The sequence below is a fragment of the Lagenorhynchus albirostris genome, chromosome 11 (genome assembly GCF_949774975.1).
Source record: "Lagenorhynchus albirostris chromosome 11, mLagAlb1.1, whole genome shotgun sequence".
In the NCBI taxonomy this organism is placed as follows: Eukaryota; Metazoa; Chordata; class Mammalia; order Artiodactyla; family Delphinidae; genus Lagenorhynchus; species Lagenorhynchus albirostris.
Window position 1 is genome coordinate 63041660 of NC_083105.1, and position 131484 is coordinate 63173143.

General features: G+C 50.4%; 5 protein-coding genes across 9 annotated transcripts; 1 reads left to right on the forward strand and 4 right to left on the reverse strand.

Moving 5' to 3' along the window:
- Positions 1–817: 817 nt before the first annotated feature.
- On the reverse strand, positions 818–24122 carry ASIC1 (acid sensing ion channel subunit 1). 2 transcript variants are annotated; one of them, XM_060164949.1, is made up of 11 exons: positions 23761–24122; positions 22986–23181; positions 6292–6442; positions 5531–5658; positions 5085–5235; positions 4651–4707; positions 4031–4184; positions 3536–3627; positions 3259–3338; positions 3066–3170; positions 818–2909 (listed from the first exon to the last, which is right to left on the reverse strand). In XM_060164949.1, exons 1-11 carry the CDS (start codon positions 24120–24122, stop codon positions 2805–2807), a joined length of 1581 nt encoding a protein of 526 aa, XP_060020932.1. In that variant the 3' UTR covers positions 818–2804. The 2 variants fall into 2 exon arrangements, with proteins under 2 accessions (XP_060020932.1, XP_060020931.1); XM_060164948.1 differs by having other exon boundaries at positions 3392–3627.
- An 18573-nt stretch (positions 24123–42695) lies between these two features.
- RACGAP1 (Rac GTPase activating protein 1) lies at positions 42696–76060 on the forward strand. 4 transcript variants are annotated; one of them, XM_060164950.1, is made up of 18 exons: positions 42696–42774; positions 47632–47747; positions 56025–56113; positions 61754–61956; positions 62981–63117; positions 64064–64133; positions 65805–65858; positions 66547–66627; positions 67406–67523; positions 67999–68129; positions 68777–68941; positions 70140–70235; positions 70323–70521; positions 72037–72142; positions 72317–72449; positions 72564–72699; positions 74574–74682; positions 74989–76060. In XM_060164950.1, the coding sequence occupies exons 3-18, from the start codon at positions 56029–56031 to the stop codon at positions 75062–75064; spliced, it is 1899 nt and encodes a 632-aa protein (XP_060020933.1). In that variant the 5' UTR covers positions 42696–42774; positions 47632–47747; positions 56025–56028; the 3' UTR covers positions 75065–76060. The 4 variants fall into 4 exon arrangements, with proteins under 4 accessions (XP_060020933.1, XP_060020935.1, XP_060020934.1 ...); XM_060164951.1 differs by lacking the exon at positions 42696–42774 and adding an exon at positions 46849–46964; XM_060164952.1 differs by lacking the exon at positions 47632–47747 and having other exon boundaries at positions 42751–42774.
- Positions 76061–85410: 9350 nt separating this feature from the next.
- On the reverse strand, positions 85411–88029 carry AQP6 (aquaporin 6). Its single transcript, XM_060164955.1, has 4 exons — positions 87637–88029; positions 86693–86851; positions 86352–86432; positions 85411–85623 (listed from the first exon to the last, which is right to left on the reverse strand). Exons 1-4 carry the CDS (start codon positions 88027–88029, stop codon positions 85411–85413), a joined length of 846 nt encoding a protein of 281 aa, XP_060020938.1.
- A 6989-nt stretch (positions 88030–95018) lies between these two features.
- AQP5 (aquaporin 5) lies at positions 95019–98317 on the reverse strand. The gene is made up of 4 exons (XM_060164954.1): positions 97859–98317; positions 96577–96741; positions 96128–96211; positions 95019–95340 (listed from the first exon to the last, which is right to left on the reverse strand). Exons 1-4 carry the CDS (start codon positions 98219–98221, stop codon positions 95167–95169), a joined length of 786 nt encoding a protein of 261 aa, XP_060020937.1. The 5' UTR covers positions 98222–98317; the 3' UTR covers positions 95019–95166.
- Positions 98318–105196: 6879 nt separating this feature from the next.
- On the reverse strand, positions 105197–110603 carry AQP2 (aquaporin 2). The gene is made up of 4 exons (XM_060164956.1): positions 110244–110603; positions 106967–107131; positions 106499–106579; positions 105197–105870 (listed from the first exon to the last, which is right to left on the reverse strand). Exons 1-4 carry the CDS (start codon positions 110601–110603, stop codon positions 105661–105663), a joined length of 816 nt encoding a protein of 271 aa, XP_060020939.1. The 3' UTR covers positions 105197–105660.
- Positions 110604–131484: the final 20881 nt, after the last annotated feature.

Consider the following 131484-nt stretch of genomic DNA (forward strand, 5'->3'; position numbering starts at 1 on the left):
GCGCAATGCGTTTAACTTTACAAAGCGCTGATTTTCCTTTCCTTCTCTTCCTGCTCTAAGCCCAGCGCGCTGAAGAGGAGTATGCACTGTTTACTCCATTTTACAAACAGGAGAGATGAACTCAGAGAGTAAATAACTTGGCAAAGTCAACCAACAAGTTAGCAGTAGAAGTCGAAACATAGAATCCAGATCTTCTGGTTGATAGTCCGGGGCTCATTCCATAGATAAAGTGCCTCAATAACTACCTCACGTTCGAACTTAAACCCAACTTTCCCCGTAACCTTTAACCTAACCTGCTTCTAGATTTTAAATTTATTTTGAAGTTTGACTCTGACCCCTCTCCAAAGAATCCTTTGTGCTAGGACTTCTCTTTGGGATCTTTGTTGCCTTTGACCTCTTCCTCTTCCCCTGCGCAGTGGTTCAAACCATTCCTGGTGTGATGGTCAGCCTGTCCTATCCCAGGAAGACCAGAGCATCCCTGCTCCCGCCTCCTTACTCCGGCCCTGATTGTTTGGCCCCAAGCCAAGCTCGGCTCTAAGCACTTAGTTGGAAGGCCTAAATACTATTCAAATAAGAGAAGGATGAGGGCTTCCCTGGTGGCGCAGTGGTTGAGAGTCCGCCTGCTGATGCAGGAGACATGGGTTCGTGCCCCGGTCCGGGAAAATCCCACATGCCGCGGAGCAGCTGGGCCCGTGAGCCGTGGCCGCTGAGCCTGCGCGTCCGGAGCCTGTGCTCCGCAACGGGAGAGGCCACAACAGTGAGAGGCCCGCGTACCGCTAAAAAAAAAAAAAAAAGAGAGAGAAGAATGACACTGAAGAGGAGATAGTTAAAACCCAGTTTATTAGACCAGAGGCATGCGTCACCCATAGCCCTGCCTGCTGTTCTCCATCCGGAACACACCCTTTGGCCTTGCTCCTGCTTCCCTCTGGAGAAGTCTGATCTCTAAGGAACTCCTAGGAGCCAAGAATTCCCAAGGATCCTATATCCTCACTCTCCAACTGCAGGCCAATGCACAGGTGACCTGCCACAGGTCTTGTTCTGGGGTTGGAGACTGAGACAGCTGGGCAGAGAAGGCCTGTGAAGGGGCAGGGCTCTGGCCTGGGAGGAATGCCTGGTGGAGGGGGCATGGCAGGTACTCTACCTCGCTGGTTTCTCTTTAAGGTAGGAAGGGAGGGACAGAACGGCAGAGCTTTCAACTTCCCCTCTAGGCCTGTCTCTTTCTTCCCACTACCAAACTGTACCTTACCAGAAAATATAAGTGGTGGGCTTGGGTATTAGGTGAGCAAAGAGGCCTGGGCATCCAGAAGGAGGCAAAGGCCACTGACTGAAGACCTCAGCCTCTGCCTGTCAGCACCCCGCTGCTTCAGCTGCAGAAGTCATCAACCCACAGCTCCCTCTGTCTCTGCAGATCTCAATCCCATGGGTAGGGGCTCTCTCTGTAGCAACCCCCTTCCATGGGGAGGCCACAGTCAGCTAGGCAAAGGACATTGGGGTGGGTGAAGCAGGGGTGGGAATGTTAAGGCTGCAGGGAGGGCAAAGGGTACCCAGGTTGGGGAGAGAAGGTGAGGCCAGAAAGAGGCAGAGCTTGTAATTCACAGCTTCCTTTATGTCGCCACCGAGACAGTGCGAAGGTTACAATGCGCGTGTCGTCTCCTTGTGCTTCTTAGAGGGATGTGTGTACACAGTACAGACACCAGGGGAGAATCCAACTCTTCATACAGGCGAAGGCATTCAGAGACCAGGGAGGGGGTGGAAACACAGAAGGGGAACTTGGGGTCGGAGGGTGGTTCTTAGAGACAAGAGGGGATGAAGTAGAGACAGAGTCAGGGGAAAGTATATACAGAGATATAGCAATATAGAGTCTGTATCATATAGAAATAGAAAATGCAGATGAAGTTGTTGAGAGAAGCAAATGACGTTTCGGGAGAGGACTTGGGAGAGTTCCATAAGAAAATTTATGGATGTGGCCCTCTGCAGGGGCCCCTGGGAGAGGGACCAGTGAGGTTAGGCACCAGTGCCCCTCTCCCTGAGCTGGAAGCCAACCAGCTGAATCTTTTATGGGATGGCAGAGGAGGGCCGCCTCTTGGGATATCTCTCCAGCAGCTCTGGGTGGGGGTGAACTTGTAGGTATCAGGATGTGGCCTACAGCACCAGGGCCACAGCTTGTCCCCAGTGCCACTTCTTCAGGGGATTCCCCACCCCTACCTCCCTAGAGACTTCACACTGTGTGGGGTGGTGGGGAGGGAACAGACACGACTCGGGATCCTGCCTGGAGACTTGGGGTTGGGGGCGGTCACTGGGCTGAGAGGGTCTCTTAAGGCTGGGGAAGCCCCCCCTACTAGCCCTCCCCTTCAAGGTACATTCTCTGGTGTGGGGCCAAATTCCAGACCCCGAGGATCCCCTCCACCCCCCACTGGGAGGGGGCTTTGGTGACTGGTGGCAGCAAAATGTAGGTGGACACTCAGATGACAGACAGCCAGACAGACAATTCAGGCTGGGAGCTGTGGGAGGCAGCATGGAGCAGAGAGGGGCAGCCTGAGGTCACTCGCCCCGTTCTCTCTTTTTAGTTTCTGTTTTAGATTAGTTTTGTTAAAAAAACAACAACAAAAAAAACAATGGGTTAGAGGCAGGGAGAGGACTCTACGGTCAAGACTCCTTCCTCACCACAGACAAGAGGAAAGGACCGCCCAGGAGTGGGGGGCTGCCTTGGAGGGGGGAGTGAGTCCCCAGGGCGGGGCAGCTGGGGGCCCCCTTGCTCTCCTAGCCCTCCCCATCTAGGCCTTTGGTACAGCGGCCTGCGGAGCTCAGCAGGTAAAGTCCTCAAAAGTGCCTCGGGCCGGATGGTGAGGTAGGATGTTGGCAGCATACGTCATCCCGGCAGGATGGCCCCGGAGGCTCTCACACGGGTTCTGGGGGAACGGCACAGGACAGGCACTGGTTATCGTAAGGGCCACAGGTGCCGCTGGGGCATGGGGGAGGCAAAGGAGAAAAGGTGGCAAGGGGGTGGTCCTGGGGTGGTCGGGGAAGGGATGGGGCGGGAGGGCGCCCCTCTCTCGCTCCCTCACGTGTCTTTTGACGTCATCTAGGCTGAGGGCCACGCCCTTGTCCGCGCTGCTCCGTTTTGCCTCCTTCTGGCACTTCCCTCGTCTGCACAGCTTGTGTTTTATCACCTGGGAGGGAGGAGGGGAGGTGGGCAGGTGGGCGGGCTTGAACCCCGCCCCTCCCGTGGCCCCGTGCAGGCGCCCCGCCCCCACTTACCTCGTAGGCGTAGTCGAAGAGCTCCAGCACAGTGAGGATGCTGGCCCCGATGAACAGACCCATCTGGCCTCCAATGTCACCTGCAGGGGGGCCCACAGGGAGGTCAGTGGGGTCAGGACACAGTGGGAGCGGCAGAGCTCACTGGGGCAGGGGAAGGCCCCTGGGGCTGGCAGGGGAGGAGGCCTTGTGGGACGGAGGTGAGCAGCCTGCTTCGGGTGGTAAGGTGTCACACCATGCCCATGGCATGGGAAGGGGACAGATGCCATCAGCAGCTCACCCAGGAGTCCTGCGATCTCATAGGCCTTCTTCTGCTCAATGGTCTCATAGTTGAGGACTTCAAAGAAAATGTCCAGCACCAGGATGTTCTCCCTGCAAAGGGGTTGGGAGAGGAGACCTCGGATCAAGTCGCATCTCCGTCCCTCACTAGCTGGGTGACCTTCGCAAGTTATCCTCTCTGAATCTCAGTCTCCAATATCTATAAAACAAGATGCTGATGTGGATACCTGCCTTTTAGAGTGAGGATTAAACGCGATGGTGTAAATTGAAAAGACGCTCCACGCACCAGCAATTGCGAGGTGATCCCAGTTACAAGCAATGAGGATGAAGAGAGGAGGAAAGAGGAAGGGGTGCTTCTCCTGCTTGTTCTGGCTTGATCTTCCCTCCATGCCCCCCTCAGACTCTTTGGTTGCCTCCCCCATGTTATCTCAGTTTCCTCCTGTCTGCCAACGCCCATCAGAGCCCGCCCGTTACCCTTCACAGTCAGAGCCCTTACCCTATGTACTGCTCAGACTTGTTGAACTTCTTGGCCAGGTACTTGGCTGACGCTTTGCTGGGGATCTTGACCATGGACAGCTCCTTGCCATAGCGAGTCAAGTTGCAGGGCATTTCACACACACAGTACTCCTGGTCCTTCTCCACCAGGAAGTCTGTGCCAGCCAGGTGAGAGGTGCCAGTTGAGTGATGCCCTTCTGCCAGCACCTTCCCGACACGCACGTCCTGGCCCTGCCCAAAAGAGGCCTGAGCCCCCTCCTCTTTTTCTGACTCGTCCTTCACTTCGGCCCTGTGCCCAGCTGTGCTGGTCCTCACCCGGCCTCTCCATGGATATTCCTTAATCCTATATCTCATCCTCTCGGGGCCCTCCAGGGTCAACCAGCTGAGGTGCTTATGGGAGCAGATGAAGGCCACCCCTCCCAGATGACCCCTGTTCATTTTCCACAGGGGCCTCTAGAGATGCTATTCCCGGCCTTGCTAAAGTCAGACACAGGAGAGTTCAGGTGAAGCCTGATCCAGGAGTGATTTGAAGCTTCTGGGAGCTTGCTCTGAGACCCCTATGCATATGGCTGGCAGCGCCTCCTTCCCTCCCGCAGACTTCCCTGGGACAGGGGCGCTCACCCAGGGCAGGATCTGCACACTCCTTGTACTGCTCTGGAGTGCAGTATGGGGCGTCCCCTAGAGAGGAGAAGAGACAGTGGTACAGGATGGAGATTAAAGGGGTCTTGTGATGCTGGTGGTACCGAAGGCCTAAAAGCTGGAAGCTGGGAGAGGGTGGGAGGGTAGGAATAGTCAGCCCCCAGTCTGTCCTGGAAGTGACCTACCCCAAAGTCCATACCCCCTGGACCCTTCTGACCCATCCCCATGGGTCCGGGCAGGAATTGAGGTCAGAGAGGCAAGAGCCCTATGGGTATGGACTGGGGCTGGAACTGGGGTGGAGAGAAGCCAGCTGGTCTTGCCTGCATGTTGGCAGGAGGTTAACATGCACGGGGTGCTGGTGAGGGGCAGTGCAGGCTGAGGGGCCCAGGACCGTGTTGGGAACTTTGGGGCCTGACCTGGCATGTGCACCATGCGGCAGTTACAGTTCTCCACCAGGTAGCGGGTCTCACAGTCGATGCGGCAGGCGGTAATGCTGTAGGAGTCGAAGAAATCCAAGTCCATGGTAACAGCTTTGCAGGTGCCCCAGGGCGGGGGCAGGTAGATGAGCTGCTGGGAGAGCCGGGGAGCTGGGGGGTGTGGGGACTTCTCCCCGAGTCACCTTGATGGACTTGTCTGACACGATGCAGAACTCAGGAGTCCTGCCCCCTCTCCCTGTGCAGCCTCTGAGGGTCTCCGAGTTTACGGAGCATCCCATCCGTTAGATCATTCATGCTCTGACTAGTCAGATGGCTACCCAGGCCCTAGCTCCCCCATCCCTCCCATTATTGGTTGCCCACCACTCCACCTCCATCATGAGCCTCCAACCACCCACCCTGGGACTGGCCTCCTGTGGCCCTCTCACCCGCTGCTCTTGACAGGCCACGAAGGTCTGGAACCCTGGGGCTACACCGAAGCCCAGCTGGTCGATGAAGGGAGGTTCATCCTGACTGTGGATCTGCACTTTGATGCCCGCTTCGAAGGACGTCTCATCTAGGGGAATGGGAGCGCTGTGTGTTGGGAGGGCTTCTTACTCCCTAACCTCCTTCAGAGCTGGGGGCACCCTACCTCTCCTGAAATAACCACAACATACACTGAGACTGGGGGAGGGTAGTTAGTCCAAGGGCCCCTGGCCCATCCCCAGCCTCCTTCTGGGTTCACCAGCCCCGTGCTACCCTGTTGACCCCTGAATCCTACATACTTCTTTTCTTACCTGGCTTCAGTTACGCATCTCGGTGTTTCAAATTATTTCTCACTGTCTCAGAGGCTCTCCATCTCTCCCCCTCCTTTTCTCCCTTCTCCCCCACTTCCCTGTCCCAAGGCCCCTGAGACCAGACAGACGGCAGGCAGCCCAAGAAGAGACGGAGTTATTTATAGAGTGAGTGGTGGCCACGAATGGAAAGGGATGGCTGGTTACCTTGGAGAGTAACTGAGCCAGGAAGTGGGAGCCAGGGTAATGTGAGTGTGGCAGGCAGGTAGAGTGGAGGTGGAGATGGCAAGATGCTGGGAGGACGCAAGGAGAGCCCACGCCCTGCCTCAGGCCCACAGTAGAGCCCAGGAGCCCCCCAACGGAGGCTGAGGCCCGGAGCCACAGGGAGAGGGGCCCCCCTGAGAGAGGCAACATACCGGTCTCGCCCCACACGGGCAGGTACTCGTCCTGCTGAATGTCCAGCATGATCTCCAGCCCATTGCCCGTCCCACCCTTCATGGTCTTCAGCCTGGGACGCCCATCTCGGCCAGAGTTGAACGTGTAGCACTTTCCGTACCGTGTGAAGACCTGGTGGGAGCAGAGCAGAGAGCCTGAGAGTCCTGCCAGTACCCTCTGCCCACCAGGGACTGTCTCCAGACCCTCCAACTGGTGGAGTTTCAACCCTGCAGGAATGACCCCTCCTGAGCAGCCCACTCTCCATTTGTTCTCCTTCTCACCCATTCTGTCCTTTTCCCTGCTGTGTGCCCTGGAAGGCTGATCCCTGTGGGGTGCACTGCCTGTGCTCCTTTGCCACCTGGATGGGCTTCGGGTTGGGTTTGACCCATGGGAGGTATCAGTAAAGGCTCAGAGGACAGAAGGAGGGAGAGACCAGGGTATTTATCTGCAAGTGTTCTCAAGGTGGCTTAGACCCTCTGTGACCACAAATTCTGCCAAGAGGGCTCCCTGCATAGCACTGTTGCCTCTTGGTGTTCCTTTAGCTTGAATATGACAATGTCCCACTATTTCTAGGTGCCTCAGTCCCCCTCATTGGTTTCCTTAACTCTGCCCACAACTCTATAAACAGTCCCTCTGTTAGTCTTTTCGACTAAACTATCCAAGTGTTAACCTTTTTCCCGCTGGGACCCTAACATACACACCTCCATCATCTGGAGCCCCTCACTGCCTGGTCCCTCCTTGGGACCCTCTCCTCAGGCCCAGGGCCTTCTGAGACTTCTCTTCTCTTCTCCTGGATTTCACCCCGGGCATCTGGAATCCTGCTCTCCCCAAGACCAAGCTATGCTTTATAGTTTCCTCTGCCATTAGTCCCTTATGTCCATCACTGTTCCCTTATCACCAGAACCTGAACATCCAGGACCTGGCATGTTCGTCAATGCTGGCGCAGAACTATGAGGGCGGCAGAAGGGATCTCAGCTCTGGGGACAGGCCCCCGACTCCATGCCACAGAGCAGCCCTTATTGCAGCCCTGAGTACACAGCCATGGAGAGAAAAGTGAAGCTATTCTTTATGGCCCTTTCCCCACAGCTTCCCAGAATGCCTCCCCGTTCCCACAAATGGGGTGAGTGTGCTTCAACTACTGAGAGATGGTGACAGAGTCCACCAAGCAAGTCATGAGGTGAATACAGACACAGCCCAAAGAAAGAGAGAGACAGAGTGTCAGGCTAGACTGAACAGGGAGGCAGTAGGGGTTACTAGTCAATAGAGTCTTTGCCCCCTTCCCCCTTCCTAGAACAACCTCCTCCTTCCCCCTCTGGAAAAGAAAACCAGTGCTATCCCCCATTTTGTGGGTGAAGTCCAGAGAGGAGGTAGAGAGAGAACTCCTAATCCCCCAGCTCCACTACCAGGCTTTGTGGCTTTCAGCCGCAGGGTCCAGGCTGGACACGCATCCCTGCCTACCTGCCTCCTGGGGATGTGAGGGACTCCTGGTGGCTGAGGCCAGCCGGGAGCTGCAACCTTGAGCTGGCTCAGAGGGCTGTGCTGCCGGTCGGTGGGCTGTGCTGCCACCTGGTGGTGCTGCCTGAGAAGTGCCTGCTCTAGCCTTAGATCCCGAGAAAGCCAGGTTGACCCCTTCCTTGGTCCATGTTCCTCTACCTCCTGGCCTGTCCGAGGCCCAGTGGCCAAAACCTCCATGTTCCTGTCTGTCTGTAGTCAGTCCAAGATGCACTGATATGATGACACCCACCTTCCCCTGCACTAGGGAAAAGGTGGGGGACTGAGAGATGGGTGTATGGGAAGGGAAGGCCTGGCATCTGGCACTTGTAGGGGACAGAAGGGGACCTGTTGGGCCAGACGGAACTGGAAGCTGAACTGGGGAAAGGATGGGGTGCTGCTTGGTCCCTCAGCAGGGAAGGCCCTAGACTCTCCTAGTGAGGGCTTCCCCTGGGAAGAGGGTCCCTGGCCACTTAGAGCTGGAGGGGGAGTGGGGAGGATTTAGAGGAGGCCTGTTATTCTCCCTCACCACACACACACACACACACACACACACACACACACACTAGGAGGAGCACAGGAAGACCACATGAGGACGCTGCTAACAGGCATGCTGGGGTGGAGGGGGGATATCCCCAGCCCTCTGCCTCCCTTCCACACCCTTCTCTTGCACCTCCAGAGACCAGGGGGCACCTGCCCCAGCTTCAGTCCAGGGGTGATAGTCAACATTGTTAAGGCCAAGCATAGGCACCCACCACCAGACCAAAGGTTGACCTCAGCGAAAGATTAAGGTGCTGACCCTGCTGGATCGCAGAGAGGTCTGGGAAAGGGCTGGACATGCTGGAGGATATTCAGGGAGACACCAGGGGCCTCAGGGCAGCAACTAATTACCAACTATGTGTTTCAAGAGTCTAACAGGGAGGGCAGTACCGGCACAGCCCTGGAAATAGAGCCCAGCTGCAGACCCTGGGGCTCCCAGGCAAGCTCTGGCCAGGCCTCTCTCACAGAGGGTGGGTGGTCCAGGTGAGGTGGGGGGGAGGCAGGATGGTTACCAGCCCCAGGAGGTGACGCTCAGGGTGAGCCATGGCAGACACTGTTGGGCACCCACTCACCACTGAGAAGTTGTGAGGGCCACAGGGCCCCCCGCAGTAGGAGCAATAGAGCAGCATGTCCTCCAGCCGGTGGCAGGAGCGATTGTAGAAGCGGTGCAGGTTAAAGGGCTCCCCAGAGAAGGCCTCGGGCCCCGGTGGGGCGAGGGGCACCCCGGGGTCATCGCTTTCATCCAGCCCCAGCATGGGGGCCAGGTAGAGCAAGTCGGGGTAGCTGAGCTGGGACAGCCGCACGGCATTGGTGTTGCAGAGGGTGACCGCCGGGAAGGCCAGCTCCGTCGTGGCCACTTCATCTAGCAGAGTCACATGTGGGTAGCTGAGGTAATAGGCAACTCGATCCCCGACCTGGCACAAGAAGGCACCCAGTGCCAGGATAAAGGCCGCTGCCCACAGGGCCTGCCGTGGCCCTGGACCCCCTTCCACAAAGATGTGGCTGGCTCCATGAAGGGTGCAGCTGTTGGCAAAGGCCACCAAGTCCATCGGTAAGTCCCCCTCTCTGGCCCCCTTCCTCTCTGCCTCCTTTTCCTTCTCTTCTCCCTCCTCTTCTGATTCTGAGTTGTCCCGCTGTTGCCGCTGGTGGGGACCCCAAACATCTCCCAAGGGCCCTGGGGCCTCCTCTCCAGAGGAGAAGGACACAGAGCAGAAGATCTGGATGGGCATCTTCTCCAGGGGCTTCCTGGCACCGGGAGGTGGGCAGGAGAACGGGGGAGGAGGCGTGATCCTAGGCAGGGTCCGGCAGTCCTCTTGCCAGGTCTGTGCTGCCTGGATGGCCGTCCTCCCTTGCCAGGGCCTCTGTGGCAGTGTGGCTGAGGTGGGGAGGGGCTTAGAGAGGAGAGGAGGACCAGCCTGCCCTGTCAGGGAGGCGGCTGTCTGAGCCGATGAATAATTGATGGCTGTGGGAAAGGGAGGCCGATGGAGATGGAGAGGAGCGGGCCGGAGCCCCTTTCCCCCTCACCAACTCCAGCAGGACAGACAGGGTCGAGGACAGAGTGGAAACGCCTGAAAAGCCCAAGGGCTCCAGGGGAGATGGGACCTAGCAGAGTCCTCTGCTCTCACTGCCACGACGTGGGCCAGCAAGGGTCTCTGCCCATCCCCCAAGACACACACCCTCAGGCTCCCTCTCACCCTCCAGTCCACCTGCCCCTCGCCTTCCCACCCCAATTCTGAGTCCTCTGCCCTCATTCCCACCTGGTCCAGTCATTCTTCTGAGTTATCTGAGCCCCACACTCTCTAGGCACCTCTAATTAGCCTCTAATTCTTCTCTAATTCCCCCTGACTTGGAATCTCCCCAATTATTTTATGGAGCCCCCCACTTCTCCCCATACACCCTTACACTGCAGTTCCCCTCGAAATATTCCTCTGGTCCTCAGTTCCCTTCTGATCACTGGGCTGACACAACTTACTTTCAGTTACTTCCTGAACCCCTGGCTGCCCCGAACCCCTACTCTCTCCCTTGACCTCCGGTTTCCCTCCAGCCGTCCCTGAGACCATCGATCCTCCCCTGACCCCCACCCCCCACTCTACTTCAGTCAGCACCCCCCACCACCACCACGCTGAGCTGCACTCCCTTCTGTGGCTTGGGGGGCAGCCCAGGTTCCATTAGCAGAGGCCTCTCACTGACCACAGACTCACTTATGGCCAGTTCCTGGCACTGGGGGGAGGCACCCTGTCTCTTGCAGCTGAAAAGCTTCCTGGTAGATCATCGCTCCCCCTCCCATCTTGCCCATCCCCTAACAGTCCAGGAGAGCAGGCGGAGGAATTCTCTTCTGGTGGGTGGAAGAAACTGAGCTCAGAACCGGTACAGGGTCCTGGGTCAGGTGGAGAGTGTTGGGAATAACCTGAGGTACCCCCAAACCCTCAGCCTCGCAGATACCCCCCAGCCCCTCAGTCTCTGAGGCCCCTCTCGCTCCCAGTTGATCAGTCCCTGCCCCCAGGCCCCTGGCCCCTCTGTGTACTCTGATTACTCAGGGCCACTGGTTGAGGAACTTGAGCCAGCAGCCAAGTCTCCAGGGCCTAGAAGGTGACCTGAGGGGAGGAGAGGAGGGGAGGGAGGGAGAGGAAACTATTAACCCTTCCTCCACAGAGCCAGAGGAGGACCAGTGGGGGTCAGACAAGTCTACTTGGGCCTTTCCATTCCTTAACCATCCCACAGCCCCAGGCTCCTGCCCCCCTTTCCCTCCCCGCTCCCTGCTCCCACATCTCTTCCCTCCTCCGTTTGCATACAGAGAGCCTGGAGTGTGTTGGGGATGGCAGGCAGGGTGCCAGGTTCTAGCAGAACTGGCTGATGTGGGACCTCTGGCCTCAGCTTTGTTGCCAGGGACACAGAGGCCCTGGAAGAAGAGCAGCCTTTGAGATTTGGTCCCTCTCCCTCCTTATGCCATTGCCCTCAGACTGGTCTCCCACTCTTTTACCTAAACAACCGCCTCCCAGCTGGTCTCCCTAACTCCCTGCCTCCCTGCAATTTCTCCCCACCTTTAGTCCATGCTATGTAATTCCGACCACCCTTCCGCATAAAGACCTTCTCTCACTCCCCAGTGCCTCTTGGTAAAATTCAACCCCCGCCACCCGGGACCTACACGGCCTTGGCAAGTCACCCTCCAGCCTCACCCCTCCACCCCACCTAGTCCAGGGTCCAGCATCCAGTCACCATGTCCTTCTCCCATTCCACAGACACACGAGGCTCATCCATAGTTCCATGCCTTCCCTGGACTCCACCTGGAGAATTTCTACTCATTTCTCAAGACCCTACTCACAGGTTACCTCCTCCGAGAAGCCTTCCCTGACTCCACAGGGCATAATTAGTGCCCACTCAGGGAACAGACTGCAGGGTCCAGTTCTGCTCAACTCCCTCCAAGCATGAGTAGTGATCAGTAGCTCCTTAAGGACAGGGACTGTGAGAATGAAAGAGCAAGACCCGGGGCTTCCCTGGTGGCGCAGTGGTTAAGAATCTGCCTGCCAATGCAGGGGACACAGGTTCGAGCCCTGGTCAGGGAAGATCCCACATGCCACGGAGCAATTAAGCCCGTGAGCCACAACTACTGAAGCCTGTGCACCTAGAGCCCGTGCTCCGCAACAAGAGAAGCCACTGCAATGTGAAGCCCGTGCACCTCAACGAAGAGTAGCCCCTGCTCACCGCAACTAGAGAAAGCCCGCGCTCAGCAAAAATAAATACATTTAAAAAGAAAGAAAGAAAGAGCAGGACCCAGGGGCCACGTGGAGAAACAGGAACCAGAGATAAATCACTGCAGAGATGAGGAGAGACCTCCCACCTTCAGCTGTTGTCCTCAGGCTTCTCCTGTGTGAATCCGTGGGTTCTTCTTCTGTTTCCTGTCCCGTGTGCATTTTCTTCTTGCCTACGGGACCTCAGCTCTTGGAGGGCTTTGCGCATCCCCAGGATGCGTTTCAGAGGTGGGTTCCAGACTTGGGTTGGAGGTGGGCCAGCCTAGGTTGAGGCTTGGGCTGGGAACGCTGCAGCATGCGTCCCCACACCCACTAGAGGGCATCGTTCCCCTCCTGCAGCCTTTCTGGAAGAGGAAGTAGATTGGACTTCCAGAGGGAAGAAACTAAGGCTGGGAAGCTCCGGGTGCTTCAGCAGAGAGTAGGGTGTGCACACACGGAGCAGCTTCAGAGGACAGCAAATCTGGTGTGGCTGGACACTTCTTCCCCACACGGACACAAAGACCTACACTGCACACCTACACAGCACTACACACAGACACACAGCCCTCTTGTGGGCAACGAAGACACACACACACCCCAACTGCACTTCCTCCCTCCTCCATCCTCTAACATTCTCTCCTCCTCATCTCGATCTAGTAGACAAATCCACATTTTGCACAGTAATGGGGAGGTGAGGAAAGGATCAAGCAGCACACACAGACCCCGGAGCGTACACAGAGGAGAAGTACCCAAGCAGACACGCTCGCAGAACAACCCTGTATCCAAAGATGCGACCCCTCCCCACATCACTCCCTCCCCAGTACATCTCTTAAGCTGTGTGTGGCCACCCAGTGCTTTCTGACTTTCTCCACGTCTCTTTCTGAACTCAGGTCACCCCTCACATCTGTGGAATGTCTCCTGCTTTTCAACTGATGCCTCAGGGAATTCGTATACAACCCAGCAAAATAAGCAGGTTTGAGTAATTTCACCCCATTTGACAAATGAGGAAACCGAGGCACAATGACCTGTTCAAGTCTCGCGGAGAGCAAGTAGTAGGCTTGAGACTGGAAGTAGGTCATCCCTCTCTAAATCAATCCCTTCCTTCTTCTCCGTTCTTTCACTTACCCATCAAATATTTCCTGAGTGTCCATGTGCTGAGGACACGTGGAGAACAGATAAGGGACTGGGTCCTTGCGGAGCTTATTATCTAACGGAGAGTTTTTTAAAATCACAAAAATAAATATTTAATTGCAAACTATGATAAGTGCTATGAAAAAAATAATACGGTTCCATGGAGGTGAATGACAGGGGGATCTGAACCAGACTGGAAACTGAGGAAGGTTTCTCTGAGAAAGTGATATTTGAATTGCAATCTAAAGAATAAGGAGGAGTGATTAGGTAAAGGTCTGTGTGTGTACGTGTTGGGGGATGGGCGGTATTCCAGAGAACAGAGTCAGTGCAAAGGCTCTGAGAGGAGAGAGCTGAGAAGAAGAGGATATAGACGGAGAGCAGGCCCTTAGGGCCTTGAAGGCTGGGTAAGGATTCTGGTCCCATATCCCCACGGAAGGATTTCAAGTGATCAGAGCAGTGTTTTGAAGAGACCACTCTGGAGGAGCCCGAGGGATTCTAGAAGTCCTGTTAGGAAGCCACTGCAGCAGTCTAGGTGAGACATGGAGCACTGGGGTGGCCTGGAACAGGGGGATGGAGTAGAGATGTCTGGGAGTCAACACCGGCAGACCTGGTAAGGGAGGCGAGGGAGATGGAGTGTCAGGGATGGTTTCTAGTTTGCATAAGTGGGTGAATGGCTCACTAGATCAGGAACACAAGTACAGGACTAGTTTGGGAGCTAAGATGAATTTGGTTTGGCACATGCTGGTTTCTTAGAGCCTTGGGGAGATCCAAGTGGAGATGTTAAGTGGGAAATTCGCCACTGAACTGATGCTAAGAGGAGAGAGCCGGGCTGAGACAGACATTTGGCAGTCGTCGGTGTGTAGATGGTAATTGAAATCACGAGTGAAGATGAGACTGCTCAGGAATAGAATATAAAGTTTTTTTAGAAGAGATAGAAAGAAAAATGGCCTGATATGGCAGTATCCACCCAAGCTAAACAGAATCCTAACCTGTGACTTAACCACAGCTCCTAGTTACATACCCAAGAGACATGAGTGCACATGGCAACCCAAAGACATGAACAGGGATGTTCATAGTAGATTTATTTGTAATAGCCCCAAACTAGTCACAACCCAAATGTCTAGCAAGAGTAGAACGGATAAACAAATTGTGCTCTATTTACATAAGGCAATACTGCACAGCATTGAAAAAGCACTAACTACTGCTATATAAAACGAGACTGAATCTCACAGACATAGTCATGGGCAAAAAAAAGACAGACACAGACATGTATACACTGCACGGAGGATACATATCGTCTAGGAAGTTCAAGAACCGGTGAAACTTATCTCTACTGACAGAAGCCTGAACGTGGTTAATTCCTGTGCGGTACTGTTGACTAGAAAAGGGCCTGAAGGAACTTTCCAGGACACTAGAAATGTTTTACAATTTTATACCAGTGTAAATACATACCGATGTAATATGTAAAACATTACAGTGTAAGATACACCAATGGAAAAATATGCTAATGAAACATGCATCAAGCTGTCCCATTAAATCACAGCCGCACAATTTAAGAGAAGAGGAAAGCTTGGGATTGAGACTTGAGCAGCGCGAACATTTAACGGCCGTGGAAGAGGATGAACTGGCACAGAGTTCATCCGTCGTTAGGAAAGAGAATAGTGCAGAACAGAGGTGGTGGTCAAACATTTTGAATGATTTTGAGACATCAAGGATAAAAAACGGTTGTGGGTTTTGGAAATATGGAGGTCACTAGCGGCCTTAGCGAGAACCATTTTGGTGGAGTGCTGAGGCCGGGGGAGGAAGGCCGCCCGAGTGGATTAGAGAGTGAGATGGAGATGAGAAAAAAATGGAGACAGCGGAATCTATACATCAATTTTAAGAATTTTGTCTGGGAAAAGAAACAGATACTGTGGGAGCTGGAGGGGGCTGTGGAGTTGAGAGACGTTTGTTTATTGGGTTTTATCTTAACCTAAAGCCTGGTACATAGTAAGTGCTCAATAAATATTAACTGTCATTATAGCTATACATTTTTAAAAAATTTATTTATTTATCTTTGGCTGTGTTGGGTCTTGGTTGCTGCGCGCGGGCTTTCTCTAGTTGCGGCGAGCGGGGGCTACTCTTCACTGTGGTGCGCGGGCTGCTCATTGCAGTGGCTTCTCTTGTTGCGGAGCACGGGCTCTAGGTGCGTGGGCTTCAGTATTTGTGGCTCGCGGGCTCTAGAGCACAGGCTCAGTAGTTGTGGCGCGCGGGCTTGGTTGCTCTGTGGCATGTGGGATCTTCCTGAAGCAGGGCTCGAACCCGTGTCCCCTGCATTGGCAGGTGGGTTCTTTTTTTTTTTTTTTTTTTTTAGAAACCCGGTCTTTTCTTCTCAATGTCACGGTAAATCCCTTAAAGCTGACTTGGGCTGATTCTTATCTATGAACTTCACAGTACCTGGGAATTTACCCAGTAAGATTTCAGTAGCTGTGTCTCCTCTGTGTGCAGGGAACAAAATCAGGCATTTCCACATGGCCAAGTGCCTCCGCGCAGTCAGTCCAGGCCGGCAGGGCAGGTGGGTTCTTAACTGCTGCGCCACCAGGGACGTCTCTATAGCTATACATTTTAAGATGGGAGAATCTTAAGCATGTTTCAGTGTCAATCGGAAGGTTCCACTGGAGGGGGAGAGACCGACTACAGAGGAGGGAGAGGCAGAATCTTTAAGATAAAATTTCCATAAAGATAGAACGAGATCAGATGGTAAGAACAGGTTGAGATTTCAGCCTAGAGAAAATGGACGTTCCCCTCTGGGGGCAGATACCCAGAGGAGCGGGGAGATCTTGTCTGAGACTTCTATCTTCTCTGTGAAGTGGGAGGTGAGGTCATCTGCTGAGGGTGAGAAGGGGGCTAGGAAGGGTGGTGGTTTGAGAGGCGTAGAAAAATTTACAGTAATCACTGGGGAGAGCGAGTTGACGGGAAAACACAGTGGGGTTGCCAGGGCAGCACTGGCATGTTGATCATGAACACAATGTGATTCCAACCATGTGACTTCCTCTGGTAGAGAGTGGCTGAGGAAGCCAGTGGTGGGTCCATCTAAGGTTGGGACTTGGCTAAATGGTGCAATGAAGAGGCAGAGAAGTTACAAGATGGTGTGCTCAAACTGAGGCTGGGGTTCTTCTCTTTCGCATCCTTTTTTTTTCCCTTCTTGCCTCATCACACCACCTCTTTACAGAGCATGGGCAGCTGGGGAGCCGGGCACCCTCCTCCACCACACATCCCTGCTCCTATGGTCACACACACGAAGAACCTGGGCTTAGAAGATCTGAGGTCAAGGCACCCACTCTGTCATTTACTCGCTGTGTGGCCTCAGGCAAGTCATGTAACACCTCTGAGCCTCAGTTTCCTCATCTTTCAAATGAAGATATTAACATCTTCCTGCCTCCCAGAATTATGAGGATCACAGGAGCTGAAGTAAAGGGAATTTGTAAACTGCAAAGCGTGACAGAAAGAGAAGATTAATTTGGCGGGTATGTGCTCTGCGTGGGGCCAGAGGTTCGTGGGCACACGAGCTCTCTCCTGCAGACACACGAAGAGAGCTGTGTGTGCCCCTGTGCACATCCATCCCTGTGTCCACGTCACACCCTGGTCCACGTCTGCATTCTCCCACTCTCAGACATGCACAGGGAGGTGCACGTGTGTGCTTGCACACCTGGGGCACACGTGCAGTGTGCGGTGAGGAAGCCTGAGCTGGCTGCTCTCCATGGTCAAGGCCACTGCAGCAGTCTCTCCCCGAGGGATGTTCCCAGCCAGACACGACGAGCCGACACACCGATCAGAGACACTCGATACTCAGCTACACAGCCCAACCTCCCAGGCCTCCAGGACTGTCAGCCACGTCAAGGGGGTGCAGATGAGAGGAGTGGGAAAGGGTTTTCTTTCCAAGAATTCATAGGAGCTCAGAAAAATCACAACTTGCCCTCCCTCTCCCTCAGGAGTGGCCTTAGAGAGCCTGGAGTGAGAGTCTCTGTCCTTAGAGCTTCTTAAGGGAACTTTCCCTCAAGGTGACTACACCTCAGTTTCATGTTTGCTTTAAAATTTTCCACGAGGAAGATGTCTGATGCATGTGTCCAGGAAACGGTACTGCACACCCATTCTACACATGGGCCAGCGGGGGGGCTTAGCCAGAGTGGCCCAGAGGCTGAAGGACAGGCTGCCCCTCGGCAAAGAATAATTTACAAATCTATTTACAGCCCCCTTTGCTCACAGGAAATTGAGCCTAGAAGCTGAGAAATGGAGCCAGAGGAAACTATGCCCAAAATAGAACCCAGGAGTCCCAGACGCATCCTCCACCCAAACCAGGCTCCATTCTCCTTCGAGCTGTCTCCTTCCCTGCTTTGCCTCCCAGAATCCCCACGCCAGAGTTCTGACCAGAAGGTTCTCAGCCAGAGGGTACAGACATACTGGGTACAGACATACAGTAAGGGAAGGCTTGTGCCTCGGGAACCTGACCAAAGACCATGACCCTTGCTGGAGAGAACTAGACTGGTCATCAGCTGGGAGAGGCTGGGCTGGGGGAGACACCACACATTCTGTAGAACTGAAGTTTCTCTCTTTCTTTCTTTTAGGCTGCGCCGCACGGCTTGTGGGATCTTAGTTCCCCAACCAGGGATTGAACCCGGGTCCTCGGCAGTGAGAGCGTGGGGTCCTAACCACTGGACCGCCAGGGAATTCCCAGAACTGGCGTTTCTGAATAGCTGAGCTGGGCTGGGGAGACTGGAAGGACCCCACCTAGATGTGGAGGGTCCTCTCATCCCTGGCACGTGATTCTCTGCTCCGAAGCCCTTCGGCTTCCCTTAGTACCACCCTCTGCACTCTGAGCCTCCCGGGAGTACTGCACGTGGCTTGAGGCTCCTGAGGGCAGGGACAGGCTCCGCCTGTTCACCGCCGCCCCCTGGTGCCCAGCACGAGGCTTGGCACTTCCACGGGCCTCTGTCGGTGACGGGAAGAAGGAATCAAGCGGAGCTCGACACTCCCACCCCCAGCCCCTCGTGCCTACTATTCAGTCTCCCTCACCATCCCCCAGGAATTGAAACTGCCTTCCACAAAGTTGAAGCATGCTCCCAATCCGGCTCCACCCACAGCAGAAACGTTCTGACCTCTGTGCAGGCGCGCCCTCTGCTTCCTGGATGCACACCACGTGCAGTGGCGGCCCTACCACGGAGCTCTCCGCAGGCTGGGACCGGAGAAAGCCCGAGGCTTCGAAGCACTACTCTTCCCACCCCTCCACTTCCGGCTCCGCCCCCAGAGCCGCTTACTTACATCAATTCCCTATTACTTTAGCCAACAGCCGGAGGTCAATTAACTGAGAGTAGCCTCTTAGCTGACAGCAGTCTGGGACAGGGGCAGAGTCAGAAACGGCAAGGGATGGGGGAGGAGAGGGAGGAGGTGAGAGAGGAAACTGAGTCACCTGAGGGAGAGGTGTGTGTGTGTGTGTGTGTGTGTGTGTGTGTGTGTGTGTGTGTGTGAGAGAGAGAGAGAGAGAGACCCCAATGCAGGGTCCCCTGGATTCTTGCAACTGGCTCTACTCCAGTCTCCTTCCAACCTCAGGCACTTCTGAGGGAGGGAGGGAGGGAGGGAGGGAGAGAAGGGAAGGGTAAAGCTGGAGGAGGTATCCAAGAGCGGCTAGGGCAGGATGCCCCTCTTCCCATGCTAACCTCTCCACTCCAGCCTCTCCTATCCCTCTGCACCCCCTGCATGCTCCCCCGTCCACACCCCACGACAACCCCATACAAAGACCGCCGGGCTTCTGGGTGGGGTAGCCCCAAACCCTCCTTTCTTCTCTGTGTGTAGCAGTGTGGGCAGCCCTTCCCTTCAGCAGCCCCTCCACTCCCTGCCTAGCTGGAGGGAACAGACCCAGGTAGTGAGGTCGGGCCCTCCCCTGGTCTGAGCTGCTGTGGGGTGGTGTGATGAGGGGTGTCGGTGAAGGGGCAGAGCCGGCCCTGGGGATAAGGAAGCTCCCACTGCTAGTCCTGGCTCTCCCTGGGACCTGCCATCCCTGGCTCTTCTTGTTTAAGATGACCTCTCCCTCCAACTTCTGGGTCTCAGGATCACCCTTCTTTGCTATCAGCATCTCACCTCCTCCAGGTGCTCCAGAAGATTCCTGTCCACCTCCAGAACATTGGGGGGATTTCTTTGCCCACCTCTCCTCTGGGAGATTGCCCCCACTCCAGGGTCCCCTGGACTCTTGTCCTCCTATCCCTTGTCCCCCAATTCCACCCTCTCCTGAGAGAATCCTACCCCCACTGCATACCCACCCCCAGGATTTCCATTCTCTGCCCTCCCCTTCCATCCCTTCCAGGGTTCAGAAATGAATTCCCACTTCTCTCCCCCAGGCAAAGGCTCTGGGACTCAGCTGGAAGAGGGGGTGGCACAGGGCAGACTAGGCCACCATCTGCCAGCCCCCTCCCCTTGGTGCTGTTCAGAATTCAAGCCACATCGGAGCTCCCACTGCCAGGGACAGATAAGGTGCAGCTGGAGGCTGGCACCAGCTGCGACTGTGCTCACCCCCCCGACACCCCACCCCTACCCAGGCTTCGGCAGACAGCTGCACCCCTGGGCCCCCTCCATGGAACCCCTATCCTGCCTTGGCCTGGCTGGCCTCAAAGTGGGGTGGGAGAGTGGAGCCTCAGACCCTGTTGCCCTGGCAACCAAGCACCCCACCGGGAAGGAAAAGAGGAGGGAAGAGGGGGCCTGTGGGTGGGTCTTCGGTAGCTCTTTTGGTAGCTCAGGAGAGAGCTACTGAGGCCTACCCAACTGGGCTGCTGTGGGGACACCCTTCCCATTGCCCTCTGCCTCTTCAGTCCCAAAGGGTTTTCAAACCAGTTTCTCCCAGATTCAGCCCAGGTTCCCCCCACTCTCCCAAGCTGACCCAGCCACAGCTGGGGGATGGACCTGGCCAAACACCTCTTGGACCACGTTCATCCCCTGAGGTTCAGCTGGATTCGGAAGCACATCTGCGGGGAATGCGTGTCGCTGCTGACCCCCACCATGGGAGCTGAGGTGTCTAAGGGACCAGAGGATGCCCTTCCTATGCCCCCTGCACTGTCCTCCAGGAGCAAGATTCCTATCGTTGGATGATGGTCGCACTTGGAACCCACAAAAGAGTCCACATGTGCCTGTGCACACTCTATTCTGCAAACACGCTGAGCTGGACTCGGACCCCCAGTTAAGAACCTCTGCTCTCAAGGCAGCAGAAGATGCCAAGATGGTCTCCCCTAAGCTCTGACCTGAGAGAGAGATGTTTTCTGTCAGTGCCTCATCCGTCCAGGGGCTAGACACACGCCTCGTGTCCTAGCAGAGACCAGCAAGGATGGAGAGGCAGATGTTAACTATGGGACCAGGGAGAGGTGGGAGAAGGTGAAGCGTCAGGGAAGGGGTATCTGTACCCCTTAGGACCAGGGAGCTGGAGGATAGTGCCAGTGCTCTTCTTCTCCACCAGGGAGATGTCAGACATGGACTCACAATGAGACTCCCATCTGTGTAGGGACATCTCTTATGGGCAGAGTAGAAAGGGGCTGTTGAGGTCAACCTGAGAGGGCAGAAGGAAGGTCTGAGAGGTTTGGGTCCAGCTACATTCAGGGTCAGGCCTTTGACATGGGCTCAGAGACAGCAAAAACCTGGTCCCTGACAACCCAGAACCAAGAAGCGCCAGTGTTGGGCCTGTGGGATCCTAGCCATGTATTTCTCCCCCAGCAAGAGAAAGAACTCACACTGCTCCAGAACTTTGTGAACCAATCATATCTCCGTCTGACTGTGTAGGGTTGTCCCCTCAGACAACATGGACCAATCACATTTCAGGGTCTCCATTTCCATGAACCAAACATATCTTAGCATCACCACGTGGAATCTTTCTGGATGTGAGGGACGGATGGAGCCTCAACTGTACACTTTCTATGAACTCCACTTTGTTCCTTAGCGCCTTCCCAGGTCGAGCCAAGCAATTCCCTTCCTCATCCAAACACTACAAACCATTCAATCTAATGGGTTTTCTCTATCTTTCTTGATGGTTCCTTCTGCTTGCGTCTGGGGTATGCTGCAGAGGAGGAGGGCTCTGGCTTTCACTTCCACCGTCAACTACAGTTCTACTACCCTTGGGAATATAGTTGGTGAGCCTGGGAGCCCTTTGGTCTTGGGCCCTGGGGAATCCAGCCTTCTCCTGTTTTGAGGAAGGAAAATTGGGAAGGAAATGGCTCTTGCATCATGCTAAGCTCCCTATGAGCCTGGCTTAGCAAGGACCGTGGTCATGTAAACTTTGTCCAGCAGTATTGACAGAGGCCCATGAAACTGGTCTCAGATAAAGGCTTAAAGAGATTGGGAAGTCGTGTGTAACTTCAGCAGGAAAAAACAAGCATAACTGTGGTTCCAGCCTTTCTACACAGACAAATGCAGTTCATGCTCCCATAATGCTAGGGAGGCAGCAAGCAAGTGTGGGAGAAAAGGGGAGGATCTGAGAGTGGAGAACTGGGGGCAGGTATGGACAGAAAAAGAGTCCTAGGGGAGCCTGGGTTTTCGAGAGCAATTGCCAGAACTGGAAGTGGACATGATGACTCCAGGGTCAGCAATATTAACGCAAAGGGCACACTGCGTTGGGACTGAATGAGACATGAGTTCTAATCCTGCGTCTGTCACTAACCAGCTCTGCGAGCTCGGGCAACTCATTCTGCCTCTGAGTCTCAGCTTGTTAAATAGAGATAATATGACTATTCATCCAGGGGATTGAAGGACAGTCTAGAAAGCATTTGGAAGAGTTCCAAGCATCACCCTCACATTTGGTGTACTTTTGCATACATGGCTCCAGGTCCTCTGGCCCCTTTCCACAGTCCCTGCCTGTTTCTAACCCACCAAGAACCTGTATGACTTGCCCATGATCACCTGGCACATGAGATGCCGGTCAGTTCCCCTAACCCTCCCTGGGGTGCTGGCTTTGAGGCAGCCCCATCTGTGTGTGGAGGGTATGAGTATCTGTGGGGCATCTCCATTTTAAGATGCAGTCTCCAGTTCAGCCATGACTGTGTACCCCAAGTCATCTCTTCTTCCTCAGACCCTGACTCTGTGGGTTGGCAAGGGGGGAACCCAATCAGACAGTGTGTGTGTGTGTGTGTGTGTGTGTGTGTGTAAAATGGCTGGGGTAGGGGACGGGTGGCACAGAGAGAATTACCTGTCCAGTCGTTTGAGAGAAAACTTCCCTTACTTCCCATGTTTCATGGTGCTTCTCAGACTTTAATTCAGACTACTTGAGGATTTTGTTAAACTGCAGGTTCTAATTCAGTAGGTTTGAGAAGTGGGGAGGCAAAGTCCTACATTTCTTTCAAGGTCCCAGATGATGGTCCTTGGACCTCATTTTGAGTAACAAGGCTGCAGCTTACCCATCACCACCCCCAGCTCTGACACCTGTGGCCCAGAAGGTAAGCTTGATGGGGTCAGGGGCCCTGCCAGGCTGTGTGTGTGTGTGTGTGTGTGTGTGTGTGTGTGTGTGTGTGTGTGTGTGTGTGTGTGTGTGTGTGTGTGTGTGTGTGTGTGTGCGCGTGCGCACTATAGGCTCTCTTTCCTGCCATCATGGACACAAGGCTGAAGCCGAGGACCTCACAAAGAGCAAATGCGTCCCTGAGCTGAACAAAGTACCCCCCTGCCAGAAGCGAACCCTAGGGACACACAACTTCCTCCCCAGAGGTCCGCCCGCTCCTAGTCTCCTCCTCCTCTGGGGGCTGGCTGACTCACGTCCCACACCAGCCAGGGGGCTCACTCACCACCTTGAAGTCCTCAGCGCTGCAGACCTCCCCCCGGAAGTGGCAGGAGAGCAGCATGTCTCGAATGTCGTGCCCCGCGCGGTCGTAGAACTCGCGCATGTTGAAGGGCTTGGGCTTGAAGCTGCGGAAGTTGGCCTTGTCCTGCAGTATCTCCAGCTGCTTTTCATCAGCCATCTGTGTGTCTGGTATCTCATACCTGGAGCAGGTGGGGTGTGGTGGGGGTGTGAGCAGTGCATGGATCGGCAGGACCTTCAGTTCCTGCCTCCATTTGGCCTCCGGTGTCCCATGCCCAACGTTGCGGGGAGGGCAGCATCCAGCCCTGGACAGAGGCATGAAAGGAGAGCTGGGCGGTGTCTAGAGGATCTGCCCCGTGGGGTCTGAGAAGGCAGAGGATGGCAGTGGCTGCCCAGGGGCTGGGCATCTGAGCACGTGGGTAAGCATGGGTGGGCAGAGAGATCAGGGCAGGAACTATGGCTTTTATACCATAGTCTCTACCCTTTAAAGATGGTATGCCCGGATCCCCCAAGGGAGGAGAATATCGAGACATAGTGGCGGGAGGGTGGGCAGAGATCACTCCAGGGAGTGTGGCCATGTGTCACAGCTGGGGTCAGAGATTGGGTGCCCTTACTTGAGTGCTTGGCAGTACCCCGATCTCTTTGCTGTGAGTGGCAGGTTTGGGGGGCTGGAGGGCAGGGTGGTATGGGCTGTATGGTGGCTTAGAGAGGAAGCACCCTGACAGAGGGTCTGGCAGCCGGGATGGGTAGGAACCTCCCACCTGTTGTTGAGCAGAGCCAGCAGCTCCCCAGCGTGGTACAGGTCATTCTTGGAGACTTGGCTAAAGCGGAACTCGTTGAGGTTGCACAGCGTGACAGCAGGGAAGGTGAGCTGGGAGGCAGCCACCTCGTCGAGCTTGGTGACGTGGTGGTAGTGGAAGTAGTACTGCACACGCTCGGTGCACACACACAGCAGCACAGCCAGTGAGCCCAGGAAGCAGAGGGCCCAGAGCGCCCGCTTCAGAGACAGCCGCTCGTAGGAGAAGATGTGGGCCAGGCCGTGCAACGTGGAGCTGCTGGCGAAGGCCTGGATGCTCACCGGCTGGACGCCACCCACCTCCTCCTCCTCAGCCTTCAGTTCCATCCTGGCCGAGGGGATCCTGGGGGAAGGGGGTGGGGGAGTCTGTCATGGTCCTGGGATGAGAGTACACACAGCATCCCTCCAGGTGTGTCCATCCCCATCTCCAGAGGTCACTGTCTCTGGTGTGCAAGCCCAGAGGTGGCTGGCTGGGGGACACACTCTCAGAAGAGGGTTCCTCCAAATGCAGGGGTTTGGGAGTCAGCCTAGGCCAAGGGAATGCTCTCCCAGGGAAGACTCCCAGGCCAGGGGAGACCCCAGATGCAGTCACCCGAGGGTGAGAGGGAAGTCCCAGTGCTCCCCCAGGCAGGCACAGGAGTTTCCTCCAGATGTGGGGTCCCTCTGGGACGGGAATGTCCACCCATCCTGGACAGGAAAACTCCCCCAAATGGGCTGAACCCGGGGTCAAGAGTTCCCAGTCAAGGGTGTCCCCAGGACTGGGCTTTCGTCCCCATGAGCTAGACCTGGGCCAGAAACCCCCCAGGCAGGTGGGGAGGGGCCCAGGGAGGTGGGGAGGGGCCCACCAGAGTCCTCACCTGCGGGTGTCTCCGGTTCTCTGAACGGCGCAGGCTGTATGCATGCATGTTTGGGGTGGGGGTGGGGTGGGGGCAGAGGGCAACCCGAGGTGGCTGCACAGAGATGGGGGCGCGGTTCCCTCTTACAGCGAGCTGTCCCCGCCCCGGACGCTCCCCCACCCCGTTCTAGCTTCTCGACGCAGCCAGATCCCCTGCTCGGCCCCCGCCCCCCTCCCCAGCCACTGAGCCGCCCCAGAAGCTGGGGAAAGCTAGAGGGGAGGAAAGTCCCGGCTTCGGGGCGCTGGGGAGTCCCGCAGCCAAAGGAGGGGGAATCGGAGACCCACCTGAGGGGGATTCGGGAACCCGGCAACCGGCGGCGGGTCCTGGGGCGCGGGGCCGGACGCGGGCTCAGCGGCTAGCCTCGGAGGGGCTCATGGCCCGGAGCGGGAGCCGGCGGCCGCCGCGGCACGCCGCGCAGAGCCCTGCAGGGAGCGGCCCGCCCGGCCCGGCTCGGCTCGGCTCCGTACGCCCGCCGCGCGCGCTCCCTCGCTCGCCTCGGCTTGGTCCGCCCGGGCTTGGCGTGGTGCGCGGTGTGCGGTGCTCTCAGCCCCGGGATCTGCAGGGATCCATCGTCCGGCCGGGAGGCGGCGGGAGGGGAGGCAGAGGGGGAGGGGAGAGGGTGCGCGTGCGCGCCTACGAGTGTCTGCGAGGCTGTCTCTGGGCCGGTGTGTGCGCGGGGCCCCCGGACCGGGGAACGGGATCGAGGGCTCCCCCCGCTGTCTCGCCCCCTCCTCCCGGCCGCTCTTGGCGGCGCTGCCTCCCTCGGTCCCGGAGCCGTCCCCCTGCCTGCGAGGCCCTATGGCTTGTGTGTGACTGTGTGTGGTGTGTCTGTGTGCGCGCGCGCGCGCGCGGGGGGGAAGGTGTCTGCCCCCAGCGTCCCCCTCCCTGCGCTGTCTCCTTCGGATCGATGCTCCTGCCTCTTGCTGCTGCTTCCTCTGGTGGCACGCGCGCGCGCGCGCGCACACACACACACATACACACACACACACAGAGGCAAGCTCCGAGTCACACTTGACTGATTCAAGCACTTGCCCGTGTGGAGACACACACACATATACAGACCAGAGTCACACCACGTCACTCACAGCCCCACGCACCTCCCACAGACACCCACACACCCCAGAAGCCTGGCCCACAGGGCAGGAGCTCAAGAGCTTACAAGTATTCACCTGCGCTTATCCCTGCTCCCCACCTACATGTGACACTGTACACACATGTACATATATAAACAAACACGCAGCCTCGGCCACCCAAACCCCATCCTTGTAGCCTTGGCCTTGCCTTGGGGAAGGTGGGTTGGCAGCTCCTCACTGCCAAACCTCTAAAGAAGGAGCAGAGAGAAGGAGGGAGAAACAGCCAGAGGTGAAGGGAAATTGGACTGAAGTCGAGAAACAGGGAAAGGGAAGGGAACGCGGGGCGGGGGGAGGGTGTAGGGTTGCAGGGACGTGGACAGGATGAGGAAGGGATGGAAGGGGGAGCTGTACTCAGGGATGGAGCTGAATTCTGGGGCACTGAGACCAGGCCTGGGGGTAGGGGTGCTTCTCCTCTAGCTCGCACCTCTCTCCTCCTCCTCCCTCTCTAAGAGGTCTTGGGGGGCCCTCCCTATCCAATTAACAGAGAAGGAGCAATCAACGGGAAGTTGTTAATTTGCTGATGCTCATTAGGGGCTCTTGGCACGAAGACCGTCGAGGTCTGATGGTGTCAGATGATGGGGGGGCGGCGGGACCAGAATTCTATCTCTAACCACTCCTTCACTCCACTTGCGGGCTGGTGCAGCTCAGGGAGAGGAAGGTGAGAGGTGTGTTCCCAGGGTTTTAAGTTAGAATGAGAAGGGGCTGGCACAGTAGAAAGAAGTTGGAAGAGAAGTTGTGAGGGCTTGGGGCCACGGGGCACATGGGAAGCCAGGGAAGGGAGCTGGAGATCCCTCGAGGGAGGGTTGGCTTAGGGCTGCAGAGGAGGGAGAGTAGGATCCATTAACTAGGTACCTGGGCAAGGCGCTACCAAAAAAGGAAGGGAGGATCTTAGGTTCTCCTCTTGAATTGGGGAGCTGTCCAGCAGCACCAGGCCTTTCCGGAGGGCTGCCATGTCCCTGGGTAGCCACTGGGTGGCAGCACCCTCCCAGGTACTTAGAATCAACCAAAAGGGGCATTTGGGAGTGGGATTTCAGCCTGGGAGGGCCCCAAGCAGGGGGACCTGAGGAAGCACTGGGCAGAGTCTGATTCCTGAATTCCAAGTGTCCTCGGGAGGAGGGGTGGACCATTTTGGAGCATCTGTAATTCCCCTAACTCCCCACCCTTGCAGGTTGAATGACACATGGAGCTTCTTCAAATGGCTGCAAATTGCTTCAGTCACCTGGGATGTTACTGAGGGAGCAGCGGGGGAGGAAGGAAGGCGATGAGATGAGGTGGAGGCAGGCAAGGACTGATTGAGGCCAAGGAGCAGCCTCAGGAGGAGTCTGGGGGAAGATAAGAGAGAATCAGGCAATCTCAGATTCCAGACCTGGTCCCGCCATTCATTAGCATGGGCAGGTCCCTTGACCTCTCTGAGCTCAGTTTCCTCATCTGTAAGATGGGGATAATATTTATTTCACAGGAGCTTCTGAGAATTACATGAGCTAATGCATAGAAACTGCTTAGTACATTAACTTGTACCTAGTAAATCCTCAATAAGTAATAACTATCATTATTAGCATTAGTGTTTGAATCTAGTGGTAAAGCCACCAGTGCAGCCGACTCAGGGCAGAATCTGACAGCGGTTCTCGGCCCAGGCTGCACATTTGAATCACCTGTGGAGCTTTTTCAACTGCTGCTGCTGTAGCCCTGCTTTAGACCAATTAAATCAGAATCTCCGGAGGTGGGGCCCAGATTTCCCAACTTTTCAAGACCCGTAATATATAGCAGTCCGTCTTGAGAAACCTTGATCTTCAGAATCCATGGGTCTCAATCGAGGCTTCAGTTGTGATTCCTTGTGTGTCAGGCCCCAGCTTTAGAAGTTCTTTCTTATGTACAACCTGAGTCCCTTTTGCTATTGTTTCCTCTTCATTTGAGGTGAGATGGATCCCTGCACACATCCCCCCCACCCCTGCCCTGTACATTTCGGCAAACCTCCACTGAGGCTTTTCCTGTGTCCAGCCCCAGGATTGGCCCCGGAGACATGGGCCAAAGTCTCTCGGTTTTCAGAGGAGAGAGGAACATGCTGACACCCACCTGAATCTAGTCTAGCAAAAACCGAGGGAAATTGAGGGATGGGACAGCATCGAGTGGCAGAGGGGCCAGTCATACTGACAGGGGTTTGCAGCACAGGGATGAGGAAAAGGGGAAGTTGGCTTTGGTAAGATGACACTTGAGGGATCCAAGGGCTGTGATTAGTGTCACACTGCTCCTTTCTGCTTTTCTGGGCCCACCTACCTCTTATTCAGGCCTTGACAGATCCTAGCTCCTTCAGCCTCCTCCCAGCTTCTTGTCCACACTTCCCTCCTCTCTGGTCACTGCAGTCCCTAGACCTCAGTACCCTTTCTCTCCTGGGGCTGAGAGAGAAATAGGCCTGGAGATTTCCCGCCCTCCACTGCATGAGGCATCTGGCTAGGACCCACCCAGGGCTTTGGCATCATGCTGACCTGGATTCAAATCCCACCTCTGTCACACCAGCACTGTGTGATCCTGGGCAGGTTCCTTAACCTGTCTGAGCCTCCCTTTCTCCACAAACCATAAAATCTGGTTAATGCCCACAGTGATGAAAAATGTCTGCCTGGTAAACAGTAGGTGTTTCATCAATAGTGGCAAGTATTATTTTCATCCCTGAGAGGCTGATGGGGCAAATTCCCCATGGACACTTCCCTGGCAGATGGCCCCATCTGCTCTAGGTGCAGAAGCACCCTCCAGCCTCTCAGAGACAGGGGGATAAGGGGGAGGGCAAAGGGGGGGGCAAGGCCCCCTGGGACTCCTAGTCAGCTCTTCTCTGCTCCCCGTGCTTGAAATCACACATATCCCCATCTGTCTGCAACCACTACATCTGTGAGCTCAGCAAATGCAGAGACAGTTAAGGAGTTAATCAGCAGACAGTGGGAAGGGGCTGTGGACCCGAGGCTGATGAGACCCATCAACACACCTCTCCCCCACCCCTCCGGGCTCCACTTTGCCCCTTGACCCTCATCTTCTCACCCTGGTCCACGTGGTCATGTCACCTCCTCCCTCATTTCTCTGCTACCCTTGCCTTTACCCTACCCCCCACCCCCTGCCTATCCTATCCTGTCCTCTCTTCTTCCCCATTCCTCTCGCTAATCTCTCCCGTGCCCCACTTAGCTTTTCCTCCCTTCCCCCCCGCAAATCACTGCTTTCTTCATCTTTTGGGGGCTCAGCCTTTTCTCCTCTCCATGTTCTCCTCTCATTCTGGCCCCTCTTCACTCTCCACACCTTCCCCCTCTCCCCACATCACCCCTCTCTCTCCAGCATAATATGGGTCTCAGAACGTAGTGCTTTGTTCACTGGGCACCATATCTGCTACAGGAATCAGTGGGTTCAAGGTTGCCTGCTACGCTGGGTCCCACCACTGCTGTCTGGAAGGGGTCTCCTCTGTTCCTCACCCACTCCCAGCACCTCTCACTCCCAGTTCTCTGGGTAGCCTAGTCTCTTTCCTGTACAAGTACACCTTTGGGGGCTCTCTCCCCATACTTCTACTGTTGCCTCTCTCTCAGGGTCTTGGCAGTTCATCTGCACATCCAGGACTACGATGGACACTTCTTTTTCCTCCCTGGGGGTCCGGCAGATGGCCACCTTTCTCCCATCACACGTCCCAAATTGTGTGTCATCATGTCATTTGGGGAGTCATGGCTTCAGAAGGAAGGGATGATCAAAGAGAAAACATAGATTAGGAGACAGAGAAAGGCAGAGAGCAAGAAGGAGGGAGAGAAACTGGAGCCAAGGCAGAGATTAAAAGGGCAGATGTGGGGAGGGAGGATGAGAGAGATTAAGACAGAGAGTAAAGGTAACGAGACGGAGAAATAGAGAATCGGAAATAAGGAAGAGACTGCTAAGATCCCTCACTGCTTTAAAATTCTGGGCCTTTGAGAAGAGTGAACAAAGGAGAAACAAAAGACCCACAGAGGACTTGGGGTTTTCTTCTTCCAGGAAACTTCCCGGGTTAGTCCTTTATGCACCCCTGATCTCCAGTTCCTTCCTGCACCGGCTGCCTTCTCTCTGTTTTGTGGGCTCTGGTTACTCTGGGAGCAGGTCTGTCCTCTGTCCTCCCCTGACACCATCTTCCCAAGGCAGGGTGCTCCCCCATAGCGGGCAGCGGCTATTTTGACCTCCAGAAGAGGGGAAGGGGAAGGATTGTGGACCAGGCAATCGGCCATAGACTGTGCTCTGCCCACACTCAGTATGTGCTTTGGATCCTGGGCACCTTGAGGGCAGGGACTGCATCTCGAGCTCTGGGATGTCGGGACCTGGCCCGAGCCTGGCCGTCGCAGCTGCTCAATAGTGTTTAGTGAGTTGCATGAATGAGGAGCACTCCTGGGGGTCATGGCTGGGTCTGGGGGTTCCCTAGGCTGGAGACATCTTCCTCTCTCTGCATCACTTGGTCCTGCAGGGCGCTTGTGTCTCTGAGCTGTCCCCAGCTTACAACAGTCTTCCTCTCTCCCCTCTTGCCCCCCACCCTCCTCCCACCTTAACCAGGCTTCTCTGGAAGGCGCAATCTCAGCGCCCCGGGCAGCCTGCGAGCCGGAGGAGGCAGTGCCGGTGAATAATTCATGGGGCTGGGAGGCCCTTATCTCCCAGGCCGGCCCCACCCGGGGCCCCAGCACTGGTCCGCCGTCCCGCAGCTCCTCGCTTTATCTCGACGCCCAGCTTGTAATGCAGCCCGCCATATCACAGGCAGAGGGGGAGATTAATTTTCTGGTTTTGCATGGGCAGGGAGGGGAGGGGGCGTGTGAGGTGCTGGGGAGCAGAAGCTGGGATCTTTCCGATTTCAGACTCCAGCGGCTTAATCCTCTCCCAGGCCTGCGGGAAGGGGGGGAAGAGGGTGCTGCAAGCCAGATTTCATCACCAGCGGCAGCCCCAACAGGGGGAGGAGGTAGGCGCTGGCGCTGAAAGGGGGGTTGTTTGGAAACAGGGGGAAAGCGGCCCTCAGCCTGGGCTCGCAGACGCTGGGTTGGTCAGGAGCAAGGAAGGACTCAGGCTGCATGCGGGGCACACATGGGCACATGTATGTGTACACACAGGAGCTCGGGCACATGCGCGTACCGCTTCAGGCAGTGGCAACAGTCTTGGCTGTGCCACACCTCACACGGGGCCTGGCACAGAGGAGTCTAAAAAAAATGTTGACTGACTGAGGGGCTGAATGTCTGGGGAAATGTTGATGAACTAAGCAGACACAGCTCCACATGCTCCTGGAATCTGGCTCTGCCATCTTTCCATCTGCCCCATGGGCCCTGGCCCACGAAGATTGCTGGCTGCCTCCGTTTCCTGTCCCCCAAGGTCCCTGCCGCTTCTGCTTAGCTGACACAACTACCGAGAACTAGAGGAATCCACCTCTAGTTAGTTGAGCACCTATTACACACCAGGACCTGGGCAGGGCAGCCGTGTGTTCCCCAAGATCACCTAGAAGTGGATCTTGCCTTCCAGGAGCTTCTGGCCCACCTGGGATGACCAGACACATAGGTAATTGACTCTGATGCATGATACTGAATGTGATGTTTGCCAGGAAACAATAAATAAAGTGCTCCAGGCAGGGAGAGAGTTGATGATGACCAGGAAAGTGTCTTGAGAGATGTAGCATTTGAGATGGGTTTTGAAGGATGGGTAGGAGTCTGAATTGGCTGTAATGGCATGGGAGGGAGGCATGGCATTTCAGGAATAGGAACAGTATGGAAGAAATGATGACAGGGACCAGGGTGAAGCAAAGAGATGATAACTTTGTCTGTCTGTTAGGTGAGGGGGAATAGCAAAGCAGGGAGAGGCAAGGACATAGAGGTTCCTGACATCATGTAGAGGAGCTTACATTTGTCTGGGGTGACTGGGGAGCAACTAAAGTGTTTTCAGCAGGAGGTGGCAAGATCAAAGTGGTATTGGGGAAAGATAAAGACAGCCAACGTTACTGAGTTTGTGTACTGGGTGTTGTTCTAAGTCTATGGAAGGAATTCTCTCATTAAATCCTCACAACCACTCTCTTAGTAGGTAATGATACCATCCCATTTTATAGATGAGGAAATGGGGTCACAGAGGTGTTTGCTATAGAATGGGAATTGATTGAAGACAGCAGAAATCACAGATGGGAAGTTTAAGATGATAAATTCTTTAATATCTTAGGCACTTTGGGGCGTGGAGAGAAATACTCATTATTTTTTCTACTTTGATGTCCAATTTGCTAATCTTTATTCAATTATTAACATTCCCCTAAATATTCTCCTACTACTTATACAACCAATATACCAAAAACTTATAAATTTGGCAAATTATCTTTCCCCAAATATTTAAACCTTGATTGCAAACAAAATCAAACTCTTCATAAATCAGGTTTTCCTAAAAGCTTTAAACATCTTTAAAAGCAGACAAAAAGAAGAGTATTACAACAATTGCCCCAAAAAGCCATTACAAAAACAATATCATGCATTTAAATTTCTTTGTTCAATATTTCTGAGATTATTTTCTTTATTCTTATTCTTTTTCCTTCCCGGGGTAGGATTTTCCTGACTTAAACTAGAGAGTCAAGGTTTACCTGCTCCAGCAGGCTGAGGCCACAGATTGGGTTGATTAGAGATGATTTGGGACCGGGCACAAAGGTCCTGGCGAGGTGGGGCTTCCAGGGAGATTCTCCTAGACTTCATTATACAGCCCTTTGCTTGTTTCATCAGGAACTTTCCTCTTTACACTTGGGCCAACCATAGATTTCGAATTTTCGTGTGTGACCCTAATCTCTTCCCCAAAATGACTCTGGTTCTGACTGCCTTATCTTTACAGTACAGCCCACTGTGTTCTGAGTGGGGCCTGGTCTGGTTCAGTTAAGTCTAAAGCCCTTGGTCAGTTGTTTAACTGGGACTACATCCTTTCCTTCTCATCGGCTGCTAAGACCTACACTATTGTCAGCTAGGTGCTGAAGCGAGGGTCTAAGAAGAGGCATTAAGGGCTTGAATTAGGGCAGTGGCAAAGAGAATAAAAAAGAAAGGACAGTTTTCAGACACTCTGTGAAGGCAAAACTGACTTCTATTAAATGGGAGAGAATGGCTTACCTCGGAGAATCAAATGAAAATACATGTGAAAGCCCTTTTGAACAGTATAAGCACCATTAAATCCTAGTTATTTTTGCTTTTGTTATTGTGGTACCTTTATGAGATGGCTAAGGACGAAGCCTTAGGGAATTCACACAAGCTTAAGGGGTGAACGGAGGACCGGAGGCAGGAAAGGAGGCTGAAAGACAAAGGGAACTGAGAAAGATTGGTCAAAGGGAAGAACCAGGAGAGAGAAAGGTCACATAGACCAAGGGGGTGGGAAGTGTCTTACGGAGGTCCAGGAGAGAAGAAGCAAAGGACTGAATAAGGGTGGGGAGAGTACAGGTGTGTCTGGAGAGGAAGAGGAAACAAAAGAGGTGAGTTATAGAAAGGGTTGGCAGATGGCTACTACCTGGTTGTACTGAAGAGGGACCAGAGGGGAAGCTGGCGATGCAGAGGGTGTGCACTTGGGGGTGGGGAGTCTGGGAAGAGGCAGAAAAGGAAGGTTGGGGTTGCCTTGGGTTCCTACAATGCACAGGATGAAGGTTCTCCACTGTGACCAGGTTTGATGAGCCTCTGCAAACTGAAACTACTTTTCAGCCACGTGGCCCTAGGCTTTCCAGCATAGCTGTCACCATCCATTCACCCTCCGCCCTTCTCATGGGAAGCATCAAAGTTTAGAACCGACAGGGTCTTTAGTGGTCACCTAATCCACCCCTCACCTTCAACTACCACCAGGAAACAGATGAGGACACTGAGACCAGAAAGCCCAAGTGGCATAAATGATTAGTGAGTGACAAAGCTGGGATTAGAGTCCCGGTCTCCTGACTCCCAAGCTAATCTATTTTATCCATGTCACTCAACCTGGTGATCCTACTGGAGGAGGACTTGGTCCCATGACACCCAGTATCACATGGCTGCCTAAAGAGACTTTTCCAGAGAAGTAAGCTTTATTTTGCCTTGCCAGGCCTGAAAACCCTGGCATTGGCATTGGATTAGGGGGCTTGGTGGTGGTCGTTGAAGGTACGAAGCATCAGAAAAGGTGAGCTCTGGGAATTCCCTGGTGGTCCAGTGGTTAGGACTCTGTGCTCTCACTGCCAGGGCCCCAGGTTTGATCCCTGGTCGGGGAACTAAGATCCCTCAAGCCTTACCACGTGGCGAGGTCAAGAAAAAAAAAAAAAAAGGTGAGCTCCTTCTGTACTTATTAAAGAACAGGAGTGATGTTGGGGGGATTTTAAGAAACAGCAGGTAGTCAGAAGTAGGGAGAGATTAGAGGCAGGAGATGGAGGCAGGGGGATGGGCTGCCCTGGGCTCAGGGAAGCTGTGGCCTGAAGCCTATGTGAAGGATTGAGAGAGAGAAGATAAAGTGGTGGTGGTGGTGGGTTGTGACCTATGGGGATGTGAAGCTGGAGACCAAGGACGTGAGGATTCAGTACAGGATGGGGTGGATGCTTTATCCAACTTGAAAGAACCACAGCCCAGTCCCCAAACTGGCAGCACCTCTCTGTCTCCCTTGGGCCTCTGACCACTCTCTTTTCCCTCCTCCCTTCGATTTATAGTGGTTATTGCTCTCCATTTGACAATTACTTAGCTCATTAATTGCCTAAAGAAGGACATCAGCCTAGGGTGGGGTGATTGGCAAAGAAAGTAATGGCGAAGGAGGACTCTAGGGGAATGGACATGGACCTGGACCTGGAATGGACTGCAGTGTGGTGGAGGAGAGGGGTCTTGTATAACTGGCTCTAGTCAGCTGGACCCCTCTGCTCAGATCTAGTTTGGAGGAACTACTTTCCAACTCTGATATGGACTGGACACCAATACTTTCACTCTCAGATACCTTGCCATCCTGATCCAATCGCGTTCTCCATCATCAGTACCACCACTCTCCAACTCTCCTCCTCCACTATCATCATCACCTCCGTAGCCATCATGGTAGGCAGCCTGTAAGGTGACTCCCAGTGACCCCTGCCTCCTAGTGTTCATGCCCTTGTGTAATCCTAACCCCTCAAGTGTGGGCTGTATTTAATGACTCACTTCTAGTGAATAGGACTCAGCAGGGGTGACGGAAGGTTATTTCAAGATGAGGCTACAAAAAGATGTGGCTTCCCTCTTGCACTGAGGAAAGCCAGCTGCCCTGTGGAGAGGCCCACATGGCAAGGAACTGAGGGAGGCCTCAGGCCAACACCCGGCAAGATCCAAGAGCCCAAGAGGAACTGAATCCTGCCAAAAATCATGAGTGAACTTGGAAGCAGATTCTCCGCCGGTGGAGATTATAGATGAGATTGCAACCCATGCTAACAACTTGGTTGCAGTCTTGTGAGAGACTTGGAGCCAGAGGTACCCGGCTAAGCCATGCCCGGATTCCTGATCCACAGAAACTATGAGATAATAAATGTGTTGTTTGAACTGTTAAGTTTTGCGAGTAATTTGCTATGCAGCGATAGATAATTAGTACAGCCACTGTCACCATCACTACCACCATCTTCAAATCATCAATATCACCACCGTCACTTATCAACACCACCATGCTCTCAAACTCACCACCATGACTGCCGTCACAGTCATCACCACTGTCACAATTATCCCCACCTCTACTTTATTATTATTTTTTAAAATTAATTAATTAATTTTGGGCTGCATTGGGTCTTCGTTTCTGCACGCGGACCTTCTCTAGTTGCGGCGAACGGGGGCTGCTCTTCATTGTGGTGTGGGCTTCTCATTGCGGTGGCTTCTCTTGTTGTGGAGCACAGGCTCTAGGTGCGTGGGCTTCAGTAGTTGTGGCTCGAGGGCTCTGGAGTGCAGACTCAGTAGTTGTGGTGCACGGGCTTAGTTGCCCTGCAGCATGCGGGATCTTCGCGGATCAGGGCTTGAACTTGTGTCCCCTGCATTGGCAGACGCATTCTTAACCACTGCGCCACCAGGGAAGTCCCCCCACCTCTACTTTAAACTCAAATGTGAATTCTGTCATGAGCACCATCACCACAATCATCACCTTCAGCTACAAAAGTCTTTTTAACACCCAATATGTACCAGAGTCTAGGCAAGCCCCAAGATTAGAAAGAGGTAGGACACATAGTCTGTGTCCTCGGAGAATCCGCTGGGGACTCCCTTGGGGAATCAGGACACATTCATAAAAAGTGACTAGTAAGTTGAGGAAGTCTATGCTTATTGCCACTTTTGGTGGTAGGCAAGGCTTCAAGGAGGAGGAGGCCCCTAATCTAGGCTTCAAAGGATTGGTGAGATCTGGATGGGTAGAGGGGGAGGGGGAGAGAGGAATCAGCGTGATGTGTCAGGTGGAAAATGAAGTGAGGAGATCTGGCCAGAGGGGAGGACCACGCAGAGGAGGTGGGGTGGGAAAGGAGGTTGGAACCAGAAAAGAAGCACATGGAGGTCTGAGGCATTTGAGCTCTACACTTTCCAAGGCAGTCTCTGTGCTAAGTTGGTTAAGTGCCATTCTCTTAAAGATCTGCCCGGTTTCCCAGCTCGGCCATGGGAGCCAGGACTAAGGCTGAAGCCTCGAGCCTTCTGCTCCAGCGGGAGGCAGCGTGGAGTGATGGGACCCAGCAGACCCGAGTCAGAGTTCCTTCCAGCAGATAACAATGGGCAAGTTATTCAACCTCCATGTCAATTACACCTGCCTCTCAGGCTACTGTGTAGACCACATATCAAATGAAAAACACTGCATGTGTTTCCAGGCAGCCTAGAAATAAATGTTCAGTCCATCCCCTAGCCTCCCTGCCTCGCACATTTTCCATCACCTGGAAGCTGGGCCGCAGTTGTCTCACTCCCATCTAGGCAGACGTGCCACACTGCCCAACTCCAGGGGGCGCCATTCACATGTGGACACAAGGCTAGGAGGAGCTAGGAAAGAGATACTATTGACCAGCTGCTTCTAAAATCTTCCCCTCCAGAATGTCTTTCAGGACTGGTCCAGGACAGTTGACCCCTCAGCTCAGACCTGTTTGACCAAGAAATCGCCTGATGTGCCTTCCCAGAGAAGTTACACCCTCCACTCACTGGGGAGGGCAGGGCCCAGAGCCAGGATCCTAGGGCCGGAAGGAACCATCTGGAGCATCTGGTGGAAGCTCAGTCCCATTCTTCAGCCAGGGAACATACCACGAATTCCACGTAAACAAGACATGGCAACCCTCACAATTGTTTACAGCTTTCATATCACTGCTGCCCTAGGAAATAGTTAGGTCTTGTTATTTGCTTCACCCCCACTTTATAGATGAATGGGAGCTCAGAGACGTTAAGTGATGTTGCCCAAGACCACTGAAGCCATGGATGGCTGAGTGACCTCAGGATGTCAAATGCCATGTTGTCCCCCAGCCCACTCTGTTCCCAGACTCAGAGATGCTCAGAGACTTGCAGGAAGTCTCTCGGCCTGGATGCAGTAGGGGGGTCAGAGCCCAGGCCTCCTTTCCAGCCCCTAGAGCAGTGTTCTTTCTGCTCCATCACCCTGCGCCAGTAGTAGAACTCCTGCGGGGAAACAAGTTTGGCAGTGGAAAGGGAGAACTGATGGGAGGGGAGAGGAGGGAACTGGAACCCAGCAGGTGACTGTGGAGGATGGGGTCGATACAGAGACAGGAGGGCTGGGGCACCAGGGTCCCCATTTGGCTGGGGCTGGGACCAGCCCTCCCCATTCCATCAGGCCTGGGGCTGCAGGCTGCCAGGGCTCCTCCATCGAGACCCCGGAGAGCCTGAAATCAAATATTCCTCCTCCCCTGTTCAGGCAGCCTTATTGCCATTGACAGTAAATGTATTGCTCTAATCTTTTCTCATTTTGCCAGGATGGGCTCCATTCTGACCTCCCTCCCAGCCTTGAAGGCTTCATGAGGCAGGAGGGAGGCACCGAGGTGGGAAGTGTAGGGGCTGGGTTGTAATGGGGCAGCTGCAGTGATCGCAGATTTGATATGCCTTATCTCCTCCGGAAGGCTGAAAGAGACTAGAAAATTTGGAGATCTCTGCGGGGGGACCCATCACTGAGGGTTCCCCTGGGAAAGCAGATGGGAAAGGCTTGGTGGGCAATGAAGAAACAGGGCCTAGAGCCCCAGGGAAACAGACTTCTGCAGAGCAGACAGGCCTGGGTGTGTGTGTGTGTGTGTGTGTGTGTGTGTGTGTGTGAGTGAGTAAGCTTGGGAGATGGTCCTGTTGAGATGGGGCAAGGCAGGGCGTGCCCACCCTCTCCAGAGTGGCCAGTCCACCCTGTCCATCCTGCTGCCCACTCTGCTGCCCAAGAAGCCTCTCCCCCTGGTCTTCCCTGCTTAGATGGGCACTCAAGCTTGGCAACCTCAAAAAGGCATCCTGGGAGGGCCAGAGGTGTGGGAGGGCAGGAGGAGTAGTGCTTGAGAGACACTCAGCTTGGGGGTCAGGGCTAGTGTCCAGAGCCCAGGCAGAGCGGGAAAGGGGTCAGGTAGGCTGAGTGACTGTGGGAAGGAATCTGGTGCTCAGGGCCCACTGGCGGCCCCGAGAAGGGAACAGCAGGTAAGTGGAGCTCGGCCAGGGAGGAGAAGTGGGGCAGTGAGGCAGTGCTCTGGCTCTGGGTCCTTCATTTGTTCTGCTAAAATCAAGCCTGAGCTTGTGTGTGTGTATGTGTGTGTGTGTGTGTGTGTGTGTGTGTGTCTGTCTGTCTGTCTGTCTGTCTGTCCCAGGGCAGGGTAGAGTTTGTCAAGGTGAGCACCTGTCTGTCTGTGTGCACCTCCAGGTTGAGCTGGAAACTTTTCTGGATCCTGACAGTTTATGAGTGTGACAGGACCTCAGCCTCTGGGGTATATTGTGTGGGAACCTACTTCTCTCTTCAAGGTTCTCTGGCCCTTGCCAGGGAGAAATTCCTGGTTGGAGAGCCTGAGCTGGGTCAGAACTCTGCCCAGGGTTCAGCAGATTTGGGGTGGGGTAGGCAGGAGGGTGACAGCGGGGGAGGGTGCCGGCCTCTCCTTTCCTCCCTTCTGGCTGTGAGCTGCTGCTTCCTATTGCCAGGCGAGGCAGGCCCACATATCAGCAAAGGTCTTCTCATAATGATTCCTTTCTTAGAATCTCTGCCTGAAGCTACCATCTGTGGGATTATGACTGAACGCCTCTGCTGACCTTTCTGCTCCTCCCTGATCGCCCCCAACTCCACCTTCAGAAAGCATTCCCTGCCTCCACAGATCTCCACCTGTTCCCCACACTCCTGAGGTTCGTGCCAAGACCACTCACTCGGGATGGCCATCCGTGCCGTGCTTGGTACCTTTTCTTTCCTCAGTCCCTTCCCTTGCCTGAAGATAGCTGAGGTGAAATGTGAGAATTTTTCTATGTGCCAGGCCAGGAACTGGAGCTCAAGGTGCAACTAGATGGAACTTAGGTGTCTGCACTGTGCTGAGTCACCTCTGGGTCCCTTACGTCCCCCAGCTCTGGAGGTACAACTCCCTTACAGAGCCTTATGTGTAACAGGTCTCAGTTGTGGTCTCTAGACCCAAGGCCACACCCTATCCCAGTATGGAACCACCCTCTCACGCGCAGCCCTCAGTTTCCAGGTAGTACCGGGATGCAGCGCCCCCTGGTGGCGGAAAGCCCCTTCTCGTTTTGTAGCTTTGTAGCGTGGCTGCTCCAAGGGCCTCCAAAGGATTACCAAACTTTTTCATTCCAAAACATTTCCAAGGCCCTGACATGTTAGTAGTTGCATTTTTCTTTTTTGGCCGTTCCACGCAGCTTGCAAGATCTTAGTTCCCTGACCAGGGATTGAACCCAGGCCCCCGGCAGTGAAAGTGCTGAGTCCTAACCACTGGTCTGATAGGGAATTCCAGTTGTTGTATTTTTGATATCTGTTGATTGAGAAAACACATAATGACTGAGCTCTGGATCTCATCATTAAAGCTCATTTGTATTTTATTCATCCCCCAGCAATCACACAGTTACACAGTCAGTTAATTACACACAGATGGGTTACTCACAGTCTTTATGGAGCCAGGAGCTAAGTCTCCTGTGATCACTCCAAGGCCTCTAAATTTGGGAACCATGGATTTAAACCACTCCTCCTGTCACAGATGAGAAGACAGGCCTGGAGAGGGGAAGAGATCTGTTTAAATTCACACAACTCATGAGGGGATTGCACCAGAATTTGAATTCAGGGTAGATATTTGCCACAGAGACTGCCAGTATCAGTTCTATAGGGGCCGAAATAGGGAGGAGGCTGCAGGCAGAGGGCTGGGTGGTGGGCGGGAGAGCAGGACCATCCCCGAGAGGTGCAGAGAGAACTCCGCCCCCACTTCCTTTCGTTCAGCTCTGGTAAAACACACCTAGAGGAGATGTAAATGGGGCCCACGGGAAGGAGATGGCAAAGGAACAAACAGAGAGTAAGTGGAGAGGAGCAGCCCGCTCTGCTTCCAGCTCTTCCCCTATTTACCCAAACCGCACAGACTCCAGGCAAGTCATTTAACTTCTCTGAGACTCAGCTTTCTCATCTGTAATATGGGAGGGAACTAGCAGTTGAACATTCCCCTCCCTGTGGGAATAATGCCTTTCTTGCTTCACAGGACTGTTGAGAATCTGATAAAATGTGTGTGAAAATTCTGGATAAATAGCAACAACTGAGGAAGGGAACTTTGCATCCATAATCTCCTTTTTAATCCTCAAATCGATCCTGTGAAGTAGGTTCTGTTATTCTCATTTAACACGGGAGACAGCAGAAGTTGAGCAGAGAGGGAGAGAGCCCAGATTTGATTCCAGGCCTGATTCCGATCACTGGTTCTTGACTTAACTTTTAGGGTTAAGAGTTAGTAGTAAGTGCTACTTGTTACAATTTACATAAATCTCTGGTCTTTTTTCAGAACCAGCTACTTTCCTCTTTGCAGCCTGTCTCCCTACAGTTCCAGCCACCTTGAACGCGAGTAGCCGAGCGTCCTCTGAGTAAAGTTCAGGCAGGCAGTAGCCCTTGCTGGGCCAGGGTTAGCTGAGGTGGACACAATGAGGAGGGGAATACAGGAGTGTCAGCGGGGGGAGAGTGCAGGGGGGCAATACAAGGCTGGTGGAACTCAAACCTGTTTGCACATCAGAATCACTTGGGAAGTTTTTAGAAAATTCCTGAGTCTCACTCTTCATGATTTTAGGCCTTGGATCCATATTTTGGATACTCATGACGAGCTGGGCATAGGAAAGGGGTGGTGAAGCTACTTTATTTTCTTGGAGGTAGCCATTCAACAGCTATTCTAGAGCAGTGCTTCTCAAAGTGTGGTACCCACATCACTAACAACAGCATCACCTGGAAATGTGTTAAAAATGCAAATTCTCAGGCCCCACCAAAGACCTAATGACCAGTGGTGCTCAGCAATCTGTTTTAACAAGAACCCTTGAGGGGATTCTGATGCATGCTTGAGAACCACTGGTCTACAGCAGGGACCTACTGAACATCAGGTACGTTGTTAGAAGTGGGATGAGGTTAGGGTGGATGAGCTGTGGTCTCGACTTTCAAGGAGCCTGGAATCTAGTAGAGATGAGTTCAGGACCTCGATAACTACACCTCCTCCCCCAAGCAAGGCTCTGCTGAGCCTGGGCACCTGGGAGAGGCACAGGTGTGTTTCTGAAGGGGACTTGGTTCTACTAGAGTCTGATTTAATTGAACGTTTTATTCATTGTGAGAGGGTGATTCCTAGGCATGGGGCAGGGAAACCACGGATTCAGGAAGATTTTTTGTTTGTTTCTGTTTTTTCAATGAGACGGAGGAAAGAATCAAAAGAAAGAGAGGAAAGAAACAGAGAAGACAGGGAGACACAAAGTAATAATAACTAATACTTATAGGGCACTTACTATGTGCCAGGCACTGTGCTAAGAGTTTTGCAAACACTGTCTCATTTAATCCTCCCAACAGCCCTTTAGACTATAATTATCATCCCCATTTAATACATAGGGAAATGGAGGCACAGATAAATCAAGTTGCCCATCACACAGGTCATAAGTGATAGAGATAGACCTTGAACCAGGGCCAGTATAACTCCAGAGCCCATGCATTTTACCACCATGCTTTGCTCCTTCTCTTAGAGAATAGGAAGTACTCACCTGCCATTTGCTCAAAAACCTTCAATGACTCACTAGTGCCTAGAGAATTCATCTTAATTTATTCATCTTGGTATTCAAGGTCTCTCATACTGTGATTTCAAAATTCCCTCCAGTCTTTACCATCCCCCTTCAAGATCCTTGCACTTCGGCCATGCTGGATTTACTTCTCCATTTTCTTTTTTCTTTTGTTTTAATGAAATTGCTGGGTCTCATGTCAGTTTTCCTGTTTTATTTATTTTAAATTTTTATTTATTTATTTTTGGCTGTCTTGGGTCTTCACTACTGCCCACGGGTCCTCTCCAGCCGCAGCGAGGGGGGCCACTCTTTGCTGCTGCCAGCCTCTCTTCTGGAACACGGGCTCCAGGCGCGCGGGCTTCGGTAGCTGTGGCACGCAGACTCAGTAGTGTGGCTCACTGGGCTCCAGAGCGCAGGGCCATGACCAGTAGTCGTGGCCCACCGGCTTAGTTGCCCCGGGGCACGTGGGACCTTCCTGGACCAGGGCTCGAACCTGTGTCCCCTACATTGGCAGGCGGACTCCCAAACCACGGCGCCACCAGGGCTGTCCCCTCCATTTTTCTCTTAACCCTTCTGACTACTTCACTTCCCACTCCCCTCCCCGTTGGGATCCTATCTATTCCTCAAAGCTCGGTTTGACGCCTCTTCCTCTCTGATTCCCAGCCAGAAATGGGCTTGCTTCCCCCGAATCCCCAGAACACAGTCCCCACCTCCGCACTCTGCGCCGCTTGTACCCCACCCCACGCCGGTGCTGAGCGCACTGCCTGGAACGCGGAAGTGCTCCAGACGTCCTGGTGTAACTGACGGAGGGAACAGTAATTCTCGACTGGAGGTAGGGTGTAAGACCTCTAGAGATGGAGAGCAAATGGGAAGGAACTGGGAGATAAAAACCGAGAGGGGGAGAGAGGATGAAGACAAACACTGGGCGGCGACTAGACGGCCCGCCGCCACGGGCCCAGTCTCGCCCCGCCCCGCCAGGCCCCCCACTGCCCAGCGACCGACGGTGCCCGTTCCCCGGTAGCGATTTCTGGGCAGGCGGCCCGCCGGGCGAGAGGTGGGGCGCGGGTGGCGGCGGGGCGGCGCGCTCGGCCGGTCAGCCGCGTCCTCACATTAGCATAAATCCCATTAGCTGCTCCCGCGCGCCGGAGTGGGGTGAGGGTTCTGCCTCGTGCGGCGGCGAGGGCGGGCGCAGCGGTGCTAACGCATCCTCCGACGGCGCGTTCCGGCTGACAGAGGCCCGTTTACAATCGTTATCTCGCTGGCATCCCTGAACCATCCGGTGCGTGGGGCTCTCCCAATGCGAGGGATTAAAAAACCAGCCAACATCTCGTGTCTAATAGGTGGCCGAGCTGGAATCGAATCCATGCTTTCTGGCATCAGTTCTCATGCTTTTTCCGTTACAGGTGCAGCCCCAGGATGCCTCTCTACCCAGAGTATAGTTTGGGAAGAAAGAGGTTTAAGACCCCCCCGCCCCCGCCCCCCCACCTTTCCTGTGCTTCTCACCGGGGTGGTGCAGCAGGGAAGGGGGTTGAGTGGAATGGGAGGGGTGTGGTGGTGCTTTGGATGGAGGGAGGAATTGGGGGGGGCAGTGTCACCAACCCTCATCCATCATTTGGGACAGAATTTGGGTGATGGAGTGGAATGCTTCCACCGTCCTATTGAACTCACCTCCGCTCACCCAAAGGACTATTTATTGGAGCTGCAAAAGCAAGAGATTATAGCAGTAAATGAGAGGAGTACCATCTCTGTTCTCTGGAAGTTTACAGTCTAGTAGGGAAAATCAGGAATATTTACGGAGCACTTACTCTGTGCCAGGAACTGTGCGAACTTTTTTTTTTTAAACCTATTTTTGGCTGCATTTGGGTCTTTGTTGCTGCCCGCCGGCTTTCTCTAGTTGCTGGGAGTGTGGGCTACTCTTCCTTGTGGTGCTTGGACTTCTCGTTGTGGTCAGGCTTCTCTTGTGGCGGAGCACAGGCTCTAGGCGCATGGGCTTCAACAGTTGTGGTGCGTAGGCTTAGTAGTTGTGGCTCCCGGGCTCTAGAGCGCAGGCTCAGTGGTTGTGGTGCACGGGCTTAGTTGCTCCGCGGCATGTGGGATCTTCCCGGACCAGAGCTCGAACCTGTATCCCCTGCATTGGCAGGCGGATTCTTAACCACTGCACCACCAGGGAAGTCCTGTGTGCCAACTGCTTTACATGGATATCTCACTTATTCCTCTCAACAACTCTATGAAATAGGTATTATTATGATTTACATTTATAGACGAGTGAGCAAAGGCACAGATGACTTCTGAAAGGCCATATAGCTTGTGACTAGAAGAACCAGGAAGATGAAACAGATGAGCTGACATGTGTGACGGGAGGAAGAGGATGATGGGGAAGCTTGTAGCAAAAGCATGGCTCTAGGCCTCAGAGACCTCCCTGAGCAAGGCAGAAAACTTCTCAGCTGCCCAAAAGGCTGAGTAGAATTTAGCCAGGTAAAGAGGCTGTAAGGGTGGGGAAGAGGAACTGCAAATGCCAGAGGGTCAGGAAATGCAGCTCTAGCGGCAAGCCAGGGCCAGGTTAGGAGAGCCTTATTAAGGATTTTGGTCTTTACTGAGGAGGAAGTTGAAGTCATTAATGGTGTTAAACAGAAGAGAGGCATGATTAGAATTGCATTTTTAAAAGATCATTCGGGGGACTTCCCTGGTGACACAGTCGGTAAGACTCCTCACTCCCAATGCAGGGGGCTCGGGTTCAATCCCTGGTCAGGGAACTAGATCCCACATGCATGCCACAACTAAGACCCATGCAACCAAACAAATAAATAAAATAAATATTAAAAAATTAAAATAGAAAAAGGTCATTCAGGGTGTAAAGAATGCAAGTGAGGGGTAAACAGATTCACTGATGGCTTGGACCACTGAATTGGATTAGGGTGGTGAAGGTAGGAAGAAGTAAAGTGGGTACATACAAGAGATACTTAAGAGCTGCGCTAAGTAATTGGATAAGGGGTGAAAGGGAGAGGGAGAAAGCTGAGTCATTTTATACCCCCTTCTCTCCTTCAACCGCTAGATCCAATCATTTAATAAATTCATTTGATTTCATGAATGTCTTTCCCACCCGTCCCCTCCTTTCCATCCCCGCTGCCACTGGCCTGATTCAGCTCAGGTCCTCTCCCTAACAATGAAGCAAGAGTCTTTCTACCTTCAGATTTTCCCCTCTCCAGACAATCCTCCATGCCATTTGCGGGTACGACCTATGTAAAATGCAAACATAGTCGGAGTCAACCCAGGCCCCATTGTCTTGTCATTTTGTCAATTACAGGATAAAGTCCCATCCTTTCCTAGTCTGGTCGTTCTTTGCTAGCTTCTTCCCCTCCTCAGGCCCAAGCTGCACAAGAGGTGTCACACCCACTGAACCCCCAAAGTTACCTGCATGTTAAGGTAAATATTCCTTCACAGCACTAAACCTTCACAAATCTTTTGCTTGTGTATTTATTATATATACATGTGACTCATTTCTGAGAGGTGACATTGGCAGGAATTGCCTCTCCTTTCTATCAGGTAAATTCCTATTCATACTTCAAGTCCAAGCTCAGATAACAAGTCCCTGTAGGCTTTTCTAACACTCCCCGCCCCCCTGATAGGATTAATTGCTTCCTCATCTGTGCTTCTAAAGCACTTTACACATATTCTGTTCTTGTATATGTTTAACTGTATTATAGGTGTAGGAGGCACAGGCTAATGCAATCAACTAAATGAGATCTCCTGACGTTGAAGGGTTGTGGGAAGGAATAAATGGGATAATATGTGTACAGTTAATATTTCTTCATCTCTTTCCTAATAATAAAAATCTTTATTACAGTTTACAAAGTGTAAACTTTGATAGTGTTCCACATACTCTCCTGTTTGATCTAGGAATAAGCCTGTGAGATAGGATTGATACTGTTATTTCTGTTTTTTAGCTGGAGGAAGTGAAGTACAGAAGGGTTAAAAAGTGATGATGCGGCTGGTTCAGCAGTATGCGGAGGCACAAAAGTGCTCCACAGTATTTGTTTAAATGGAGTCAAGTTTTCTGGTTATAAAACCTGTGATCTTCCCTTTAAACCACACTGCTTCTTGCATGCATTAGCCAGTATTTTTTTCAAGTTGCAGGTAGCTAATCATTAATAAATTCAATGAGGTAGGGACAACCAACATGGCAGGGGTGGTGGTAAGAGAATAGGAAAAAAATAGTTCAGAATACATTCATGGAGTAAGGATAAGCAGAGTTCTGTACTACGTGGTTGTAATGTAAAATCTGTTTCTCACTGTGGATTTGGATTAAAAGAAAGTATGAAAGCCCCGTGTTAGCACTATGCCAAGTTCTAAATGAACGTTTATTAAATGAAATCATGGCACTTTCATTTTATATTTATTTTTGTTTTCCCGATGTGTAGCTACTGGAAAGCAGATATCATGTCATCTTTATTTTTCCAGTTCCTAGGAGAGTCCTTGTTACAAATTTGGTGCAATTAATAAATGTGTGTCAAATGAAAACCTGGAATGCAGGAATGAATGAAGGCAGTGTACAGCTCAGCATATATGGTTGTAAATGACTGCTGTTCTATCTCCTTCCGGAATTCTTCCTATTCAATCGAGAGATGAGACACTGTTCAGTTAACAGTTTCCAAAAGTCCTATTTCTCAGTCTGGAGAAAACAGTAAGGCCAAGAATAATTTGCACTCAAGAAGTATCACTTGCCCTTAGTCAACATGGTATCGTGAATGGCTTCAGGAAAGGGCTCCGGAGGGGGTGAGGGGAAGGGGGAAACAACAACAACAACAACAACAACAAAAAAACGGTTGACCTTAGTCAAGATGGCTGCCTTTGGCTTCGCTCTATCAGAACGCGCATGCCCAGTCTTGTCCCCGCCCCCTCCCCGTGGCCCCGACGCGTGCGTCGCAACGTAGGGGGACAGCGCGGCAGGAATAAATTTCTCTGTGATTGGTTGGTGCCGGATTTCAAACACGAGCTGGCGGCGAGGAGCTTCTCTGCCGTTGGGTGAGGCGCGGAGGGAAGTGGAAGGCCGCCCAGGTGGGACCCGGGGGACCCGGCCAAGTGGGTGCTGGGAGTTGCGAGAAAAGGTGGTTCTGGCGCTGGGTTTGTGGTGGGAGGCAGGCGTCCGCGGTTGTGAAGCCGTGGCCCGCTCGCGGGTTGTGGTGGAGGCCGGCACCTACAGCCCCTCCTTTGAAGGCTCTCCATGGGCCGGGGGCGCGGGCGGCCTGAGGGGGCGATGGCTGGGAAGTGGGTGGCTTCTTTCTTGGCGCCGTGTTTTGTGGAAAGCCGGGGGCCTCTCTTTGAGATGGTGGCTTGAACAAGGCAGGAGCCACCCCAAAGAAGTGGCTCTCACCTAAAGACAGAGTTAGGGAGTGGGTGGGCTAACACCACCGTTCTCCACAGAGGAGCAAGACTTTTTCGAAGGAAAAAGCAAGCCCTGGTGTTTGAGAGGCCGGCGCGGCTCCGAGTGGTGCCCCTCTCCCTAGTGGGCTGTGTGTGTCTAGGTAGGCAATGACATCTTGCCCTTCCCGTCCTAAATCCCAGCCTTGGTAACAACGAGGCCATTTCACATACATCCCTCTTCAGGATTTCATTCCTCGGCAGAGGGAGTGCATAGGAACGTGGGGTGGGTGGGAAGATAAGCTTTTTTTTCTTTTTCTTTCTTTTAAAGAAACGTCATCATACTCTTCAATGTGGAAGGTGAGCTTTTCGAGTTATTGAAAGTGTTCAGAGAAGACGCTTTTCCTATAGCTTAATCATTCAACAGGCACTTATTAAGTGCAAAATGTAAGTACAAGACAATCTTACTTGGCTTTAAAGGAGCTTGCAGTTTATTTGGGTTAATAGAACTTAGAAAGGTAACAGATTGTGTTACCTTTAGTAGGCCTTTACACTGTTGAGAGTACTGTACATTAGTACAGCCCTTTTAGAAAATATTTTGGCACTGTTTATCAAGAGTCATAAGAGGTTTTTATCCTCTGACTTGGTAATCCCAGCCTTGGAAATCCATTTTAAGGCACACGGCCACCTGAAGAAAAACACTGTCCTCGGTGATGTTCAATTTATTTATTCGGTGAATATTTAGTAATCATTTGCCAAGTGTCAGGCACTGTTCTAGGCACCAGGGGCTCAGCGATGAACAAACAAAAATCTCTGCCTTCTTGGAACTTAAACTATTGGGGAGACAGACAATAAACAAAATAAGTAAGTTAATATATAAGTATGTTAGATGGAGATGAGTGCTTTTGAGCAAAATAAAGCAGAGAAGTGTTGGGGGGAAGATGCAATTTAAAATAGTGTGGTTAAGAATGAGACAATGACTTTTTTAAAAATTGAAGTGTAGTTGATTTACAGTGTTGTGTTAGTTTCTGGTGTACAGCAAAGTGATTCAGTTTTATATATATATTGTTTTTCATATTCTTCTCCATTATAGTTTACTGAATCTAGTTCCCTGTGCTATACAGTAGAACCTTGTTGTTTTATCTGTTTTATATATAGTAGTTTGATTCTGCTAATCCCAAACTCATAATTTATCCCACCCCCTTTCCCCTTTGGTAACCATAAGTTTGTTTTCTGTGTCTAAGTCTGTTTCTGTTTCGTAAATAAGTTCATTTGTGCCATATTTTAGATTCCACATATAGATATCATATGGTATTTGTCTTTTCTCTTTCTGACTTACTTCACTTATTATAATCTCTAGGTCCATCCATGTTGCTGCAGATGGCATTGTTTCATTCTTTTTTATAGCTGAGTAGTATTCTATTTGTGTATATATACACCACATCTTTTTTTTTTTTTTTTTTTTTTTTTTGTGGTACGCGGGCCTCTCACTGTTGTGGCCTCTCTCCTTGCGGAGCACAGGCTCCGGACGCGCAGGCTCAGTGGCCATGGCTCATGGGCCCAGCCGCTCTGCGGCATGTGGGATCTTCCCGGACTGGGGCACGAACCCATGTCCCCTGAATCGGCAGGCAGACTCTCAACCACTGTGCCACCAGGGAAGCCCCACATCTTCTTTATCCATTCATCTGTCAATGGAAATTTAGGTTGTTTCCATGTCTTGGCTATTGTAAATAGTGCTGCTGTGAACATTGGGGTGCATGTATCTTTTCAAATCATAGTTTTCTCCACATATATGCCCAGGAGTGGGATTGCAGGATCATTTGGTAGCTCTATTTTTAGTTTTTTAAGGAACCTCCGTACTGTTTTCCATAGTGGCTGCACCAATTTACATTCCTACCAACAGTGTAGGAGGGTTCCCTTTTCTCCACAGCCTCTCTAGCATTTATTTGCAGACTTTTTTTTTTTTTTTGGTGGTACGTGGGCCCCCACTGTTGTGGCCTCTCCCATTGCAGAGCACAGGCTCCGGATGCGCAGGCTCAGCGGCCATGGCTCACGGGCCCAGCTGCTCCGCGGCATGTGGGATCTTCCCGAACCGGGGCACGAACCCGTGTCCCCTGCATCGGCAGGTGGACTCTCAACCACTGCGCCAGGAAGGCCCCTCGTTGTAGTTTTGATTTGCATTTCTCTAATAATTAGTGATGTTGAGCATCTTTCCATGTGCCTGTCGGCCATCTGTAAGAGGCAATGACATTTGAATAAATACCTGAAGGAAGTGAGGGAGTGACCACGTGAGAGGTTCTAAGTAGATGTAACAGAAAAACGAAATTACCTAAATGTCCAAGGAAGAGAACAGTTAAATAAATGTTCATGAACTTTTTGTAACTTAATGGAAACATGATTTAAAAAAAGTAAAACACAAAATTATATATAAATCTATGATTGCAATTCGATGAAATATGGGTATAATGGGCAAAGATTAGATAGGGAGGTGCATATAGTTGTTTAGGGTGGTGAGGTTTTAGTTTCACCATTAAATAACTTTTTTTTTCTTTTTCTTTTTTTAAAATTTTTGGCCACACCTTGCAGCATGCGGGGATCATAGTTCCCCTGCCAGGGATCGAACTTCACCCTTTGCAGTAGAAGCCTGGAGTCTTAACCACTGGACCACCAGGGATGTCCTTTTTTTTTTTAACATAGAAAATTAACAGTATGAGGCAGTGTTTTATATCTACCAAATGAGTGTTATAGATAATAAAGAGGTTATTTTGGACTAAAATGGTTAGGGAATGCTTTAGTGAGTTGGTAAGACTTATACTAGACCCTGAGGAATGGAACAGTTTGGAATGGAAGGAATTCACAGAAGAAAAAATGAGCGGAGAACTTAGTATAACGAATTGGTAATCATTTTCTGAAAAATAGTAATTCAACTTGTCCCATTTCGTTTTTTTGTTTTGTTTCGTTTTGTTTTTTGGGCCATGCTGCAGGGGTTTGTGGGATCTTAGTTCCCCGACCAGGGATCGAACCAGGCCCTTGGCAGTGAAAGTGCAGATCCCTAACCACTGGACTGGGGAATTCCCTCCCATTCCGTACTTTAATCTTCATTCATGTTGGACTGAGGATGTTCTATTTACTCTTTCTGCAGTTGACTTGCTCATGAGAACATTTGGTTTCAAGATACTCCTTCTGCCTGCCAGTTGAATAGAGGCTTTGATATGGTGAAGCAGAAGCTGGACATTTGGGAAAAAGAATTATTCCGAAATGCTTTCATTTGAAAGAATCTTGTAGTGTTGAGACAGTCTTAGGGAATGTTTTTTCTTGGCAGCAGAGAACAGAGAACCTGTATTGTTGATTTCTTGGGACTCTCCAGATTTAGTAATGTTTGTGAGAATGTTTTTCATTAAAACTCTTCCCTGAAAAACGCACTGCTTTGTGTGACAGAATTTAACACCCTCAATGCATCTAAAGCCTGATGTATAGGTCTCTTAATAATGTTGTTTGTAAGGGGAGGAAGAAGAGGCTAGAGACGTTTCCCAGGATACTCTGCAGTAAGATCTGTAATAGTCTGTTATTCTGAAGGATGATCTCTGTTCTCTTGGCTGGTGATTGAAATTAAATTGGGGACTCAAAGCAATCACATCAAGCTGAGACTCTTTCCTGGTGATGCCAAATTGCTCCCTTAGGGATACTCACAGATTGGGAATCTGTAACACAGTGACTTCTCCACCTCTGGGGCTTCTCATCAATAACAGCTGAGATTCTCTAGCACCTTTTTGTTTAAAGCACTCAACAAACTGATTTCCTTGCTACACACAAGGATCATTTCAGCTTTCCCGAAAGGCAGCTGCCTCTGTAGTGAAAAAGTGACATCTGTTTTACAGCTGCAAAGCAATGTACTGCAATATGACTTTGTTTTTGTTTCCTTTCACATTAGTATATCTCCTAGCTATGAGCTAAATAATAAAGGGGGGGAAATAAAGAAGTATTCATGAGGGTAAAAAATGTGACCCAGCAGGAAAATTAAGGCCATTTTCAATTGACATTGAATAGGATGAGTAAATTTTAGCTTTTCAAGCTACAATTTGGCTGAGATATCAGAGTTAGTACTGATACAGAAAGATATTTTTGGCATCTATAAATAATTCCTGAGAGTCACTTCTGAAGCACGTTAATAAAAATGCATGGTCCCTTAGCATATAAAGAGAAGAGGATTATATTTTCTAGTGCTGTTTTTGGATTGCCCAAAGTAAATCTATGTTAGAGGAAAAATTAACTCTTCTCAGATGCTATGAGCCTCATGTAGAAGAGCTTGTTTAAGAGCCTAGACAAGGTCAAGTTTTGCTATCTCCTCCCTTCTTTTTGATCTGGGTTCCAGCTATGATTTGGTAATCACTGTTCTGGGATGTAAATAACAACAATCAGACCAAAACAAAAGCAAAAAATGTATACCCACTATAATACCCTATATTCTTTTTTTTAATTAATTAATTTTGGCTGCGTTGGGTCCTCGTTGCTGTGCACAGGCTTTCTCTAGTTGTGGTGAGTGGGGGCTACTCTTCATTGTGGTGCTCAGGCTTCTCATTGCGGTGGCTTGTTGCAGGGCACGGGCTCTAGGCGCGCGGGCTCCAGTAGTTGTGGCACGTGGGCTCAGTCGTTGTGGCTTGCGGGTTCTAGAGCGCAGGCTTCAGTACTTGTGACGCATGGCTTAGTTGCTGCGCGGCATGTGGGATCTTCCTGGACCAGGGCTTGAACCCGTGTCCCCTGCATTGGCAGGTGGATTCTTAACCACTGCGCCACCAGGGAAGTCCAATACCCTATATTCTTATAATGAGGTTCAATTTATACGGTATAAAACTTTTACCTACATTAATTTGTAATATTCTGTGAGGTAAATAGGACAAGTATTATCGTTCCCATTTATAGATGTTTCTCAGAATTTAAGTGACTTACGCAAGGTTATACAACGGGTAAATAGAGGAACTAAAATTATATCCTAGGGCTTCTGCCCCCTCACCTTTCTTTTAACTGTTCTGTTTTCATCTATATTAAACGTGATGTTCAGGTACAATGGAAATTCTTTTGACAGAATCATGGGGGGGGCGTGTGTGTGTCTGTGTGTGTGTGTGTTCGTTCATGTGTTTGTTCTCTGACTTCGATTTATCAAGTATTTTTTAAAAGTACTGAGTCTTTGTGCAATACAGCGGTGCCAAATGTAAGGTTTCTCCTCTCAAATCTACAGTTTAGCTGGGACATAGGATAGAAACATGGTAAAGTTAAATTAGAGTATAAGGTGTCTGAGTGCCAATTGAGCAAAGTAGTTGGGGAAAGACTGGGGCCAGGGAGGCCAGTTGAAGTGAATGTTAATGACCTGCAAGTGATGGTGGGCTGGGTATGACACACATGAGAGAAGAATCCACAGAGTTTGGTGATTATACTTGTAGGAAGGGGAGTAACTTAAGGTGACTCTGAGGTTTGGAACTGAGTGACTGGGAGAATGATAAAAATAAGGAAATCAAAGTTGGGTGTCGGTAGGAGAGGGAGTATGGTAGGTCATTGGGTAAAGTAGTTGATGACGTGTGGGGGAAGGATAGAATGATGTCTCAAAATTGAGCTCAACATCCAGGGCATCCGAAACAAATTGAGAGTTACAAGATTGACTTAGGAGAGAGCTGAGGGCTGGAGAGAGAAATGGATGAGTTGTCTGTAGAGATGTAATGACTAAGGTGGGATAGTTTGATATGTTTAGTCAAACAGCTCTCTCCTAGGTACTAGGCATCATGATAGGAGAACAATGTAGATCGAGGTAGTTCTATGAGATAATAGTTACTATGGTGAGATGTCTACAGGTAGGTACTCTGTGTCTATAGTCTTTTCAGGAATCAGGTTGTGTTTTCAAGAAAGTACCTCCCCACAGCACTCACTCTAGGGAGTGGTATGCACAAAGAAAATAGGAAAGAAGAATAGAGGAACTTGAGAAAATGAGGGATTTCTCTTAAAGGAGACAAGGAATCAGGTTGTTGTATTGTCATTTAAGACATAAAAACCCTCTGAATTTTTGTGTGTGTGTGTTTAAGGGTAGTGCCATTTATATATGTGTGTGTGTGTGTGTGTGTGTGTATATATATATATATATATATTTTTTTTTTTTTTTGGCTGTGTTGGGTCTCTGTTGCTGCGCGCGGGCCCTCCAGCTGCTGCGAGCAGGGGCCACTTCTGCTGCGGTGCGCGGGCTTCTCATTGTGGTGGCTTCTCCTGTTGCAGAGCACGGGCTCCAGGCATATGCGGGCCTCAGCAGCTGTGGCTTGCGGGCTCCAGAGCGCAGGCTCAGCAGTCGTGGCGCACAGGCTTAGCTGCTCTGTGGCACATGGGATCTTCCTGGACCAGGGCTCGAACCCGTGTCCCCTGCATTGGCAGACGGGTTCTCAACTGCGCCATCCAGGGAAGTCCCTTCTTTCTTTTTTTTTTAAATAACCAGTTTTCAGTACCCTAGTTGCACTGTCACATTTTCCTTTTCTGCATTCCTGGACAGATAAAAGTTTCCCTATGTACTGAGCTCACTGTCTTATAGTCTCAGAATATACAGATGAGTGCAGAGATGATAGAAACCAATAATACCCCATATTAAAACTGATCACTGGGGGGACTTGCCTGGTGGCTCAGTGGTTAAGAATCTGCCTGCTACTGCAGGGGGCACGGGTTTGAGCCCTGGTCTGGGAAGATCCCACGTGCCACAGGGCAACTAAGCCCGTGAGCCACAACTACTGAGCCTGCACTCTAGGGCATGAGAGCCACAACTACTGAAGCCCACGTGCCTAGAGCCCATGCTCCACAACAAGAGAAGCCACCACAATAAGAAGCCCGTGCACCACATGAAGAGTAGCCCCCACTGGCCACAACTAGAGAAAGCCCGTGCGCAGCAACAAAGACCCAACACAGCCAAAAAAATAAAAATAAAAAAATTGATCACTGGGAATTCCCTGGTGGTCCAGTGGTTAGGACACTGCGCTTCCACTGCAGGGGGCTTGGGTTCAATCCCTGGTTGGGGAACTAAGATGCTGCATGCTGCAAGGTGCGGCCCCCCCAAAATATGCTGGATGCAATAAATGTTTAAAAAAAAAACAAAAACAAAACTGATCACTGTCTTTCATTTTTATTGGGAGCTAAAGGAAATCATCATTTGAATAGGCTACTGAATGCCCTGCCCCTGTTTTCTGTCCTGTAGCACTTAGAAGTGTTTGCCTTTTTTGTCATATTGTTAAAACCCATGGGCATCTCCATGACTTCCACATCTCTTCCTACCAGTTTTAATGCTATTCTTTTAGTTTTGTTCTTAGTTTAGAGGAAGAGCTTTGTAATAAATTTGTTGGTCTGGTTGCTTAGCAGCTTGCTGTGATTATGTAGCTTGGAACAGATACATTGCCATTTGAAAATCTTGGTTTCCAGCCCTGATTCATGTATATATTGCATCCAAGCTTGGAATTGAAAGCTTTTTTGCTATTAGAGCAACCATCATACAAGTACAGATGAATAAGTCTGTAGCATTTAATAGAAAATATCTTTATGTTTATATATTCCTTTTTCCTTTGTGTTTTTTCTGCCCTTTCTTGCCCTCATAGCTTATGGTACAGTCTTACAAACATTGTAAAATCACTAAACCTTCGTAAAAGAGTTCTTAAAATTTTATTTAGATGCATGAAAAAAGGGCCTGGACTAGAATGTTGAAGGGGTGATTAGGAGAAACATAAGAAGAATCCTTTAATGGTGTTTCTGAGAACATTCAATTTTCAAATGAAACTTGATTTTTAAATTTCATTTCCTTGATAATTTTCATAAAATCCCACTGATTTCTTCCTTTTTTGAAGATCTTAGTTCCTTAAAGTGTTCCCAGTTAAAGTCTATTTGGAATAGAACTGCCTGTAAGGACACCATTTTTAATGTAATATCAGCAAGTCTTTGCGGGGGGGAATATGAAGCCTGAAATTCACTATTACAGAACACAGTAGCAAATGATTTTTCCTTTGCCCTTCTAACTGTGAAGGTGGTGTATTGTCTCCTTGATGCCAGAATATAGTACAACATAATCCTTTGCCTATACTTAGTATAAATTTATTAGACATAGTCCCTGCACGCAGTCCAGCAGAGAGCCCTGCATTACAGAAATAATTCTTGAGCTGCTGAGCTGGCAATTTCCCCACTTAATCACTTGTGTGACGTCATCTGCGCTGTTGGTAGGAAATGTGCTGACCATGTACTGCGTTTTAAAAGACAGTTGCAACAGGGGTACTAGCTAAAGATGAAATTAAAAATAAACCTTTTAAGTTACATGGAAGGTCTCCAAAGTGCAGCAGGATTAAAGTGGCAAAAATGTTATATTGATAGGCTTGACTAAGTAGTTGGTCACCTAGCAATCAACTGACATACTTGTCCCTAATTGCTTCTCAGCTCCAGAGTGATTGCAGAGTGGAGGAAAAGAAGTAGGCAGGAAGGGGTGTTATATTCAGGGGACTGAAATGCGTTTGTAATTTTCAAATGAGTCTTAAACATTCCAACTTTGTTTTTATAATAAGGATTACAAAAAACATCAGTTGTTAGCTCGAGATTCTCATAGTGGTAGCTACACATGGAAGAGTCCAGATGTTAGTCACTGATCACTGTACTGGATTGCTCCTGAATCTTTTGTCTGGGGGAGATGGCAGGACCCCTAATGTATATTTGATTTCTTGGCAGAAAGATGGATACTTTGATGCTGAATATGCGGAATCTGTTTGAGCAGCTTGTACGCCGGATGGAGATTCTCAGTGAAGGAAATGAAGTCCGTAAGTCATTCTGAGCTGGCCTGTGTGAAGAGAAAAAACAGATTTCAGATTTCGGTTTTCTGCAAAGCCAAAGTGTATTCCAATCCTAAAATTGTTTTTCACTTGAGTTATCTAAAAAGAAAATGATGGTCACTTATCTATGGTCAAAGCTTAATGGACACTCATTCTAAATGGTCACTTATTTTTCTGTAGTTGTTTTTAAATGGGTTTTACCCAGACTTTTTTCATTATCAGGGTTCTCTTTTCACTACATAGTTGGCATTAGTCGTCAGTTTTATTTTCTTATCACAAACTGGGCAAAATCTACTGAATTTCTAAGGATGTTGCCTTTTTTCTTCAGAGTAGTAGTTGTCTACATTTTTTATCCTGGGTTTTCCCTGTGTTCTATAAAACATTTTCAATTGAAGAGGAGAAAAATGACAGTTTCTTTTTGAAGGAGGGACAGTTCATCTGCTTTCACCTACCTATTTGATGCTTAGTAATAAAGGGTTAAGGTTGGGTGGAGAGCTGGGAAGAAAAAGGTGGTGACACAGTAGTCTTCTGGGAAGTAGATTAGTGAGAAAGAAAGGTGGGGCTGATAGCACTGACCTAAGTGATGTAAGGGAATTTTTCTTTACCAGCTTATCTTTGTGTTACCATGCTCTCCTATTTCAGGTTTTCATGTATACCTAATTTAGCGGGTGTTGCTGTTAAGTCAGTCTCATTGGTACAAAAGTAATGCAAGAACTGTGTCTTAAACTTAAAAAGAAAACAGTCTCCATAGTACTTAGTAATGGTGTCTTGCTTGTGCCATTCAATATTTTCTTTAATTTGATTCATGTTTTTGATAGCTCTCATCTACTTACAGGTCTTTCAAAACAATATTCTATTTTTCTCTCTCTAATAGCTGTTGCATGACCCTATCGTCTGGTACCAACTCAATAACCATGATGGCATACTAATTAGGCTTCTCTTTGAGGTCACATCATCTCAGAAGATGGATTTCTTTGGAGTCTAGTGGGGAGGAGTATTGAATAAGAGATCTTAAAATTCAGGTTCACTCAGCAAATAATGGCTTTATGGAAAAAAGTAGGGTTTGAGTTGAGCCTTATATTAGGTATAGGGTAGGATCCCAACAGACAGACATGAAAGAAGGCGTTTAGGGTCAGGGGAGCCACCTGAGTGGAGACAAGAGGGTGTGGAGTGTGAGGGGAATAAGAGTAAGGGGAAGTGGTTTAATCAGAACCGTGCTTTTAGAAGGTTACCCTGGCAGAGGTGGAGGCTGCATCAGAAGTGGAGGCTGGGAGGTTGATTAGGACATGGTTGCCATAGCTCAGGAAAGAGGCAATGGGGAGCCCCAACTGGAGTGGTGATTGTGAAGGTGGAAATAAGGAGAAATGGGTGGAAGAGATTGTGATTAAGATCTCTAGGAGGAGGCAGCTGATAGTATTTGGGGGCAGAGGGAGGAACCTGAGGTTTGGAGTCTCAGTAACTCTTGCTGGCTTTTAACTGTTATTTTTGTGTCTGTTTCTCCATCTGTAAAAAAGGAATTTTGCCATGAGGATTTCGAGATAAATGAGATACTAGTTGTGAAAATACCTTTTGAAATAATTATGCCCCCCAAAATACAAGATATTATTTTTACAAGAACCTTTATTTTATAAGCAAATTTCTATCTTCCCTTGATTTCTGTTATAAAATAGAGGTACGTTGGTTTTGTTGGTTTTTTTTTTTTTTTGGCTGCGTTGGGTCTTCGTTGCTGCGCGTGGCCTTTCTCTAGTTGTGGCGAGCGGGGGCTACTCTTTGTTGAGGTGTGCAGGCTTCTCATTGCCGTGGCTTCTCTTTGTTGTGGAGCACGGGCTGTAGGCATGCGGGCTTCAGTAGTTGTAGCACACGGGCTCAGTAGTTGGGGCTCGCGGGCTCTAGAGCGCAGGCTCAGTAGTTGTGGAGCATGGGCTTCGTTGCTCCCCGGCATGTGGGAACTTCCCAGACCAGGGCTTGAACCCGTGTCCCCTGCATTGGCAGGCGGATTCTTAACCACTGCCCCACTAGGGAAGCCCAGCGGTACGTTTTGTCCCCTCTGCAAATCCCTAACTTGGCTTTTTTTTTTTTTTTTTTGGTCTCTGCCAGGTCTTATTTGCAGCATGTGGGCTCTTAGTTGTAGCATGTGAGATCTAGTTCCCTGACCAGGGATCGAACCCGGGCCCTCTGCATTGGGAGTGTGGAATCTTAACCACTGGACCACCAGGGAAGTCCCGGAATGTTGGCTTTTGAGGAACTAAAGTGGCTTAGTGTTTTCTAGACTCTAGAATTTCCTTTTCTGCAACCACCCCAGTCTGTCCTCTTCTTAGATCCTAGGAATTCCTCCCATCCCTCCGTGTCCCCTGACTCCTTACTCTTGCTTTTCATCATAATAACTTCATTCCTCTTTCTCCTTTTTGTATAGTTATAGTTTTTTTTTTCAAGCTAAGTCCAAGGTTACCGAAAGATCAGAGTGAAAGTTAATATTCAAATAAAATGACTTTAATAACCTAGATACTTTATCTTTGTTTTCCCCAGTCTACATGATTTTTATCTTCTATTTTTATCATGGGACGCCTGAACTTTTTTGACGTTGGTGTGTAAATTAGGAATAAATATAACTTAATATTTATCAGGTGCCTATTGTGTGCCAACACCATACTAGGTTGGTGCTATGCTATATGCAGTAGGTGATACTAAAGTGTGTGTGACATGGTGCTTGTCTTCAAGAAGATTAAGGTATTTAAGTTTCAGAGACAGGATTCTGTCTCATGAAACAGAAGATAATACAAGTATAAAAATGTATGCTTTGGGGAAGTATAGAAAAATGGAGCAAACAAATTAGGAAAGGATTCATAGAGCAGTTGGGACTAGAAAAATGGGTACATAAAGAAGAGTGGGGAATTCCCTGGCGGTCCAGTGGTTAAGACTCAGTGCTTTCACTGCTGTGGTTCCGGGTTCAACCCCTGGTCAGGGAACTAAGATCCCATAAGCTGCGTGGCACAGCCAAAAAAAAAAAAAGAAGAAGAAGAGTAGGTAGGGCATTCCATTTGGAGAGCATAGCTTGATCCTAAGTGAGAAGACAGAAATGAATACAGGTCTTTCCTGGGGCAGGGACAAATTGGTTTAGCTAGAAAGAGGGTATTGGGTAGTGATGGGAAGTTTGATCAGACTGGTGAGGTGGGCCTGGATGCCTGGAGTTTAAATTTGATCTGAACAACAATTTTGCTCAGTCACTCATTTAACATTTAAGTGCCTACTATGTGCTGGGTAGAGTGTAAGGCCCTGGGGATAAAAAAGCAGAAGAGACACAGGGTCCTTGCCCTTAAGAAGCTTAGAAGGTAGTGGGAAAGACAAGAGCCTCTACAAAGGCCTTAGCAGGAGTGAGCTAAGGATTTCTGGAGCTGCTTTAATCTCTTTGCTGAACTGTGAACCAAGTCCTGATTTTTTTTTTAATGGATCTAGGATTATTCTTAATTTGTTTTAAGGAAATTTCCCTTCTCCTTTCTCCTTTTTGATAGATGCATTTTGTAATTTAATATACACATAACTTTTTTAAAGAGACAATTTGAATTTAATAAACCTTTTGAATGTATACTTCATGACAGGGGCTAGTACCAAATTAAATTGTGATTCACACACTGACCAAAAAAATGCCATTTGTGTTTATTGATCGCCAGCATCAAAGTTTTTCCTGGTCTATGGTCCGAAGTGCCTTTTTGACCCATGCTAGCACAATTAGTTCATAACAGAATTGTACATAAAAGTAATATCTTAATTATGTATGCAAATGCTCTGGTTTTGGTCTAACAAACTAAACTAGTAATTTAACCATTTGTACTATTAAAATAGGAACTCCTTCCTTGAAATGAACAGATAGTTTATTTGGTTTCAGTTCTGTTATCCAATGCAGTTAGACCTGTAACGTATGCCAATTAACGAATGGGAATTAAAACCCCAATTTAATAAGACTTTTCAAGGAGTATCCTAAGGACCAAGCAAGCCAGCAAAATTAGGTCAAATGAAAATCTTTTCATTCTCAGAATTGTTTTTCAATTCAGTAAGTATTTGAGTGTGTAGGCAACACTATATTTAGAAACATTTAATTGACCACAGTGTGGAGCTAGAAAGTTTTCAGACTGTGTAGTTGAAAAGTGTGTTTCCTGTTCTTTATTCTTTAAAATGGAAGTATCACATACATCAAAAAGTACACAAATAATAAGTGCATTGCTTGGTGAATCGCGAGAGTAAACATGGCTAAGAACCAGCTCTTGTTTTTAATTTTTTCTTATGAATCTGTAATTTTGAAATAGTTAAATTTGCAAAAGGATATGTTGTTTGTTTTCTTTTTGTTTAAGTTAAGGAGAAAAAAACCCTTAGTAATGTGTTCCAAACTGTTAACTAAACCAGTATATCATTTAAAACTATTTGAATTATGTAATAATATATTTTATTTTTTGAGATCCTTGATATTTGCGTTGTCTAAGATAACTAAGTCATAATATCCTGTTTTGCTAAAATCGATTGTTTACTAAAAACCTGTTTCCATATGTATCAGACTTGGTTTCTCTAGATTGAATTGTTATCCTAATTTGTAAGTTTGAAATTTAGTCAAATTATTAAAATTGCTTTAAAAAAGCACTATATTATTTCTATGCTCTCAGGTTAAATTCAAATGGGAAAAGCACCCTTACTACCTGAGAATCTGCTAGCTTTGTGTGAATTTGGCCTAGTTTCAGCCGTAAACTGGGTTAGTTTAACCTGCAGCAGATGTACACCTTGGAAAGTTCCTCCATGATGCTGGTGGAGTGAAGCTTAGAGGTAGATTGAGGTTAACTAGAATAGTAAGGCATTATAGAATAGTCTTTGCCAGTAGCAGGTGATAAGAACGGATGCCACCAGGGTTATCATGCTTTGAGGTGCTGCCTTCCTTAGAAGGGATACTTTCTTTGCAGACATTTGAAAAGAGTCCACGTTCCTCTATCAGTGACTCACCCAAAGCTAGTATGATCTTCTCTTCCTCTGTCTTTCCAACTGGAATGTTTACATACCCTTCAGGGCTGTGTTAAACAGCAAAAGCAAATTGGCTCTTTACTTTCAAATCAGTATTTGTATAATTATATAGCTGAATGCAATTGTAGGCCTAGACATCTGTAATATTAATCTATATCTACTGGAGCATATTACAGTTACATTTGAATTTGCTGTTTAACGCCTCTCTGGCACAGCAATGCGTGACTCTAAAGGAGACTGTTTTTGTTTTATAGCTGTAACTGTCCTGGTGGGTGACAGCTACCCCAAAGGTATCCCCTTTGATTGCCTTCTGTTCAGGAGCTTTTACTGTTAGTGTTACATCTGGAGCCAGGTGACTAATGACTTAACTTATTCCATAGCAGATGCCACTGGCTAAGCCAAAAGTAACTGGCCTATTGAAATAGGAATTGCTCCCCACAAAGCTCTCATCCAGAGTGATGGACATATATCCAGGATCTGCTCCTGGTTATTTTCAGATGGATTTGCCCATAGTTCATCTGGTCCCTTAATTATGCATTTGGAGTAAAACTAACCAGAGGACTCATTTATTAGAGCATTTATACTCTGTTTGGTGCTTGAATTATTAAAGTTTCCCCCTTTTCTTAGAATTTATCCAGTTGGCCAAGGACTTTGAAGAATTCCGTAAAAAATGGCAGAGAACAGATCACGAGCTGGGCAAATACAAGGATCTTTTGATGAAAGTAGAGACTGAGCGTAGTGCTCTGGATGTTAAGCTGAAGCATGCACGCAATCAGGTGGATGTAGAGATCAAACGGAGACAGCGAGCTGAGGCTGACTGTGAAAAGCTGGTGTGTATTGTTTTTTATGCTAGAACTGTGACAGTGGGGACGGGGGAAGATCAACGGGTAATGTTTCCACTTGCCCAGGTATACCCAGTTTCTTCTACATTAAAGAACTAAAAGCAGTTTGTCTATGATTGGAGCTGAAATTGCAGCCAAGGAATCCTATTCTTCATAGGCTGAAATTTAAATTTAAAAAATTTTTTCTCCTTTAGACCTGAAACTTTTACTTAATAGACGGATTTCAAATGAGAATTTAAAGAATTAAAATTAAGGGGAAAGGCAGAGAAATAAATCCTAGCATATTTGATCTGTCTCATTGTTGATTATAAGTGCTACCTAGAACATCCTCATATAAGATGTCAATAGCTAGTACTTTGTCATTGATATAGGCAGGACAACTCTTAAGTCTTTCCTTCATCACTGCTCTTAATTTAGGGTAAAGGGATAGATGTATTCAACCAATGTGAACACTAGAACATAGAGCATTATCATTCTGATGTACCAGGGTGGGTCATGGTACAAAGGCAAGCCTTTGCTAGGAGGGACTAATTCATCTTCGTACAGTGTTAGATGCCTCAGTAAGCTCAAATTGTCTGGTTCCAGTGCATCACAGCTTTATATCCATTTTAATGCATTTTGCTCCACCATTTAGAAAGGTGGGTGGCTGCTTTGAGCTGTAGAAGAAGCCAATAATTGTCCTAATTAGCTGACACTAAAGTGTTTTTGCTATGTGAAATCTATTTTGGGACTCTCATTTTGCAGTACTGTCTTCTCTTGGATTAGCGGTTTGATCCAAAAGTCCTATAGCAGAAACCCCACTATTCTAGATGGAGTTCATTTTACCAGTCAGAAATCGGAGACACAACCTGGGCTTGTTGTGAATTAATATGCTATTGGTGTAGCAGCCTTCTTGAAGGCTCATTTGCATAATGCTGTATTTTAATGTCTTCTGGTCTGCCTGTCCCATAAATTTGAGGTGAAGCTTTCTCCCCTGGTTAGTTAGGCTGTTTTACTCTGCTTTGGTCTGTAGGAAAGACAGATTCAGCTGATTCGAGAGATGCTCATGTGTGACACATCTGGCAGCATTCAACTAAGCGAGGAGCAAAGATCAGCTCTGGCTTTTCTCAACAGAGGCCAACCATCCAGCGGCAATGCTGGGAACAAAAGGTGGGGGAACTGCATCTGTTGTTATCTGATCATCAGCAACACAGCTGTCATAAGTTCTTGTTACCTAAACTCTTAGATATACTGCTTCTGGAATGTGTGCTGAATAAAGCAGAAAAAGACTTTGGAGGAAGGGTGTGTGGGAAATAAAGGCGCAGAGGCCTCCCTCTTTATTTTATTTTTTTATTTTTCCTTAGGATGTTTCATCATGGGTAAAATTTCATGTTGATGCTGAATTGCACATCAATAACTAATCTTGCACATTGCTAAGAAACCTAAAGGTGGAAGTGGCAGTTCAGCAATACTTCCAGTGTTTACTCTCTGTAGAGCTCTCGTAGCTCTTCTGGTTTAGAAGGGCCTTCTGTGAGCCAAGACCAGACAATAATTTTGGTTCCACTGCATCGCTATTTAGAATAGTCTCAACCAGGCTTTCAATTTAACACCCCCAATACAATACGTAGGGAAAGGTCAGCACTCTTTTAGAGCTATTTATTTTGTTGCCTGGTTGTTTTATGGGGAATCTTTATAACTAAGAAGATGTACAGGCTTAATTTCTTAAAAAGCTAATGCTGGGTAATACTCTCTCTTGTAGAAAGCAACCACAATTGGGATCAAATTAAACTTCGCTCTTCTGCCTTGTGGATTTTTAGTAGCCTCTAGTACAGACTCAGCAGGGAATAGCACCCATACCCCTGAATGTAACTTTCAACTTCTGTTATAAGGCCTTAGCTGAAATAGCAACTGTGCTGCATGTGTGCTCCTGCACATAGTCCCCCATGAAAACCATAAAAAGCAACCCACCACAGCTAGGGTTTGAGCTTGTAGTTATCTCCACAGGGAAGATGCTACTGTGAAATTGCTGATGTTACCTGACAAGTGTGACTTGTTCTGGTGTTGGTGGGTTTTACTTTCCAGTCTTGTTTCTAACACTACTGTTTCACTCATTTAGACTGTCAACCATTGATGAATCTGGTTCCATTTTATCAGATATCAGCTTTGACAAGACTGATGAATCGCTGGTAATGAACACTTGATTTCTGAGAGTTATCTATTTTTCTTAACCCTGCTCCCTCAGGAATCTCTCTCCTGTCCTCTCTTCTAAAATTCCCTTATTACTATTTTATTAGTTGATATGTTATAGATACTGACTAGCATTTAAAAATACAAATATAAGCTGTAAGAGACTGGCTTATATATTTAATTTTTGGAAGTGAGAATATAGAATTTAGGATTTGGCATGAGGTTAAATTTATTTAACGGATCTGTGAGCTGCCTGTATTAATTGATTACTACATCTTGACTTATTAAAACCCCAGCTAGCAAAATAATAATAATAATAATTAGCAAGACTCTATCCAGCCAGGGTTTATTTGCTGCTCTGGGGAGAATAGACTTGTGCCTTATTTCTAAATTAAACTGGTTCTTGAGGAAAACTTAGACATACTTCACAATTAGAAGGAAACCAGTGCCCTGAAACTTCAGCCAGAAGACTGATGAAAGTTTCCAGGCACTAGATAATGCTTTGATGAACAGTGGTTCACCTGTTTAAGCTGTTTGTTACCCTGCTTTTGTGGGGCAGAACCCTTCTAGTAACTTATGGTGGTGTTTCTCCATAAAAGGTCATCTCCTGATATTTCAATCTTTGATGTTCCAGAGACTTGTAGTTTATTGGTTTATGTATCTCTCCTATTTTACTGGCTGGAAGCTAGCAAACAAAACAATAAATCAGGAGGTTATTAGTAGTTGGTTTTCTGATGATAGCAAAATAAATGACAACTACTTGTTACATAGGCAGGGTTTTATGTCCAAATTGTCAGAGTTTGACTAGGGAAATAATTGCCGTTTTGTAGATATTAGTATTAGGTATCACCTTTTTGAAATAAGGAATGACATAGTCTGGGATATGTAATAAAACTAGAATATACTACTGGCTGATTTTAGAGCTAGACCTATGATATGATATCTGTTGTAACTGAAGCTGAATCAAACAACCAGTAGCTAAATTACTTGACCATAAATTGGAGAGGTTAAATTTATTTAGCTAAGCTATATACGACTGTTTTTGGATTTTGTGTTTTCAGGGATGATCAGGATCAGGAGGTCATAGGTAGCTACTAAAAATGAATGCAAATGGTTAAAATGAGCGAAGTGAACTAGACCACAGTGAAAGACAAATAATTCTTCAGTGTCCACATGAATGTCTTTTTTAGGGCCCAAGGAGGAGGGATGATTGAGAGATATAAAACCTAAATTAGAACTTTTAAAGTGGCTACATTGTACAGAACATCTGATTAGACGATAGCAATCCCTTAAGAGTAAGGCTCACATCTAACGCCAGCAATATAGTGCCCAACATTCTGTAAGTTCTAAAACTAATTACAAAAATAATCAGAAATAAAGGACCGGGCACCGAAGATAATCACGACAGAAGTTGATTCTTTAACCTTTTCTTGCCTCTTTGGTATTGATTCCTGATTCTATTATAATAGCTTCAATTTTGGAAAGAAAGCATGTTAACTCACTACAGCTCTATAGCTATAACATTTGAGACCCTCCCTTTCTGTCTCCCCAAATTGTGAGTTAGGTACTCTGACTCAAGAGGCCTTTAAAATTCTCTGTAAATTTATTTGTACAGGGTTTAGGGGAGGACTAACCAAAGAAAGAAATTAATACAGTTTAATTGTCAACAGGATTGGGATTCTTCTTTGGTCAAGACTTTTAAACTGAAGAAGAGAGAAAAGAGGGTATGTATGGTTTTGTTTAGTTTTGGGGTTTTTTTGTGTTTGTTTGGTTTTACAAAGTAACAATAAAAGACTTTTCTCCAGAAATATTGCCATTGTACTGCATTCCTGACATGTTGCTCTAGCTGTTGTTAAACACAGATTACAAGAGAATCCATGTTGCAGGGACAGTAATTGATGTTCCTTGATGTCCTAACTCAGGACAGGATCCCATCCCGTTTCACTCTTCTGGGCTGCTCTCAGTTCATTCATGGAGAGTAAAAGGATATATTTAAGTTGGTTTGAGTTGTCATATGAATTTTTATGCAGGACTTTTGTGCTCTGATATAAGTTTCAGATGAAATGTGTGTATAATGGGATATACAGAGATCTATCTTTGTGCTTGTTTAGGGTCCTTAATATGTTTCCAAAGACTTCATGTCCTTAGATAGGATTCCACTCTACTTTTTCTGGTGCTGTCATCTAAATTTTTCCAAAGCTTGCTTGTTTCTTATAGGGCACTGAGGGCATTTTTGTGTTGGTACAACTTAAGCTTCATGTGGAAATAGGCAGAGAGAGAGTGCACATTGTTATTTCCTGCAGTCCTGGTACCTAGGACTTGCATCCAAGTTATCCAATGGAATAATTTTATCTTTTGTGCTTCAGATCTTCTATTTGGCACTAAAGTTCTTGGTTTTTGCCCCATCTCTAGCGCTCTAGTAGCCGACAGTTCATTGATGGTCCCCCCGGACCTGTAAAGAAAACTCGTTCCATTGGCTCCACAGCAGACCAGGTAAGAATAGCCAGGCCAGGGCCTCCCTGGTGGCACAGTGGTTAAGAATCTCCCAGTGGTTAAGAACCCTGGGTCATGGGTTCGAACCCTAGTCTGGGAAGATCCCACATGCCGCAGAGCAGCTAAGCTCGTGTGCCACAACTACTGAGCCTATGCTCTAGAGCCTGCGAGCCACAACTGCTGAGCCCGAGTGCCACAACTAGTGAGGCCTGCGCGCCTAGAGCCCATGCTTCGCAACAAGAGAAGCTACCACAATGAGAAGCCCACGCACCGCGACAAAGAGTAGCCCCTGCTCTCTGCAACTAGAGAAAGCTTGTGCGCAGCAACGAAGACCCAGCACAGCCATAAATAAATAAATACATAAAAGAATAGCCAGGCCAAGAGAATTGTGGTCTTGAACACATCAAAGTTTAGCGGCCCCAAGCATTAAAAATCCTAAGTCAACATTGCAGTGTTATTTTGAGAGAGATGTTCAGTGAGCGTTTTTCTGTGTAATAGGATCCTTATCATCCATATGAATAGAGTAGTAAACAGCTGTCAGCTTTATGTGTGGTTCTTAGTTGTTTGTATGTGTGTTCCTGTGACCTGTATTTCTATTTGAAAGTATGAGATTTCAACTTTAAGAGTGTTTGGGGCTGGGGGCTTAAGTCCTGACCTGAGCTAAGTCCTTAAGTCCTGACCTAATTCCTGAGACTCAGGAATTTTTTAACTATTCCAAAACACCTATAGTAGAGGGGAAATTAGATTTATCCTTCCCTCATTACAACCTTTGTTTCAGGGAAATGAATCCATAGTTGCAAAAACTACAGTTACTGTTCCCAATGATGGCGGGCCCATTGAAGCTGTGTCCACTATTGAGACTGTGCCATATTGGACCAGGAGCCGAAGGAAAACAGGTCTGCTGGGTTTGTGGCTGAATTGCCTGTGTAAAACAACTGGTAAAATCTGGGGAGAATTGGTTTCTTAGAACCCTCATGAGGCAGGGGTTGGATGTTTTGGGTAGTTGCTTACTGAGGGCCAGAGCACTGTTTGTGTCATGCCCTGCCTTTGGCTTGCTAGCCTGGCCTACACCACTATATAACTTGTTTCTCTGGAAACAGTTTTTTGCATAGCCATTGTATTCACTTCTGATTATTGTTACAGATTACTGGTTATCTACCGGTTATATTAAAATTGGGGTTAAAAATCCAGAAGGGGGAATTCCCTGGTGGTCCAGTGGTTAGGACTCTGCGCTTTCTGCCGAGGGCCCGGGTTCAATCCCTGGTCGGGCAACTGAGACGCCACAAGCCATGCAGCGCAACAAAAAGAAAAAAAAAATTCAGAAGGAACAAAATACCTAAGACACAAAGCTTAGAGTTGCCTGCTTTCTAGGTACTTTACAGCCTTGGAATAGTGACTCCACCTTGAGCAGCAGGCAGCTGGAGCCAAAAACCGACACAGACGGCTCCAGCACTCCACAAAGCAATGGAGGGATGCGCCTGCATGACTTTGTCTCTAAGACGGTAAATCTGGGATTGCTGCTGCTCTTGGGCACATCTACTTTTTAAATTGTGGGAGTAATATTTACTAGCAACAAATTTAAATACTTTAGTGTTGTAAAGTTAAATGTCGAATTTCCTTCCTCCTTCTTATCCCACTTTCCAGGGTTACAGAGGGTGTGTATCTTTCCGTTCTGTGAGTAATATTAAATTAAAAGAAAGCAACTTTTCAGAAGCAGTTGTTTGTGCTTTTTAGTGACATGTATTTACATTTCATGCTTGAACATGGCATGGCATGTTAACTTTGTCCCACTTGATTTACTCATAAAAACCCGAGCAAACTGACTGAGGCTCAGAGGAATTAACTGACTTGTTTGAGCCACAGGATAGTAAGTAGCAAAGTTAACATGGGGGTTTTCTGACTCCTTGCCAACAAATTCTTTCCACTACTGTACAGTGATCCCTTGCAGCTGGATGCCCTTATGCAAGTTACTTAGCCACCTTTTGCTTCTGTTTCCTTATCTTAAAAAAATTATAGGATTATTGTGAGAATTACACAAGTAAATATGTGTAAAGGGATGAGGAAGTTGTTTGGCACATGCTAAGTGCTTAATAAACATCGGTTGATATGATGATTTTCTAATTCATACTACTTCCTGTTTCATCCTCAGGTTATTAAACCCGAATCTTGTGTACCATGTGGAAAGCGAATAAAGTTTGGCAAGCTGTCTCTGAAGTGTCGAGACTGTCGTGTGGTCTCTCATCCAGAATGTCGGGACCGCTGTCCCCTTCCCTGCATTCCTACCCTGATAGGGACACCTGTCAAGATCGGAGAAGTATGTATGACCTGTGGGAACCATCATTGTGTTATGGCTGCTTTAGCTTTTAAAAGCTTTAGGTCATTTTTTTCAAAAATTAATGATGCCACATATATTTTTTCCCACAAATAATGAATAGAAATTGTAAAACGTTAACCTGCAGCAGAATCCTATTTGGGTTTGTCTGTCTGTTTAGTAACCTTTCTAAACCAAACTCCTCTTCCTTTTCCTTCCCTCCCTTCCCCTTTCTCTCTCCCTCCCTTTCCTTGTTTTCATCCTATTTTCCTTCTCCCTTCCCTCCCCCGCTTCGTTTTCTCTGCCTCCTCCTTCCCCTCCCCATCCCATCCGATTTTGTAAAATTTCAAACATATACAAAAGTAGAGAGGTTAGTATAACTAACCCTAGCTCCTATCACTCAACTTCCACGATCACTGATTCGTGTCCAGTCTTGATTTATTAATACCCCCATCTACTCTTCACCCTGTTCAGTGAATTATTTTGAAGCAAATCCCAGCCATCATGTAATTTCATCTTTGACTACTCTTTTTCTTATGTTAGAGATATTCCATACTATGCTCTTTAGATTATTTCTAAAGTTTTATTCATTAAGAAATTATTGTTATAAGCAACAGTAGCAAGAATCAAAACAAAATGGCTATGCTGCTACCCAGCCTTCAGCAAATCAAAGGTTACTTTTCTTTAATCTTAAGAGTTCTTATCCATGCATGTAATTTTTTACAAATTTTCTGTATTCTAATATAGAACCATGGAGTTCTCTCCTACAGATAGGTTTGTGTCATGATCAACTGTGAGTTAGTTGTGTTAAATAATTTTTCTTACTAAGAATAATTACAGTATAGAAAAGGCTTTCTTTTTTAGAGTAATAAATTAGTTTATATTATACTCCATACCTGTGATCTCATTATTGCTTTCTTTCTGATGCCCTTGACTATAAGAGGAGCAGGGGCAGACTTGTAGCTAGTGGTCTTTTATTACTTGTTCATGTAAGAGTGTGGTATATGTGACCATAAATCAGTCCTGGTGTGGAGGTAGGAAAATAATTGAGTCTTTGTTTTAATACATGCTTTGGGAAGAGGAATTTAAAAGTAAACATGATGTCCCAGCCTGAATATTAGTCTGGGGATGGCTCTTTCCATTGGTCTTCATCTGCTGGTCTAAGTGGTGTAAATACTAATTTTAAACTCGCCTTTTTCAGGGAATGCTGGCAGATTATGTGTCCCAGACTTCTCCAATGATCCCTTCAATTGTTGTCCACTGTGTAAATGAGATTGAGCAGAGAGGGCTGACCGAGGTAAGAGTCCACCCTTGGAGAGGGTGAATTTGTTACTTGTGTCAGTAATTAAGAGGTTTTTAACTGAAAGTGTCATCTTGATAATAGACAGGCCTGTATCGGATCTCAGGCTGTGACCGGACAGTAAAAGAGCTGAAAGAGAAATTCCTCAGAGTGAAAACTGTACCCCTCCTCAGCAAAGTGGATGACATCCATGCTATCTGTAGCCTCCTGAAAGACTTCCTTCGAAACCTCAAAGAACCCCTTCTGACCTTTCGGCTAAACAAGACCTTTATGGAAGCAGCAGGTAAGGGCAGATCTTAATACTTAAATGTGGGACTTCCCTGATGGTCCAGTGGTTAAGATCCCGCACTCCCAATGCAGGGGGCCTGGGTTCGATCCCTGGTCAGGGAACTAGATCCCCACATGCTGCAACTAAAAGATTCCGCGTGCCGCAACAAAGATCCTGCACCCAGCAGCCGCAGCTAAGACCCGGTGCAGCCAAATGAATTTAAAAAACAAAAAAAAAACCCTTAAATGTGAGTCCCATGGGGCAGGAATTTTTGACTTTTCTGTTTCCTATTTTCTGTTTTATCCCCTGCCTGGTACGTGCCTGAAACATAGCAGTTGCTCAGATACTTTGATGGATGAATAACTCTATCCACGTTCCCCACGGCTATCCTCTTCCTGTCTAAACTGTATAGGGTCCTAACAGGTTTTTTTGTTGTTGCTTTGTGTTGTGTTTTTGGTCAAGTTTTAGGTTGTCCTTTTGAACTTGGAGCCATCTTTGATTTTTTTACCTCACGCCCAGCATCTAATCCATTGGCAAATCATGTCAACAAAGGCCCTGTAAATATATCTTAAATTTAAACTGTGTCACTCCTATTATTATCTTGACCTCTCTTACCCTGGAGTGATGTAAGAACCTACTGGTTTTCCTGTTTCTACTCTTGCCCTCTACAGTATAATCTTCACACAGAAGCTAGAGTGGTCCTTTTAAAATTTAAGCTAGGTAATGTCCCTTCTGTCCTCAGTATTCTCCAAAGTCTTCCCAAAAGTCTCAGAATAAAATCCACAGTCCTTAACAAGCCCCAAAGACCCCACATGATTTGGGTCCTGGCAACATCATTTCTTTCAACACCCTTCCCCTCCTTTCTTCTTTTCTAGTTACACTGGAATTCTTGCAGTTCTTAGAACATAACCAAGCTTACTCCCATCGAGGCCATCATGTTTGTTGTCTCAGCCTGGAGTGATTTGCTCCTTTATTTCCTTTCAGGTTTCTTTTTGGATAGCTTGTCCTCAGAAACACCTTTCCTGACCACCTTGTCAGAAAGAACAGCTACCATTACTTTCTAGTTTCTTGCCTGCCTTACTGTTTATTATACGTATCACTGTCTGATAGGTATTTGCTTTTTGACTGACTCCTCCGGTAGCATGAGGCAAGGTCCTTTGTTTAGTTCTGCTTGATCCTGAGCACTTAGAACAGTGCCTGGCACATAGTAGACTCTTAACATGTTTTGTGAACGAATACCTTCTTAATAATTGTAGTCACTGCACTTATATGTCTGCATTCCTGGAAACATGAGTTTCCAGCTGCTTTCCCTAACTGCAAGAGCTGGTTTTTTAAGAGTTCTGATTTCTAATATTGAGCTGTTGGCCAGTATCCTGCTTGTTAATGAAACTAGAGTCTGGTGCAGTCATGAACCTAATCAGAAGTTTCAGAAGCTTACTGTATAGATGAGACTTTGTGATCGATAACTTGGAAGGCCCGCTGTCAAAGGAAAGAAGTCTAGGCCTCTTGGTACTTTCTTTTCATTTATAGAAATCACAGATGAGGACAACAGCATAGCTGCCATGTACCAGGCTGTTGGTGAACTGCCCCAGGCCAACAGAGACACATTAGCTTTCCTCATGATTCACTTGCAGAGGTGAGTAGAGCAGAAATTTGTCTCTGGGAGTCAGGGAATTTTGCCAAGGGGAAGAGAATGGGGTTGGGTGTTAGGGAGGGAATGTGAGGGCTGAATTGTTTTCCTATAGATCTTATATTTTGATCTGCTTTTAAGCAGAGGGACAAGTCTTCTAATTTATGCTCTTTTACTTAGAGTGGCTCAGAGCCCAAGCACTAAAATGGATGTTGCCAATCTGGCTAAAGTCTTTGGCCCTACAATAGTTGCCCATGCTGTGCCCAATCCAGATCCAGTGATAATGTTACAGGACATCAAGCGTCAACCCAAGGTAAGCAAGCATGTATGTCTATATACGTGAACTTGTGTAACATAACAGGAGAGAATGGTGAGAGGTAAAAGCCCTGAGCATTGGAAGTTTGCTAACATATTTGATGGCATTTAGGTGGTAGAGCGCCTGCTTTCGCTACCCCTGGAATACTGGAGTCAGTTCATGATGGTGGAACAAGAGAACATTGACCCCATGCATGTCATTGAAAACTCAAATGCCTTTTCAACACCACAGACCCCAGATGTTAAAGGTAAGGCAAGGCCTAAGGTGTGCTTTTTAAAGGGCCTGACTCCCTCTCTGGTTTTTGGTCAGATGCCCTCTCCTTGCCTTTGCTAGAGCTGTTTGAAATGTATATTCTTCAATAAAATTAAAATAATTTTGAGAATGTTAAAGAAAAATTTGTACAGTTCCATCCTATTTTTTTTTTCACTTTTCCATATTCTCCTTTCTTTACCCATATGGATATTTTTAAAAAATATAGATAGACTAAGTTAGATATAATTATTTCTTATTTTACTTAGCATTTTGTGAGAACTTTCTCTGTTACTATATAATCTTATTTATCATTTTTATGGTTGTAAACTAGAATTTGCTTAAATATTCTATTAGGTATTGATGTTGTTTTTCAACTTTTCATAATTACATATAGTGATGCCATCAACATTATATGTATGTACCTTTTTTTTCCTAATGATAAATTCCCAGGAGTGGGAATTACTGAATTAAAAGTTTTAAACATTTTTGTTTCTTGGTATGTTTTACCAACTTGATTTCTTTCTTTCTTTCTTTAATATAGATTTTAAAAATAAATGTATTTATTTATTTATTTATTTATTTATTTAACTTATGGCTGCATTGGGTCTTCGTTGCTGCGCGCGGGCTTTCTTTAGTTGTGGCAAGTGTGGGCTACTCTTCATTGCGGTGCATGGGCTTCTCATTGCAATGGGTTTTCTTGTTGGGGAGCATGGGCTCTAGGTGCATGGGCTTCAGTAGTTGTGGTGCACAGGCTTTAGTAGTTGTGGCTCGCGGGCTTAGTTGCTCCGCGGTATGTGGGATCTTCCTGGACCAGGGCTTGAACCCGTGTCCCCTGCACTGGCAGGTGGATTCTTAACCACCGTCCCACCAGGGAAGCCCCAACTTGATTTTTTAAAGGCTTTTGCCAGTTTGTACTGCCACCAAAAATATATGAGGCTGGTTTCATTCCAAGTTCACTGGCTTCGGAGACCTATTCTTTCATTATTGCAAATTCCTTTTTTTTTGCGGTACGCGGGCCTCTCACTGTCGTGACCTCTCCCGTTGCGGAGCACAGGCTCCGGACGCGCAGGCTCAGCGGCCATGGCTCACGGGCCCAGCTGCTCCGCGGCATGTGGGATCTTCCCGGACCGGGGCACGAACCCGTGTCCCCTGCATCGGCAGGCGGACTCTCAACCACTGCGCCACCAGGGAAGCCCCGCAAGTTCCTTTTTAAGGGAGCATATTGTTTTTTCTAGTATAGGAAAAATCAAATAGATGTTAGATTTGTGAAGTTTGGAGTTTGAGAATGGCTTAACTCAGAAAATGAGTGTGAGAATGGCTTAACTCAGAAAATGAATGTCAACTACTCACTGAGCAGTTGCTTGCATAGTTCAGAAAATATACTGGGGCTTCCCTGGTGGCGCAGTGGTTGAGAGTCTGCTTGCTAATGCAGGGGACACGGGTTCGAGCCCTGGTCTGGGAAGATCCCACATGCCGCGGAGCAACTAGGCCCGTGAGCCACAACTGCTGAGCCTGCGCGTCTGGAGCCTGTGCTCCGCAACAAGAGAGGCCGCAATAGTGAGAGGCCCGCGCACCGCGATGAAGAGTGGCCCCCGCTCACCACAACTAGAAAAAGCCCTCGCACAGAAACGAAGACACAACACAGCCATAAATAAATAAATAAAATTTAAAAAAAAAAAAAAATATATATATATATATATATATACTGGTGTGTTATAAAATGATGACAAAACTGACCTCTGGGACTTTGCTAGGTCTCTAACCTTAACTCTTAAGTGTTTCACAGGATATTCAGCTTAATACTGGCTGCCTGCAAGAGTGCTTTCTTTTTTCCCTTCCTTTAAAAATATGTCTTACCTTTGATTGAAGTGAGTTTACTGGGGCCTGTGACCACTCCTGAGCATCAGTTCCTCAAGACTCCTTCATCCAGCTCCCTGTCACAGAGAGTCCGCTCCACCCTCACCAAGAACACTCCCAGGTATGCAAAATTGGTCTGCTCAGGAAATAAAAAATGACTGCTTCCTTAGACTTCTTTCCCATCATGCTGAAGCTTACTGAAAGAAAAATGGAATTAGATCTTAGCTAGCAGCTCGACTTTAAAAGCCCCTTTTTAAAAAGGGTCTGAAGGTCTTTACTGTTTCCTCTCCCTCATCTCAGGTGACAAAGAATAGCTTACAGAGTAGTTGTTGAGGGTTTCCTACTTTAATTGATTATGTCAAGTAATGTTATAGTTGTTTATCATTTTTTATAGAATACTTTTCCAGTTCATTCTCTTTTTCTTTAGATTTGGGAGCAAAAGCAAGTCTGCCACCAACCTAGGACGACAAGGCAACTTTTTTGCTTCTCCAATGCTCAAGTGAAGTCACGTCTCCTGTTACTTGCCAGCGTTTACCAACTACAAGGAAGGGCGCACCTGTACTCTCTGCTCTGCAGCCTCCTGTACTCATTACTACTTTTAGCATTCTCCAGGCTTTTAATCAAGTTTAATTGTGCATAGGGGTTTTATGAAAACTATTTATATCTCCTTCTCCTCAAGTAATGTAATATCAACACCTTGTGCTGTCATCAGGAGCTTTTAGATGGGAGATCTTTACAGGGGTAGAAGTGGGATATGAAATTCGTTGTGATTCTTTTGGGGGTTGGGGGTACATCCCTTTGCCTTAAAGCCAAATTCTCTCATGTAATGACCTTTCTCTGGTGTAATTTCCATGAGACAGTGGTAGAAGCCCTACCTCTTTGGTAAGATTGACTTGTCTCAGGGTGGGGAGTGGGAGGGCAGGGTAAAGAAAGGTTTTGACAGAAGATTTAGGATGGCTCCTTCGAGAACTTGGAAATTCCCCTTCCCTCATTATGAACTGAGCTATAACACGGAGCCTTCATAGAAATGGGGTACGGTGAGGACTGAACTAATAGTGGGAGTGTGCTTAGCTTTAATTGGGATTGATTAGGTTTAATAGTGTTAAGTGGCACAACCTTGTAAAAGTGATACTACAATTTATATTTATTTCTAATGGGCCTCTGGCTGGACTTTGGGTTTGGTTGGGGTCAAAGCCAGTTTGTTCTTAAGTTGAATTCATTCTGATGCTTGACACCCCCCACCCCCTTGTCCATTTAGAAGCTCTGCTTCTAAAAGTCAGTGTACCATCTGTTTGGCACTCAACTAACAATTAAGAGTAGGCTATAAGGGAGGATTGTCAATATTTTGAGTGGCAAGAAAAGCCACAGTCATTTTGTCTTTGCACTTTGGATACTGAAATCTTCCTGTGTAACATAGCTACATCTAGATAAATATGAGCTTTTTCTTCTATTAAAATTATTTCCAATGTCTATCAAAATGCTTTCTTTTATAGAATGTTTATGACCCATAGTGGCCTATAAAACATGTATTTGGAATAATATTTGGAAAAAAGTAAATAGTTTTTTTTTCAAAATGAATGTAAGGTTGGTTTTCTTGTCCTGGAAGGTAACCTTAAATTCCTTTTTTTTAGGAAATATTTTTCCTCAAAGTGTCATGAGTCTATCATTCATTTATCCCCTCCCCCATCACCACCTTCTCCCAACTTCACCACCACCAGGAGTTTGTTTCTTCATTTCAGTCTCTTTCATTGTCCAAATTGAAGTCCTAGATTTTTCCTGACTCTTACCCTCTTGTTTTTTGTTTTTTTTTTGCGGTACGCGGGCTTCTCACTGTTGTGGCCTCTCCCGTTGCGGAGCACAGGCTCCGGACGCGCAGGCTCAGCGGCCATGGCTCACGGGCCTAGCCGCTCCGCGGCATGTGGGATCTTCCCGGACCGGGGCACGAACCCGTGTCCCCTGCATCGGCAGGCGGACTCTCAACCAGTGTGCCACCAGGGAAGCCCTTACCCTCTTGTTTGAAGAAATGACTTTAAACAAAAAACAAACTTTTTAAACAAGTCTTTAGGGATCAGAATGGTGCAGAAAAACAACAACAACAGCAACAACCCAAACGATTCGGTCTGGCTCACTGCCTGGAACATCCTTCACTGCTGGAAGTGACTCTGGAGTGAGCTGGGATGATTAACTGAGGGCACCTGCACTTGGAACTCTGAAGCTGGTGAACAGAATGTATCTGAGATTGAACGTAAACAGTGGCAGGCTTAATAGAGAGAGGAGGCAACCTACTGGCTTTTCTCCCAGGAGGTGGCAGCTCTCGCAGCAGGGCCCATCTGCCTCAGCAAATTGACAGAAGATGGGTCCCGTCTCGAGACCCTTACCCCCTTTTACACACACACACACACAGGCCTGTTACGTTTTGTTGTTTTTTTTAACTTTGTCCTAGATGCCATCTCCTATGTCTCTGCAAGCCTAGTGTTGGCCTGGCTCCATATTTGCTGTTCTGTGGTATCTCCCCAAGGTGCATTTTAAGTCACTAATGTAGAGGAAGTAAATGGATTGTATAATGTCAGTGAAGGCAAGATGATGCTATGTAGGAACTGATGGCCCATTAATGAAAAAGGAAATGGTCCTGTGTGTCAAGTGTTGGCAGCCAGTTGCTCAGTTTTTGGGCTAGGCCGAGACCTTAGCCATGAAAATAATTCTGATATTGGCAGAGGGAAATATGTACCAACCTTCAGCTTCTTTAGCAGTACTTCATGTGGAACAGCTTGAATTTTGAGGGCTTTCTTAATTAAATTGTGCTCCCTTGATGTGAGATCTATGGAAGGGGCTTTGGAGTGGGTGTCACCCCACCTCCTGCTCCTAAACATGTCTGATGCTGCCTGTTACTCTGTTTTTAATGCATTTTAGCTTTATTACCCCACTTGCTAATAGCTGGAATATTCACATCTTTAAATCCATTCACCTCCATCAATCTATGTAAGTCTCCTAAGTTTGATGCTTATTTAACTGGGCAAGCATTACATGGTTTGATTTAGCGGCAACAATTTGTGTTTATTATTGGTATTTAACGTTTTTTTTCTTAAGAAGGTGAATTCTTTGCTTGCAGAAATAGAGGGTGAGAAGGCATCATGCGTTTCCATCAGAGGACTATAAGGATACTCAATTGATTTACCGTGGGGAAAAAAGTCATTTTTGGCTGTGAACTGACGCTGTGGCATTGAAAGGGGTCTTGAGTTCCTAAATTCGTGCTTAAGTTATCAGGCAGCACAAAGTGACAAGGAGTGCTGCGTGAGTGCAGTGAGCAGAGATCCCAGGCTTGCTGTTTTTGTTTTATAGGGCTTCTCTTCCCACCTCACGCTTCAGGTAGGTAGACAGACGTACACACGTGCATATACATATGGTATATGGTTTCCTATTGGAAAGCATTTGGGAGACCAACTGCTGTGCCTGGAATACTGACCAGTTTGCTTAATCATGCATCACCTTTTCTTAGATTCTCAGCAGGAGCGGGGAAGGGAGCTGCTGTGGCGTCCAGATCTGAGAAGCAATGGTGGCAGGCACAGAGTTCAGTGTTCAAGTCAGCACAGCTCACACAGTAGGTTCTCGATCAATGTGCTTTGATGGTAATCTCAGTTGTGACTCAGGCTTCAGCCACTGGTGCGAAAAGCTTTTAAGCGTGCAGAGTCAGGGCATGTTAGTCATTGTGCTTTTAGTATAAACTGGGTTTGGAGAGTGGCCACTTAACCTAAGAATTTAGTAATTAAAAAAAATCTGTCCCTGTAGCTGGTATATTTTGTAAATAAGTGAAAGTCCCAGGCCAAGAGGTCCTTAACTCATGTAATTTATTAGACTCCCGTTTTCAGAGTCTATTTGTTGATGGTTTCTGTTCACGAAGTCAGGCTGAAGACAGCTTGACGTCACCAAGAATAACCTTGCAGTGTGTGGGAGCCTTGTCCTCTGCAGTCGTGTGGGATGGGAAAGGAGGCCACTTTTCAGGGACACAGAGTTGGAAGCAGGAATTTTTTCCTCTTGTATACCTTCTCCCTCTGTAACTTGCCAGGCTTCATTTAGTTGCACTGTTTTTATACAGCATTACTCTCGCATCTCACATGGCTGGACACCATCTGTGTGTTAGGCTTAGACACATGTAAATGGATATTTAAACTTCTCATAAAGCACTTGCCAGTTAATATCTTCTCTGGTCATCAATGAAGATGGAATTAAAAAGAAGCCTCTAGAAAATATAATACGGTGATGTACAGTATACTGGTTGCTTCCGTTTATCATCTTATTTGACCTCGGCACACCCATGTGTGGTGGGCGGGATAGTTGATATGATCCCAATCGATGAAAAATTCAGAGAGGTCATTTGGCTCAAATTCTCATAAACTATAGTTTAGTTGGGATTAGAACCAGGAGATTAAGCTCCTGCTCTGGAGGTCAGCTGTGGTGCTTGCTACTTCAGACTTCCTCAGCTTCGTGGGGCCTGTTAATACATTATTAGGTATGTAAATAATTCCACGCAGGGCTGTATGTGGATGTGCCTGTGTGCTCTCAACAGATGACCCAGAAAGAGCAGGAAGGCCCAGGCTGCTGGGAAAAGCATTGGGATAGGAGAATGTCTTAACGTTGGCTTGTTGTTAGGATGGAGGACCTGGGCTCAGTGGTCCGGGGCTGAGCTCTGTGTGCAAGGTGGAGGATGAGCTGGTGGAGGAGGAGCTTAAGTTTGCTCCTGGTGGGAGTCTGTTTTCAGACCACCCGTGAGCATTTTGTGTGCTCCGAAGCTTCGAGCCAAGAAGAGGCAAGTCTCTGAGCGAAAGCCATCATCCTGCTTTTAGAGACGTGTCAGCGGATTAGCTTATTGGCTTTCCCCCTGAGTGGCATTAGCTCTCACCCCGTCTCATGTTCACCATCTGGCTTTGAGTAAGAAGTCTTCAAGTGATCTCTCTTCAGCAGCCCGCTCTGTGCCAGGGCTTTCTGAGGGCTGTTCAGCTTTCTCCCTCATCAACCCCAGGGCCCAGTGCTCTCTGAGAAGAGGAAGCCCGTCTGTTTGTGTCCACATGTATACACACCTGGGATCCAAACAACACTTGAGACCTCAGAGAAAAAATCAGTTCAAAGGAAAATGAGTGTGTGGTTAGTGGCCTAAAGTCTTGTCAGAACTGACAAGTGGATCTGTCCTTATGTGAGTTTTAAAGATGGAGTCGTTCTTGCTACAGAGAAAGCTCTGCCTGTGAGATGATACCGTTGGTCCAGATTTTAGTAGAGTGAACACTACCAAGGGGCTGGGATTTTTCCTCCTTATTGGAAAGCAAAGCCTGTGGGTGGACGTGCTTAACTGAGCCACCTCCCCTCCTCCCAGGGAGCTGGCTGCTCTCTCCTCCTAGGTTAATATACATCGACTGGGGCTAAATGCCTGATGCTTCTGGACAGAGTCCAGCCCCTCACAGAGCAGCCGCACTGTGGAGATACAGCTGCTGGCATTAAAGGGCTAAGCCCTTTCCAGCTGCTTTGCTTTAATGGGAACTGCCTGCAGTCGGCAGCTTAACAGTGCTGTCTTAGCCTGATTAGGAGGAAATAACTAATCTCGGGGCATTGGCCTGGAGGCTCAGGGGAAGGTAACCCGCTAGGGTGGGAAGTGGTTGGATAAATGGTGTTGGAGTGCTAGGTGATGATATAAAAAATGGCAGTCCCGGCTTTGGCAGGGTTTGTGTTTTGTTTTGCCTCTGTGAGAAAAGTGGGGTTCTCTTCAGTGGACTCCCTGGCGCTAAAGGAGAGGAGATGGTCGCTGTGAGGGGCAGCCTGGATATTCAAAAGCTGGAATAGCAACAGATGCGCAGAGGAGTTGAGAGCATACAAGGGCCATGGTGTCCATCCCCTTTAAAGGAAGAAGACTTGAGCCCCTCCAACGTGGTCCCCCCTTGGGCCTTCCATTCCCAAATCTGACTTAAAGAGCCAAGATTTGAAGGAGAAATGATCATTTCCTTGATTGTAAAATGCACTTAAAAATACAATTTAATATCTGAGTATTGAGATGACTTATAATCTGTGGCATATAATGCAGTGCTTTTCTTTCTTAGTGGCTTGTACAATAGCGGTGCATCTTATTATCAACGTTATTTGGGTTGGAAATGTTAGCTGTTCTTGGGAGATAGGCTGTTGGCTAGACCAGATGTGGAGGTGAGGGAAGCTGCTACGTAGCTGTGATCAGAGAAAGATTAAAATGGGGAGTTTCCCCAGGTCTGAGGGAAGCTATGGTGTAGGAAAAGCAAGGCTCAACCCCAGGATGCTTGGCATGAAGAAGCAGACGAGTAATTTGTAGGAGAGGATCAAAATCTGTCCCAATCATGACCCCCAGAGCCCTCACGTGTGACCCCTGAATTGAGGAAGTGGCAAAAGAAGCCATTATGAATCAGTGAGGCTGTGACCAAAATAATAGCACCTTCTGGTGGAGTTCTGAAATCACGGTATAGTACTGAAACATTCAGGGTTCTTTAACACAGAGGTGTTAGATAATCTGTGCAAACCTTTGGCTCACCAAATCCAGAATACCAGAGGTCTTTCCTCACTAGAAACTGGAAGGCCATGGTAGGGCACCAACAAAAAAGGGGACAGATGGCCAAGTTAAGGAACCTGTTGCCTGGAGATGAGATTAAAAATACAATTTTGCTTAAGAAAGTCTTCCTGCTTGGGTAGAGAGAGGTGTTCAAATAACTATGAAGTGATGTGTTCAGTGCCAGGACGGAGGTGGGTGCAGAGTGCTGTGGGAACTCAGAGTGGGGAGGAGCTGGAGGCTTCAGAGAGCCTCAGAGGTGATGACATGAAAGCGAGGTCTCGGCGTGAACCGGGCGGCTCGAGAGGCCTGGAAGCATAATCGGGGCTGGGGAAGCACTTCTAGGCTGGTGCTCCATAACCGGACACTGCCCTAGACTGCTGTCCTGGTCTCTCCTCTGACCCGGGGCTGGGCCCTGGCCTGGCTGGGCCTTGTTCCATCTGCCCACGGGGGCGCAGGGGGAGTTATTGGTCCCTGCCTCTGTCTCTGGCCTCCTCCACCCCCAGCTCTGAGACAAACTGCCCCTTTATCTGACTTAGAGCTCTGAAAAATTTTCATCCTCCCCTTTTCTGCCCATTAACTGTAGCCTATTAATTAGAGTCTTTGGGCTCCCCACTTTCATAAACCCCCTTCACTTACCGTGCCTCCCCTCTGCAGCTTTTACTAAATATGTGAAGCTGCTCCCCGCTGAGAAGTGATTATGTGTCTGTGCAGACCCCCTGCCCCAGCTGCCCAGGTGGTGACCGCTTGGCCGGATGCTTCATCTTGATTAGCCCTGACTTCTCCCCACCCTCCGTCCCTCCTTCTCTCTCTCTCCTTTACTCAAGCTAAGCCTAGGGTATGGGAAGGAAGTGATCCCTTCTTTAGTAACAGCCTGGCCGTGTTCAAACTGCAGGAGAAACAGCTGAGCTCATTGGCAGAGGGCATGGCAATCTACCATGATGGTGAAAACCACCACTGATCGAGGGCTGTGTGTCAGGCGCAGTGCTGAACACATGCGCCCCATAAGGTTCTTCCAGACGCTTATGAACAGACCCTGTTTTCCAGATGAGGAAAGTGAGGCTCAGGATCCTGAAGTGACTTGCTTAAGTTCATGCAGCTGTAAGTGCCTGAGCCTGTATTTAAACTCTTTCAACCCTCTCAACCCCTATTCTATCTTTACATGGCCTTTTTAAAAAAAAACCTTGGTGCACAGAATTCCTTCAGGTCAAAGTGATTTTCTCTGGAAAGTGAAAGTCTCCGGATCGTCGTCGTGCTTCTCTTCTCCTCTCAGTCCATGGAGCCCGAATGTGTCCCGGAGCCTGGCCCCTCCGTGGAGCCGCCTCCACTGTGCAGCGTGGTCCCAGATTAGACCTGTCCTCTTTACACCCGGAGGAGGCAGTGGGGGGGGGGGAGCGGAGAGGGGCTTCCTGCCAGCCAATGGGGATGCGACAGCCATGGCTCTGTGCTCCCATCATCTGCTCCTGCTAAGACAATCATCAACATAAAAGGCTAATTGTATTAATCACCAAGGCGCCCGCCCCGGGCCCCCCTCCCTTTCGGGAGAATTATGAATTGCAATTGCAGATGGCTCTGCTGATTGAAGGCAGCGCTCAGCGGGGAGAAGGGCCAGATCAGATTACACACCATTAATTAAAAACTTCCCCTGACAAAAGGGAGGAAGGGAGTGCACACCAGGGGTCTGCCTGGTTGGGTCTCTGCCCTCCCCAGGCTCCCGCCCCCCATCCAGGCTCAGGGGTTGTGCCTGTGAAGCGAAGCCCCTGGCTGGCACCGCTGAGATCTGCCCCCGCCCCCCCAAGGCCAACCCTTCCCACATCCAAGCAGATGGCCGGCTGTCCTATTAAAGGGCTCCAGAGAAGGAGAAGCTAACCTTTGGTTACTCATTCCTGTGTCTAACTTTGGATACTCTTCAGATTCTAACCTAATTCCTCACCTCTCATGAAGCTTGTCTCCTCTTGCTCTAGTCTGTTATGACAGAAAACAGCTTTAAAGAACTATTTGTGAAAATAGCCCCCAGCTTTCTCTTCAGGCAATCACCCTTACCCTCTTGTCCCGGAAGTCCCTGGGACAGAGGTTTCCCAGTCTCCTCTGGTGTAGGGGCGGGGGCTCAAGTGTGGCTGTGCACCCTCTTCCCAGCTCCCCTGACCTGTGAGCATAGGCTTCTCAGCTTCTGTCATCTTGGCTCATTTAGAGCTATGACTCCTGAGTTCTCCTCTTGATCAATTACCACCTCCCCTCCCCAGCCGCCCAGCCTCATTCATTCATTCATCAAACTTTTATTGAGCACCCACTGCGTGCTTGGCTCTGGGGATGTGGAGATGATTTGTCTAGGAGCTTAAGAGCCTACTGTGAGAGCTCCACCCCCTGCCCTCTTCAACCTCCTAGTTCCTGCTTCCTTCCTTCCTCTGGCTGCAGTTTGTATAAGCCCCCCTGGAGCTCTATTTTGGAAAATTCTAAGCTGGGAGCTGGGGAGACCTTGGGGGGCTGTGGTACCGAGCTGGGTGACCTTTAGCAAGTCAATCACACACACACAGACACGTGTGCGCACGCGTGCCCAGCTGTCCCTGCTCATAAAAGGGCACAGGAAGCCCTGGGCTCTGAGAGATCTTGAAGATGGACGAGTGGGGCCCAGCTTGGAGAGATGTGAGTAGTACTCTGCACTGACGATATTACAGAACACAGCTGCTGTGGCCACGAGCATTTAGGACTCAGCCACTGCACTGTCACAGGCTGGGCCCTGTCCTTGGGAGACTTTGGCAGCCCCTCCCCTATCTCCAGCCCCTTTGGAGACATTGTGGAAAAGGACCTATCTTTTTTGTGCATTTTGGCTGCTCTATCGCAGGGTACCATAATGACAGGCACGATAGAGATGAGAAGAACTTTTATTGGCTTGTCTCTTCATTCCAGGGTCCCTCCCCAGCCTGACTCCTGTTCCCCCAGTCACCCCCCACACACACTCACAAAGCTCCCAGGTCAGTAGGCCCAGGAGAGAAGAAGGCAGGACCCTTGGTAAGTAAAGCAGATGAAAAGAAAAGCCTACTCTGTTTTCCCTCCCTCTCAGTCATCTCCCTCTCCCTTCTTGGCCTCCTTCCTCCCATTACCAACAGCAATTGTATTCAAGCCCAATAATTACAGTAACAGCAACAATAATCATCATTTATTAGGTTTGTTTTTCTAGCATTTTAACCTCCAAAAACATTTTCCAACCTCTTGTTTGTTTTAACATCAATCTCTGGGGGAGATTTTACAGCTGAGGAAGCTGAGATCCAGACAGGACCCCAAATCACAGGCAGAGTAGATTTACCACAGCTTGTAAATATTAACAAACAAGGTGAGACTCAGATAATACTTCAGAGGCACTGAATTGCAAATCTTGGTTTCCTGCGTCATTCCTGAGTTCCTACCATCCTTGGGACGTATTCAACAGCTTTTTGGGGATCCTGGCAGAGCTGAGAATGAGGCTGGAGATGGCTTCTTCAGGCCCAGGTCAGGGACCAAGTGCTGGGATAGGACATTTCCCCTCTCAGGATTGCTCTTGTGAATGGGGCTGTGGAGTGGAAGGCAGGAGAGCACCTGGGGAGAAAGGCCTGTCCGGCCTGAACCTCCCTTGCCTATATCATGCCCCTCTGCTGGCCGGAGAAAAGGTTCCTCTCTGTGTCAGCTCTTCCCAAGGGAGGGGCTCTCTGCTGAGCGTTTGGAGGAGAAAGGAATGAAGATCTATTGGGAGGGCAGTCTCTGGCCTCAGGAAGCCCCCCATCTGAGGGGGGAGCCACAGCCCCCGTCCTCATCCAAGAGCAGAGACATCCCTCTGAGGAGTGCAGAGGCTGCCCTAGGGTTTGATTCTTCTGGGAAGTCTGGTCCCTCCTCCCCAAGGGTGGGGTAAGAAGTTGGGATTCCCAGAGGTCCCCATAGCCCTCAGTCTCTAAGCAGAGTGTCTGTCTGGGCTCAAATTCCCTTTTCTCCAAGACATGGGGACCTGGAAGCCCAGGACCCCCACTGGGGTCCAGACAGATGAGAGACAGGGAGAGCAATCATGAATTCCCCCTGCCTCGCTCTGCTCTGTCCCATTAAAAGAGAGGTAGGAGGAGGAAACTGAGCAGATTTGCTTCCCCGATTCCATCTAGAAATGTAATGCCAGGGATCCCCCGCCCACCCTGTTAGGACAAGAGGCCAAGCCTCCCTACCCCACCTCGCAAGCCCCACGCCCCCCAGGAAAACCTGAAGTCTGGTTACACAAAGCATGCTGCCCACTTTCAGGGCTCTTTTCAGAAGTGTGAGGGCAGGGGCCAGGTTCTATGCCACCTGACACACATTCTCCATTTCAGTGTCCTCTGAACTGGACTGAGATTCTTCCTTCTGGGGCTCCACCCCTTCTACCTCCTGCACCTCCGCAGTGCCTGTGAGGATGGCAAGTCGCTGGGCCAGGGTCTTGGTGTCAGGGAACAGGATAAAGTTGTAGATCAGCGAAGCCAGGACAGCCCCCGTCAGGGGTCCCACCCAGAAGATCTGAGGAGGCAGAAGTGGGTACCCTGCTCGTGAGCCGTCAGGACCATAGGGTGGTTTTGGGACCCCACCTGCTTCCCAGTGTTGACTTGGTCTCCCAGGAACCCTGGAGCCATCCACGAGGTGGCAAATTTGAGAAGCACAAGTCCTGACCTCCCACTCTGAGTCCCCACAGGTGAAGGGACCTTGCCTTCCACGGGGCTGGGCCAGGCTCCCCGCCACCCCTCTGCCTCTCTCTTCTCGCCTTCCCCATTCCAGCCCAGAACCCTGGCTAGTGCTCTTCCTGTCCCTGCTGGTGTGTGTGTGTGTGTGTGTGTGTGTGTGTGTGTGTGTGTGTGTGTGTGTGTGTGTGTGTGTGTGTGTGTGTGTGTGTGTGTGTGTGTGTGTGTGTGTCTATTTCTGTTTGTCTTTTTCTTTATCCAAGTTTGGAAAGTGGTCCAGCTGGAAGGAGTGAATAAGGAAACAGCCAGGACTTGAGGCCTGGGCCAAGGCTGCAGCTCCTGCCCTGGCTCATTTCTTGCCAGTCCACTTGGTACCCCAGACTTTTTGAAGCTGTAAAGAAAGGATGCTGGCTCCGGTCTTCTGAGCTTCGGGAAACCTCCACTGGGGGTCAAGATGGTCTGTGGCAGGGGGACTTGTCTCCCCAAGTGTCTGTGGTCCTCCTGCTGGTGAAAGTCCCTATTGCCACTGGGGCCCTCTCCCTTCCCCTGGCTGCCAGCAGAGGGTCTCACCCAGTGGACTGCGAACTTCCCGACGATGACAGCAGAACCAAAGGAGCGGGCTGGGTTCATGGAGCAGCCAGTGAAGTAGATCTGGGGAGTGAGTGCAGGTCAGGGTGTGAGGAGGCTGAAGGCAGGCCTGGGAGGGGACAGTGCCCTCCACCATGGCTCAGAGTCCCAGCCCCGGGCTTGGCCTCTGTAGCACCCTATCCGGGGCCTGGAGTGCGGGGCACAGCCTTGGCCCCAAGACTCGAGGGCTCAGGGAAGGACACCTCCTCGCCTTCAGGGCCCCTGCAGCCTCCCCAGGGAGGGACCAGTGGGTACATGGGCCCGGTGTCCCCTTTGCCCCTTACCCCAATGAGGTGGCCCACTGCCACAGAGGCTCCAATCGTGGCAGCTGGGGAGCCAGTAGTCTGTCTGCTGTCGGTGGAAGCAAAAACGCAGAGCACAAGCTGCAGGGTCAGGACTAGCTCCACTGCCACCGCCTGGCCCGTGGAGATGCTGCTCCGGACCTGTGCAAGGGGGTTACACTGGAGCCAGCGGGCTCTGCCCGGGGCTGGTGACCCCTTGGGCCTCATTTCCTCACTGTAAGGGGTGAGAGGCCTCACCACCGCCAGTCCCAGGACTTAAGGAGCTAATGGGCTGAGGAGAGCTGTGTGGTGGGGTTCAGGTGAGCCCCAGACACTTGCTCCCTGCAGAAGCGAGTGGCACCCCACCCACTACACGGCTCGGTTGGGGCCAGTGGTTCAAGGGGAGGCGGGGGCTCAGGACTGGTGGGAGCAGGAAGGCTGGGGAAGCCAAGATGCACGATGCATGTCTGCAAGCTGCCTGGGAGGGGCCCTGGGTAGGAGTGGAAGGTGGGGACTCAGGGAAGTAAGTGGAACACAGATGATTACAGGAATCTGGGGGAGTGAGACAGGCCTCAGGGTGCTGGGGAGGGAGGAACATGGGACAACAGAGGAGCGGGGGACGTGGGGTGGACCCGGGGAGGTGAAGTGCGTGCAGGGTCCCCTGCCGCTACCCACAGCTCCACCTCTCCCCACCTACCCCCACCCTTAAATGCCTGGTCCTTTTCCGACTCCTGTCCCTTAGTGTGGCTTCTTCCTGCTCCCCCTGTGCCTTGCACCACAATCCCATTCCTGCTCTCCCTGCACTAAGGCCACAGTCATTCCTCTGGGTCCCGGGTCCCAGCCCAGAGCAGGTGTTGCTCTGTTACCTCCCTGTCCCCTCTCCTCCAGCCTGGCCCTCCCCCCTTTCCACCTGTATGGACCTGCCCCCTCCCCCTCCCCGCACCTACCACGTTGACCCCAAAGGTGTCTCGGATGTCCCCGGGCGTGACCCCGTAAAGCAGAGCAGCCCCCGCCGTGGCCCCTGCCAGCTGGGCAGCCACGTAGGCCACAGCACGGGGCAGGGAGATTTGGGAGCCCACGAGGAAGGCCAGCGTCACAGCAGGGTTGACGTGGGCCCCACTAGCCTTCCAGGTGATCTGCACGATCACGGCCGTGGCCAGGTTGAAGGTGATGGCAACCTGCAGCATAGAGGGAAGCGCCAAGGGCCATCTCAGAGCCGAGCCCACGCCAAAGAACACGTACAGCCCCGTGGCCAGGAACTCAGCAAACACAGCCTTGCTGATGGTCGTGCAGAGCCGGCACACCAGCGTCTTGGCCAAGCTGCGCCCGCCTGACTCCATGGCATCCGGTTCCTGGTGCCTTTGCTCCCGGGGCCTCTGTTTCTCTTCCCTCTGATCTCCTCTGCCTCCCCTGGTCTCCTGTCTCCGGGCTGCTCCGGCCCCAGCCTGCAGCTCTTCCACAGTGCTGCTGCTCTGAGGACTGTGTGGTCAGACTGGCAGGGGGCGGGCTGACAGGGTTATGTGCCTCTGGGTGGGTGGGAGTAGGGGTGGCATGACGGGTGGCTCTCACATGCCCGCTCCACCCTAAGCTCACCTGACGGCCGGAGGAGGGGGGCCCTCCCCGGGCACTGAGCTGGAACCTCCCAGGAGTTTTCCAAGCTGGACAGGCCTAACTCCGCTGCGGGCAGACGTCCAGCCTTGGGGGCCACAGGTGCCGGAGTAGCGTGGGCCATGGGATTCCAGGACGCTCCCACCCCCGATGTCAGCTTAGAGCAAGATCCCTGAGATTCCCAGGTCCAAGGCCTGCTTCGGGGGGCCCTGCGCACGCTCCGCAGCACCTGTTCCCCCGGCCCCCTTTGCCTGCAGGCTCGGCCTCCAAGTGGGCTCATGCTGTTCTGAGCCCCATAAACCCAGATGTGTCCTCCATTCCCACCTAGAACCCCACTCACTGAAAGCTGATGTGAACGGAGTCAGCCCTACTGAGGACGTGGGCCTGTGTGGGTGCAGGGGGGCAGATGGAGGGGGTGTTTATTGCACAGCTGATCAGTGACACCTGTGGCAATGGGCGCCTCTGCTGCCCGCCAGCCACACACCAGCCACACACCAGTTTCCGCTGGCCCTTCACCCACTTCTGCCTCTTTCTGCCTCCCCTCCCCCAGCTCAGCCCTTCCCCTTACTTCTCTGACCTCCTCCTTCTCAGGGGCCAAAACAATCCCTCATGCCACACAGCGTAGCTTACCATTTTTGTGGCTATGCTGGCCCTAAGGTTACCCGCGCCCTAGGCTCTGCCCTTTAACCCCCAGCAATATACCAAGGTATTTTCTCAAATAAAAGTGTTCCTTCCCTAAGAAGAACCTGCCGAGCTGTTAAAATAGTACACTCTTCACCTGTTCACCACATCTGGGTGCCCTGACCTCACCCCCCGCCCTAGCTCCCTGCCCAGTGGTTGTCCCCTGGTGTCCTCAGGCTCCCCAGATGCCACCTGTCCCACAACGAGATCCTCGTCTCTCCCTGTGACCCCAAAAGCACTCCTTCTGTTGTCCCAGCTCAGTTGGCGGCACCTGGGAGGCATCCTTGACCTCACCCTCCCGCCCCCATCCAGCGAAGGCAGCGAGTCCTAGTGATACTGAATCCTAAATATTTCTTGCCTGTGCCCTCTTCCTGCCAGGCCTGCTGCCCTGCAGCCTTTAACCATTCTCTCTGTCTCCTCCCTTGCTCAGCTCCAATCAATTGCCCCCACTGCAGCCTGAGTGATCTCTCGAAAATGCAAATCGATGCTGCTGCCCCCTGCTAAAATCACTTGAAGCCTCCTGTCCCCTCTGTGAGCCCCGTGCCTGGCCTACAAGGTCCTCTTGGCTCCTGCACCTCCCACCTCACCTCTCCCCACCTTTTGCCTTGTCCTTTACCCTGTGGCCTCACCAGAAGGCCAATGGTTCTAGAACACTCCATGCTGCTCTCCCCTGGCGGGATACTCGCTCCTCTCCCTGGAAAGCCCATCCCACGTCCTTTGCTTGGGTGAGTCCTGTTCCTAAGGCTCAGCTTTGATGTCACCTCCCCCTTTCCTGGGTGAGGGGGCAGGAACCAAGTTTTGTTCATCCCTACATGTAACGTCTTGCACAGGGATTTGCTCACTGCTGCAGTAGGTCCTCAATAAATATTTGTTGAATGAACGAATGAGTAAATGAAAGCTTCTTGGCCTCCTGGAGGCAGGTGACTTTCATGTCTGCTTCATCTCAGCTGGCTCTCCTTATAGCCTTATACCTGTCCTCACCTGGGGCTGGGTCTTCTGAAATCTTCAAGTGAAACATCCCAACTCTGACCACAGGCTCTGTCCATCCACCCTCCCCCATTTCAGTCCCAGTCACATTCCTCCCCCAATGTCTCCCCCAGCCCCTTTCTGTTCATCCAGCCATCCTGGCTTGACTCTACCTTCTCCAGCCAGATCCCCTGGCATCTCACCTCAGTGCCCTCTGTCCCAGCACCCTGTTCTCTGAACCCCGCCCCCCCAGCCGTGTCCCTCCATCCTCATTCTTCTCCACACCCCTCTGCCCCCATCTGCCCTGCTGAGCGCTGCTGGAGAAACTCGCCCAGCCGTGCAGACTGCCGCCATGACAAGTCCATGGTCTCTGGCCACAGTAAGGGTCACAGCTCTGCTCAGCAATCCTTACACCACACCGTCGCCAGGCGGCTCTCTCCCCATTCTTGTAAGCCCTACTTCAAACCTTCCGTACTCTCTTCAAGTACCCTACCTTGCTCTGGCTTTCCTCCAGCAGATCTACTTGCCTCCTGTCCTACCTAGAAAGTGAAACCAGCTGGCAAGACTTCGTCCCATCCCTCCACCCCACCCTCCCCCAGCCGCAAACTCACCTGCAGCTGCCCCATGCCCTCACCAGCTTCCCTTTGGCCCTGAAGAAGAGGCAGCCCTCCTCCTGTGTCTGCGTCAGGGGGCCCCTCCTTGTGTTCTTGGCTCCCTTTGAGCAACTGGGGCCCTCTCTTGGCCATTCCCAGCCTCATCTACGATTTTCACTTCTCCCTCTCCTGGCTGCTTCTTTATAATGTGCCTGGGTAATCATGGAGTAGTGGAGAGACCATGGGTTTGGAATGCCTTTCCTCCTTGTTTCTCTTTCAAGACTTTGCTCAAGTTCAATTCCTCTATGAAGCCTGCCCTAATTTTCGCCTCCAGGAGAGTCAGGGCAAACTTTGTAGAGAAGCTGGGCTTGGGCAAAGCCAGTGGCTACTTCCGGCTTTGACTTCCTCGGTGCCTCCACTGTTCCAGTGCAGACTCCCAGTCTTGTCTGGCATGAAGGAGTCTTTCAAGAAATGCTCAAGATTGAAGGAATGTAGTGTGAGTGACATTCCTCTCTGGTCCTGGGGTTGGGGGGTGAGGGTGGGGGGATTTCCCTGGCTGTCCCAGGGAATCTCACGGGCATCTATCTCCTTCCCTCCCCTCACACAGGGTCATACAGGGCCTGGGGACAGACACCTGCCAGTCCCTACATCTTACCTAGCCTCAGTTTCTACACCTGTACACAGGCAACAAACAGCAGTAATGCCTGTCTGTTGAGAACCTTTGATAAGAAAGTGAAAGCATTTGAACACTGCCACATATTCTGTACCCTTGACCAGTGCTTAACTCCTGTGACCTCAGCTTTCCCACTTTTAAAGTGGAGATGTTGGGAATTCCACGGTGGTCCAGTGGTTAGGTTCTGAGCTTTCACTCTCAGGAGCCCAGGTTCGATCCCTGGTTCGGGAACTAAGATCCCGCAAGCCATGTGGTATGGCCAAAAAAAAAAAAAAAAAAAGTGGAGATGATAATTCCCACCTCCCTAGGAGAGCACCCCCCAGTCAGAAAATGTTGGTTATTAGGACTGTCACCTCCCTTCCCACTCCAGCGAGACAGCTGTGAGGGCTGTGCTGGGGTGGGAAGGGTCCAGGACAAGCAGCACCTGAGGCCCCTGCTCTGGGCCCTGGAGATTGAGAGCCTTAAGGGTAGTGGCAGCCCTTGTCTCTAGCTGGCCTAGAGAAGAACCTCCTGGGGCCCTGCCTGGCCTGGAACAAGGTCCTTCACCCCCTGAGGACAGGTGGACATGGGCCAGGACTTGCTCCAGCTCCAGCCAGCATGTCCCTGGGCCCAGCCAGTCCTGGGCCCTCGTAGTACGCTTTTGAGGTCACTCTTGGTCCAAGAGCTTTTTTCAAGCCCCACACCTGGCTGCCTACAGCTGCCTGTCAGGTGGCTGTGTGCTCTTAACCTCTCAGAGGCCTGTCTCTGGGCTCCCCAGACTAGCGGGGTGGGCGTCTCTTTGGGGAGATGTGTGTGTGGTGTGTGCGTGGGCACGAGGGGCAATGTGAGCTCTGATTGAGGTTCTCTCTCGGGGCTTGGAGAGGATGGGGGAGCAAGAAGGAGGGGAAGGAGGAGGGAACTGGAAGAGATGAGAAAGGACAATAAAAACATGACAGAAAGGGAAAAATTCAAGGTAGTTGCCCTTGTATCCCCTCACCCATCCCCACAAAATGGTGGAAAGAGGAAGCTGAGGCTCAGAGGGGGGCTGACAGAGCCGACCCTCCCGGCAACCCCTCCTCCTGTCCATCCATCTAGACAGCAAACCCTCTGTCTGTTCTCTGCATGACCCCTAGTCCTCCTCCATCTTTCCATCATGTCACCATGTCCACCTTGCTACCTGGTGAAACTGGCAGCCCCGGGGAAGGGAAGGGGAGGAAGCCTCCTACAGGAGAATCAAAGCTCTTTTGGGTTCTGTCTTCAGGTGGAGCAGAGGGTCGGAGGGATGACTGAGCATGTGTGTGCTTGGATATGACACACACGTATACCTCGCTAATAACACGTGGAGCCAGGCAGCTGGGTCTGGTCCCGAGCGGCCCTGTGACAGGGAATAGGGGACGGGCGATGTGGCTCTGCACAGACGCGGAGTGAGCGGTCTATGCCGAAACACGGAGCCCGCTGGGTACAACCGAAGAGCCTTGTGGAGCGGCGCTAGCGTGTGCGGGCTCGTGCGTACGCAGGTCTTTGTGAGCGCCGGACTCGAGCCGCGCGGGGAGGATCCGACACCAGAGAGCGCAGCGCCCTCTGCTGGCCAAACGGCCCGGCCCGCGGCACCTAGTCAGCCCCAGGCCCTAGGCGGACCCTTGCCCTCGGACTGGCCAGTACCTCCCTCGGACTGGGTGCCCCGCCCATCCCTGAGGGCCTGTCCCTCATAGGCCCACCGTTCACCCCGTCATGCTCCCCGTGGGGCCCGTCGGAGAAAGGAACCAAGTTGCTGGGCTGGATGCAGAGGGCTGCCTCCCAGTCACGGCTGTGCCTCACTTGAGTCTTGTGTGGAAGTCTTGCGAGGAGGTCTGATATTCTCGTCCACAACCGCCGGAGGAGGAAGCTGAGGCTCAGATTGGGGTTGAGAGAGCCGACCCTCCCAGCAACCCCTCCTCCTGCCCAGCCATCTAGGCAGCCAACCCTCTGTCTATTCCTGGCCTTGACCCCTAGTCCTCCTCCATCTCCCCATCCTGTTACCTTGTCCACTTTCCTACCAGGTGAAACTGGCAGCCCCCGGGGCGGGCAGAGGAATCCCCTCTCTTCTGTACCCACTCCCAGACAGTGGGGTGGCGGGGGGGGCTTGGGGTAGCTGCTTCCTGGTGGCCCAGGGGACCCAGACCTGAAAGACTCCCCAGGGTCCCCTCTCCTCCACGCCGCATCTGGCCCAGACCCGGGACTCGGGGAAGAGGAAGCGCGGCAGCGGTGGATTCGGTGGACGAGGTCGCCCCCTGCTGGTCGGAGCTGGCACTTGCGCCGGTCTCTTGGGTAGGGGCAGGGGTGGAGGCAGCGGGTGGGGGACTGCTCCTTTACCGGGGCTTCACACACACTGCCATTTGGTGTTAACTGCAAGCCGCCAGGCAGGCAGGGCAGGGTGCCGGCTGCCGCTACCATTTACATATACTAGACTCAAGTTTGGAGGAGGGCTGGGGAGTCTGCCCCTCCTCACCCCCAGCCCCTGGGACTGACCCTGGCCAGCCACTGTCTATAGCTTCTCCCATCGCTTCTCAGTCCATCTCCTGGCCCTGCTGGGCCCTCCTCTTCTGAGGCAAAACTGAAAACCACGGGGGAGAGGTTCCCACACCAGAGAGAAGCGCGAGCTCAGGTTTAAACACTCTCGGGAGAGCAGAGGCCCAGAACTGCGGTGTGGCTGGGGTCCCAGCTGTAGACGTGCTGGGTTTTCTTCACACTAGCAAATCGAGCCCTCGATCTGAGGTGCCTGTCCCTGTTTGCACAAGTGTTTCCCTTTTATCCATTGTTTCATTTTATCCCCGTAACAATCCATGAAATGGGTACAAGTATCCCCATTTTACAGATGAGGTAATTAAAACTCAGAGAGTTTGTGTTATCCAAAGTTGCACAACCAGGTTTGAACTCAAAGTCAGAGTAACTCTGATGAAGAGTTGTGTCCTGAGCTGTTGTGTGCCCCTTTCGCCACAGAGAGCAGCCCAGTCCCAGGAATCTCACTCCCTCCCTTCATCTGACCCCACGACGACCCTGTGAGGAAATCATTTTTTATCCTCACTTTATAGCTTAAGAGATGGGAGGCTTAGTGAGTTTAAGGGGGTTTCCTAAGGAGTGTCAGTGGCAAGGGGACAAGGGCAGGTAAGGGCAGAGCTACAGGCCCAGAGGGGAAGACAGTGGGAACCATGGCTGGTAGAGGCTGGGCTCGGTGAGGACCCCTCCTTCTCTGCTCCCACTGCCCCCTTCTGACCTCTAGCTCTGTTGCTACATTTGGTCTCTTTCTCTCTCTCCTCCCAAGCCCCTCTCTGACTCTCTAGGCCTCCCCTGGCCTCAGCTTCCCTGTCTCTCCACAGAGGATTGTGGAGACGGTGGAAGAGGGTGTGGGATGAGGAGGAGGAGAGGTGATGAGCCAGAGTACCCTGAGGTGAGGCTTCTGGAGAGAGACGAGGCCGAACATGAATGTCAGTGGTTTATTGGGAAGCCTCCGCCCCTAACACCAGCAGCCCTACCCCATGCATCCTTGAGCAGAAATAAATAAGGTGGCATGTAATGAACCAGGTTGCCTCCCTCCTAAAGAGCTCTGGGGAGGGCCAGCCTCTGCTGTCCCGGGGGCTGGGATCCCCCTGGCTCTTGAGGAGGGGCTGGGGAGAGGGAGGGGGCACAGACTGCCAGCCACCCCTTCCTGGCGTGGCCTGGGGCAGCCTGCAAGCTTAGCACTGCGTTCACGATCCCTGAGGTCTGACCTCGCTGCAGCAGTCTGCCCTGTGCCAGAGACACCCCTTCCCCACCAGACCCCAGCCCCTGGCCCCACCCCAAGAGCCCCATCCTGTGTTCCTGCTCCAACTCTAACCGTTCAGCCTGGGGAGCCAGCACCTCCTCCCCAGCTGCGGGGGAAGGCAGCTTTGCCATCGTGTATTTCTCTTTTTTCCCCCTGCGGTTCAGGGGCTGAGAGGCTGGCCCCTGCGTGATGCTGGTCACTGGGCAGTCAGCTCCATGGTCTTCCTCCGCTCCTCTCCATCCTCCTCGGGCTCAGACGCGCCCTTGATGATGGCCACACGCTCACTTAGCCTCAGGGAGTTGGGGGAGAACAGGTAGAAGTAGAGGATAGCAGCCAAAGCAGCCCCCATGATGGGCCCCACCCAGAACACCTGGTGGAGACAGAGCCGTGTCAGTCGGCTGAGCCCCAGGCCTCAGAGACCAAGACCTCCCCCTCCAGAGGACAGACCCACGGGCCTCTCAGAGGAGACAGACAGACAGACTTCCAGACCTCCCGAAGGAAAGACTTCTCTCCGCTTCAGGGGCAGATACACTGACACCCCACTCCCCAATGACAGGGACACGGACCACAGACACCCAGATCCTCAGAGGAGACAGACATCTCCAGAGGGACAGGGCCCCGCCAACCCCACCCTAAAGAGAGACCAATGAACCTTCAGAGGGAACAGACGTGGAGATCCTCGGAGAGATGAACAGAACGCCTCTCCCTTCCACACAGGGATAGAGACAGACTTTGGAGAGCTCTCAAAGGAGATGACAGATTGTCCAGAGGGACAGACCCACAGGAAGGAAGACTCTCCCCATTCCCCCAGCAGGGACAGATAAATAAAACATCAAAGAGGACAGACACACGGACCCCCTGCCCCCCACCATCCAGAAAGATGGAAGCAAACTCCTCAGAGCGTGACACTGGAGTACAGATCCTTTTCCCTTCCCTAGAGGGACAGACACACATAGGCAGCCCCTCCCCTCAAGCCAGGGTCCCCTGCCTGAAAAACCTACCACGCCCCTGTCCTTGTTCTGGCTGTATCCCCTTCTCTCTCCAGCCACCCCCAAGCCCTAGGCCCCCATCATCCGGGAAGTCCTGTTAGCTGTCAGCTGCTAAGGCCGGGTTTCCAGGCCCTCATTGCCAGGGAGCCAGGGGAGGCCCAGACTCACCCAGTGCGAGGGGCTGAACTGCTTCATGATCACTGCGGGGCCCAGAGAGCGGGCCGGGTTCATGGAGCAGCCGGTGAAGTAGATCTGGACAGAGAGAGGGAGGTGGTGAGGAGGGCTTGTCTACTCCCACCCGGCCCGGAGTCTCCCCGGGTCCCCCAGCAGTTCAGGGGCTCAGCCAGGTCTCCAACTGTCTCCCAGTTCCTAGGCTGGTGCCCTCTCCCTCCACAGGTTCCTACGGACCCCTCCTCTCCTCTCTGTCTTGCGCTTGGGCTTGGCTTCCTGCCCCCATCCCAACTCCCACTCACTTTCATCTTTCCTCGGACTGGAGAAGGTTTGAGGGGATCAAGTCTGGGGCAGAGTAGAGCAGCTCCACTCCAGACCTTAACTGCCAGGCTCATAGGTCCAGAAGGTACTCCCCATTATCTGCCCCAAGGGGCAGCACTGCTCACCCCCACTAGGTGGCCCAGTGTGACGGACAAGCCAATAGACAGGGCTGGGGAGCCCACAGGGCTGATGCGGCGGCAGTCGGTGGAGGAGAAGATACAGAGCGCCAGCTGGAAGGTCAGAATCATTTCCACCACAACGGCCTGGCCCGGAGTTGTGTTGTTGTTGAGCTGTAAGGGAAGGGTGTGTTAGGGGCCCTGCCTTCTTCTGGCTCTATGGCCAGGGACTTGGGGGGATGGGCTTTTGGCCTCCAGGGACATCTAGAGCCTGAGCACCTGGAAGCCAAGCCCTGTCACATCAGGGAGGTCATCTGCTGAAGAGAGCACATACTTCGCAGTGAGCACAAAGCTTGGAGCGCAAAGCTGTGGCTAAAGGGCAAGTGTGAGGGGAGCGCTTCCTGGACACAGGCCTGTCACGCGTTCTGCCCAGTCCCCAGTCCCCACAAGCTGGCATTTACCCTCCCTCCTATGGGCAGCTGCCCAGTTTGCTTACGGCACCCCCCAAGCCAGCCTCTCGCCTGTGCCTGACCCGCTGCCAGTTCCAACCTCAAACCCGTCTCTCTGGTGGGGCTGACTCACCGCTTGACAATGGCCGAGAAAATCCTCCTCTGTGTTTGATTAATGAACCCAGTTTGCATGGGACATAGAGGCTGAATCTGGGGCTGCGTGAGGGGGAGGCAGCAGGGGGCCAGGAGCAGGAACCAATACTCATCAGAGACTGTATGCACTGGCCTCACATCAGGGAGTTCACAAGCACGGTTTCTAAACATAAGTCCCTGACTCCTGCTGTTATGCAGGAGTCCCACATAATAGTCCCTGCTGTTATGGCCATTCCCACGTAGTGTGAGTGAGAAAAACGAGACCGGGAGAGGCCAGGGCCACAGAAGACAGTACCACAACCCACCTCTCTCTGATGGTTCCATGAGACCACTCCACTGAGGAGCACACAGGAGCAATGAGGCGCCCAAGAGGACAGAAGAGCTCAGAGGTAAGACAGAAGAGAGAGAAGTTTTGGGTAAGAAAAGAGGGGCAGCAGGCAGGCACCAGGAGAGAGGCCAGGATGGGGCAGCATGAGGGCGTCAGGCAGAGGAGGCGAATATGAACCACAGCAGTGGGCTGAGGGGCACACCTGGAGATCCATCTTCCCGGCCTTAGGAGGCTGTGACCTTCCTGGCAGAGGTGTGCACTGGACCACTCTGTGGCACCCATTCTGGAGATGGGGTTTGGGGGCCAGGTCCAGAGCCCACCACAGGGTCCCTGCCCCACAACCAGCCCCATTGACACTCACCGCGTTGACGGCCAGATTGCCTCGGGCATCGCGTGGTGCCACCCCATAGAGGATGCCAGCCCCGGCAATGGCGCCCACCAGCTGGGCCACCATGTAGAAGGCTGCCCGGAGCAGGGAGATCTGGTTGCCCAGTAGGAGGGCCAGCGTGATGGCGGGGTTCATGTGGCCACCGCTCACGGGCCCCAGGGCCTGGGCCATGGTGCCTATGGCCAGGCCGAAGGCCAGCGAGATCTGCAGGATGGTGGGCAGCGCCGACGGCCACTTGAGGGCCGAGCCGAGGCCGAAGAAGACGAGGATGAGGGTGGCCAGGAACTCTGCGAACACTGCCTTGAGAAAGGCCGCGGAGCACACCTCCTTCTTCATGGTCTCAAGGCAGCAGCCCCCGCAGGGGTCGCACGTCGGGGCGGCAGTGTAGCGGGCCGCGGGGACTGGCTCCCGGGCGCCGAGGGCTCTCCGGCGCCCGCGGCGTGGCTCGCCTCCTGGCGCGGGCCCTGCGGGGCGCGCTATATACAAGGCAGGCGCCCCGCGGCGGGGCGGGCGGGCGCGAGGGCGGGGGCAGTGGGCGGCTCCCGCACCAGGCGGCCAGCACTGCGCGCTGGGAGGGAACTTCAGGCCGCCGCGGTCTCGCCGCTGACCCCGGCCCCGCGCTCCCCTCCCCCCCGCCCGGGCAGCAGCCCGCCCGCTCGGGCCACGTGACCCGGCTGGCGGTTGTAGACCCGTCGGGCTGCCTGGGACCCGCGCACGGTGCGCTCCGGACGGCTCCCGTGCTCTCCGGACGGCTCCCGTGCTCTACTCCACGCGGCTCCCGTGCTCTACTCCACGCGGCTCCCGTGCTCTACTCCGCGCTGCCTGTCCCGGGCCCCCCCGGGAGACTTTGTCGGGTCCGGGCTCTCCTGTCCTACCGACCTCCGGCCGTCTGCCTCCGCTGGACTTTTATCTCTGGCCTTGGTCTTACCCTTTTCTTCTCTTCGGGCGCTGGGTCCAGCTCCTCCTTTTCCTCCTGCGACCTGGGCATCCTGACCGGGCTTCGCGCCCGGCAAGGTTGGAATGATGCGCTTCCTTGAGGACAGCGCCGCCGCCATCCAGCTCCCTACCGGCCGGTGGCAGGGGCGGGCGGCCATCGTGGGCCTCTCCCCACTCGGCCCCGCAGGCCTCCAGGGTTGGAGAGGGGGCGTTTTGAGATAAGTGGGCCCCGTGCCAGCCTGCGCCGGGACTCAGCCGTCCTCTCTACTCTGTTTCACCTTTCCTCTCTATGTGATTTTGCTATGACTTTGTCTCTACATCCTTTCCTATGTCTGTCTCTCTTACATTTGGTCTTTTTTAGTTCCCCCAAAGTCAAGTCCTCCTACCCCTGGACTCGGTGACACTTCCTTCCGGTCCCATTCCTCGCCGCCCCCCCCCCTTCTTGCCCCTTCCCTCTGAGCTCCCAGCTGCTTTCCACCCACCCCTCCCACCCTTCCCTCTTCACACTCCCAGGTTAGGCATGTGGGGAATGAGGCTGGAGGGTCCTCGAGGGCTTGGAAGAGGGGCAGGGACCCACCGCCAGGATTCCAGGAGTGGAGATGCACTAAAGACTCCACCACCACTACCATGACATGTCGTTGGGAAACACTCAGCACAGTGCTTGGCACAGAGTAAGGCTCAATAAAGTTTCCTCAAGTTGTGACTGTAATGTTAAAACCCCCCTGAGGGCTCTGTGTGGAGCAAAGTGAGAAGGTGCAGCAGAGGGAGAGGACAGGTGCTCCTCTGTTAGGGGGCTGAAGGGAGGGGCGTGGAGGGAAGCCAAGGACCTGGAGGAGCGGGATGTGGGCTCTGGCAGCTAAGATGCCAAAGAAAACAGGGAAGGAAGAAACCTCGCTATTGTTCCTGCTCTGCCCCGGTTTCCTGCTGGAGCAGCTCCTCCCCCAGGTCTCTCCTCTTAAGTCAGGAGGCCCATCTGTCCCTTCTGCCATGGGTCCTGGGGCCCTGCCCCTGGCAGAGCATGGCAGCTGTATTCAGGATCTTCATCTGGGCTTAGGGCTCAGGGCTCTGCGGGCCTGGTTCAGACTGGAACAGACTGGAACGATGACGCTCATGACCCCAGAGGCCTTTGGGGACTAAGCCCTTTCACTGCTGAACTTGCCTCCAGTCTGCCCCCTTCCCCCTTCTTTTTCATCCTCTCTCTTCAGGCACTGTTGTGAATCCACACGTGGAGTGGGAAGGACTCGGCAGTGTCACCAGGGGAAGGAAGCTCCTGCTTGAGGATTTGAGACCAGTCCTTTATAGCCAACAAATGGCTTTGGCCTCCACTGTGTGATTAAATTCCGAGCTGCCTGTGAGGAAGATCAGACTGAGAGGTTCTGCCTTGCCCAGGGTCACACATGACCTGAGATGGGACCCATGGCGTCGTCAGAAGTGGCCTGGCGTGGCTGAAGAAGGAGACCATATCTGTCCAGATTGCTCAAGTGGGGGCAGCTGGTTACATCTCCTAGGCCTGTGCTTAAAGCCCTTCTGCCTCTCTCTAACCGTCAGGGTTACTCTGTCCCCAGCTTGTCACAAGAGCGCCTATATGCTGGAATTATCTTTGCCCTGAGCACTTGGACCCTTCCCTGCCACAGACCCAGAGGAATGCTTCCCTGGGACCACTCTGGGCCGGGAGATGGATCTTCCCGTGTGTGGCACAGAAAGTGAGAATCTCTCGGGGGGAACCCCTTCTTCCTCTCCTGATATTGGGCCCCCTTGGTTCTTTGGGAGCAGTTTCTGGCTGAGGGTAGAAATGGTAGGTAATTGGCAGCGGGTGATGCTGCCAGGACTCCACATATCCCCAGGTTTGGGGAAGGGTCATTCATTGATTCCACAAAGACTTACTGAGCACTTACTATGTACCAGGCACTGTTCTAGGCACTGGGGATATAGCCATGAGCCAGCAGACAATGTCTCTGCGTTGTGGAGCTAATATTCTAGTGAAAGGAGACAGACAATAAACAATGGACATATTGAAATTTTATAGTACAATAGAATGTGGTTAAGTCCTGTGGAAAAATAGAATATGTTATGGGAAACTGGTTCTTTGCATTTTAAATGGTTGTCATGTGGGTCTTATTGAGAAGTTGACATCTGAGCAAAGACTTGAAGAGTGAAGCGGAATCTGGCCTCTGTACCCCAACGTCAAATTAAATCTCAGAGACAGAGTTTTGGGTGAAGTAGAAAAGAATAGCTCTATTGTTTTGCCAGGTAAAGGGGGACACAGTAGGCTAATGCCCTCAAAACTGTGTGTTCCACCCTGGGGGGGCCTGTGAGAATCTTATAGTCCAGGGGCAGGGTTGCCGATAAGGATCATGGTACATGCAGGGACCGCGTTCCTTCAATCCAGAGATCATCTGGTGTCAGGTTATGATGGGTGAACTGTGACCTTCTCTGGAATGAAGAGTGCTTCATCACATCTTCCATTTGGTGAGGGTTTTAGTTCTTCAGAAGAGCTCAAAGATAACATTATGTATATATCCCTTGAGGGGGAACCAGGACCCTGCCCCCAAGGCTGTACTACTGTTTCTTGACTGCTTCTTCCTTGTCTCCATATCCCCTCCCTTCCCTGATTAGCAACTGTTTGAACCTGCCCTTTGGAACTCAGAGAAGGCGACACAGAAAGGCTTTTGTGCCCAGGAGCCCCACAGGGTCCTGCTTGGTTTCAAGAGGAGAGGGAATGAACCGTGCATGTATCTGGGGAAGAACCTTCCAGGCAGAGGGAGCAGCCCGTGTTGCTGAAGCAGGAGAAAGGGAGGGCAGAGAGTGGTAGCAGTGGGCAGACCTTGTGTGTCACCTGAAGGACCGCAGGCTTCACTCGAAAGAGTGAGGGAGTCATTGCACGGGGACTAGTATGGGCTGACAGAGTTTTAACACAAACGCCTCTGTTGTTGTATAGAGAAGAGATGGGAGGGGCAGGAATGGAAGCGGGGAGGCGGTGGCCTGGCGCTGAGTGCGGGTGCTGAAGGTGAGAGCGATGGGATCTGGATCCCTTGGAGGTAGAACTGACAGGGTTCCCTGGTGGAGTCGGGGCTGGGTGTGAGAAGGAGTCAAAGATGACTCAAGCCTTTTGGCCGGAGCAGTTGGAGAGATGGAGTTGCCATCAGTTGGGATGGGGAGGACTGTGGCAGAAGCAGGTTTGGGGAGACGAGCAGAAGGCCAGTTTTGGACATGTTGAGTGTTAGGCATTGTCCTAGACCCTAGGGTCCCTGCCCTGACTTCCCGACATGGTGCTACAGCCAGCACGAGGGCACCGAAAGGGGCTGTCCTTCGCTCTCTCTGGAGGACCCACAGCCGGCCCATGTCCTGGTGGCCTCCCTGTGGTACCACCTGGGTGACAGAGCCCAGCATGCACATTTTGGCCAGGCTGACAGTGGGAACTGGCCACCAGAGTTCTCCTAGCTGAGCTGATTCAGCACTGAAGTCCCCTCTGCACCGTCCCTAGCAGCAGCTCTGGGAAGCTCATGACATGCCACAGACCCCAGTCTGTCTTCTGGCACCTTGGACTGCACGGACCATTTCTAAGTTGTGAAAGAAACAGCATTTATTGACAAATGAGCATTTATTGAGTGTTTACTGTGTGCGGAGGGAAGATAGAGCGACGGGTGCCACCCAAGAAACGGAAGGAGCCCTGCCCCCAACGGGCTCACAGTCTAGCTGGGAGGCACTGCCTAGACACAGAATCACAGCTTAAAAGATACAAAACAATATGGAAACAACATGTGCAGGTGCAAAGTCATCGGGCACAAAGTGGGAGCGTGGAGGTGGAGGCAGCTGGGACCCCGTGGTCAGACACTCCTGCCCTCAGCTCAGAATCCTCTCAGTCTCCAGCTTGGGGGCCTGAAGTTCTGTTCATCTGCCTCCATGCTTCCCTGCCTCTGTCTGGTTGGGCGTGTGTTTGACATCCACCCTCCTCCAGACTGGGTGCTCTTCAAGGGCAGAAACCAGCTCGTGCCTTTGTCATTTTCTCCCTCCCTGGCCACGGCCCTCCCCAGGGCCCCATGTCTACCACAAGGCAGCCCGCTGGGCTGGACAGGCTGGGTTGTGTGCGCTGGTTTCTGCCAGGGGCTCCCAGGAGGGGCCTGGGATTGGCCTCAGCACAGACCTCGTCTCGTCTGACTTTCGAGTGGAAAGATCATGAGATTTTGCATAAGAAGTCCTGAGTTCAAGTCTTAGCTCTATATACAGCCGTGTAACTTTAGACCAGTCTTTTAGCCTCAGCCTAAAATGGGAAGGACAGTATTTGCTTGCCCTGTCTCAGGGGGTTGGGAGATAATTACAGGAGATACTAAGGGACTGCTTTGGAAAAAGTAAAACCCAGCATGACTGCTGGCTGCTGTCCTTCCCTAACCTGCCTGAAGTTTTAGGAGGATTAGATGAGCTAACGCAGGTAAAGCACCCAGCACAGAAACTGGGACACAAGAGATGCTTAATAGGTGTCAGTTCCCCTCCACCCCCATCACTTGAATCCTGCTTTGACCTCTGACCTCAGTGACCCCAAACTGGGCAATCGGGGCTGGACGTGGTGGGGAGCTCACATTTAGTTTGGGGGGAAGATGCAATCTTGGAAGAAGAACAGACTAGAGAGAAATTCTTGGCAACTTCTAGAGGGATCTGTTGGGTAGAGGTGAGGTGAGGATGAAATACCTGAGACACATCCAGCCTTGGCTCACAGCTCAGTGCCGTGCTGCCCTTGAACTTCCAGAGCAAAGACACTCAGCTGCCAGGAGTACAGCCCCAGAAGTCACTTTGGTCTCTGACTCAACCCCTCCCCCGGTAGTGAGGCTAAGCGACTGTCATCAGCTGCCGGGGATTGGGAGAATCATCTCCATAGCACCTATGACCTTCTAACCCGAAGGGAGGTTTGGTCAAGGAAGACAGACAAGAGCATGGAGGAGGTAGTGGGCATAATTACAGAGATGTGTTCCTCATACACAGTCAGTCTCTGAAGGGAGTGGAGGGCCCAAAGGGGCTGGAAACTGGTGCACAGTGGTGCTTGGTGCAGTGTGGGACAGACACAGATAAAACCCTTGAAAGCATGGAGGCAACAGAGCATGGAGAAGAGGGCTCAAGATGTGATTCTTAGGTTAGCTATGCAGCAGGCTGGAGAGGGAGGGTAGAATGGACGGTCTGGGTGGTGGGGAGAGGGGAGGGGAGAACAGCCAGTGTGTGCTCAGGGTTGGGAGAGGTTAAGGGACTGGACCAGATGGGGCCATCCCCAAACCCATCTCCTGCCTGCACCTTGGGGCCCCAGGGCTCTCCTTTGCTTTGACCACCAACTAAAGGAGATAAAGGAGGCCAAAGGTCAGACCCCTTCTGCATTCTCCCCCCAGGAATCAGAAATAATGAAATGATCCCAATAATGCCTGATAATGGTATGAGGAATACAGTTCACTCAGCATCTATACAGGCATCATCTCACTTAATCCTAGTTAATCTCATTTGAGAACCATTGCATTGGCCTGGAAATTTAGAAGCCCAGCTCTAGACACAGTCCTGCCTCTGCCTGGACAAGTCATCTCCCTTCTTCGGTCCTGAGAGCACTAGGGTGCTCTCTGCACAGTAATGTTCTGGTGGGAGCCAGAAGGGAGGGAGCACCAGGGCTGGGGGGTGGAAGGGAGAGAGGGGAAGAAGAGCGCTGCCTGGGGAGGGGGGCTGGCGGTGAGATGGGTGATGGAGGCGTGTTGCCTGGTGCCTGTGGTTGCGTGCCTGAGTGCCTTGCCCAGCCAGCCATAGGTGTGTGCTGGGCGAGAGGACTCACTTGTGAAACTGAGTGTCTCCTTTCAAGAAGTGTCTAGTTGCAAATCTCCCCCTCTCCCAAGACAAAGGCCAGGGGCCTACAAAGGCCTTTTGTTTTCTCTGCCACAGTGGGAGGCTAATCTCGGAGTCTGGAGCCCCCCCTGGAGATGAGGTCGCACGCATGTACACTTGTGCGGCAGGCGCACACGCACATGCCTGCTTCCTCCCTGGGCGAGCCTCCCTGGGCGAGGTCCCCTCTTAGGGCAGGAAGGAGGTCCTTGGCCACTCCCCCCCCCCCCCCCCCCCCCCCCCCCGGCGACGGCCGAAGGCCACTTCGGGAGCTGTTCCCTGGTTGATACCTCACTACGTCTAGCAATGGGTCCTGGCAAGTCTTAGGACCCAGTGCTGCCGCTTGGGGAAATTTTCCAGAAGGGGCAGGGTAGGGGGTGGATATCAGTGCCCCCCTTCAGCTCTCTCAAAGTGGCCTCCACACCCTCCTCTTCCCTTCTGCTGGGAAGCACACTTAGAGCTCCTGGGGATGAATGGCCGGAAGGACTCACCCACTGCAGCGGAAGTGGATTTATTGCAGGTGGGGGAGGGAGGGGTCAAGAGGGGAGTAAGAGGTGGCCAGTCATTGCACACTTGCATCACCACAGGCACACCTGCTTACACTCAGGAGCATGAACAACCCTGCACCTGGGGACAGAAAGGCACTGGGGGATGAACGCACAAAACCTGATGCCCCATTCCCAGACCCCGTCCCCCGCAGCCCACCCAGTACACTGCGCAGGCTCTCCAGAGCCTTCCTCTGCCCTTCCTCCCCTGCTCGGTGCCCAAGTCCCCAGCTCCCTGCAAGGCGCCACGGGGTCGACTACTCGACTACTCGCTGCCCGCCGCCTCAAGGCAAGGGATCTGCCACGCTCACCGCTATCCCCGCCCTGGCCTCGGCACGTCCTGGAAGCAGCTACTCTGCACTGGGGGCCGGCTTTGCACCTGGGGAGAGGGATTCCGGCGGGGGTGGCGGGCGCTCCCCCGAGCTCCCTCGAGCCCGGCCCAGGCGCTCAGGCCTTGCTGCCCCGAGGCAGGCTCTGCGGCGAGTGCAGCTCCACCGACTGCCGCCGCCGCACCTCGCGTTCCTCCCAGTCAGTGTCGGGCTCCAGCCCCTTCAGCACGGCCAGGCGCTCCGACAGGCTCTTGGCGGGCGGGAACAGGATGTAGTTGTAGAGGAGGGAGGCCAGGATGGCGCCGACCAAGGGTCCGACCCAGAAGACCTGGGGGCGAGCGAGAGGGCGGCTCGCGGGAGTGCTCCTCTCCCCCTTCCCGTTGAAAGGGAGCCTCACGCGGTGAAGGTAATCAAACGCGTATGCATGTAGTTATCAACGACTAGTGAGCAATTGGGAAGACTTGGTAATGGGGGCTAATGGTGCGAATTGGAGCCGACTGCCCGGGTGAACTTGGTCAAGTTACTTACCCTCTCTGTGCCTGTTTCCTCACTATAATAAGACGTAATTTCTGGAGTTCTTGTGCAAAACTAAATGAGTCAATATTTGCAAAGCACTTAGAAGAAGTCCTGGCACATACTAAGTACTAGATAAGTGCTAAATAATAGAAATGTGTTACGTAGTATAAATATTGCCATTTATCGAGTTCTAAGGCACTGCGTCATCTGTTTTACACCAGTTACCTCGCTTAATCTTTACAAAAAGCCAAAGCAACCACTGCTCTTATCCTCATTTACAGATGTGGAAACAGTCTTTGGCGTCAGACCTGAAGGGTGGACCCAAGACTCCACGGGGGCCCCAAGAGGAGGACTGTGGAGGGTTTGCTGATCCCACCCCAAGCTCTTCCAGCCAGATGGGTTTCTGGGGGAGGGGAAGGCAGGGAGGTTTCAGCCATTACCCAGTGGTTGTCAAACTTGCCAGTGACCACAGCTGGAGCCAGAGAGCGGGCAGGATTCATGGAGCAGCCAGTGTAATGGATCTGCAATGGGAGGCAGGGGTCAGGGAGGGGACGGAGGTGAGGAAGGGGCGGGGGGGGGGGAGTCTCTGTGCCTCTCGCCAGTCCTTGACCTCAGCCTAAAGGGAATCCATGCGATGGACAATGGAGTTCATGTTATACTTACAGGGCTTGCTATTCATTTGAAGCTGGAGTGATATCTGTCCCTTTGTGGTATATGGGAGTCAAACCCTCTGGGGTGTGTCCATGTGTCTTTCCCTCTTGGGAGTTCTGTGTATCTGTCCCTCTGGGGTCTTTGTGGCTCTCACTTTTGGGCGTTCTGTGTATCCGTCTCTAGAGTGGTCTGTGTGTCTGTTTCCTTGCAGTGTGTTTGTCCCTCCAGGGAGGCTGGAACCAGTGGCCATGACCTACCCCGAGGAGGTGGCCCAGGACCACAGAGAAACCAATGGAGAGGGCGGGGGTACCCAGGTTGTCTCCACGGCGCTCATCCGTGGAGGCGAAGATGCAGAGCACCAGCTGCAGGGTCAGGAAAAGCTCCACGGTAACGGCCTGGCCAGCTGTCGAGTTGTTGCTGAGCTGGGGACAGAGAGGGGGTGGGGGGGACACACTGAGCATGCTCCCCACACTGGTGCCCTCTTCCTGCCCACCTGCAGTCACAGCTCCAGATAGGCTTCCGGGCAGCAATCCAGAACATCAGGGCTCCCCAGCCACCTTAGTCCAGACTACTGAGGGCTTCTTCCTGGGCCATGGCACAAAGGCAGGGGGATGGACCCTACAACTGCTTGCGGTCCCCAGGCCAGAGGTAGGGAAACTGACTCCATAGCCCATTAGATTTGGGAGCTGGGGTTGTGCGCCTGCAATGTGAAAGGAAAAGGATGCTGAGATCCATCATTTCTGCTTCCTGAAGAACAAGGAGGGAAGAGGTTTTCATTGCAGCAGGAAGCTTTAGGCCAGGTAATAGGAAGACCTTCCTCTCTATTTAAGCCATAAGATACTGGTGTAACGAGAGGCCTGCGGTCTTTCCTCCTGTGGTCAAGGGGCTCCCAGGAACAGGATCGAGGGACTTGGCTCTGGGGATGGCTCTAGGGTGCCCCTTCCCTCTGTGACTGCATTGTGCAACTCTTTCCTCTAACCTTTGCCTATTCCCTTTGACCTTGCCTGTTCCATACTGCATTTCAGGCCTCAATTTTGCCCTGTGGATTGGCTCCCCGCACATCCTCCAGAGGCTGAGGTTGGGGTGCTGGAGCCCTGTACTTTGGTGCCTCCTCATCCCATGTGGGGTGCCCATGGTCCCAGCACACCTTGCGTTGGGTAACAAGAGAACTTGGGGCTGAGCAAAGAGGTGATTTCATCCACCCAGTGCTGGATTTCTTTCTGGGTTTTGTCATCTTATGCCCTACATCCTGCCCTCTCTGGGCACTGCACTGGGTGGAGCTGTGATAGTTCTGAGCTCCCACGATCCTTCTCCAGGCCCTGAACCCCAGCCCTGGGTCCTAGCCCTCAAGCTGGCACCCTTGGGTCTCTCTAGAGTCTAACTTCAACCACCCCCCATTCCCCCCTCCCCTCCAGGTCTTCCAATGTCAGAGCCTATAGTGGGCAGCAGTGAAGAGCTTTGAAGGCAGACACTTTGGCGCTTTTGACTTGCTGTGGGGCCCTACTTATTTCAGCCTCAGTTTGTCTTTCTGTAAAACTGGGATAATAGAATGGATCCTGGAGGACTGTGTGAGAATCAGAAATGACAAGGGCAGAACCCCAGCTCCATTCCCACTGGTAAACAGTGGATCTAAGGGAGACACTGTGGATGTGGGTTTGGTGTCAGACAGCTCTGGGTCCACTTCCAGGTGCTGACACTGGTTCTGTGATTTGAGCCAATTAAATGCTGAACCTCAGTTTACCACTCAGGGTGGAGAATCACAGAATTCACCTTACAGTGTTGTACCTAGAATGAGATGAAATCTGGCCTAGCACGAAGCAGATGTGCATCAATGGTAACTTCTTGGTGGACAGACTGGCTTTTCCAGTGACCTCACAGGACACTTGGGACACCCATGGGGGTCAACTAGCTCTCACTAGCCTCAGGACAAGTCAATCCCGCTGCTGCCCCATTCCAGCCAGGAAGGTTCTCCCTAGTCCCTCAAGATGGTAAGTGCTGAGCAGTAACTTGGGGGGGCCTCCTCAGACCCTTCCCTTCTGAGGGCCCTAGTCAACTGTGAGATGATGGGAGAGCAGGAGGCCATGTCCTCATGGCCCCTTAGCACTCCCATTGCCCTGCTATTAGAGGAGGTTCCCCAACCACACATTCTTGAGACTTTCTTGACCATGCTCTCTGGAAGTTCCTCTCTCAGTCTAACTACACCTCATCTTGCTGCAGACTGAACTAATTTCATTCTCAATGGAAATGGTCAGATTTCTCAGCCTGTTCACCACCATGGCCACTCTCGCCTTTTCTCCACCTTGAGCCCCCAGCCTAATGATATTTTCCATTTTGAAGAAGAGACGAGTTCTCCAGTTGGGATACCCCTGCCCTTGCATGAGGAAGGCCACCTGTGCCGAGGAGGGGATGGCCACAGAGGCTGTGCAGGACTCTTCAGAGACATCAGAGCTCTTACCCAGTGGCCCAGGGATAGAGAAGGCCAAGAAATGCAGGAGACTGAGGCTTGGGATGGGGGATGGAGCAAAAGCTGTGTTGAGGGAACACAGACTGTCCCTTCCCACCCATGCCCTCAGATGCCCAGGCCTTTCACAGACCCGGGAGAGGGGGAGGGTGGGGAGGGGGAAGGGGCTGCGGCGTCACCCTCAGGTCCCAAAGTGCCCAAGGCTCCCGATTAGCCACTGTTCATGGAATCAGCAGTTAGCTCACGGGCTCTGGGGACCTTCTCCGAGGTCTGGAGAGACCTTGCCCCTTTAGCTTTGTCCTGGGTTCCGGTGCTTATTCTGGTATTGACAAACTGTAGGACTTTTAGACTGTCGCTTCCCTTCTCTGAGCCTCAGTTTCCTTGTTTGCAAAACAAGGCTTAGGTGGTGGCTCAGGGAGGGGACGTTGGTGGGGTGGAAAGATCCTGGGTTTTACAGTCAAGCCTGGGTTTGAAGCCTGGCTCTGGTACTTCCCCTTTTTGAGCCTCAGCTTCCATGACCTTAAGAAATGGATCTTCTCACCCCTGCCTCTCAGGCTGGTGTGAGGTATCAACCTGTGGCGCATGAGGAGCCCCTGCTGTGAGGCCTGCACACAGTAGATGCTGAAGAAATGTTGGGTCTTCTTCCCTCGAGAAGATGCTGGGCACTAGCCCTCTGAGGTTCCTCCCAGCTCGTAAAGCATGTCTGCTCTGGGACCCTGTCCTCTGCCGGGTCCTAGCGCAGCCCTCCCTGTAATGCAGGTACCAAGTCAACAGAAACCTTGATGCTGCTCTTCCTCCAGGAGGCTCAGGACAGAAAGTACAGGAGACCCGTGTGTATTCCAGCCTCTGCTCTGACATGACTCTTCCCTCTACCCTGACTCTCCTATGGCAGCTGTGTTCCTGGCTCTCGAATTTCTGCCCCTCCGCCATACGGCCACCCTCCCTCTCTTTCTGTCTCTCTCTCTCTCTCCCCACCTGGACCCTCACCCAGATCTGGTCCCTCCCCTCTTATCCTTTATAAGAGACTCCCCCGGATCTGCCCCTGTGGAAAGGACAAAGTTCTGGCTACTCACAGCATTGACTGCCAGGTCCCCCCGGATGTCTGGTGGTGTGATCTCAGAGAGCAGGGCGGCCCCGGCCACGGCCCCCAGCAGCTGGGCAGCCACGTAGAAGGCAGCTCGGAGAAAGGAGATGTGGCAGCCCACCAGGCAGGCCACGGTCACGGCAGGGTTGATGTGGGCCCCGCTGACGTGACCCAGAGCCTGCACCAGGGTACCGATAGCCAGGCCAAAGGCCATGGCAATCTGCAGTACAGAGGGCAAGGCCTGTGGCCAGTTGAGGGCTGAGCCGAGGCCAAAGAAGACGAAGACGAGTGTGGCCAGAAACTCTGCAAACACCGCCCTGGAGAAGGCTATGGACCGGAGTTCCCACATGCTGTGGAGACTTCTGTGGGCTAGCCCAGTGGTCTCAGGGACGGGAAGCTTGCAGCTCTCTCTCTCTCTCTCTCTGTCTTTCTCTCTCAGGGTCTCTGGGGAGGCTGGTCATGGGCATTTATAGGGTTTTTCCAGCCTGGTTTTGGACACGTGAGATGGAGGTGGACTTTGGGCCAATACCTCTTCTCCCCAATGGCTGCCTCCTGCCCCCCCTCCACCCCTGCCTGCAGCATGCCTATCACCCCATCTTGGACTTCACAGCTGAATAATGTTGCCCATTAATGAGCTCCAGATAAGGACTGACGTCCCCTAGTTTTCCGTGTTTGTTCCCTTGGTTACCCCATGGCTGCTGCCCCAGGGCCTCCCCTGCCCCCACCGCCCCCGTCTTAGCGGAATTCTCTAGGGGATTGCACCGCCAAACCCCTCTCTCTGATTCAAACTGTTGGCCAAGGCAGGGGCAACACCTTACAAAACTGACCATGAGACAGGGTGTCAACGCTACCCCTTCTGGTGATTGGGAAGTTCTTCCTGCTGTCTGACCTCCAATTATTCTTTCTTGCAGGGAGTGGAAAATAACTGGTTGATGTGATGTGAACCTTCCAAGGCATAAATGTTTTGTGTATCTTCTGTGCTTGCTTTCTTGCAGTCAGTCACCCATAAGTCATTAAGCTTCACTCGCTCCCTGAAACCCCAGCCAAAGAGTAGTTCCCATAGCCTGGAGGCAGGGGGTGATTTCAGAGGCATTGGGACCCTGGCCTTGGGTGATGGAGTCAACCTGGGGTCGACTGAGCAAGCTGTGGGCTTCCATTCCGTGATCCATCTCTGTGATTTAAAAGGGATAATAAACGTACATGGGCTTAGGGTTTGGAGTAAATGAATTCATGCATAGAAAGTGCTCAGATCTGCGCCTGGCCCACAGCAAGCTATCGATTGGTATCATCTGTTATTAATAACATTATTAATACTCTGAGGTGGAGACCACGACTCCCCAAACTCCCATGTCAGGGTCTCAGAAGCTGTGACAGGCTCTAGGCACACCCTGGAGCCACCCAGGCCACAGGGGGAGGACATTTTCTGTGGGGCAGTGAGCTGTGCAGGCTCAGGGAGGCTGCAATAAGCAACCCTCCGGCCTCAGAGCCCACTCAGCTCAGCATCTCGGCAATGCCACCTCCTGCCATCAATGCCACTCTGGCCCAAGGTCTAGAGACATTTAGGTCTGGGAGTCCCCCCCGCCCCATTCCATCGCACTTCTCTAATCCCACCAGCCCTGCTCCCTTTCCTGGGACCCAAAGGCAGGGTCAAGCTCAGAGTGTGACTAAGAGGAGCGGCTCTGGGCCCTGCTCTATCTCCTGTCCAGCAGGTCCCTGGGCAAGTCACAGTCCCAGGAATGGAAATCTGAGAGTGACTGGAGACTGAAGAGTGGAGCCCCTTGTGTTGCTGTGTGCCCTTGGATGGGCCACACAGCCTTTCTTGTCTTTCCTCTTTGGTCAAAGTGTTCATGATCTTGAGAGAGAAAGTGGCCCACTGACCCTTGATTCTGGGCAGGATCTCCCCTACCTGGTCAAGTGTAAAATCTCTTACCTCCCGATATACCCAAAAGCGGTGTCATGACTTCTCTCTGTAGCCCATTAACCCCCAGCCCAAATTTGTGTATGTGTATGTTGGTCATTCAGTCATATGGTCATACATTTAGAACCCAGCAGGATCTTAGAGGTCATCTAGCCTATGGATCCCACGTTACAGATGACAGCATGAAGTCCAGAGAGACTGTGACCTGCCCACGTTCTGGTCTGGACCCCACTGTGGAAGGAGGGGAGGGCACCAACCATGACTGGGCCCCTGCTTGGGCTGTACTTTCCCTTATTTATTTATTTATTTATTTATGGCTGCGTCGGGTCTTCGTTGCTGCATGCAGGCTTTGTCTAGTTGCGGCGAACGGGGGCTACTCTTCGTTGCGGTGCGCAGGCTTCTCATTGTGGTGGCTTCTCTTGTTGCGGAGCACGGGCTCTAGGCGCGCGGGTTTCAGTAGTTGTGGCACGCGGGCTCCGTAGTTGTGGCGCACGGACTTAGTTGCTCCGCAGCATGTGGGATCTTCCCGGACCGGGGCACGAACCCGTGTCCCCTGCATCAGCAGGCGGACTCTCAACCACTGCACCACAAGGGAAGCCCTGGCCGGTGGATTCTTAACCACTGCACCACCAGGGCAGTCCTCTGTGCTTTACCTTTGAGCCGGGGTGGAAGGTGTTCCTGAGAAGCCGGAGGGTTCCAGCTGTGGTTCCTGGCTGGCGAGGAGCTCCCCCGGGGGAAGGTTGCATTTTGTTTACAGTGACCATGACACAGTGTCTTATGAGGAACAAGGTGCCGTCAACTGCGTGATGTACTAATAACTGAGTGTGACAAACACGCTTTCTTGGAGATGGATGGTGAGATGATGGTTGAACAGCGCTGTGAATGTGCCTGACACCGCTGAACTGTGCACTTACAGATGGTTAGGATGGTAGGTTTTATGTTATGTTAAAAATAATTTTTAAAAGTCAGTGGAGGAAAACAGCCCCCAAAATTCTTTCTTCCCAGTTTTTGTACATATTGAAAGAAGTCTTTTGGATTTATGTAGATATCAGCTTTTAGTCAAAAGTCACTCATGCACACATAAAAAGAGGAAATTATAAGCAAAACAAATTGGCTAAAATAGTTCCAAAATTTCTTCACATTCAGAGTCCGACTTTCCTAAATCCCTTTTCGATTCCGAGTCGAGTCATTGATATCTCTCTACACAGTATCACCCTCTGTGCCCTCTCCGCAGTGTAGTGATCCACCATTTCTTATAAGATTGTTTGCTATGTTTCCAGAATTTCTTTCCAAGCCTCTGATACTCCTTCTGTGAGCTTCTGCAGGTGTTTTCTTGCTTCATATGTGACTGGCAATCATCTTGCACTTTTCTCAGTAGTAAAACATAACAATTGCATCTGTTTGTGGGACTCTTCCTTTCTTAGGTCCCATGAAACACTTGGCAGTTGTTTTACAAGAAAAGACAGACTTGCGGTCATTCTTCAGTGAGAACTATTTGCTTCACTAATGTCAAATTCTTGCCAGGCTGCTCTGTTTCCATGTCCTTCTGTACGCAAAATAACTTTAACTGCTAAACCACAGTGTAACTTTTTGAAGACATTTTAAGTAGCAATTAAACGGAACAGATGTAGGAATGAGAAGGCATGAAACTCACCTGACCAAGTTTAAGTATGCACAGGTAATGACAACTGCTCCCAGCTGCTGTTAAGACACCATGATTGTTAAGACGTTAGAATGAGGGGAAAAAGGTACACCTTAGAACTGATGAAATATAGCAGTTATAATATTAAATGCTCATTTAGTGCTCACTCTCTCATGAACTGCTTTAGACATTCCTACATGTATTAATGCTCTTAATCTTCACAGGAATCCTATGAGCTAAATTTTTTTTTTTTTTTTTTTTTTTGGCTGCGTTGGGTCTTCATTGCTGCGCATGGGCTTTTCTCTAGTTGTGGTGAGCAGGGGCTACTCTTCGTTGCAGTGCGCGGGCTTCTCATTGTGATGGCTTCTCTGGTTGCGGAGCCCAGTCTTTAGGCTCGCGGGCTTCAGTAGTTGCAATGTGCGGGCTCAGTAGTTGTGGTTTGTGGGCTCTAGAGCGCGGGCTCAGTAGTTGTGGCCCATGGGCTTAGTTGCTCCACGGCATGTGAGATCTTCCCGGACCAGGGATTGAACCCGTGTCCCCTGCATTTGCAGGTGGATTCTTAACCACTGCACCATCAGGGAAGTCCCTGAGCTAAAATGATCATCTCATTTTTTATGAGATGAGGAAAATGAGACAGCAAGGTTAAGTAACTTTCCTGAGACCACACAGCTAGTAAGTGGGGAGGCGGAATTAGAACCCCAGGAGTCTGACGGGGTTTTTTTGCTTTTATTTTTGTTTTTGTTTTGGCTGCGCCACATGGCTTGTGGATCTTAGTTCCCTGACCAGGGATCGAACCCGTGCCCCCTGCAGTGGAAGCACCCAGTCCTAACCACCTGACCGCCAGGGAAGTCTCAGGAGTCTGACTCTAAGAGGACTTTTTAGCTGTGAAAGTGAATCCCTACCTCATACCCACCCTGTGAAATAATCAAGATAGGAAAGAAATGAGAAAGAAGGCTAAAGGACTCTGTATACTAAAGAAGTGGTGATTTGTGTGTTGTTTGCTGGTGGCTTGAAGGAGGGGGCTTAGACTCTGGAAAAGCAGAGGTAGGAGGAGGGTGTCTGTGGGGAGCTGGGCCAGTGAGGGTGCCCCATGTGGGAGCACAGTGACAGAATTCAGGACCGGTGCTGTCTGACAGATGACGTGAGGTGTTTTTCCTGCTCTGAGCCGAGCTGCGAGTGCCCTCCATTCTCCCCACGAGGTCGGTAAAAGTGGGTCACACACCCCAGCCCATGAGGCTGGAACTCTGAGGAAGGAGGGAGAAGGGATAGGGCAGATCTGCAGTCGGGCGAAGTGGGACAGAGTGAAACGAGCAACCCCAGGCAGCAGCTGGCAGGAGGGGTTGGGAGACTGCAGCTCTGCCCGCTTCAGGAAGCCTGAAAAGTATTGTAGGGTGTCAGATCCACGCAGTTCTGGGATGGAATGCGAACCTTTGGATTTCTATGTCGGGTTGCCAGATAAAACGCAGGATGCCCGGATACATTTGAATTTCAGAGAAATAACAAATTGTTTAGTGTAAGTATATTCAAAGCAATAGTTGGAGCACACTCATATTGAAAAATTACTCATTATGTAAAATTGAAATCTAACTGGGTATCCTGTATTTTTATTTGCTAAATCTGACAACCCTATGCTATGCGAAAGCAAAGAGGGAACCCAGAGGACTGAAGGCCTGGGAACATCTGGGTTTCCAACTAAATTCTCACAAGGACTTTTGGGGATGAGTCTTATTAGCCTCATTTAACACTGGAGGAAACTGAGGCACAGAGAGGTTATGAAAGTTGCCTGAGATTGCAAGGCTGGTAAAGAGCTGAGACAAGCTATAAATACATATCTGTCTGATTCAGAAATTCAGGCTTTTGCCCCCATGGTTGGCAGACTTCGTCCTCAAAGGCCAAGCAGTCCTGACAGCCGAGGCCCAGCTAGAGGCAGGAAGGTCACAGGATCAAGCTCCTGGGGAGACACAGAGACAGCTTCCTGTCTTCCGCGCCCGTGCAGTGGGACCCAGAGATGAAGAAGATGGGACCTTACCTGACCACCCTACGGCTCCCACTGCCCATAAGACAAGGCCAGACCAGCTCCTTCATTTTGGGGCCCTGATACGCATTGTTCCCTCTGCCTGGGACAGGTGTCACCAGCATTTTCTCGTGGCTAACTCTTCCTCCAGGCAAGTGACTTTCAAACCTTTGTAACTGAGACCTGCAGGAAGAAATACATTTTATATCCTAACCCATAAACATTATCTCAATAGACAGAAAGAGACAGATAACTAAAACTAACATTTCACAAAGCAATATTTCCTAAATGTGATGTTTTAAATTCCTCTACTCTATTTCACTAAAAAAACTCATTTAGGTAACAACTACTCAACTGATTTCATGGCCCACTAATGGGTTGACACTCACAGTTTGCAAAACACTGTTTTCGATCCTGGCTGAAAATAGCTTTCTCAACGGGGAAGAGAGCATTGGTGGGGTGAGGAGGGGTCAGGAACCAGCTTATTCTCATTTAAGAGGATCAGGTGTGAATAAGGGGCACAGGGGCAGGGAGACCTTTCTAATAATAGCCCTGCCTGGTGAGGTAGTGAGTTCCCGAGCTCTTGGAGGAGTCCGATGAAGGCTGAGCAAACACCGGGGAAGCTGTGGCAGGAGCTGGCGCACCAGGATGAGGGCTGGAGAAGATGACGAATGGGGTTGCGTACAGCTCTGCCGCGTGGAGAAGCCCGGCAGCCATGTTGATAAGGCTGCTGCGTAGCTGGGCATCTGGGAGCCACTGTGGGCGCTAGCAGGAGGGGAGACCAGCCAGCAGGAGAACCTACTGCTCCTCCCTTGACTGAATTCCTCCCGCTCCCCGGCTGCCTCCCCCGTCACATCTGGGGAAGGCTGGCCAGGCTGGAGGCCCCAAAGAACCAAGGGTGCCTTGGTACCACCCTCCCTGGGGGGGCGGGCGGGTCCTCCCTGCAGGGCTGGAGGGCAGAGGGGGAAGGGTTTGCCAGCAGACCCAGGAGAGCTGCTGTCTCTGTCCTACAGGGAGAGAGAGGAGTGGAGAATGCCAGGGACAGGCCGTGCTGGGGTCATTGCCAGATTAGGGAGTAGTAACGAGCTGAAAGTGTTGTGGGCAGTGCCTTGCTTGCAAAGGTCACCCAAACCTGTTTGACTTCCCACTCAGAATAGCTGCAGCAAAGCCACCCTGGCTCCATGGTGCCTGTCTCCAGCATCCATGGCTCCAGCGATTGTGGGAACTGCAGGGCCCTGTTTGGGCTCTGGGCAGGGCCCCTCTCCCCACCAGCTCGTCGTCATGCCTGCCTTCCTCCTACCCTGGTGTCACACCCCCTCGTGTCCCTCCCAGACCTCGGCCTCTGTCAGCCTCATACCTCTCCTCGAGGACTCACCCGCCCATCCAGTGCGAGGCACTGAGCTAGGCTCACACAGCTTCTCTCAACCAGTCATCTCAGCTATGTGAGCAAGTGGGCACCAACCCCATTGTACAGAATAGAGTAAGGGAGGTTCAAGAACATTAAGCTGGCTGCCACTTCCTCTGCCCCCGCCCCACAGTGCTCTGCTTCACCTCTGTGACGTCACGGATCATGCTGTCCAGGATGATTTGGTCAAGCTCCGAGAACAGGAACTGTATCGAATTCATCTTTGTAGTCCCAATGCTTAATACGTGATTGGCCTGGTGTAAACACTCATAAAAATGTTTGTAGAATGAACTGTCTGCCCAAGGTCAAACAGCTAGGAAGTAGCTAAGCCATAATTCAAATTCAGATCTTCCTGGATCCCAACCCAGTCCCACACCCTTCATCCTCCTCCAGGAAGCCTTCCCAGACTTACTCGGTCAAGGCAGCTTCTCCACCCTACTCCCCAGAATCCTGGGTATTTGCGTGTGTTCCTATCCCCCTTCTCCCTGCTCTCCCTGAAGGCAGGGACCTGGGATAACATCTCAGCCTGGCTCTGATCCCCCAGCTCTGCCCCAGAACTCAAGAAGAACTCTGTGAATGCAGGATGCCCAGCCTGGGGGTGGAGGACCCGGGAGAGGAAGGCCTCAGCCAAACCAATGGTACCTTCCGGCCTGTGGGCCCAGCCACCTGCCTCATGACTCCTGCTCATCCAACCACGATTCTGCCTGGTACTGGGCCTGCCAGCTTCTCATGAGAGCCGGTCCAGGTCTTGGTATTCTCCCGGGGTGGGTCCAAGTGGGGCACCTAATCCTCTGCTCATTTTGCTGCAATTCAATATCAGTCTCCAATTTACATGCTCTGCTGCCATCCTTCCCTCCTCCCTCCAGCCTCAGCGGGGGGAAGGGAGAACTGAGTACTCTCTGTGGCGGTCCTGAGACGCCCTTGGGAGTCCCCCCAGCTGACCACAGCCCCGGGCCTGCTCAGGGATGAACGTTGGCCTTGGGACAGAGGGACCACTGTGCGCACCAAGGGAGCAAGACCTTACGTCCCGCGGCCTGGGGTGGATTCTGGGTCCACCTCGTAGGTGGCCTGTCTGTGGAGTCCAAAGCCACTCAGGCTTTCCAAGCTTCTCGGTAAACAAATGTAAAAGTACCTGCACATGGCAAGTGTTCAAAAATACCAGCTGAGGTTTCCCCAGGGGCTGAGGGCTTGTGGTTCTGGACAATCCCTTCTTCACCCAACCACCCGCCCTGGGCTGCAACGTGGGCTCCTCATCCTTGGTTCTAGCTGATGAATGTCTGTCTTCTCAGGGTTTTAGGGCAGTTAAAGCAGTTCACTGTATTTAATTATTCATGCAACAAGTAGTTATTGAGTACCAGTCATGTGCCAAGCAGTGTTTTAGGCTCTGAGATACGTCAGGGAAAAAACAGACCGAGATCCTTGACTTGGCAGGGCTGACCGTATGGGCAGTTAATTAGACGGCGCCTCCGTGCCTGTTCTCCTCCACTTTAAGCAACCTGAAAAGAGATGGAAAGAAACTGTCAATATTGGAAAGTAACAGTGCTTACTCTCCCATGTTACTTTCACCCCTGTCTTACCACCACAGCTTGAATTTGTCACGTCAGACGAACGTAATAAGAAGTGTGTGCTCTTCCTCAAAAAGTTAAACACAGAGTTACCATATGACCCCAACGTTCCACTCCTGGGTTTAGACCCAAAAGAGTTGAAGAGTCAGGTGTTCAAACAGAAACTTGGACCCACATGTTCTTAGCAATGTGATCCACAATAGCCAAAAGGGGGAAACGACCCACATGGCCATTAACAGATGAATGGATAAACAAAATGCAGTGTATCCACACAATGGCATATGATTTAGCCATAGCAAGGAATGAAGTACTGATACCTGCTGCAACGTGGATGAAACTTGTACACGTTACGCTGAGTGAAAGAAGCCAGGCACAAAAGGTCACAAAGTATGTGATTCCATTTATATGACATGTCCGGAATAGGCAAATCTGCAGAGACAGAAAGTAGATGAGTGGTTGCCAGGGGCTGCGGAGTGGAGAGTGATTGCTTAATGGGTACAGGGTTTACTTTTGGGGCGGTGAAATGTTCTGGAACAAGAGACTGGTGGTTGCACAACATTTTGAATTTACTAAATGCCACTCAGTTGTACACTTTGAGACGGTCGAATGGTGAGGTTTTTTTTAATTAATTAATTTATTTTTGGCTGCGTTGGGTCTTCGCGGCTGCTGCTGCTGCTGCCTGCAGGCTTTCTCTAGTTGCAGTGAGCGGGGGCGACTCTCCCGTTGTGGTGTGCGGGTTTCTCATTGCAGTGGCTTCTCTTGTTGCAGAGCATGGGCTCTAGGCGCGTGGGCTTCAGTAGTTGCGGCACGTGGGCTCAGTAGTTGTGGCTTGTGGGCTCTAGAGCACAGGCTCAGTAGTTGTGGCACACGGGCTTAGTTGCTCTGCAACATGTGGGATCTTCCCGGACCAGGGCTTGAACCCACGTCCCGTGCTTTGGTAGGCGGATTCTTAACCACTGCGCCACCAGGGAAGTCCGAATGGTGAATATTTTGTTATGTTATTTTACGATTAAAAACCAAAAGTGTGGGGCTTCCTGTGCTCCACAATGGGAGAGGCCACAACAGTGAGAGGCCCGCATACAGCAAATAAATAAATAAATAAAAATAAAAAACCAAAAGTGTGGAGCTTCCCTGGTGGCGCAGTGGTTGAGAGTCCGCCTGCAGATGCAGGGGACACGGGTTCGTGCCCCGGTCTGGGAAGATCCCACATGCCGTGGAGCCGCTAGGCCCATGAGCCATGGCCGCTGGGCCTGCACGTCTGGAGCCTGTGCTCCGCAACGGGAGAGGCCACAACAGTGAGGCCCGCGTACCGCAAAAAACAAAACAAAAAACAAAACAAAAAAACCCAAAAGTGTGTTCTGTGCGGGACTTCCTGTCCCATGCATTGTCTCTGCTTCCCCCCAGGGCCTTTGCACATGCTGGTCCTTCTACCTGGGCTGCTCATCGCTTTTCTCTTCTCCCAGTTAACACATCTTCATCCTTCAGATCTCACCTTCACCATCACTTCCTCAGAGAGGACCAAGCCCCCCTATAACATACTTGAGCACCATGTGCCACCCTGGTGAGGCACTTGTCTTCGTCATAATCGTGACATTTATATGATGAATATCTCCCTCACTAAACTGTAAGCTCCTGGAGAGAGGGCGGAACCTATGTGGTTTTGCTCCTTGATGTATCCTTAGGGCCTAGCTCAGTACCTGGCACATTGTAGATGCTCAATAAATATGTATTGAGTGCATAAATCAGTAAATGTCCCTAAGGGAATTCTAATAGGGTCACTATCCCCACCAACCCCATCTCAGATGGTTTTCCCATCACTGCCACTGCCACCACCGAGCCTTCATAAGCACCATGATGCCCCATCATAATCGTCACTTGACAGGGTGGCAGGATGAGGCCACCAGAAACAGGGTGGCAGCATGAGGAGAAGCAGCCAAACTCTCAGGCAGCTCAGGAGGTGAGAGAGTTGGTCAAAAAGGGTGAAGTTCAGGTCAATTACTAGTATTGGAATCAGGGGTCAGGTACCACACGGGACCACTGTCTGAGTTGGAACTTGCGTCAAGTCAGTGCTGCACAAGATGAGCTTTCCAAGAAATGCGTCTTGAGCAAATACCCGAATGAATAATGGGCCAAGCACTTGCATGGGAGGAGCCTGGCACATCGCAGAAGCATAATGTTGGATTCTGAGGATATTAAAGAGGAGCCTGGAGGGGACTCAGTGAGCGCTGGAATGTGGGCTCAAGGGAGGGAGGGGTACAGAATGACTCTGGGTGTGGAGTTGGAACAGTGTCATGTTCTTTTTTCAATGACTTCTCTGGGTAGTTTTTTGGGGGGAGAAGGACAAAATGTCAGGGATGGATCAGAATTACCTGGAAAGCTTTTCACAATGCAATTGCCAACCTTCCCAGATGTCATATCGTCTGAATTATGTAGTGGTGACAGTGGGAGCACCACATATACTTTGAGAAACTCCCTGGGTGATGCTGACTCTCCACATCACCCAGCCCCCCAGAGACCACTGTTGAAGGCTGAGTTCCAGGCCATCTGTGGGTTTCAAACAAAGGTGGGCTAGACTCTGAAAGCACTGCTCTTGATCTCCACACCATGCTGCGCTAACCATGACCCCCACCTTCATGATCTGAAATACCACCAAGTACCTTCTCAGGTGTTCGCCACCATCACCCCACAGCCACATGGGCTATACCCTCAACACAGCTCTGTCTCAGGGAACCAGCTCCTGCTGCAGCCCAGCTCCCTCTCCCACCAGCGGTCTGGCCATGTTACCAGAACCACGCCTTGGCATCCACTACTGAGGGCAGACTGTGTCCTGGCTGGGGTCCTCCTTGGGATTGATCTCTGCCCCAGAGATCAATGTCCTTGATCACTGCCATGCTCTGGCTGGCCTCAGGGCTTTTTCTGGGGATTTCCACTCCAAGATCCATGAAGCATGTGTGTATGTTTCTGAGAAAAGGTCCATAACTTTCATCAGATTCTCATGGGATGTTTTGAGTCTCTGAGTATGTGCATGCTTCACCCTTTGGAGAACTGTTCATCTGTCAAAGTGCAATTCAGACACAGCTGAATCTAGGCACTCTCCCAGCCCCATCAGAGCCTTTCTCAAGCTCCATATCTTTACCGGGTTGAGTTTTCCATGATCTGCCTTCTCTACAACAATGTCAGCTCCCGGAGGGCAGGGGTCACAGCTATTCACCCCTATTTCCTAGAGCTGCACCAGCCCACAACACATGCTCAAATGGTTTCCTGTAACAAGACAATCTGTCATGCTGTTCCAGAAATTACTTCTCTTTCAAAAATCCTACCCAGGGATTTCCCTGGTGGTCCAGTGGCTAAGACTCCACACTCCCAATGCAGGGGGCCTGGCTTCGATCCCTGGTCAGGGAACTAGATCCCACATGCATGACACAACTAAGAGTTCACGTGCCGCAACTAAAGATCCCACATGCTGCAACTAAAGATCCTGCACACAGCAATGAAGATCCCACGTGCCGCAACTAAGACCCGGCACAGCCAAATAAATAAATACATAAATATTAAAAAAAAAAAACCATGAAGAAGCCTACCCAGATGGACTAGCAGGCAAGCACTTCTTTATCTCAAGGTGATACCTCAGGCCTTACCCCAATTCCCTCTACACCTCATGGTACAAAGGCTCAGCACCTTGTCTCAAAGACAGTGAAATGGAACATATGCTGGATTGATGGGTTGTCCTACATGGGCCATCTAGTTATCTGTCCCAGGCAAGGCTTCTAGATGTCCAACCAAGGCTTCTAGATGTCTTCATATCAGGTTCCAAGCTCTCAGCACACCACTCCCCACCACCCCCTACCTAGTTCCATCCCTCTCCCCCCAACCCAACTCTTCACCCTAGAGAATTTCCAGTTACTTCATCCCTCTAGAGGTGACCCCTTGGGGGTCCCGCACACCCTCATACTGCTCAGAATATGAGCGTGCGTGGAGACTGTCTCACTGCATGGAGACTGTCCAGTCTGCAGTGTGCCACCCCCCAGCACACCTCATTCCGTATAGCTCTGCTCCCTCCTCCCCCACATCCATGCATGAGTCCCCTTTACCAAGAAGCTCTCTTTGACCAAATCCTTCGCCACCCCAAGCTCATTCCCTCCCTGCCCTCAGCTCTAAATGGATTCTGACTTATTCTGTGTGTGGTTCTTCTCCCCAACAGCAAGCACAATTCCTTTCCTCAAGCAGACTTCATCCCATCCTTGGTCATGGACAGAAACGGGGACAGGGCTGAAAAGTAGAAAGCTCTTGGGGCTGCATGGAGGGGAGTGAGACCCCAGAGCCCGAGCTCTGAGTAATCAAGACTGGAGGAGGAGGCAGACCCTGAAGGAGGCCTCAAGCCATGTCCCTGAAGAGAATAGTAGAGTTACGTCCCCACACTGGGGGGGGCTGCCTGGAGTGGCAGAGGGCAATTATCACAGTGCTCCAGGAATTCAAGTTCCATCAGCAGTTCCCAAATAGTCCCCCCAGGGCAACGTGAGCCAACCCTGGGCCCGGGAGGATTTGTCCAGCAGGGGGCTGGGCAGGGGGCTGCTGGAGTAAAGGGCACACGGTGGGGTTGGGGGCTGAGGTCAGGTTGAGAAGGAGGCCCTACTCAGGGGAGGGGTCCACACTCCACAACTCTGTGGTCACTCCAGGCGGGAGCTGGCCAACCCCCAGACCCTTGGCTTATCAGAGGTGGAAGGGAAGTTAGCGACTGTGTGTCTTGTCGGTGGTTCCTGGGCCCAGGGCTGAATGAAGGCGGAGATGGGGCTTCTTAAGTAATTAGCTATAATTCAATGGGTGCATCAGGCTCTGAACATTTCCCCGACACGAGGTTGCCATCAAGTAATTCAGCCATAAAGAGCCTCTACTTCTTTCTGGAATTCTACCAACCCTGGTTGGCATGCTTGCTATCTGCTGTAGATCTGAGTCTGCTCCATAGGTCTTCTGTTAACAAGAAATGGGGAAACAAATTAATCATTACTTACATGTGGTCTGCTCCGTCAGCAACATTTTTCAAAGCATGTCCTCCATGGCAGTGATGGGAGTGGGGATAGATAACAGAAGGTGTCTTTGGTGGGGAAAAGGCAGGACACTATTCTCCCCTCCAACCCTGCAGAGGATGCACCTGAGGTCCAGAGAGGGAAAGATTTTTCCAAGGTTGCACAGCAAGCTGTGGACGGATATCAAATCTGAACGCAAGTCCCTGAGTCCTAGATCAGAGCACTTTCCACCAGGCCACCTGCCCTCTCTACCCTCGGACGGACTGCAGGGACCCCCATACATGAGATTTACTCCCTATTCCTCAGGAGGACCAGTCTTTCAAACACCCTTTTGCTTTCTCTCTTCAGATCTTTGACCAATCTGTTTGTTCAAGAAAAAGTGCCAAGAGAGTCCATACTCTATGATTCCATCTATAAAGTACAAAATCAGACAAAACTCATCTCTGCCGTCACAAGTCAGGACGCTGGTTATCCTCGGGGGAGGTGGGGACTGACAGGGGAACGGGAGGAGTTCTGGATTGCTGGTCATGCTCTGTCTCTTGATCCAGGTCTGGTTACACAGGTGTGTTCCGTTGGTGAAAATGCATCAGGCTATATACTGATGACATGTATATCTTAATATATGTTAGTAATACGTCAATTATGAAATTTAAAAGGTATGTGATCAATAAATACTTCCCATTGATTGATGGAAGAAAGTACATTGGGACTGTTCCTAAGCACTTTTAATTAGTGGACAAACCTATACCCCCATCACCAGTCCACAGCGCTGTGGAGGCTCTCTCTGCCCCCATGGCTCCGCCAGGCAGCCAAAGGCCCCAACAGGGGCGGGTGGAAAAGTCTGCATCTTGTGACACCCAAGCTTCATCGGGACCAAGAACCTCTGGCCCAGTTCACGCTGGGCCTTCAGGGATTAGTGCCGGAGTTTGCAGTGAGTAAGGACCCCGAGGGGAATGCCCAGCCTGGTGCCAGAGAGAGGACCTGCACTGATGGGAAGGAAGGCTGGGCATGGCAGACATTCAGGGACCTCTGGTGGAAAGGACAGCTGGAACCCAGAGCCCGGTGGGACTTTGGGCTGTGGGCTGACTCAGGTGGACACAATGACATCTTTCAGACAGTTTCTGACTGGCCCTGTTCTTGGGAGAAGGATGCTTCTGAGTGTACATGTGTGTATAGGTACGATGTATGCCTGTGAACACACCTTTTGCTCTAGCGGTTCCATCTGTTGGAACACCTTTTCCACCCTGCCCCAAATCCTTTCGTCCTTGTCTCTACCTGACAGAATCCTGGGCAGGATTCCAGGCTCAGTTCAAAAGTCTGAGGTGGCCTGATGCCTCCCTACCTCCCAAGCAGAATTAGTCCCGCCCAGCTGCTCTGGGCCTACTGTGTGACCCGGCACTTGGCCCCCTGACTCAGAAGAGTCACATGTGTGCTGTCTCCACACCTCAACTGAAGGCAGGGGCTCAAATTGAGATTTCCGCTGGACTGTTTAAGGGGCCAATGTGTGTATGTAGCTCTGGGAGCATATATTAGAATCGATTAGGGCTAATCCCGCTAAAGAAAGAAAATCATTAGCAGATTAATTAAGAGAGTTGTTTGGAGTACTAATTCAAAGGCTAATAATCTTTTAGTTTAAGCAAAGTCTGAAGCTTTGACAAGACCTGTCATTGTGTTACAGTATTGATTGAGGTTGGGCCTGACTGTGAAATGCCTAAGTGTGCAATTCACACTTAATTCCTCCACTAATTCAGACACATTTTCCTCTTGTTAATAAGCATTATAATGACTATAATAAACTAAGGAAACCTCAGGTGAAAACACACATGACTATACTTGTCAATAGAAGTGTAACTATGAATTTAATGAATGCATTTCCTAAGCCCTTCTTTGTTAAGGACGTTTGCCCAGGTTCTGATCAGAATATGAACTATATGAGTGACTCAATACCATTCATTTATTTATGCACTTATTCATTCATTCATTCATTCAGCATGTACTCAGCCCTACCATAGTCTTAGGCTCCATGCCAGGAGGCGTGGGGTATATTTTCAAGTAAATAAGACACAACCCCTGCCTTCAACGAGCTCTTCTTCCAGTGAGATTGGTGATCCCAGCAACCTCACAAGAGTACAAGATGCTGTAAGACAAGTACAAAGGAAACGTCCAGAGGAAGGCAGATCCTGAATAGAAAGTCTGGGAAAAGTTCCCTGGAGAAGGTGGCTTTTGGGTTGGAATGAACTGAATATGTAGGATTTTGTTAATAATAATAATATATATATATATATATATATATATTTTTTTCTTCTGTGAAAAAGAAGAACAAAGAAGTTGGAGGAGTCATACTTCCTGATTTAAACTCACTGCAAAGCTGTAGTGACACTCTGTATCAAGTATCAAGGCTGTGTAGGGCTGGCATAAGGGAGATATTATAGATCAATGAAATAGACTTGACAGTCCAGAAATAACCCCATATATTTATGAACAGCTGATTTTCAGCAAAGGTGCCAGGACAACTCAATGAGGAAATAATCATCTTTTCAACCAATGATGCTGGGACAACAGGATATCTACATGCAAAAGAATGAATTTGGGGCTTCCCTGGTGGTGCAGCGGTTGAGAATCTGCCTGCTAATGCAGGGGACACGGGTTCGAGCCCTGGTCTGGGAGGATCCCACATGCCGCGGAGCAACTAGGCCCGTGAGCCACAGCTACTGAGCCTGCGCGTCTGGAGCCTGTGCTCCACAACAAGAGAGGCCGTGACGGTGAGAGGCCCGCGCATCGCGATGAAGAGTGGCCCCCGCTTGCCGCAACTAGAGAAAGTCCTCGCACGGAAACGAAGACCCAACACAGCAAAAATAAATTAATTAATTAATAAAAACTCCTACCCCCAACATCTTAAAAAAAAAAAAAAGAATGAATTTGGAGCCCTATACTAAAATTAAGTCAAAATGATCAAAGACCTAAATGTAACAGTTAAACTATAAAACCATCAGAAGAAAACATAGGGATAAGTCTCTTTGATGTTGGATTGAGTGATGGTTTCTTAGATGTGACACACAACGCACAAGCAACGAAAAAATAATAATCAATTGGATGTCATCAAAATTAAAACCTTTGTGCTTCAAAGGATGCTATCAAGAAACTGAAAACACAACTGATATAATGGAGGACAATATTTGCAAATCATGTATCTGATAAGAGTCTGGTATCCAAAATATGTAAAGAATACTTGGGACTCAACAATAAAAAGACAAATAACCCAGTTTAAAATGGGAAGAGGACTTGAATAGATAGTTCTCTAAAAATATGGAGAGAGAGAGAGAGAGAGAATAGGTACTTCTCTACAAATATATAGAAAATGGCCAAAAGCAAATGAAAGGGTGCTCGACATCATTAGTTATTAGGAAAATGCAAATTAAAACCACAGTAAGATGCTACTTCACACCCACTGAGATGACTATAATAAAAAACACAGACGATAACAAGTGTTGAGAGTGATGTGAAGAAATTGAAATCCTCATACCTAGCCGGTGGGACTACAGATTGTTGTAGAAAACGGTGTGGTGGTTCTTCAAAAAGTTAAACATAGAATTACTATACAATCCAGCAATTCCACTCCATACCTAAAAGAATTGAAATCAAGGACTCAAACAGGTGATTGTACACCAACATTCATAGCAGCATTATTCACAATAGCCAAAAGGTGGAAACAACCAACGTGTCCATCAACAGATGAACTGATAAACACAGTGTGGTATATCCACACAGTGAAATTTCATGCAGCCTTAAAAAGGAAGGAAATTCTGACACATGCTACAATATGGATGAAACTTGAAGTCATTATGCTAAGTGAAGTAAAGGCAATCACAAAAGACCACCTATTTTATGATTCCACATATATGAAATTTCCTGAATAGGCAAATCCACAGAGATAATAAGTATATAGATTAGTGGTTGCCAGGGCCCAGGGAGAGGGAGAATGGCGAGTGACTGCTAATGTGTATGGGACTTCTTTTGGGGGTGATGAAAGTGTTCTAGAATTAGATGGTGGTGATGGTGGTACAGCCTTGTGAATATACTAAAAACCACTGAATTGTACACTTTTTTTAAAGGGTGAATTTTATGTTATATGAATTATATGTCAATTTAAAAAGTAGTCCATGCTTGTCATAGTTAAGTGTGGAAACAAATATTTTTAAAAAGAAGAAAAAAATGTCCCCCAAACTCTCACCTGGAGGCTGTCACAGGCTGGGGGAGCCGTCAGCAAAGAAGGTGGGAAAGCGTGGGGTTAGTGTAGCCAGTGTCCAGGGTAACTGGCACAGACCTTCAGAGGGCCTGAATGCCAGGTTAGACCGCATGTAGGACAAGGAGGAATCATGAAGAGTTCTGGGGAGACCAGGCTGGCCCCAGTTAGCAGGCCATGTAAGAATCTGGGCAAGAAGTAGTCTCCATTAATGGTCACCATCCCACCAAATACTGAAAATGTGTTCATTTCATTTACTGTAAACCTGCAAGTGTGCACAGTGTGTGTGCACAGTAAGTAACGAATGAGGATGGCAGTATGATTTACAGTGGAGAGAAAATGGACGCGTCCAGCACTTGCGTCCCTGCAGCTGTGGGAGAGAATGTCACATGGAAAGACGTTCCAAGTACCTTAAGCAGAAAAAAAAAAAAAAATCACAATAAGAACTTGATTTTGTTAAAAAAAAAAAGTTACTCATAACCCCCCTCTTTATATATGAGTGGAGATGGATAGGCTAAAATGTTATTGGTGGAATTAGCTTGACTTTTTTTTTTTTCTGTACGCGGGCCTCTCACTGTTGTGGCCTCTCCCGTTGCGGAGCACAGGCTCCGGACACGCAGGCTCAGCGGCCATGGCTCACGGGCCCAGCCGCTCCGCGGCACATGGGATCCTCCCGGACCGGGGCACGAACCCGCGTCCCCTGCATTGGCAGGCAGACTCTCAACCACTGCGCCACCAGGGAAACCTAGCTTGACTTTCTTAGTCTTGTGTTTTCTGTTTAAAAATTATTTTTCTATGAAGAACATGTATTACTTAAAAGAATAAAGATAAACATTAATTCACATTAAATGGTAGAGAGAAAATCCTATTTTGTCAGTTTTCTGATTATTCCTGGGAGAATTCAGTGAACCCGGGGCAGTGGGAGGTATTATCAATGGGTCAAAAGTGATTCAAAAGTGGTTTGCTGGGCTTCCCTGGTGGCGCAGTGGTTGAGAGTCCGCCTGCCGATGCAGGGGACACGGGTTCATGCCCCGGTCTGGGAAGATCCCACATGCCGCGGAGCGGCTGGGCTCGTGAGCCATGGCCGCTGAGCCTGCACGTCCAGAGCCTGTGCTCTGCAACGGAGAGGCCACAGCAGTGAAAGGCCCGCGTACCTCAAAAAAAAAAAAAAAAAAAAAAAAAGGCAAAGGTAGGGGGGAAAGGGGGGGAGGGATAAATTGCGAGATTGGGATTGACATATACACACTACTATATATAAAATAGATAACTAATAAGAACCTACCATATAGCATAGGGAACTCTACTCAATACTCTGTAATGACCTATATGGGAAAAGAATCTAAAAAATAGTAGATATATGTATATGTATAACTGATTCACTTTGCTGTACAGCAGAAAATAACACAACATTGTAAATCAACTATACTTCAATAAAACATTTTTAAAAATAGGCAAAGGAATTGAATAGACATTTCTCCAGAGAAGACATACAAATGGCCAAAAAGCATATGAAAATATACTCAATATCACTAATCATCAGGGAAATGCAAATCAAAAATACAATGAGATACCACTTCACACCTGTCAGGAGGGCTATTATTTTAAAAAAAAAAAAACCTGATAACAAATGTTGGTTAGGATGTTGAGACCCTGGAACCCTTGTACACTGTTGGGAGGAATGTAAAATGGTGCAGCCACTATGGAAACAGTAAGGCAATTCCTCAGAAAATTAAAACTAGAACTACCATATGATCCAGCAATCCCACTTCTGGGTGTTTATCCAAAAGAATTGAAATTAGGATCTCAAAGAGATATTTAGACTCCCACGTTCATTACAGCATTATTCACAGTAGCCAAGTTGTGGAAACAACCTAAATGTCCATCCATGCGTAAATGGATAGAGAAAATGTGATGTATATATAGTAAAGCATTATTCGACCTTAAAAAGAAGGAAATTCTGCTATATGTGACAACATGGATGAAACTTGAGGACATTATGTTAAATGAAATAAGCCAATTGCAGAAGGAGAAATGCTGCATAATTCCTTTTTGTGAGGTATCTAAAAGTCAAACTCATAGAAGCAGAGTCGAATGGTGGCTGCCAGGAGCTGGGGGAAGGGGGCAGTGGAGAGTTGCTATTTAATGAGTACCAAGTTTCAGTTATGCAAGATGAATAAGTTCTAGACATCCCCTATATAATATTGTGCCTACAGCTAACAACACTGGATTGTGCCCTTAAAAATTGGTTAAGAAGGTAGATCTCATGTTAAGTGTTCTTACCACAACAAAGTTTTTTGGTTTTTGTTTTTTTTTAAAAAAAAGAAGTCAAAGTGCTCCGGAGGCACTGACCCAGGTCAACTTGCCCTCAATTCTAGCTTCCACCCCTGCTGTAGGGGCACCACCTGTGCCCCTTGTTTTCTTTTCTGGGCTCGCTGCAGCCCTTCCCCCAAGTGTGACAGAGCCCTCGGCACAGTGTCCGGGTTGGAAGGAGGGGCTCACGGATGGCTGTCAGGCTTGGCAGCCGGACAGCCTGGGAAATGGGACCCTGCTTGGGAAATGGGACCCTGGGCCGGCTCATGCTCTGGACTCTTTCCAGAAAAAGTCTGCAGATCTGTCTTGTCCTAGTGACTATCATCTCTGTCAGCTGTTCCAGGAAAAGGTCTTTTTTTTTTTTCTTTTTTCTAACTGAGGCTGATCAAATACTTGCAGCAGGCCTGGGACATCTCCCAGACCTCACTATCACAAGTGCTGCAGAGAACAGGCTGCACAGCCTCGACCACACAGACACCACTGAAATATTTACGAGACTCCTGGCTCATGAAACAGAGCTTTCCACTCAGGAGAAAGGGAAGGGACAGGGCACATGTGAAGACCTACGGCATGTCACACCACTCAGGGAGTTTTACTTTTGGCTCAGTGGAGGAGCTGCCACTAACCCCATCTAACTGGTTAGAAAACCAGTATCTGAGGCAGGACCCCATGTGGCTGAGAGCTGGTCTCTGGGGTCTGGCTGCTGACTGCCAGCTGTGGGAGACCTTGGGCAAGTCACTTCACCTCTCCAAGTCTCAGTTTCCTCATCTGTAAAATGGAGATAAGAGGAGCTACTTCTGTTTTCAAGGACTAAATGAAACAATCCGTGTAGCACACTTAGCTCAGTGCCTAGCATTTACGTGCTCAATAAGAGTTAGCTATTATTATTATTATTCCCACAGTCACATCACCCTGTTCTCCACTGTTCCTAGGTCTCTTTTCCCCACCATTCCTCGCATGGCCCAGAACCATCTTTCCATGTTATTCCTGTGGGGGATGATTTGCCTCCTGCTAGCAACCTCCTGGAGGCTGAATGCTTACCAAAAGAAATGAATTTCTAATGGTGGAATCTTAAGCCTGGTGTCCTCTTGGGCAAGGGCAGGCTGGGA

What these genes read in the sequence shown, in the direction of transcription:
- ASIC1 (XM_060164948.1), bottom strand. Translation starts at nt 24,122, where the DNA reads ATGGAACTGAAGGCTGAGGAGGAGGAGGTGGGTGGCGTCCAGCCGGTG. An exon ending in AAGTCTGAGCAGTACATAGG is followed by an intron (nt 3,628 to 4,030) that starts GTAAGGGCTCTG and finishes ACCCCTTTGCAG; the next exon opens with GGAGAACATCCTGGTGCTGG. An exon ending in TCTTCGACTACGCCTACGAG is followed by an intron (nt 3,171 to 3,258) that starts GTAAGTGGGGGC and finishes CCTCCCTCCCAG; the next exon opens with GTGATAAAACACAAGCTGTG.
- RACGAP1 (XM_060164950.1), top strand. Translation starts at nt 56,029, where the DNA reads ATGGATACTTTGATGCTGAATATGCGGAATCTGTTTGAGCAGCTTGTA. An exon ending in ACAAGACTGATGAATCGCTG is followed by an intron (nt 64,134 to 65,804) that starts GTAATGAACACT and finishes AATTGTCAACAG; the next exon opens with GATTGGGATTCTTCTTTGGT. An exon ending in CACCTGTCAAGATCGGAGAA is followed by an intron (nt 68,942 to 70,139) that starts GTATGTATGACC and finishes CGCCTTTTTCAG; the next exon opens with GGAATGCTGGCAGATTATGT.
- AQP6 (XM_060164955.1), bottom strand. Translation starts at nt 88,029, where the DNA reads ATGGAGTCAGGCGGGCGCAGCTTGGCCAAGACGCTGGTGTGCCGGCTC. An exon ending in CAGTGGGCCACCTCATTGGG is followed by an intron (nt 86,433 to 86,692) that starts GTAAGGGGCAAA and finishes CTCACTCCCCAG; the next exon opens with ATCTACTTCACTGGCTGCTC. An exon ending in GGAAGTTCGCAGTCCACTGG is followed by an intron (nt 85,624 to 86,351) that starts GTGAGACCCTCT and finishes CTGCCTCCTCAG; the next exon opens with ATCTTCTGGGTGGGACCCCT.
- AQP5 (XM_060164954.1), bottom strand. Translation starts at nt 98,221, where the DNA reads ATGAAGAAGGAGGTGTGCTCCGCGGCCTTTCTCAAGGCAGTGTTCGCA. An exon ending in GCAATCTGGCCGTCAACGCG is followed by an intron (nt 96,742 to 97,858) that starts GTGAGTGTCAAT and finishes CTTCCCTTACAG; the next exon opens with CTCAACAACAACACAACTCC. An exon ending in AGTTCAGCCCCTCGCACTGG is followed by an intron (nt 95,341 to 96,127) that starts GTGAGTCTGGGC and finishes TGTCTCCACCAG; the next exon opens with GTGTTCTGGGTGGGGCCCAT.
- AQP2 (XM_060164956.1), bottom strand. Translation starts at nt 110,603, where the DNA reads ATGTGGGAACTCCGGTCCATAGCCTTCTCCAGGGCGGTGTTTGCAGAG. An exon ending in TCCTGGGCCACCTCCTCGGG is followed by an intron (nt 106,580 to 106,966) that starts GTAGGTCATGGC and finishes CTCCCATTGCAG; the next exon opens with ATCCATTACACTGGCTGCTC. An exon ending in GCAAGTTTGACAACCACTGG is followed by an intron (nt 105,871 to 106,498) that starts GTAATGGCTGAA and finishes GCTCGCCCCCAG; the next exon opens with GTCTTCTGGGTCGGACCCTT.